The sequence below is a fragment of the Eleginops maclovinus genome, chromosome 14, assembly GCF_036324505.1.
Source record: "Eleginops maclovinus isolate JMC-PN-2008 ecotype Puerto Natales chromosome 14, JC_Emac_rtc_rv5, whole genome shotgun sequence".
In the NCBI taxonomy this organism is placed as follows: Eukaryota; Metazoa; Chordata; class Actinopteri; order Perciformes; family Eleginopidae; genus Eleginops; species Eleginops maclovinus.
Genome location: NC_086362.1, coordinates 8,824,548 through 8,940,573, shown reverse-complemented (window position 1 = coordinate 8,940,573; position 116,026 = coordinate 8,824,548). Strand labels below are relative to the sequence as shown.

The window sequence follows — 116,026 nt, the reverse complement described above, 5'->3', positions numbered from 1 at the left end:
TTGGGCCTATACAGAATAACTGTCATTGATGTCACCATTGAAAACCAGATCTTAATGGGTTATTCCTGGTTAAATTCTTCCATTTACAACATGGAAGTTTGTTAGGTTAAATAACGGTGGAAGCAGCTGACGAAGAAGGAAGTTGTGACAGGGGAGCTGCTCAAATATCAGCAAAGATGTTTTACTATCCTTCATTGTTTATGTCACAATGCCTCCAGTCCTGCGGTTTCTTTGATGTGTTTTGTGTAAACATCTTATTGTTATGTACGATTATCAAGGTTTCTGAACTAAGTTAAGGACTCAACACCAAGAACATTGCCCTACCACTCCTCATTGAATATTTTCGTTCGGCAGTGTCTTCATCTTAGTTTCATTACATATCAGTCCTCCGAGACTTCCAAATCTAGCCCGTTCTTCTGGCCCTCCCGAAAAAAACAGGATGCTAGAGTTTACTTCCTTTCATTTGAGCATTGTGTTTGATTTCAGCTGAAGAGACCAACAAGAGACACTTCAGAAAGCAAGGCCAAGCTAGTAAAGGCTACCTAGTAAAATATGTCGGAGTAGTTGGTTTGTAAAGTAGATTTGTCTGTCCTTTCCTTGGAGATGGGAAGTTTAATTTCCAACATACTAGAGTTAAAGATATCTAATCTTGCCAATTTAAAAAAAATCTTTGTATAAAAGGAGGAAGCCTGCAGATCTTGTGTACACAGGTATTATTGTGCTAGCTTGGCTTCAAGTCACTGAAGTTGATGAAGAGGAAACACCTTTGTTGCTAAACTGCCAAGGAGCAGTTTCCCATCTATACCGGCCAAAATATTTGAGAGGAAATGTAACACCAAAACACACGGACTCCTTCGCAGAACTCAGGATGCTAGCTCCAAATGTATAGTGATTTTTAGGATCATTTCAGGTCTCTATACCCCTCTTGACCCCTGAAGTGATGAAATAATATTTGTGTTAGATATGGGGATTTTCCTTATAGGTTTTCCTGTTCTCTGACACCCTGGGTCACACACACATTCACACACACAGGAGAAGCAGGTTCATTTCAAGTTGAAATTCATGCACATTTTTATTGAACAGTTATATAAAATACTTTTCATAGTTGCAAGTGCATGCCTCATCTGCCAACAGTTTTGAAGTTAAATTACAAAAAGCAAGGCTTCATGTCGTGTAGTGAATTACTTGGGCACTTAAGCAGTTCTTAAAAAAGATCAAAGTTTTTTTTTGTTTCATCTTAAAGTATTGAGCAGTATCAAACCTGTAACTGATATACAAAGCAGAGTTCCAAATAATAATGGTAATAATAATCAAATTACACTTTCTGTGGCACATTTACAAAACAGAACAAAACTGATTTACCTGTTATATGACACAAACAGCTAATCATGCATTTTTGAGTTACACATGTAACCACACACCTCACAAGAATTGCCAAACATGCTTAATTGGACTGTGTGCACTTACAAGCGCAGGTTAAAAATATGATTTCTCATCCATCTTAGATAATTAAATGCTTCAATTACAAAAGAAGTTGAAGGCATAGAGCATCATGGTGCTAATTGAAAGAATGCAGGTATACGTTTCCAGTATATGTTCACTAAAGCGCAATATATCTCAAAACAGGCCTCCACAGCCAAGGTATTCAGATTTTCTATTTCCTCCGTTTGATTTTTATAAAACATGCATAGGCAGACACTTTAAGTTTATTGTATTTTCTTTTTTACACAATATAGGTTCTCTATTTTTACTTTGTTCGCAATACTTAAAAAGAGAAAAATGAACACTCAATTCCAGCAAGCCACGATAAATCTACCCCCCCCCCTTCCAAAAGAGACAAAAAAATAAACATATTTGCAAATGATAGATAGGTAAATGTAAATTCCAGTTATGAAACTCAAGAAAATAGGTATTCATTACCGAGTTATTTAGCCATTATACAGAAAAGTCAGGTCAAAGCACACACCAAAAGAACCTGAGGTAAGCATAATATGTACAAAACCATAAAACGTTCCAATATTTGGCATTTCGAAAACATTGCAACATTCTTTTTAAGACTGCCTAATTAATTTCAGAGCTATTTTATAAGAGTAGCAAAAAAAAGTTATCAATAAATAGTCCTTATTTAGTTTGTACACCCTTATATGTTAAAAACATTATCTCATGTTCTGTCCTTTTTAGTGCTGTATTTTTGTAAACGTACAATAGTTAGTAAGAAGTTACACGGCTTTCTGTGTAAATGAGCAAAGGGTCTTTCAAGAAATAAAAGAAATAATTCACCTTTCAGATCTCTCTCTCTCTCTCCGGCTAGCCGCGCTGTGGTGGAGGATCGAGCACACTAAAGGCCTGATCTTCAGGCAATAACTTAGCAGATTTGACTATGAACTAATATTTAGAAGGCATATCCAAAGACTAGAAAGTGAGAAGGCCCCCCAACGTGAGCCATAGATGCCTCCCCCCTCCACAATCCAACTCTCCCCCTGCTTTCCACTTCTTTGCCCCTCCTGCAGTGGAGGGCCGTGATGAGGCTGGGGGCAGGGCGGCCCCGCTGGCCAAAGAGGCGCCTGTGCTGCCTTCACTGGATGTTGCTGCCGCTGCTGCTGGTGCTCCCCTTGGCGTCCGTGCCGTTGGTCTCCGAGGACAGCGCCTTGTTGAGCGAGTTGAGGCTGGCGTCGGACGGCAGGCCGTCTCGCCGCGGCGGCATTCTCTCGTTGATGCGATCCAGACCCTTGGCCTCGGCGAAGCTGGTGATCTTGTGCTGGGGCGAGAAGCCTTTGATGGCTGTTGAGAGGCAAGAAAAAGGGGAAAATAGTGGAGAAATCAGGAGTGGTTTGAGAGGGGAGGGATGAGATGAGTAATAGAATGGGGTCACACGCTCACATTCATCCGCACAGCACCACATTTATCTTTGGCTTGCTCTCTGTTCATGGAATTGTTGTAAATATTGAACTGAGAAAAGGACAACACTCAGGCGGCGTCTGAGGAGCTGTTGGCTAATTCAACTGAAGTTATCCATGGAAAATGAGTATGTGAAGGCTTGTTAACAGTAATGATACCTGCAATAGATGGTCATTTTGGAAATGTGCTTATTTACTTCTCAGGTGACAGATGAGAATAATAAACAATAGTTTGCATACATATTTGAAACGCGGAAACGGCTATAGCCTGGCTCTTTCTGAAAATCAGCCTATCAACACTTCTAAACCACACGTTTTTGTTATTGGTTCTGAAATCTATAATCAAATCATTTTTACACTTTGCTCGAAGCTTAGCAACTGTACACCCAAACTAAACAACCATATGAGGGACGTATTGATCTTCTCATGAAAAAAGCCTCTACCTACCAGAGGCATGACAAATAAACTCAACTGAAAAATCACTCACCTCTGAATAATATATATCAATGGCTTTAATGCTAAGGGAAACAACTGAAGAAGTAGATCTGGTCTGGTCTGCTCTGCCTTTGTCGAGGTTGAAATGGGTAACAAAGTTTCCCGTCTTGTTTCGGACTACCGAGCCTCCGTATTGTTGTTTCATAAATAAAAACGTTTTATTTTATTTTAATTTATTGATTTAGTTGGTAGGGACAGTGCTCATTGATCAACAGAAACATTGCTGTAAATAAGTCAGAGTTAGCTGCTATTCTAATTTCCATCTGTTGTCCCTAAAATGCCTTTAATTGGCATGCGAAAGCTGAGAGAAATACAGCTCGATCTTGAAATGTTTCCATGTAGAATTTGCATTGTATGTGAAATTCTGAACAATAACATCGATCCAATTTGTTTCTAAAAAGCCTCAACTCTCAGCAAGGAAGTCAATAAGCATATTTCCCAAAATGTCCACTTATTCCTTTAACTTGAGTTGTGTTTATGAGGCAACACATCTGAACTATTAATAAGTATGAACTAAACAAAATGTGTTCTTTTGAACGACAGCATATACGGTACAGCATGTTTACATATTCGTCCCTTTGAATGTTTAGCCGTTAATTAACAGATAGACAGTTAATAAGAAACTCATTTTTGTGAAATGACAACACAATAACATATTATAAAGAGTTACAAAATGATAAACTGCACAGAAAAAAGGATCAGATCATCCTTCTAAATCTAAAGAGGGTTCTCCTGGAATCAGGGTCTACAGGTTTTCACCGTGCCATCAATCTGTGCTCTAATCGGTGGAAACTGGACCCTTTAATGGCCCTGCTTTTTGTAAATCTTAACCTAGCAGCATATTAACATTTGAAATAATAAGTTAACTCGGGCACATTGCAGAACACCTGAAGACCCCAAACATCCAGATCACCCCGTCACGTCACAGATTAAAAAACGACAAAAGGGAAGAAGGAGAATGGTAAAGAAGAGACAAATAAATAACGAGGGGAGGGGGGGAAACAAATACTAGGGTGGAGCCCACTGAGACAATCACTTCCACAAAATAGAACCACGTTGAGACTGAGCTCACGTACAGAGACACTACAGAGGAACGGGGGTGCTAACACCTTGTTTGGTCTGCTTGGAGCATGCAGCAATAAATGATGGATTGAGGGAGTGTTTGAAGGGTGGAGGGCACAATATGATTTAGCCTCAAGTTCAATAAAAAGAAGATTCAATTCAACTGAATAATGGAGTAAAAAGACAAAACAACAGCAGGTTTATGAAAAAAGAAATCGAGTCAACCCAACACTGAGTTATTCATTTCAGTCGGATTCATCTGGAGGCAAATGAGAATATAAAGAGATCTAGGGATCCTTTTTCTAAATCTGATCAACATTTTTCCTATCCTGTGTTTTTTGTTTACGAAGAGGGAAACGGTTTGGCGGGGTGATTTAAAAAAGATCATTTTTGTAAGTGGTTGTTGTTGTAATACTAATTTTAGCCACAAGAGGCTAACATGCACCAATACCCAATATTCTAAATAGGACTAAAAGAAACTTGCTAATGCACCACAAGTATGGAGAAAAGTCCTGAAAGAAAAGCCCTATGTAGAACATGTTGTTTACTTCAGCCTCTTGTGGCCGAAACAAGTATTACAAAAACAAACTCAACAAACTTTTAATTGTTTTAACAAAAGAAAAAAAAAAGGAAAATAATATAGACAGCCTTTTCTTGAATCTCAAGCAGAAGAAAAACTTTTTTGATCAGACTTACTAAATTGATAACTAGATATTACTCTTACTTCCTGCTGAGGGCTTCCGTAGGTGATCATTGTTACTCCAGTATTCAGCTTGATTGAGTTTCTTTAAGCCAATTATAACTCTAAAAATATCGTCACTTCCATCTTCAATAAAGGCTGGGCTCTAAATGGGGAAAACTATGATTGTAAAGAGGACCCTTGACTAGAAAGAAGGGGTGGGCATAATTTTAGATTTATTGGGGAGTGTGGAGAGGGGCATGATGGGTAGCGTAGTTGTGTTGCTGCATAGCACAGGTCAGACACAGGTTATTAGCAGCTCACAGGAAAGAAACACGACACAGCAGGGCCACAGAGGATCCACATGGAGAGAGAAGCAGAGAAGTGTCTCGACAAAGGACTGTCCTCTGTGAGGCTAAAGAGGAAGTGCCGCACAACGTAAATAGCAGCTGGCAAACTACTATTTAGTGCACAGTTGAGGTTGTTCTTGCGCCAAATGCGTTGTTAATAAAAATGCTTTTGATTTCAATTTGCATTTCAAAGTCTCCTGTGGAGCGTTTGTCTCTATTAATTCAGATTCAACTCGTACAAAAACGGTAGTATTATTATATTAATACACCAGCAACAACAATGCACAACTGCTTCAGTTGTTTCAAAGGGGAAATACATTTATAAACTTCCATGGCAAGACTTCACTGCATTGTGTGAGGGCAGAGCCGGGGGAACACTCTTTAACCCACAGTGTCAGTAATGTGCGAGTCATTTAAATCAAATACTTGTTTAATGTACCTCTTATCTCTGGCTATCTTCATACAGCTTTGGATAAAAGTGTAACCTCCCACCCAAATGAATCAGCTATCTACAAAATCTACCAAGCACTGTATGACTTCTAGATGCTGTCGTGGTCCAACTTGTGTCTGTTAAAAGCTAATTATCTATGCCAGATTAGCTGATTGACCTACATCTCTCTCATATTATGCCTGTCAAGGTGCACTCAACTGCCACTACTGAACTGCCTTATAATCCACCCATTAAAGATGCATAAACAGTGGTATTTTAGGCAAATGATCACCATAAAAGGGCTTTTTTAGACTAGTTCAAATGTAAGTGAATAATGTTTTCTAGGAAACGCAACAAACCGCATTCCTTTTTTGTGTCTATTCAGAATAACCTGCGTGTTTTCATGCTTTGCGCTCACTCAATATCACAGTGTGACCTAAAAGTCTGTGCTATGAAATCCATTCCCCTTTAAAACATTGTGTGACCACAGGAGTTCCTAATGACGTACTTCTTTTTCTCTGTTAATACTGTGCCACATTTTGTTAGCCCAAACACCCAACACACTCTATTCAAGCACCAGCGAGATGAATGAAAACCCAGCGGAGCCCCCTGTCTATTGCCATGAAAAGCAACAGAAGAGGGCGGCCGGACCCATTTACCTTCGTCAGCCTCAATAGCTTCAATAGTAGCTGAAGAGAAGAAGAGGGGGGTTGCAAACGAATGAGAGAAGTGAGCAGAGGAGTTCATTTTGTCCTAGGAACAAGTCAATGAGCAGCAAAGACAGCCAATGCTGACATAAAGGTTAACGTCATCTCCACATTTCGTGACAAAGGACACATGATGTTAGCAGAGAGGGGGGGTGGTGAAGGAGAGGGGTTAGCTTAGCTTTTTTTTTTGTTGATGAATTCCAGATCTGTAAAGGGAAGGTGACATGTTTTCGGCAGTGGACAACCTCATGGAGAGGATCTTTGACGTAATCAATGAGGTGATAGAAATAAATGAATACGGCAACATTGATAACAAATACAACACGTTAAAGCAGGACATGTATTAGTTCTTAACTTTTACGCACATGGAGAAGGGAGAGTAGAGACGGGACGGATGGAAACAGGAAAAAGGTTTAAGTGCATGTGACTGTGATTGTAGGTCTTATGGCTGTGGTTTCAGTGTTAAGCGCTGTAGACATGGAGCAGCGTTACTGTGTGTGTGCAGCATGAAGCAGCATCTGGAACTGCAGGAGGAGCATCTTTTGATATGAAATATCAAAAATGCTGCCTTACTTTTGTGAAGTGCGAGCAAGGGGGGGGGGGGGGGGGGAGGATAACCTTTGGCGTTTCAACCACTTACCAATTTCATACAGTCGTCCTTTAGCTCATACATTAACATACAGTACAGCTGTGTAAATCATCTTTACACAGAGACACGGGGTGAGGCAGAAGGTGACGGCTATACAGTACTGAAGACTACAGACATACTACCATGGGGATGAGAGAGAGTTACAGAAAGGCACGAGAGCTACAGACTGCAACAGAATGGTGATGGAGTCAACATTACAGTAGAAGCACACTGGAGTCTGCTTAGAGGAGGGGAGCAATGTGATTCTACCAATGTTGCAGCAGGAATCTCTGAACAACACCCTGCCTTCACTGCGGTTCTCTTTAGTGTCAGCTGCATCCAGAACTCTACTTTCAACATCATGAATGCTAATCATTACAACTCCATGGCTTATCAGCAGAAACTGTAGAAGTTCGTTTACTGGTTTCAAACCCTCAAGTCCAAAATGACAAACTTGGTTTAAAAGTCATCAATCAAAGATGGTATTTGGGACACAGTGTATAGAACTATAGCTTTATTTTTGTAACGTTAAAATGATGCAAAAATAGTCTTGTTTTTCAGCCTAAATTAGTAAGGCTGGCAAAGAGGAGAGCATCCCATCTTCCCCAAGTGTAATAAGCACAGTTGCCAACTTTGTTCAGATGTTATTTCATCACTTTGCTCTTAAATGTTTGACTTCAATCTCTGAAATTTGAAGTTTCTTCTCAAAATATGAACCTCCATCCCGCCATAATCGACCCTATAGCTTCCTGCACCTTCCAAAATCACGTGGAAGTCATATGTCTAATGCTATTTTTCAGAAAGTGAAATGATGTAACTTTTGAAATAACACAAATAAAATGATTTCATGTTAGAAATGATAGGTTGAACTTATACAAAACTAAAATGCTCTTGCTAAATTGCCTTAATTGAGTGGTTTTGCTGCTATTGCTCATGTAGGACCGGGAGCTTCTAGTGGCTAATGTTAGCACACTTTACATAACCTGTGATTTTAGTGTATGCTAGATTATATCCTTGTATAAAACATAGTGTAACACAATTATACTTTGAATTAAATGATTCTTAGTGACAGATTTTGTTATTGAATGTAAAAACTACTCCATGTGATATTTCAGTTTTCAAACCGCAGTGAATGTATTTGGTAAAGGGCTAGCTGATGTGTGAGAACCTGTGAGAGGCGAGGGAAGTCGTCTGGATTTCTGCTTGGGTTTGTAAAGGAAAGGCAGACTGCCTTTCATTCACAGTTGCTTGTGTCAATTCCAATTCATCCTTTGAATCACAGAGAGCCCCGCGTCTGTCCCCGCGGAGCTCTGCTGAGATCCACCACTAAGCGCTCAAATTTGGACAATAAAGTGACCATTTCTGTCAGGAGTCCCAAGTAAATTTGAAGTGTTTGTAAAGGCGTTTCCAGAAAGCCTTTACTTCCTGGCTGCAGCGGCATATCAAACTCATTTAGGGAGTGTTTGGAATTCAACATAAGAGGGTGGACTGAACTCTAAACTTGTCTCACAAAAAAATAACACAACAGAATACTTGCACAACCGATTATACCTGCAGTTTCTAGAAAGAAAGGAGAAAGAAAAAGATACAGGTAATATTTGAGATAAAACCAGTGGAATACAGAGAGAGACGGGGACGGGGAGACAGGATATTAATGCGAAAGATCAGGAGGGAGACACATTAGAGAAGACAAAGGGACAAAGGAAATCTGCTATACGTCTTTGGCATTGTTAGTGAAGAGGAATCTGGAGGAAATATAACTTGATATTCTATCAATATGAAGGAAAAGCTACATTAACGTTTAAAGAAAGCTGTTATTGCTTAAATGTATTGAACTAAAACATGCAGTCTAAAAATACTCAGCTGCCAGACACACTAGCTACAGTACTACTCTGAGGCAGCAAATTTCAAACCATCACTAAAGGGAAAGGAAAGAGATTCCCTAAACACTGAGCTGGCACTTTATTCAGGGGATTGCAGTGTAAGGGGGTTTTATGTGTGTGTGTGAGAGTCCGTTGTGGGGGCCAAAGCTGGGGGTCTCGGGGTACTTGGTGACAGTCTTACCATTCTGCAGCTTCTCCTTGCCTCCGGACAGCACTCCACTGGGCAGCATGCCGGTCGGGGTCAGTCCCTTCAGCGTCAGCACGCTCTCACTCTCCTCTCTGGGAACACAGAAATACATTTACTACTGAAGGTTTTGTATTTTATCTGTAAGACATTTTATTGACAATATACTGTAATGAAAACTAACTCATTTAAGTTTGAAGAACACACTTGTTTAATTAAAAAAAACACAAGTCATATTGAAGGAAAACATGGAAGTTGCAAACCAAAACAAAACGCTAAAAGACAAACTAATACTAAACTGATACTGAAAGCTGAAGGGAACTGCAGAGTTGGCAATTTAACTATAAAAAAGAGAATAGATATGACTAAACTTGATAAAAGCTAACAAGGATATTTGAAACAGGACTGAGACTTAATAAATTAGCTGACAAAATGAACACAAGACAATTCTGTGGGTTCTTAAAATCAAATGACACCTTTAATAATCGTATGTATTTTTCAAACAAATATTGATTAGTGCAGCTTTAAATATTACATCTCTTATAATGACTCTCATTGAGTGTAAAGGGATGGTAGAGCACACCGTTTTTTAGACCTGCATACCTGAGCACAGAGAATACTCGGGCCATCTTGCCGATGGCACGGATCTTGTTGCGGATGACCTCCTTGCGGGCAGAAGCTGTGGCACCTGGAGGGGGTCAGAGGTCACACGCAGTCAAACAAACTGTGACTCATGTTGACTAAACCACATCCTGTGGAAGTGTAATTAAGACCTTATTGTCTGGGTTTCCCATAACATTCAGTAAATGTGCTAAGGCTGCTTCAGTCTTTCGGGGTATTAGTTTGATCCAGAGGTGCATCAGGCGAACACGATGCAAACACAGCGTGGTTATTAACGTTTAGAACGTTTGAATCCGTCCACACACCACAACAACTGAGTCACTCTCACTTAGTGCACTCATGCTGCCTGTCCGTATTGTTTCACGAGTGGTGTTCAACTCAAGTCCTGATGCCTCCTACCTACTGTTCTCCCCAGGTACTACTTGTAAACCTCGTTACATCATGCTGTCCAAACTTGTCTGTTCAGCACATTGGACGAGAGCACTCTATATTTCCTGTGCTGTGTGTTGTTTGCAGAGACCCAACCACGAATGTTCCTGCACTGGAAAACAAAACTTTGTTGAAAGAGACCTTTTTGCAGAATAACAGTTTGAGGGCCCCAGGGAGCCCGTTTGGAAAATGTATGAAGAATGAAAGATGGATATGAAGCTGATGTGTGGTGAAAAGGCTGGGAAAGGAAAAAGCTGTCCTCCCCTCCTCTGTTGGATACTCCATTATTACTAAACATGTATTCCTCTACAGAACGGAACCCCTGTACCGGTCCTGCTTACTTTAATGTGTACAGCTTGTAAATGACTTTAGCTGAACCATTAAGGGAAGTATTTTTTGTTTGTTTTCAGATAGGTGGGGCCGCTAATAGGGTCCATTGTAGAAAACAAAAACCACGGCATGTGGGATTCACCTCCTCGCTCAAGATTTCTTTCTTTGCTTCACGCAATGTAATATTATATAATCGTATAGATTATCCAATTTTACTTTCTTAAAATGTACGATTTTAATCCCTGATGCTCTGTAATTTAGCTTTATATTTTACTATAATGTTCCATCTAAAGATAAGGTCGTAGCTGGAGCATGTAACATTTCTGAGCCGTCTTTGTGGAAACTAATGAAATAGAATCGCTAAATAGAAGATACATAAAGGCTGAGTAGAGGTGTTAGAAGGGGCTTCAAACAGTGCCGTTAGTTGACAGACGCAGAGAGCAAGCAGCGGACACCTCTGCACACACCGCTAATGTTTGTACCTTTTTTGGGGGGGTATATTAGCTGTCCTTCTCATGAAACACCCCCAGAAGAGAAGACAAGAGAAAGGACAGAGAGATCAGTGGATGGCTGCAGAATGAAAGCTGGCGGAGAGGGGCCAGGCGGCCAAATAAAAAAAGGCAAGAAAAGCACAACAAGTGAAAAGAAAAGAGATGCCTTGAACACAAAACTCTGGAAAACATAAAAGAGAAATTAGATGAGGTGAACCAGAAAAGTGACAACATCACACCATGAGAGAGAGAAAGGAGGAGAATGCAAAATAAATATGTGAGATAAACTGCAGTGCAACGAGAGGATTATACAGGCACAGAAAACAAGTTCATGAGTGAGAAAGGTAAAGGGAAGAGCAATCCGAACGTCAAATAAAATGAGTAAATGAGAGTGGAAATGGAAGAAAATAAGTGTATCAAACTAAAATGATTAGATGTTTAAAGGACGGCTAATTGTATCCTTCGCTTGAATTTATGGAATGATTCTCTTATTTTGAAAATCCTTAAATCAGAATGAGCAAATAAGAAACAAATGTTATTTTACTGATGCACAGATTTGTTGACACTCCACGTCTTGGTTGTGTTTATACAGATTGCATCAGTCAACACAAAGTGAGTAAGAGAGAGTGGTGGGGGGGTGCTGCAAAGATCGTTTCCTGTTTGCCAGAGGGGCAGGCAGAAGGAATCTCATTGTAGATAAGCAGTGAGCAGAGATCAAACAGATCACTACTATATGATGATAAGAAGCCTGAACAGTGTGTGACTCACTGTGCTGTGGGAACAGTCGTATTTACGTCATTTCAAAAGGAATGCTTCACCGACAGTGTGACCATTTGTATATGGATAGTTCCTGGAAGTATTCACTTGGTGTCTAAATAAGTATTTCCAGCTGCTAAAGGCAATTCAAGAATGTTTAATTGATAATAATGAGACACATAGATCCTGGATAGTCTTTCTGTGTGTTAAATGTGGATAAATGAAACTGAATGTCCTGAAAGTAGGGTGGAGCAGCCATGGTGTGTGTGTGTGTGTGTGTGTGTGTGTGTGTGTGTGTGTGTGTGTGTGTGTGTGTGTGTGTGTGTGTGTGTTGTTGTTCTGTTTAGCAGAGGACTCCCTCTTGTGGCTTTAAGAGGAACTGCAGTGACCTCACCGTCCAGCTCCTCGTCAGTCGTCAGCTCGTCGTTGGAGCAGATGCTCAACACGTTCACCAACATCTCAGTCACTGCGAAGAAACCAGAAGGACATACTTTACAACATGACACTATTCCAACATTACGTTTTTATTCTAGCACCATTATTTATTCCAGTTTAAAAGCAACACTATGATTTCCAGTCACATAGAGGGTATGTGTGTGTGATGTGTATGTCATTATTGTCTACATGGCTTTACTTCTGGCCGCAGTGACAATGCATTCAAAGCAGTACACACATTTTGCCAGATATTGTTCAGTCCTGTTCTGGAAGATACTTGTTTCCGTGTGTCCACTTTTGTTTACCATTCCTGAAAATATTGCTTGGTTCTTCCAGTTTCTCTTCATAATTTGCCTTCCAAACATCATACTGGTCTGATTAAAGTGTGGATCAATGAGAACACAACATATCTACGTTTAAAGGTGTAATGCTTTTAATAAGTTTAGAACTTTAGCCAATAGTGCTGAATCATAGGACATTCAGGGCGCCCTTTTTTTAACATGCCACCTCATGAGTGACCTTTAAATATTTCCATGCAGTCCACCTGGTATTGATAGTATGTCATGTGGAGGTAGTTAGACAGACAGTGATTCCCTGAGTGATCCTCCACACACACAGCGAGCAATGTCCATCAGTGACCTTCACATTGCTGAAAAAGCCCTTTGCGGAAGGGTCACACCCGAAATAAGCTTCCTGTAGTGACTCATGGTTGTGTGTGATTCACAGATGTGTCACAGGCATGACAGGGGGGGGGGGGGGGTGCCGTAAAAACCAAATGCCTGGAAACAACCTTCAGGGCAGAGAGGAAACGCAAAGCTCTGCTCATGTTTAGCCTATTTTAAACTTTCACTGACGAGCACTATCTGCTGACTTACCTTTGGAAGTTACTGACTCTGGCTGGGTGTTTAATCTGGTTTTATTTTTTGGTACAATTTTGGCTTTAAACAGTTTTGAAATTAGATACAAATAAATGTGAGAACTCATTGAAATGTCGTTTTATATTCAAGAAGTCAGCTGTTAATTTTGAAAGTAGATAAAATAAATGTAATACTTTATTTAAATGTTGTTTTGAGTTCAACAAAAATGAACTGCTAAAGGATTTATTTTTGCATTTTGAAAGTTTAATAAATGCAAGATGTTTCTTACACTCACTGTTAAATAATGGGGATGCTGCTATTGACCATTAATCTTTAAAAGAAATGTGATCTCTTGCTGTATACTGCCTTGAATATTGTCCTGAGAGTGAGTGAGTGAGTGAGTGAGTGAGTGCTCACCCTTCTCCCCGACGAAGGGCAGTGACCAGGTGAAGACGTCCATGAAGTTGGGCAGCCAGTAGGGGTGGGGGGAGCAGTTGAACTGTCGGATGTTCATCACGTTGTTCTCGTACTTCAGCACCGCCGCTGGAGTGGGATTGAAGATGAGGGAGGTGTTCAAATATGTCCAAATGTGTGTGGTTATATCATTTTTACTCACTGAACACAAACCTGAAATCAACAACAAGAGACTACCAACAATACGTGTTGAAATTCATGACATCTCTCTATTCTTCTGAAGTCACAGACTCATCAATCTGAAATCAATGCTCAACCCAGAGAGAAAGCATCAGATCTGATTGAGGTCAGGTCCATTAACAGCCTCCACCAGGTTCCTAACCACCACTCAAAAAACACTCTGTGCTTTCAGCAGCTTCACACACCGAGGTTCATATCTGTCTGTCACTGCAGCGTGTTATTAGCTAAAGAGTTACCCACACATTATTCACACTAAAGGTACCAAGAAACAGAGAAGCTTTTTCGATAATACCCACCTACCACCATGCACGACAAACGGAAAGGAATTGTTTTGGAAACCAAATTTGAGGAAGAAGATGAAGACAATATGCTTCACTAGTAATTCAATATGTATCATTTTGAAAAGTTACTCGGGGAATACGGTTTCCACAAATATAAAATAATGTTAATATGATGCCCCGTTATGTAATGTGTTCTTTCCTTGCCGATGCGACACACTTCCACCATGTTTCATGAACTGGGCGATTAGTATCTTTTTAAAATCATTAAATAAAGCTTCAACTGCCGTTTATTTTTATTATAGATTAATCTGCTGATCTTTTCTTTTTCAGAAATAGTTACGAGCCTTGCAAAAACATGGCCATCAGAACCACTACAACACACTATTTCTGCTTGAAAGAAAATCAAACAGTTGCCATTTCTTTTGACTTATCATTTTGTCTGTAGTATTTAATAAAACTATTAACACTTAAGGGTTTTAATTTGAAAAGTTCTTGGCTGTTTTCCTCCTGTGGTAAGTGATTCATGAGTTGCAGGTGCTGTGCAGAAAAACAAAATCACAATTGATACACAGTTCAGTTTGGCTCAAAAACAATTGAGAAAAGTGAAAAGTGGCCAAAAGGCTGTCATCAACACCCAGACTGGCCTGAAGCCTGGAGGAAACCCAATCTTTCAGACGCTGTCAGTCAACCTCTGGGCGATGACAGTGAATAAAAGGATCCGATATAAAACTACCTACTGGGAGATTTTCAGGTGATGTATTACCATCAGCGTTTGTCAATCTCTCCCCCTCGCAGATGGACTAATTCATATGCAGGATTAGAAACTGAGAAGTGTAAATTGAAGGTTAGAAACTGCAGCAGCATCAAAATGAAGGTAACCAGGGTAAACAAAACAACAACAAAAAATCAAAAAATCCATCCCTTTTCCCTGGCTCGGGAACATTTCCTCTCGTATTGATTACCGCCCCCAGTTGCTGATGCATGTCTGTCATTCACAGGATTGGATGCATGAATAACATCACAGAAACACACTGCTCAGCATTCAGGCTCTACAGGCCAAGCGCTTTTCATTAGTTAACAGAAAAGCGTCAATTCTAAGAGATGGAGAGGGGAGCCATCGGCAGCAGGCTGTGCTAATGATCCTGAAGACAATATATGATGATCACTTTCCAATCTGACAAGGAGCTGTGAGACGCTGCCGATTACTTCTAATAATGTGTTCCTTCTTATACTGCATCAAAATGAAACATAATTGAGATAGCTTGAAGGAAATTATTTACCATTTGGGAAATGTGTTAGAGGAGCAGATCATCAATCTTTTCATTTCATTCTGAGTAAATATAGTTCATGAAAAGTAAAACTACTCCTTGAAAAATGATGATCTTGTTTCAATTTCAGTTATGTATATTTAGAATCAGAATCATGCCATTGGCACGTAGGTTTCCACATAAATGGAATTTGCTTTGGTGTGTTGAAGCATAAACATGAAACATGAATATACAAAGAAATCGATTGCAAGACAAATTACAAGAAAGTGCAAACTAAATAATCCCATTAGGACATTAAAAACATCTACCCATAGTGGCCGTTAATTATTCAAGCAGTCGTATAAATGATGTAACAGCAGAGAGTGGGTGTTGTTCGGTTGGTGCTCTAAGTAAAAACAACTTTATCTGTGCGATTAATTTCAGCCTGCTGACAGTATGCATATAAAGTATTTGCCTCAGTTTATTTTTCATAAAGCCTCATCAGAATCACACGGTCCCTGTGCCTCGCCCCAACACGGACCCCAGAGTGCCCCGCGTGACCTCTCCCATGATTAAGGCACGGTGTGAACGTGGGTGTTGAGAAAAACATGAGACCCCCCGATATAAATATATCCCCGCTGCATATAGAGGCCCGTCTGCTGGCCCAGTTCTGGGGAAAGCGGACACCGTGGCTGGGTCACCACGGGGGACTTTCCCCGCCTCGGCCCCTCTCCGGTCGGGAATAGCAAGTCATCAAACCTGGCATCCCGAGCAGCCAGAACCTCGCTCGCAACGCGAATGGGGTCAGAAAACATCCTCAGTGTGTGTGTGTGTGTGTGTGTGTGTGTGTGTGGAATCAATGAGGCATGGTTATGCATATAGTGCAGTAACTATGCAATCAAAGTAGTCCTTTAAGCACTGCAAAGCATTATATTCCCCTGCAGCCACCTCACACACACACACACACACACACACACACACACACACACACACACACACACACACACACACACACACACACACACACACACACACACACACACACACACACACACACACACACACACACACACACACACACACACACACACCTCCTACCGGTGAACATGTAGTGGTGAACAAAGTAATTTTACCCGAGGAAAAGTAGTAATACCACCGTGTTTCCAGGTCCTGCATTCATAATGTAATTGAAGTATAATGACTCATTTTGCACAACAGCCAATTTCAGAATAATGTATGCTATATTACTGAATCATAATTCTTTATGTATTACTGAGTTTATCCCCTTAATGTTTCAGCTTGCAGTTTTAAAAAAATATATTTTCTTATTTTTTTACAACATATAGTTCTTCTGCTGCGTAGGGAAATTGTACCTTAATCTAATTACAAGATAACTTATTTTATGTCGGTTTTGTATTTTCCAGTTAAAAGCACAATATGTCCCCCTGAGATGAAGTTGAGTAGCAGACAATGGAAAAACTCAAGTAAGGAACAAATGCCTCAGTATTAAACACAAATAACAGCTCTTAAATTGACTTGTTAACTGTCCACCAAACATCCATAAACTATGTATTTTAGTAATTGTATTATCACGTCCAATAAGTGCAGCATTGTGTTTCTCTGACACACTCCCCTCAGACGAGGCTGTGGGTGTTTGTGCGTGTGTGTTGGCGTGCATGAAAGCAGTCGTACGCGTGGGCAGGCGTTGCATAAACACCACATTCTGCATAAACATTGGTCCAGGCACTTGATTGAATGCAGCGATGGAAGCTTGAAGGGAAAAAAAAGCAGAGCGGGGGAGAAGGTCAGCCCCCCGTCGTACCTCCTTCAAACCGGATTCCCTTTAAAGGAACACACACGCACAAACACACACATGAAAAAAACCCAAAACAAAACATGTTGGTCCAGCTCTAGGAGCACATTTTTAGGGGTACTTTATTAAACATGCAGGCTGTGACAAGCGCTTCCCTGCTCTAAAATACGCTTTAGTACAAATTCACTATTATATGCATAGTCATGTTTCTTGAAGAGGAGTCCAAAGAGGGAAGAAGTACTCAGATTTATTACTCAAGTAAAACTAGCATAGGGAAAATTAAAAAATACTCCATTACAAGTAAAAGGACTCCTTTTTACCTAAAAGTACAGAAGAGTACATTATTACATTCCACCACTGGTCTAACACTGCATGGCGGCCACTAGGTGTCTCTGCTGCTCCTGTTCAGGGTGGCTGAGGCTACTGGAGGCTACGCCCGCTCATTCATTATTCATGAGGGAGTGCCTTGAGTCGGTTTCCCCGGTAACAGCTGTTAAATCTGCTTTGAGAGGAGGGGGAGATTCCCAGCGTCCTGCCCTGACGCTTCCTGCTGACTGCAGATCTGTCTGAAGCCTCGGTATCAGGTTCCTCTGGATTAGTATTCCAGGCCGGCCCTTTAGACCTCATTGCTCTCAGTGCTCTACTTACATCTGATGCGCGGATAGTAGGGACTGAATGTAGTGCAGTTGTACAATTCATTTCCAGTTAATAGATCAATGAGAGCATTTGCAGTCGCACAGGACACTGTAGAGTCAGGATGAGAACAGGTTGTTTTTAGAATTGAATTATTTTGGTTTTAGAGTCAGAAAAAAATTGTAACTGATGTTCTACTTACTGGCTTTATTCGCAGCTTTGAATGTCCTCTCAGGCTTTTAAAATCAATGGATGAAGGAAGCTTTGATTCAAAAGATTTTTTTTTTTTTACTAGAAGATCATAATCAGGGTTCCCCCAGGATTTTTAGTCTTAAATTTAAGACTTTTTAAGACCTTTTTAAGACCACTTTCAATAAAATTTAAGACCAACGTCGCACCTTCCCTGGTATGCGTATTAATGAAAAAATTGAAAATCAATCAATCAATCAATCGATCAATCAAATAAATAACTTTAATGAACAATATGCTCTGAGGACAACAGCTTTCAAAGATCTGCTTCAACATAACATTCACCATATTTAAACACAATAACTGTGTGAGGAGTGCATGTATGCACATGCACACGTCTGTGGGTGCGCCTTTGTATGGATGTTTTTTCCCAAAGTAACCTACAGCCTGTCTACACTGTATTTAAGTCATTAATTTAAGAACCATTTAAAACAATAACTGTGAGGGGTGTACGTGTGTGTGTGTTTGTGTGTGCGTGTGCCTGCATTCGTCTGTGGGTGTGCCTGTGTGCGGTTGTTGCAATCTACACTGTATTTAAGTCCTAAGACAGAATAATTTAAAACAATAACTGTGAGGGGTGTACGTGTGTGTGTGTGTTTGTGTGTGCGTGTGCCTGCATTCGTCTGTGGGTGTGCCTGTGTGCATTTCAATAGATCCTACAGCTTTTGGAGCTCAGCTCTTTTGGCAGCAATCTGTTCGTCCAGTTTAATGAGTTCAGCCATCTTTTCCTTGTGGCTCCTTCTAAAGGCATTCGATTTTGCTATTAGCTCCGCCATCTTGCTGCCTGCTTGCTTGGCTTCAGCCTGGTCTGCCAACTTATCAGCATCCCTGAGCAGATGTTCGGCTACCTCCTTGATGGATCTTCTGTGCTTTCTCAGTTGCTCCAGGTTCTCCTCAATGGCCTTTCGTTTTTCTGACTCTGCTTGAGATTCTCTCTTTTTTCTCTCCGTCTCAAGATGAATTCTATATCTTGCTCTGGAAGATGAGACCGAGGAAAGCAGGGCTGGCGTGAGGGGGACCTTGGTAACCCCTCCATGGAGAGAGATGTAGTCACAGACGATTCTCTGCGCTACAACGGTGTCTTCGTGAATGTTAGCAGTTTCAATTTCTTTGTTCACCGAAAAGCCCCGCTCAACTGTTGCCTGCCCGTGTGATAGAAGTAGAAGCTTCTGGATAAAGGACCAAAGTTGTGGGTAGGTCTCACTGATGATGTTACTTAGAAAGACATCCAGTCTTTTCTTGAATGGCTGGAAGGACTGAAATTCTTCAGTTCGGACCTCCAGGGACAGCATCTCTGAGAACTTCTGGGTGATCAGATCACCTAAGAAGAGTGGATGAAAGAGCATTCAAATAAATGTATAGCTACAATATCAGTAATATATTATTATTCATACGACTGCTTGATCTAATGTCCTATTGTGCTGTGTTAGCATATGCATTATGTTATGATTCTTATTACGTAGTTCCTATTTTTTGACCATCGGCCGCATTGGGAAGCTTCAATGAACTGTCACATTAAAGAGTGTTACAATACACTTAGTGCTATGCACTGCACAGCATTATTCTAACTTATAATGGCATGACAACAATGGCATAATCAGGATAACGAACTGCATTCGTAGATAAAACAAATAATGCACTTTGAGGTGTAACGCCTGTGCTACCACTTTGAACATGCAGTATTTTTTGATACAAGAATACCATGATGTTCTTTATCCCTTACGTACAGGTATTACATTAGTAAATTGTATGCTTATGTTTAGACCTCATCAATAAAATAATGTATGAATATGTACCAGCAGCAACTCCTCCATCCAACTGTCTGTCTTGTAGAAACTTCCTGACTATGCTCTTCATCTGTTTCTGACACAGTTCAGGGTTGCTGTACATAAAGGCTGGGTTCAGACAAGTTAATTGTCTAACAATCGGAAACTTCAAAGGGCTCCTCTCCTGAATCTTCTGGACCATTTTGGATAGACACTCCATGCATTGGTTTTGAAAATGTAGGATGGAAAGTTCCTCTGAGGATTTACTCCGCTGTTGGAGTTCCTAAGGATGAATAAGGACTAGCTGAAGTGAACTGTCCCTGATTACAACACAACTGTTTACAACACAACTCTCCTTGCTCTTTCCCTTTAACCACCAAATTGCAATTTTGTGAAACGCCTACTTGTCGGCCATGATTATTTCCAGAATACCTTTATGGCAGTCTCTGCACCAATGCCGATGTCCACTGCCTTTGGATGCACCCTCGACTGCTTGTCAGTGACATCAAGCCGTACCAAGTGCTGAGGTGTGACATCAGTCAGTAGCTCTCGCTTGATGAATCGCCTCAGCAAATTCTACAAAACAGGGAAAACATATCCGAGAATGAAAATGTCTTTGGGACACAGTAGCATCATTGTCACAATACACTTGAGCTATTTGAAATTGATTATATAGATGTAGTCTGTGGTCACATATTGGCCCAAATCAACCAGCAGTAGTCTTATTGTAATGAAAAGAGATGATGTTAAATAAAAAGACATATATTCACACAGATTCACTTAAAAGATTCAGCTTACCTTCAGTAATTCAGCCAAGTCATTGGCAAAGAATGGAAGCATAGGTTCATCCGTTTGATACTTTGTCAAGAAGGGTGTCACACTTCGTGAAACTGCCATGAAAAAATGCAGCTTTGCCAAAATAAGAGGGTCTTTGGTTGCCACCTCGATGGTGTCATAAGAAGACGTTCCAGGGTTTGGGAGCTTCTTGGTTGTAACAGCATCAACATATTTCTTCATGTCAGGCCAGATCTCAATGGCTCTCTGCACTACTGGGAGGTTCTCGATCCAGCGGTGACCACAGAAAGGCAAAGCAAAGGTTTTGGACTTTGTAAGATTGCAAAAATCCTCCCTTCTTGCTGGCACATTGTGAAAAATAGTATGAAGAGCTCTTAAGAACTTCTCCATATGCCACTCAGTGAATCCACATTTGACAGCATTATGTAGAGTGTGTAGCCCACAACTTCCCACTACAACCAACTGGGCACCCCCAAAATGCTCAGCATGCTCCGTCTGCAGCATCTCAAGAAAACGCCAATTGACGTTGGGTCCGTCCATGGACAAAGAGACCATCCTCCTCAAATCAAGGTCACGTAAACACTCCTACAAGAAATATCAGAAACAAAATTCAAACACCTTTGCAGTATTCTGTCATACAATATAAAAGTGCTCTATAACCATTTGTATCATGCTTTGGGTAGGGGAATATTGGATTGAACAAGTTGCTGATATAACAGTTTACACTATATACATTTTCATATGAAAGGGCAACAGATTTTTTTATTTGTTTTACATTTTGTCAGTCTTAACAGTAATAGACTACATATTACTGTGTAAGATTATAGAAGGCCTATTCATTATTCCACAGTACTGCTATTCCTGCAGTTTGTTGCCAGACTGTGTGAAAAGTTACTAACAAAACTATACTAGACAAATTGCTAATAACTTGTTCAGCTCAGTTGTTTTAAGAATCGCAATTCTTATCTAGGTAATGCACGGTAAGCAACTAAGAAAACGTGATGACTCAATATTGACAAAAACGATTTCCTCTAGATGGCAGTAGCGCATTAGCGCGGGCTCTGAAGTTAGCATGGGAATAATTGAACAGCCCTGTTTACATTTCATAAAGTAGCCTAGCTTATCTCTTGTGCAGAGCCTCACTGTAGCACGGATATGCTCTGCCTATATGGACTTTAATTTCAAAACATCCCTGTTTTACCTTTAGATTACATATTGAATTATCTTTTATTAAGTATTCTTCAGAAATGTTATCTGTAGCAACTTACCTTGAAATTACTGAGAAGGTCCACCGCCTTTGCATGGCCCATGAACTGCGAGCCAAAATATCGTGATCGAACACGGTCACCGTCCCAGTAGCGGAGATGGATGTCAAGCTGTTTGGTTTTTGTGCTTTTGTTGAGGCTTTCGTCCAACATTGGCACAAAACCAACAGCCTGGTTTACCTGCTCGGTGAGCTCCTTACTGATAAAAGGGACGAGACCGAACTTCGTAAGATACGCTGTCTTGTTGCTCCCGCATGAAAATGTTGCCGCGATTTGAGAGTCAGGGAACATGCATTTGAATACATCGGTGATGCCCTCATTGGAGGAGTAGGAGTGGTGTTCGTATACTGTCCTAAGAGTCCATATTACCTCTGCCTGCAGAGTTGGTGTTGACCCGCACAGTAACCCTGACAGTGGTACCTGCTGCAGTGGTGTAGCGCTAGCCACGGAGGTAGACTGCACTGAAGGTGGCACACAGAAAGTTGCTATCGGTGCCTGGCTCGAACGCACTTCAACCAATTTTGTGTGCTTAGCACTCTTCATATGGGAGTTCAAGGCTATATGCCCCATGGTCCCAAGTTTGAAGGTTTTTCTGCATAAAGTACACTGTGCCTCCCACACATTCCCTGGCACAGGCTGAACCCAGTTATACTTAGGGTCGTGTACCCACGACGGATTGAACCGACATTTGCCCATCTCTAGCAAATAGAGTAGCCTACTTTAATGTCAACACATTTTTTTCGGATTTCACTTCGCGCGAACTCAAAGACTGTACCAAAGAGAACACAATGCAATGCAGAGGGGGGTGTCAGCGTCTCAATCAGTTTACAATGAATCGGTACAGGTTGCCTGATATTTAGGATGTAACCTACTAAAATGCAACGTTTGGGTGTTCTAAGATTCGCTGTAACAACGAACAAAAAAATACATGTTGTGGCGCCGTATCAAATAAGGAGGTGGATGAAAATTAAGACTTTTTGAACAAAATTTAAGACCTGTGAACAAAATTCAATACCTTTTCAAGGCCTTAATTTACGAATACTAAATTTAAGACTTTTTCACGTTTTTAAGACCTCGCGGGTACCCTGATAATGGATTGAAAACAAATCTGAACTCAAGGTACTCAAAATATCTTTTTCCTGGAGTTTTTAACTGCTGCTCATGGTCCTTTTATCTTCGTCCTGCTTATGTTTTGTAAATCAAAGGATGGCTTATTATTTGTAGAGCTTGTCACGGTCCCAATCAATAATCCAGACACTAGTTATTATATCGTATAGGGACCTTGAATGGATATTGCTCAATATTGTATGTTAGTAAATCGTAATAACAACGAATAAAACTGATCATGATAAACTGTGATAGGGTTTCAATCCCAGTTGGTAAGAAACAACATTTCTCACGTGATATTACGCCGTCAATTTTTCTTATGTGAAGCATAAGCAAGCAAGTTTTGTAACTGAACCTTGTTTACAGGAAATTGAAGGGAAGCCCGGTGATAACAGATGGGAAGGCATCTGCAGCACGGGACACTCTCTTCTGGCTGGCACTCGTGACCAGGGGGAAAACTGAATTCCCTGCTGCACTGGCGTCATCACCGCCCGCTCTTACATCCTGATATTTATTCCAGTGGCAGGGCCAGGAGCCAATCATACCACTCCATTTCCTTTCTCTTGAAATCACCCTTAATTTCTCGACGACCTAGCACATGAACACAGGCAGGAAAAAAGTCCTGCGATGTCTGGACCCCTTGTCTTTGCAGCAGCACATTTATCTTCTTTTGAAAGACCCCAGCCTGCTGATTAAATTGTAGAGTGTTAGCCCTGAAGCTAGCGTCAACTCCTCCTCAAGCTAGCTCAAAGTGGACTGTTCTTTAAGGTGGACCAACTATTGTCATTACGTGACTAGCGGCTCCTTCTAATCCAGACAGGCCTAGAAAGGGTTAACAGGTGTGAGATGGATCTAACCGAGCCGATCCTTTATTGTCTGTGGGGTGTAATAAAAACCTTAGCAGTTCAGTATTCCAGCCTTTATCCCATCCACTATAGGCCGTTAGGATTCAGTTGTTGTCTTTTTGTGTCCAGATGATAATGACGCAGCCGAAAACATTCCATTAATACAAAACTGCAAGCAATCTCCACACTCCTCTACACACTGCAGACACTTCAGGACTCAAACAGTAAACACTGCTAAATCACTGCTGCTGCGTTTTCATTTAATGGATCAGGAGGGGCAGCGAGCGGGGCTACAGCTGCGACAGACAGCCGCTCAGCACCTGACCCTTAATGCAAAGCCAATAGTTTGGTAAGTAAGGAGGGGTAGTTGGCATCCCTGAAGCTGGACTTAGTCTTTATACAAATCACAACCCTGAGCATCAGTCACGTGTTGATCATTCTGACTCAGCGACAAGTTCAATTTACGTCTGCTGGGGGGGAGTTTTGCCCTGCCTGTCTGTGAAGCCTCGTACATATCCTGCGCCTCCTCCGCTCTGACACCCCCCCTCAGGTCTCATTGGTTAATCTGGCCAACTCCCAGCGCTATATTGATGGGACCCTGCTGACGCCTCCTCCGTCCTCTTTAAGATTTATGTTGCAACTCGATTGGCCATCAATCACGGGACATGCTCAGTGGGCACCCGGCCCGGCATGAAGCTAAGAGCAGACCAATTCATTACAGAGCTCTGCTTCCACCATTGAACCCCACCCACATGACTGATTAGAAGAGCATCAACAGGACTGATAGCCGGGCCTGTTCCAGGGAATTGTGCAACTGCGGGTGGAAAGCACATCAAACAGATGATTGATAAAGTGAATTGGGAACCGAGTAATTACATAACCACAACTTGTTGGAGTTTTAGGGGATTTAACATACAAGCCTCTGGAAAGAGGGATGTTTATTTGCTTTGGAGTTTTTTTCCCAGCTTTTATATTTGCCTGTTAAGCCAAGAGTCTGGCCGCTTTATGACAAGAGAAAAGTGAGTCTCGTTTTCAGACGGACAGTGAAGGAGGGGAGAAATAAAGAACATGTAGTCCTGCCAGGTAAGACGTATCTGTGTGCGTAAATGAAGTCAGTTCTGAAAACAAACACAGACTAATCTTTCTCTTTCAGATAACCACTCTTGCTCTGGGAGGCAAGTGAAGGTCAGCCAGTTGTGGCAGCAGTGTGCAGGCCAAATCATTTCAGATACTCTTGACTGTTCCATATTGAGCTCGAGAGGTGCAAATCATTTGCCAGGCAATTGGCTGCCAGAAGTAAAAAAGCGCTTGACATCTCTTTGTTTGTTTGTTTGTTTTGTGTTGACTGTGGGCCCTCGGAAGATTAGTTGGCATGGAACAAATGGGGTCCTAATAATACACCATCATCCAGACGGGCAAACTGCCACGCTGTTTCTTGACTCTCCTTATTGTACAGGGAAGCATGCAGGCAGGGGAAAGAGCAAACTGATGCAAGCTAATTTCAGCTCAAAGAAACACACCTGCAAATGGGCCAGCAGTAAACAGGATGGTAACACGTCCCAGCAGCAGCACTGCAGTATGAAGCTCTGCACGGCATTTCATCACAAGAGCAATTGCAACACAGCGTGCACCATCACCATCACTCTTTCCTTCCCATTTCCATTTCCTGTGGTTTGCCCACCGCCGCCTCCATCCAAACATGCCCCCACAACCAAAGCATATACTGTCTGTTCTCTGGGGGAAAGTGCTGACTCACAGCACAAAGGCAAGCCTATCTTGCTGCGTGGGCACCGAAGCACAGCGCAGGACGACACCAGGAGCCAAGTCAACCGGCACCGGGCCATTTCTATTCTGCCCCGCTTCATCACTGCAGTGACCTGAGCAAAATCACTGCTGCAGTGTCCAGATTTATCACTGAACAAGGACAACACTGGGACCAAAATGTTGTGTACAATGGGAAAGTGGTAATGGTTGATTTAAACCTTTTAAATATAATAAACAGGTCTATCTCTGCAGCTCCACAATACTTCAGAAGTATTCACAACTGTTACCTGTATGTTGTTCTTACTGAGATAACATTCTGATGAAGTGTGCAGCACTAACGTTACTAAAATAATAGAGCAATAAATCACAAACAGCATTCTCCAGCCAGGAGTTACCTGTGTGTGAATGTAAGCCCGAGGCCACATGTTGGTGTTGTGACACTGTGGCATTCATGTTATGAACCACTGAAAGATTGATAGCCTCCTTCTCCTTACCTTTGTTGTTGTAGACATCTAGGTAGTTAGGTGCGGAGAAGATGGTGATAAGGGACGGGAAGCCAGTGGTCTGACTCTTTCTGTACATGCGATATCTGGTAGAGAGCAGAAGTGAGCATTAGTGAAACCATTTAACCCAGGGGAGAGGATTAGCAAATGTCATTGTGTTTTTCTTGATGCATCAGCCAGGGGGGGCAGCTTGGCATCTCCTCAGGAGAGTAAATCTCTGAGTTACAGGTTAAGCATGCCCTCAAACCCTGATCTGCCTTGCTGTGTCCAAATACCCTGCTTTGAATTTGAAATGGGTCAGAGCCTTTAGGTAAACTGTACTGACTTGGATGATTTGAACATCTATTTATAGGGATTTTATAAAAAAGATGCAGAGAAAACATAGTTGGCTAAGCTGTCTTGGGGCAGAAATCTCACCTGAGACCATGTCCCATGTGACCAATGCTCTGGGGGGGGGGCAACTGTAAACAACCTTAACCTGGCTCGAAGGGAGATCAGAGACATATCCACCCTCCTGCCCAAAAACTTTTAAAGAGCCTTTATCAAACATCCAGGGTGAACCGTGATGAATAATATACGAGCAGCCTGGTGGTGGTTGAGTTGAGAGTAAAGTTTTACACATGCACTGCAATCATGAACATATCTAGACCTGATCCTGCAGATGAGGTCCAAAGTTCCTATTAAAGGGGCCCTATTGTGCTTTTCTGCCCTTTCCCTGGAGTGTGTTATATAGCTGTTTGTGCATGTACATGGTCAGCAAAGGCTAAAATCCCGTAGTTGCCTCTAGAGGGATTCCCCCCCCCTGCCTGAAACGCCTCCATTGTTTTTCTTCTGTAACATAATGACATCACTATTTAACATTTGCTCTTCTATTGGCTAGCGCTTCAAAACATTGTATGCTATAGGCTAAGGGGGCGGGACATCTCTAAGCCGTCGATGAACAGCCAGCTAACCAATCAGAGCAGACTGGGCTCTGGTTTCAGACAGAGGGTGAAAGGAGGTGCTGCAGCACAGGCAGTGTGAGAAAATAAAGAGCTTTTTGAACATGTCACAGTAGATGCACAAAATGTAAACCTGAAAGCAGCAGAATATGTCCTCTTTAAAAACTGGATATGCAGTATAGGGACACAACAGAAGCAACCTTATTAAACCTTACTTCTTGGATCATTGTCTTAGTATCACATCTGGCTGACTAACCCCTAATGCTGGATACATTTTAATTTCTTGGATCAACACGACTTCTCTCAAAAGTTCACACTGCAGCGAAGCGGCTCTCCAGACAGGTGCGAGCAAACACACAGCGCACCGGGGAAGCTTTCAGCCTAATACCCTGACTCACTGACGGTGTGATGGGAGCAGACAGAATAAAAACTCACCCAGCATCCTGCGCTTCATGGGCCCGGATGACGGATAATAAGTTATTGTGTTGTAGAAAGTCACAGACTGCAGGGTAGCTGTAGAATAAAAGGAGAAACATTTAGGTTTAGTCATGAGTCAAGAAAAATCCCGGCAAGATCCAGAAGAAACATCGATAGAAATAACTAAATAAGTCATAGGTTTTATGGATTGTGGTCGGAGAAACAGTAAATATCCAACACATGGCTCAGGCTGAATGTATTCTCAAACCATCTGTGGCCGTTACCTTGAACACCTGGCTCCAAGGGAAGGCTTTGTATCAATTTCAAACTTTAAATTTAAAACAGGTCTTAAAAGATGTTGCCAGCAAAGTTACGTTGACTCATATATTCAATAGCATGCCTAACTTTTAACCAAGCTTTCAAACTGAAAGAGGAGTAGATGTGATCCGGCTCAAATAGAGGATTGTATTTGGGAATAAAACTCAAAAAATGACAAGTGACACATCATCCGGAGCAGACTGTTTCTTCAAGTCATAAGGCGATCACTGGGGAGTGTTAAAGCACATTTATACTCATGCTGATCTTTTCAGTCTGTGAGCAGAACAACTCAAAGCTTTACTGCCAAATATCAAACTGCAATATGGTTTCAGAGTGTTCCTTAAATTCAAGGTTATTTATTAAGTAAAATCTCCTCAACTGAAGACAAGTCACGATTCAAACGGCTTCAATACAATGATTTTTTGTTTGTTTTTGGGAACAAACATGATTAAAACCTCAGTGGGTCCAGGGTTTTTGGATCGTGGGATGCTGTGGAATGAACGGAGTGAGTGACGGCTCATAATGAATGACTGGCACCTTTGCATTACATCTGCAACACTTAGTGAGTGTGGGAGGACTTTTTTAGCGACAATAATGGGGGCAAAAATTCTTGTTGTTTTTGCAGTTTCATCTCAGGATTTTTAGCTGAATAAAATAAAAGTCACCGTGTAACTTTTACAGAAATAGGGATTACATTTTAGAGAACCTCCATTATAAATCTGTCTTTTTACCAAGGGTTGTTCTCATCCTTTAAATTGTTTTTTACTCCTCTTCATAGCAGTCTAAAAGCCCTAAAGTCACTCCTTCTGACCAACCAATAGCTCATATTTGTGTTGAATTCCTTCTTAATTTAAACGATGTCCCGTGTGTGTATGCCCCTAATCTGTTACTGATAGTGTTTATGAATATTTGAACTTATTATACTTTTTTTTTGTTTCTTTTTCCAGATTAGTTTTGCTGACTTGATGTGTGACATTGTTTTAGGAATATCATTTGTTGTAAGGACGCATATTTTGTTTGGAGAACTTACCTCCATGTCTAAAATGATTGACAGACACGCGCAGAATGTGGATATTACATTATTGTGGATATTTCCTTTCATATGCTGCCTAAACAATGGCCACTTTTCAAGCCCTTAGAGAGGCACTTTTCTTTCCTATACATTGCACCTTTCTTGCATTTCTCAAATGTAAATGAAGAAACAAACACTCACGCCGTATATTGTGTTTGTTCAAAAAGAGGTATGATTTTGTATTAAGTTCTGTAATCCTAGCTCGACGCCCCTGCAAAACCAGAGTGCAACAATGAGCAACTCCCACATGCAGCAATCAAAAGCAAACTATACATTGAGGCTTCCGACCTCTCGGGGGAAGTACTGGGAGATTTATTTTTCTTCTGCAATAAAACCAAAGATTTAAATTGCTTTTTACATTACATTACAGACATTATTCTGTCTCTGAAATCTACACAATAAACACTGAGGTTTCTTGATACTAGCTGAAGTTTGATCGACAGGGTAAACTATTATGGGCGCTGTATTGCTCCTAATGCGGGGGCATGCCTGTAATAAAGTGTTATATGCTGTAAGTAAATGGCCCTTAATTTGACTGGCCTGCTATTGTATACATAGTCAAATAGCATGCTTTGCTGCAGCCGTATATTATTCTAAGTGTGAGAAACCATTATGGGAGACTGAAAAGGAAAGGTTCATTACCAATGTTGGATCATGTAGACATGAGAACACTCACAACAAACATCTGCTGGGAGCGATGAGGAAAGGAGGGAGCGTTTGTCAAGGAGGGAATTAAAAATGCAACGAGTTTTTCAGGGGGGAAGAAATAAGGAATACATGTTTTATTTCTCACTTGATTTCCTGCAGCAGATGTAGATAAACGCCATATGGAGCCATTCGGCAGACAAGATACGTTTTTGGCCTAGTTTGCTTTTCTGAGTTTAGTGCGGCTTCCATCTGTCCGACAACAGGGCGCAGATGTTAATTAGCTTCTTGGACAACACGAGGAGTTGTGCAAGAAATCACTTAATCAAAGTAGCATGTTATGTTAAAAGTTAAAGGTTTTCATTTTTGTTGAATATCGATAGCTTGAATAATGAAAAAGATGCAGGGAAAATCACTCGAGGCCGATTCATGTGTGTTGCTGAGGGGAGGCTAAAATAAAAGCAACCACATTCGAAACATGTGCAATTTCATGCCTGAGTTGCATTTGTAAAAGAGTTACGAGCGTGCCTACGGCGCAGGGGGAAATTATTGGTTGCTGCAAGACAGAAGCAACAAAGAGGCGGATGGTTTTTGGGGAGGGGGAGTTGAGGAATGGCTCTCTCTCAGTCTGGCTTAAACACGCTCGTAAATCCTGAATGCCAGTGTGATGCCAATTAGTGACCATGCCGCGGGGCAGACGGAGTGAGGGACACTGATGAAAACAAGGCTGCAGAGGAATTTGGAGCAAAAATGGCAGAAGCCTGACCAGGACGAAGGTAAAATGCTAACAGACGTATCAGTCTGAGGTAAAAAGGCCACATTGCATAACATTTCTCTTTGGGTTAAGTGATACAAAAATAAAGAGCCTGTTGTGGATCTGCAGTGTGATGGATTTTCTAAGCGTGGACATTAAAATACTATTAATGGTTATGAAACACCTGTTATTAAAAAGGAAAACGCAGAGCAGGAGTTTCTGGCGGCCTGCTCGAGGTGAAGTAAGAACTGCTTCGGCCATAATGAGCGGAGGGAGCGCCGAGCACATTTAGAGAGGACTGTGCCTCGCGGTAATGTGCCAGTTCATTACATTTTGTGACAGTGTGAGCAGCCTGCTCCCAGCATTTCCTCTGCTTGTTCAGTTACTCAGCTCAATTGAAGGTAGTGTGGATTACATAAACAGAAGAGTCAGTATTAGGAGGAGACTCAAGGACTCCTCTAAAGCACATCTCTCTTCTCGGGGATGAGGAATAGCAGGGGTAAGAAAACAAAAAGGGATGCAAAATGGAAATTTGGCAGCAAGGATTCTTGATTTATCAACTCTTTGACCAGATGATGCTTTTATTTTCCAGTCTGGTTTGTGATTACTAAAGTACTTTATCGCCTTCTTGTCTTCAAGCTCACATTTTCAACCATCGAAATAATTCATTGTATTGAAGATCGCTGCAGCAATGAGGTTTCCACAGAAAGCCAAAGTAATGAGAGGAAGAATTTCTTGTTTTCCTAAAAGTAGTATACATACTCTTTAAAATATACTACTATTATGTTTTGAATTCAAGTGCCCAATATAAAACTACATGTTGGCTGAATTTGAGTCATAAAGATTGAAGATTGCGGCCGATTTTTGATACAATAAAACATAAATATAAGCTGTTATCCATCCGGCTGTTGGCTGGAATCCTTTATGAAATGTTCCAAAGAAAATCAACAACACAGAAAAGTGATAAAACTCTGTAATTGCAGGAGACTCGCCTGTAGAAGTAGGAGCAGCCTCGCACCGTGTTGTGTGTGAAATGCTCTTGGCTCTTCTCGTTCCCAAAGTCCTCCAGGGGGTCGGACCACAGCAGATCGCACATCGGACCGTATGCCGGGGGCTCTTTGAATCTGTCTAGCTGTGGAAGAAGAAGTCAGGACTCCTGTCAGCCTCTTTCACTGGGAAATGACACGGGGATTCTGCATACTCAGTACCTAGAAGGCTTTAACATAATGTAAATGACTTGGCCTTCAGATGAGGATAGGTCTTTCTTGAACAAAAGCTAGTGGATTACCGGCCGGGCAGCGTGATGGACACTTCAATAGAGCAAATTCTATTATGCATGCCCTCTGATTGCAGCCACAAAACCCATTTGGAATGATTGAATTAGATAGAGAGCAGGATCGGACTCTTGAACATTGTTTAATCAGAGTGAGGAGCCGACCCGGTGCTTACATTCCCTCGTGTGTACGTCCTGAGACACATCTGGGGGAATCACTTCATACACTGCGACTATGATTGTTATTTTCACGGCACATCATGCTAAATCTAACACAGTTCTTTCCCTCATTTACTTTGAACAAATGCAGCAAATATATGAGGCGGACAGGAAGTTTCAATAGTATTTAAAAAGCCATTAAGGGGGTACTTCACCCACAAAGTATTAAATATCAGTTAATAACTTCATGCTACCTAGAGTTCTTGAAGAAAACTTTATTTTCTTACATGCCTCCATGGGGAATTACAATTAATTCATCTACATGTATTGGTTCTTTATCCATGGTGAAAGCAAGCAAGAAAAATAATGTTTTCTTACATTTTATTTATTGACTTAGTTTGCCCATTCATGTACTTTGTTCAAAATGGGAACATGTTTTTTACCCAGAATATGAATAAACTAAATAACATGCATTATTGGATGCCAAAAGCCCTTCAAATAAAAAATAAGTGAGAAACTAATAAAGAAATGGTCATTTTGTGGGTAAAGTATTCCATTAATGGATACTTCTAATAACACACACGGCCTGTCATTTAATGAAATTAAAGATTAAATGGTCTCGAATCAGACACATACTTTCCTGATGTCGTCAAGATTTGTGATTTCTGGAGACAGCCCTCCGTGTACACACAGGAACTGCTGGTTCATAAGTGCAGCCAGGGGAAGGCAGTCGAAGGCGTCCATACATGCGTCATACACCCGCTCTGAATACTTAATTCTACCTGTCATGGGGGGAAACAGGGCAGGGAGAGGAGAGCATGCCAAGTCAAACAACGCCACTCTCATACATCGGGGCAGTGTGCTAGACTGGGAGGGAAAGCTCCCCAAAGTGCCAAAAAACTTCCCGAACACATTTTTTAAAAACGGTACAATTTCACAGCTCTTTTGTGTCCTTTTTCTGCCTCCTCCGTCTGAGTCTAACAGAAAAAAATTCTGACGTGTAAATATCGAAAAGGGTAAGAGTGAGTGAATCCCACAGCAGGCCAGAGGGCGCTTTTAAGAGAGCGTCTGAGGTTGGAGGCTTAACGGGATGCATAATAAACAGCTTTTAGAAAGAATAACTCGCTTCCCCTTCCCCTCGCTTACACTCAATTGAGATCAAAAGGGTAAGAAAGTGCCAAAGCATTACTTACATTCCTGCTTAAATGTGAAATACTCTGTTAAATGTCTACATTCATGATTCCCACGCAGCAAAAACAGTGTTTTGGGGTAAAGGATCTTTAAGGCCCACAAGTACAGCACACACTGAAACAGAGAAGCACAAAGAGGATCGGTTAGCTCGTCATCCTTGAATTACACCGGAAACATGAAGTCAAGTCAATATCAGAGTACAAGATATTCTGCTTTTAATGAAACATTCATGCGGGACCTTTTGTGGCTTTCTGCAAGAGATGACAATGCTTCAGAGGAATCATCAGAGGACAGGCACACTCCATTACAATATATTTTATTAATAAAAGTATAGGCGAGGAGACGGCTGCAAATGCATATCTAAGTAAATTCTAACCTGCAGCCACAGATTAAATATACGTATCATTCTTTATATTAAAAATCGCTGTCCATATAACCCTCAGATACACCGTGACATTTGCTATCCGTGCAGCTCCATTTGAAGTTATTACAAAAGCCCGTCACCACTCGCAATATGTGCAGCCTGATTTGATCTCCGCTCAGAGGAAGCTATTAATAAACACAGTGTGTCACAGTTGATTAGGCCCTCGTGAGGACAGAAACAAATACTCACTTCAATACTGAAATACCCTCTGTCAACGTAGTCCCCCAGGAAAAGGTAGCGCGTGGATGCTGGTGATCCTCCGACTTCAAACAGCTTCATCAGGTCAAAGAACTGCCCATGGATGTCTCCGCACACTGGGACGAGAAACAGAAAGCACATCAGGATCACAATTTTTACCAGACATGACAGCTTGGAGGGAGTATTTGCTTATTTCCATATTTGCAGTCAGATGTTAGAAGATAAAAATGCTTCACATCCCATGTCGTACACATGTGAACTATGCTGGAATAACTATTTACGACATCTGGTAGTTCATTTTAAATCAGGTTATTTATTTAACAATGTGAATTTTATTTGTATAAAGTGCTCATTTGAGGCTGAAAAAAGGCAGCGTTTTAGACGGACCACTGTTCCCTGACAGCTCCACAGCCCACGCTTACTGCAGGAAATTATGCAAAGAACAGACCTGAGAACAACATGAAACACAATGTTGCTTTGGACAAAATAGGACAAGCATTTCTTTACTCAATGTTCACTGAAATGGGGCATTTAATCCGAATCTATTTCATTCAAAGAAAGATGGAAGCATTATTGTGAATAACCAGGCATGGGATTAACAAGCACTCACTGCAAATATGGATCCAGGTTTGTTCCATTTCTCGCCTTAAATCTCATCAAAAATATATTTTAGTTCACCGTCTTCACTTCAAAATGAAAAGAACCATAACCATAACCATAACTGGCTCAAGTGTGTATTTTCATACCTCACTTTTCCACAGCATCCTCATTCAGCCTCTCTACAACCTTGAGGTGTTTCAACTGTAACACCTTTCATTGCCAAAAACACTCAAACTTCAATGGCTGAAACAACTGGAAAGCTTTCCATCTCTCCCGGTTAACCGTGATTACAAATCTGCTTGTCACAGCGATAAACAGATAATTGCTGAGAGCACTTTCCCTTTTTTCTAACAGCACTGACAGTCTGTTACTCCCCTCGAGGTTGAATCCAGGATATTGCTGGTGTCATGTCCCTCCTGTACGGATACTAACGGCGCTGCAGCAGCTGTTAAAGAGCATCGAGGGACTGTTCTGGGATAAACCCATCCACGTAAGAAACCGGGAAGCGCAAATCACTTGACCTGGACCGATGTGACCCTGTGCTCCGGTACTCTCTGGGGGGGACGAGGGGCGCAGAGGCTGCCGGAGATTTGCTGCTTAGCTGCCGGAGACTGACAGGGTGCGCGGAGGTGAACTGATTTAAAGGCCTGGGGTCAATTTTGTCGACACTATAAAGGTTGGTTCAAGAGGTCGGCTTCACCTGGAGCTTTTCTTTATGGAGGGACAAATCTGCTCATTTTGCATCCCATTTGGTGGGTCCTTTATGTAATAATTGAAATGACTAAATTTCGCTTAGGGCTCCAAGTGGGCCTGGTGCTGCCCTGATGATGGACCTGTGATGGAAAAAATTAAGAGACCACTTCAGCATTAACAATTTATAGGTATGTCTTTGAGTTAAATGTTTTTTTTTCTTTTTTTTGTATTCTCTAAACTACTGACATTGTTTCTCCGTGTTGGAATTCAGCAGACACTTGAATGGCTGATAAAGATTTAAGACAAATTTGGAGAGGTCTCTTAATTTCTTTCGCTGCTGTATGTTGAACGCACATCATTCGGCATGAGCTTTGGTTTTGGAAATGCAAGGAAGTACCTGAAAGCTCAACACAAACAGTATTTAAGAGAGATAAGTCAATTCTTCACATTCAATCTTACAGAAACTTTACCTGACGCTATTTCACTAGGTGAGTACAGATGACACATTCAAATGAATAGAAAAAAAGTTACCATGCACGAACAAGCATGAGATGGACCTTTTGAAAATGTTTATTCTCTTGCTTTAAATGATGGTTTCAAGCCTTCATTTTTCATCGTGTTAAAATGCGCATTATTTCATTGTCACAAGTCGTCTAAAACACAGTACACCAAAGACTTCCATTGGTATTGTAGCATCATATGGCAAGACATTTGAAGAACTCAAAACAGCAATTAGAACTAACACGATAAGTGACTTGCAGCCTTTCCGGTTCAGTAAACAAGTTTGAAAAGTCACCTTCTTCACCTGACAGCTGTAATAAACCACACCAATCAGCGACATCACGTCACGGCATAGGCAGCGATGATAAGCATCCACGTTTGATGTCAAACTGCCGCAACATCTATTCTTCCAACAAATGGCTAATTAAGTAATTAAAAACATGGCAAATAGATGGAAATCTAATTAAAAAAAGGACAGAGCTTTTTTCCTGAAGCTTTGTATTGCTCTGTGAACTGTATCTAGCAGGAAGAACTACAATAGGAGCCTGTGAAAAAGTCTTTCAGAGAGATACCCAATTAGTGGGAGCTGGAGGACAACGTTGGAGAGCAATTATCTCGAGTTACGAGCCTCGTGAGGCAGCGCTGAGAATCAGCTCTCCTTGACTGAATCGTAAACCTCCGCTTTACCATTTGTCTTTTATTAAACCCACACTGTGGAACTTTTAAATCCACAGTCGGGACCAACTTCAAAAAAGGGAGCCTCGCTATTTTTTGTCTGATTTGAAAGATGTCCATTTGCAATCAAGCAAATGCTACTGCGCTCCAAACGTGAAGCGGCGCTTTATTTTATACTGGTTTTAAGATTTCTTGAAAATTGGTTAATTGGAACAGATATGGCTCAAACAATATTTAAATGAAGAAAACTTAATTTGTAGCTATAGTGCGTTGATAATGTAGCCCTCATAAACTGTACTCTACAAATATTCAAATAGCTTGCTGGGATAACTTTACCCTTTGCTTCAAATACCTGGTTTATATGGTTAAAGTAAAAGCCAATGTGACTTTTAAATAAGGCCTTAATTGGGCAGAAAAATTATCTGTCTGACAAATTAAAGCTTATTAAAACCCAAAGGTATGAGTATAAAACTAACAGCAATTAAAGAGAATGACAATGTTTTCTGCATCCTAGTCAGTCATATTTAGGGTTAATGTATAACTCAAAGTCAGGATGCAATTTATATTACTTTATCACCTTTTATTGCAACACCACCTTATTACAGTCAATTCAAAAAAGTTGCCAAATTCTTATCTCCTCCATTGTTATTGTCCAACCAACAGCCATTGATCCTTATGCTCTTCAACACAATTCAAATACTGACTATATATGGTTTTTTTCATAACTATATCACAAATTACATCCCCAATTCAGACATATCCTTAACCTTAACCTTAGCTTTGAAGAATGTGACTTTATGTCAAAAGATAACTGAGAAAAGACTGGTTATTGCTATGGAGATGGTTCATAAAATCCCTTCAACAGATGATGAACGGCTAACAGAAAGAGAGCGAACTCCACCTGCTCCTGTCAAATACTGACGGACAGAAGTGTTGGTGGTTAGTTTTGCTCCTGTTAGCGTCAAAGAAGTGGAGACGGTCTTATTTGTGAAACAGCACAATCTGTTCCACATCTTGTCAACACTTCACATTTTGATGCAACCTTGTGTGCTCCATTTTGAAATAATTGCTGTCAAAGACAAAAAAAAAACACGTAAGCTGCTGCTGACCTGATAAAAGACCTCTACGAGCATCACCTATGGCAACAACAAACACACAGATGGAAGCAACAGGCATCTTTCTCTGGGAGGTCCTTAACACCCCTCACATTACACTGTGCTCCCATACTGTCTGAAGGGATGACCACCAAGAGAGCCATTACTGGGAGGATTCAGTGAAGGAAAATGACCAATGTTTTAATGTTTTTAGGAGTCTGCTGGAGGGAGAACCTGAAGCACACGTCCAGCAAACTGTGCGGGGGAGGAGTGCTCGCTCCTCCAGCTGACCTTTCGGAAAGCTGTCACTTGCTGGTGAATAAAACAGCGGGGTGACACCAAGGGGTTTAATCACGGACCCAGAACACCAGATGTAACAGTTACAGGGAATATATTCGCCTAATTCTGCTTGATGAAAAACAGAAATGCTACTACGCCACACTCCTTTAGCTGTGCTCTATCGCAGTAAACACACAGTCATCCATCGCTGTGCTCCAGTACACCTACAGACACGCTTTGCCTCCCTCCCTCTTGTCACACAACACACAGAGCCCACATAAGAAGAGCGGGTGGGAGTACATTATCTGGAGTGAGAAACAATTCGTTCTGGCCATCTCCTGCCTGTGCACTAAAGTGATCTCCCTGAGTAGCAGCATATCAGCAGGCAGCAGCTAGTGAGTGGGCGGTGGGCATTACACAACCTGGCTTCAGAACCTACACAGGCCACTCCAAAGGCCGGCTCATTGAGCGAGAGAGATCCACGGGCCAGGCAGACTGTGCCAGATCATGTTTTGATTGAGACCGCGTTGATAACAATACCTCAGGTTTTATGACGGCACTCTTTCGAGAGCGTATATCCTGCGGAGAGTGCGTTTATGCAAAGGCGGAGCTTGCTGTTATGAACATCAAAACTGGATTTGACGTTTAACATGCTGCCATCTCCCCAACAGCAGCAACAATAAATGACGATGTCTGATTGAGAGGAAGAGCTCAACCAACTTTGACTAACTGTGTTGGCGTAAACCACTGATTTCCTTACAGTGAAGCACCCCTTTGTAGTAGCTTGTGTATTGTATGGCTATGAGCTCTGGATTTATTTTTCTTCTTAGAAGCATAAAAGAAAACCAACAATGCTAGATTCATGAAGTAGATACCGATCCATGTTCCAGGATACATTTTACCAACAATGCTGTATCTGCAATAAGCTTTTATCCATCTAGCTGTAATATCCACATTAGTGTATTTCTCATTGAAATGCTGTTGTATTACTGCCTATGTTTTGAATCTTTAAAACAAAACTCAAAACATATTTTACAAATGAGCCTTTAAGGAAGCAAACTCCTGCTCTCTGTAGCACTTCCTCAATGTCACCTGATTGTGTGTTGAATCATTGTACCTTTAATCTAAATGTAATTTTTACATGTCTTTTACTGGTAACTGTTTTCTATTTGATATACATTTTCTGTCAACTGTGAAGCACTTTGAACTGCATTTATTGTATGAAAGTTGCTATAGAAATAAAATAAAAAATAAAGACTTATTATTGGAAAGGTCCAATTGCTGCACACAATTGCCATTGTTATCAAGGTCTTATCAACCTTTTTAAAGTGTACACAAGTAATTCCATGTCAAGGTCCTTCACCAAGAAAACATTTGAAAAGAAATATCTTATATGATGAAATGCAAACAGCTGAGGTTGAAAGCATTTCAGATTCTTCAGGAGACCTCAACATGTCCTGAAAAACTGCACTCCTGTTTGTTAGAGACAAACAGGGTTGAGGTGATGAACGGAGTAAAAGCTGGCTGTTGCTTGGCGATGTGGCTGTAGGAGCTTTATGGATGGGTGTGTGAAGGCCATGGTAGCAGCTTGTACTCAGTGGCCTAAGCCCAGCTTCGTCACACACACAAACACACACATACACACACACACACACACACACACACACCCTCCCTCCGCGAAAAAACCCCCACCTGCCATCTGGCCAAACCAGGAAGTGACTATGTGAATGTGAGAAGCGGAGAGAGGGAGAGAGAGAGCCGACATGACACGGTGCTTTGCATCCATGATAAATATTTACTCGCTAATTCGCTGAGCGTGTGTCATGTCGGAATAGCAGGTGTGCTAACGTGGAGAGCGAAAGAAGCATGCAGAGGTAAAAACATGGCAGACGGAGGGAAGAGTATGGAGAGAAACAAAGACATGTTTATAGAGAGCGGTGTCCGGGTGCACGAGAGGGAAACACAGCAGGATCACGAGCACGCGCAGCAGAGAAACCCTCGCTGAAGAGGACACTGAGTGGGAGAGGGGTTGAGGCAGGGGTGTTGAGTGGGAGGGAAAGAAGCGCTTCAGTGCACGCACACAAACACACAGCTCCACAGAACACTGTTTCTATGTAACACAACAAAGGATGGAGGTTTAATGCCTGAAAGCATAGTTGGAACTGTTCTGAAATATGAAATCAAGCAACAGAGCTTCTCCGAATTTGAAAAAAAAGAAGAATCTGACCACAGCGGAAGGTCAGCGTTAGAGCGTGTTTACACAAGAAACCAGATTGTGTTTAGGCTTAAGGCAGGAAATCGTGATCCATTTACATGTCTGATTAACTCCCCGGTTTAACATCATACAAATGGATATATTTAAACTTTAGGTGTATCTTATATAATAAACCAAGATTTTCTTTCTTGCTCCAGCACAGCTTTTTCCCTATTTCGTGCATATGTGTTTCATTTGTATAAATAGCTATGCAAATGAACTTATTTAGTGGTGTTTATTTTTAAACTGAAAGATCAATACCATTCATTTTGAGCTAGTAATCATTTTCCTTGAATACACACTGGTGTGCAGAATTTTCCTTTCAGCCCTCTGCTTTGTGGTACTTTGTCATGCACATGAATCACTCAAAAATATTTGTGAACGCCTGTTATTTGTTTACATGGATAAATAAAGACGTCTGGTTAAGCACAATAGAACTGTTTTTAGTTACTTGGATAATTACCTGCATATGTGAACAGCAGATAGGGCTTATGATTATATTTCCCCGGGCGCTGCACAATAGCTGCCCACTGCTCCTAGCACTAGGATGGGTTAAATGCAGAGGACCAATTTCACTGTGTGTGCTCTGCTGTGTGCATATATGTGACTAATAAAGAGGGTTTCATCCTCCGATTCTATCTATGATGGGAGGGTGGTCTTTCTGTTAGGCTGCACTCTCTTCAACAACCAGACAACATATTCTATTATTATAATAATGGCCTCAGTAAAAAAGATGCATTTATACATTTAGGTATGCACGAGGTCTGCCAAATGTGAGCAAAGGCCTCTCCAGACTGGATTTTGAGTATTATTACTAGGAAATGATGGGTTGCCATAGATCCTTTGAGTAGGTCTGTGCTTCTGATTGCTACAACATCAAAGAAGCCTCATCAGAAAGTCTAATGAAGGAACCGGCCACTTGACCAGGAAGAAAGGCAACAATAGATGCACTGGATGTGTGCATATGCATGAACCAGCCTGCTACTACCGACAGCATGTCCCTTCAGCGAGCACCGCATGAAGGAGATGCTCAACTGAGAGAAATCCAGTCGAAAAATAAATCGATTTTGTGAAGAATAAGTAGCCACAAATAACAGAAAAGCTTAATGTTGCAATAGATACTTAGCAGTAATAATTTAGTCATATTACTTTTTCCCAGGGTTAGCATTAAAGCTAAGTATTTAATAGCCTCTCAAACAGCTTTTAATGCATGAAGCAGCCAACTGAGCGAGTGTCACTCAAGATAGTTGGTTTTGGCAAATTGGATCAACTTAAGCTGTGTGTTTCCCAAAATAACATAAATGTGTCTAGACACAACATGCTCCACGTGTAACCTGCAGGCACAATGACTCACTTAAATAAGAAAATGAAGTTTATATGATGTAAGCGTACAGTCCTGTCTTCAAGAAACCCAGAGGGTGTGTTTAAAATCACACACACAAGTCCCTGCAAGTTATCATTAAAAGAGTTTGGTCTGCACAAGTTATTTTAGGATATTATATAATGCAATTTCATTATGATTTGGACCCATGCTCGGACCATTCCACTTTGGTGGTCTTTCTCATTTGCTTCTTCGGCCATGTATGCACGCAAACACTAAAAGTGGATTATCGTAGGTAATAAATTTAGTTAATTTTATCGTCTTATTTGTTAAATGGTCCTGAAGTTTTTGCTTTTTGAATTAAAAAAGACATGGAGTGTAAACAGTACAAAGATGCTGAATTGGAAACAGAAATAAAATAATGGATGATAGCAATCTACCACACGAACCAGGATTATTATATCTGTTACTAAATACAATAACATACATAAAACAGAAAACATCAGGCCCCTTTTCCTGAAGGAAAACATTACTTTTAGAGAACATTTTCACCATTTTTTTATATTTCTTTCATCGGAGAAAGCCAAGAAACCAATTCAGAACAAGGGGAACAGTTACACTCAAATTGCAGGCACCAAAGCAAAAATGTTATGATAGATGCTGTAGATAAGTGAGGAGGATGGCTTGGATTGCTAGAAAATTAACAAGCCTAATATTAACTTTAAATCTTCATGTTGGTTTAACTAAGTGTCATTGAATATACTTGGAATTTCTTTAAATTAACATACACCGCGCATTCCAAATTATTATGCAAATTGGATTTAAGTGTCATAAACATTTCATTTTTAGTTTTTCAATTAAAGTCATGGATGATATTGTGTCTCAGGACTCTTTGGATCATTGAAATCAATATCAGACACCTGTGATAATTAGCTTGCCAGGTGAGCCCAATCAAAGGAAAACTACATTATTAAGCAGGCCACAGGTTTCAAGCAATATGGGAAACAAAAACGATCTCTCTGCTGCCGAAAAGCGTCAAATAGGGCAATATCTTGGACAAGGTATGAAAACATTAGATATTTCACGAAAACGTAAGCGTGATTATCGTACTGTGAAGAGATTGGTGGCTGACTCAGAGTACAGACGGGTTTGTGCAGATAAAGGCATAATGAGGAAGGTTTCTACCAGACAAATTCATCGGATTAGGAGAGCAGAGCTAAAATGCCATTACAAAGCAGCAAACAGGTATTTGAAGCCGCTGGTGCCTCTGGAGTCCCGCGAACCTCAAGGTGTAGGATCCTGCAGAGGTTTGCATTGTGCATAAATCTACTATTCGGCCACCCCTACACAATGCTCACAAGCTGAAACGGTTGCAGTTGGCTCAGAAATACATGAAGACTCATTTTCAAAGTCTTGTTTACTGATGAGTGCCATGCAACCCTGGATGGTCCAGATGGATGGAGTAGTGGATGGTTGGTGGATGGCCACCCAACAAGGCTGCTTTCTTCTGTGGTACAAAAAGAAGAACCGTGCCTTCCGTAGTAAAATCATCTTCATGCATGACAATGCACCATCTCATGCTGCGAAGAATACCTCTGTGTCATTGGCTGCTATGGGCATAAAAGGAGAGAAACTCACGGTGTGGCCCCCATCTTCCCCTGACCCCGACCCTATTGAGAGCCTTTGGAGCATCCTCAAGCAAAAGATCTATGAGGGTGGGAGGCAGTTCGCATCAAAACAGCAGCTCTGGGAGGCTATTCTGACATCCTGCAAAGAAATTCAACCAGAAACTCTCCAAAAACTCACAAGTTCAACAGATGCAAGAATTGTGAAGGTGATATCAAAGAAGGGGTCCCATGTTAACGTGTAACTTGGCCTGTTAAGATGTTTTTGATTGAAATAGCTTTTGATTTCAGTAAATATGACCTCCTAATGCTGCAAATTCAAGAAATGACCATTTTTAGTTCTTTACAACCTATAGAATGTTTTGAAACTCTGTTGTGCATAATCATTTGAAAAAAATACTGTAATCATTGGGAGGTTTGTTCAATAAAATTCGAATTATACTCTAACGGTTGATGACAGGTGAAAATAATTCTGACTCATTTGCATTGACTATTTAGGAAAATCTGAGAAAAATATAATTTTCACAATAATTTGGAACGCGGTGTAAAAAAACAGATTTTAATATATGCAGCCCAACCAAAAGTAACTTCAACTTTTTTTTTCAGTCTACTCTGGTGATTGGGTTATCCGAAATCGGAACCGCATTTTGCTACCCAACCCTACTGGTGATACAGTGAAATAAGTTGAAGGACGGACCTGTCACAGGGGCTTCGATGTCCAGCAGGTTCTTCTCTGCACGCAGGATGGTGGCCCCCTCTCCTATGAGCCTGAGGGCCACCGCCTCCTCCACGCGGCCCTCCTTGGTTAGGTGTGCTTTCAGCACATCCACTTTGGGCTTCCCATCGCTGTCGAACACCTCTTTAGCCGTCAGCCGATGACTGGGGGGGAACGGGACAGCTGCAAGGGTTAAAAAAAAGGAAAAGGAAGAATGATTACGGCTGCTTTCAAATACTTTTAATGACCACACGCTTAGGAGGAAACACAGTTAATTCCACATCAACGAGCAAAAGGCATTTTAGCTGTTTGATTAGCAGGTATCTTCCCGAGGACCTGCTCCCTACAGGGGGTGGATAACTGTTCCATCCCCTGCTGCCAGCCCCCCCTCTGAGACAATTTACAGGATTGCTGCTATGATCTGTGAGTCCATTTTTAATATAGATAACAGTTTCTAGCTTGCTTGGCAATATTGAAAGTAAAAAAGATGACACCTTAGAAATGAAGTTTTTATTTTTATATAAGGCTCTTCATATGAGATGCTTCATGTGCAACCATTTCTACATTTAAACTAGTTTCATGTGTGTGAATATTAGAAGAGAGACGTCTTCCTCAGTGTGACATGCATATACTTATTTGTCAGTCACAATTATTTAAAAGCGTAAAAAACATGTTTGTTTGGGAGAGCCTTGAAGGCACCGTGGAAATTAGACTAACCGAATCCCTGACAGATCAGTGTTACTGTCACTTTAATGAGAGGCTTACAAAACCAAAAGCTTTTCACAGATATTCAATGTGCAAGCACAGTTTTAGGACACAACAGATGCATTGAAGAGCCTGAATCCTGTTTGCATGCGTTTTAATTTAAAGCAGTGAACTCTCCGATTCAATCACATCACAAACAATAGACGGTGCACATTTGCAAACAGCCTTTAGACGGACTTTAATGGAAGCTTGGTAACAAAAGAGTAGAAACCCAACAATGTAGCTAATTCATTAGCATGGACTTCATGTCACTGGCATTTCAGCCGCTGACATCGAGCAGGTAAAAAATTATGTTAATATTTCCTTTTTCACAACCCCCCGATGAGAATATGACTTGCTGACAGCAAAAGGAACAAAAAACTAAACGCTCGAAGACCACAGGCTCCTTTTTACTTCTCATTTGGCAGCTCAAAACTAAGACATACACTTAATTAACATCCACTTGCAGACTTTGCACATACTATACGAGTGTGACTAATGCACTAAGCCGGTGCAAATACTGCTGAGTCGGGAACTATGTATGTGTGAGTGTTAGTGTTAACATCCATCCGTCCCAAAGGTGACATCAGAGGTAATCAGACCTGTGCTAAGTGACAGACGATATTTGGGATTCTAAGTGCAGTATTTAAAGCTTTCAAACAGGTGTGTGGTGAAATTGCAGATTTACAGGGTGTCCAGATGTGGACCCTGAATATATCCAGCACGTCTCAACAGTTCCAATCACAAAGGGACGAGAGGCAGACACAATAAAAGAAAATCTGAAATATAATGCTTAATCTACTTAAATGACATTGAAGAAAGCCAACAAATAAGTAGAATCCAGTATCTGACATCAGAAAAAAGTCTACATTATGATACTAGTAGGAGTATTTTGTACTTTCCTTGCATATTTAAGACCAAAATCATCATAATAGGCTCTTAAGATAAACTCTTTTTAAACCAAATACATTTTTGATCTGCTTAAAGCAAACTTTTAAAAACAATACGAGTCCAATGTCTCCAGTAGTTATCTGGGGCATTCAGAAATAGAGAGATAGAATTACCCACAGCCCCGGTTCGGCCTCCCATGAGCACCTGCTGTGCAACTCTAGCCCAGGGGCCGCGAAGGCATCAGTGCACTGGCCCCTGAGACACAGGACTCTTACAGTGTGAACATCCTGTGAACTGTTCAGGGGCATTTTCCTGAAGAGAACGACAAGCTAGGTCAAGAAACTGCAACGTTATGAGATTATAAATATTCACTGGATGATTAAGAGCCATTTGATAAGCTCCGCCGAGGCCACTGGGTTTGTTTATCCGTCTGTCAGTAGGAGTACGGAGAAATTAAAAGCCAGATTTTATTGAAACTTGGTGTAAAAATGTAGCATGGGTCAAAAGATTAATGTCCCATTTTCTCCTTTATCATGTGAATATGTAACAGACTCTTCTGCTATATAAATACAGACAAACACTGGGTCACATTATTTTATCACATCATATAAAAGTCTGGGATAAACCGTTCCCAGACTTGTTGACTTTTGCTTATCTGTATTTATTTCTGACAGTGTACTGCAGCAAAAACACAATGTCCCCGCCGGGAATCAATAAAGTGGAATCTTAATCTTAGCTGTCAGATAAGAGCAGAGGGTACGGTGCTTACAGAATTTCCTTTAGCCCACATTGTTGGCCAATTAAGCCTTACTGCAATGACAGGTAATCTCCAAAGGCAGGGTACCACAGCATGAATCTGAACTTCTTAAAACTAAACGCAAGTATTCATTTACGAATCTCTGCAAAAAAACAAGTGTCTGTGTGGAGAGGAAGCTGATAACAACACGGGGAAAGCCCATATCGAATGGCTGTAACCGTTATCTCCAACAGGCGTAAGCTTGTTGGGAGATAATGTGCTGTATGTGTGTGTCCAGCTAATCTTGCCCATGATTTGAACCCATAAACCAAGCGTTTTCTGTGCCAATGTGTGGATCTTTTGGTTTTCATAGTTGTGTTGATTCGCATTTTTAAAATCTATTCAATCAACTGTTTTATACCGACATTATCTGCTGACTCCTCACTCCTTTAGTAGCAAAAACCCAGCAATCGGCTTGGCTAAATTAAACCTTTGGTAATCCTTTTGGCCTTTGTCGTGGCTCAAACACTGAAAAATGTGGTCTTATTATGAACCACAGCTCCAATTGCATACCAGACATCTTAAGATCCACTAGAGTTAGACGATCCGAATTGAATTCATCTTTGTTGTTGTTATCTTTGCTGCCCATTTTGAGTGGAAGGGAGCCAATTGAGGGACAATTGAGCTATTCAACTCTTCCGAGGGAGACCTGCACTATGGATAGTTGGCTTTTGTTTCAATAAAAAAACTAGAACTGTTCAGAATATCTCCACGTGATGCTTCATACAGACAGCCTCTAAATTGAGTTTATTCTGCAGATTGGTGTTTCCTATGAACAGTGTATGAAGATGTTGACCACATCTGCTCCCACTGAAGGGACAAAGCATAACACATCCTACAATTTCAAACACTAAAGAATAACATTACTCTTTAAAAGAAATTGCTCATGTGAAAGCTGTGGTTGTTCAAGCACTGGCATCCTTTCAACACATCATCCCTCCATTTCCTACGGTCATGACAATGGAAACACTGTGAACTTTCCCCTGTGGAATTTCTAACAGCCCTCTTATTAAAAGGAGCAACACCCACCTCTGCCAAAACATTACATGACACATTGTAATGGTAGGCTCCACGCTCGGAAGAAAAGGCGTTACCTCAGGACAAAAAATTAAAAATCCTGAGCTGTGAAAAGTCTGGTGTGGATAGAAGACTCGGTCGGAGATGAAAATTATTAAACTTTCGTTGTGTTCTGTTAATAAAACAAGAACATTAAAGGGGAAATATTGCGTTAAAACTGGGCCACATCTTTCTTTGGCGTTGCACATATTAACGATTCGAATAAGCTGCTGCCAAAACATTAAAGAAAATGGCAGAGTTTCAACCCTCTTCCACACAGGAATGGTTGATTGTTGAGAATAATCCTTTCATGCAGAGCTTTATAGCTGTGAGAGCATTAACCGACCTCAGGCTACCCGAGTATGACTCGAAAATGGTCTCCATTAGCCGCTCGCTTTTGCCTTCATTAATTTCACCATTTCTCTGTTCTCCTGTTATGTAACTGGGAAATTGCACTGCAGCTGACTCTTGAATGAGAGAGAAAATAACTGAGAGTGAGAGAGGGTCAGAGAGGAGGAAGAAAAACAAATCTGCACTCTGATTTTACTTTCCCCAAGTAATTTGTCTCAGATTAGCATTCTAATTACCAAGATACAAATTAAAGCCATCCATCAGCCATTAGGTTTACAGACTCCTGGACCGCTCAACCTCTGAATGTCTGCAGGGTGTGTTAAATAAACTTTATCTAATAAACAGTACAATCTTATGTTCTTCAACAAGGTTTAAAGCAACCTTTAATGATTTCCTTCTTCAGTGGATTAGCGCCAAGTCTTCAGAGCTATAGATCGTCAAACCCAGCAGCCACCTTTGTTCATGCAACACTCATGAATAGAATCATTATTTCAGAGTTTATCAGACTTTAAAAGGTGTGATTTTTGAGAAACCTGCAGCACAGGGCGCAGTGCATCAGAAGCCGCTGAGACGCATTGGGGAAGGGGGCAGCTTCAAATGTTCAGGTTGGTGTAGTTCAGAGCTAATGTGATCTCTCTGAGGAACGAGACAGCGGGAGGTGCGCGTCGTACGGTGGTGGACACATCAGCCTAATTGGAGAAAGTGAGACAGACTGATGCAGCAGCGCCTGGCTTCGTTTAGCCGAGAACAAAGAGTGCAACCGTGACTTTCAGCAGGCAGCCCAGATGTCTACAACTCCTGTACATCGTCTTCTTTCTTGTCAGCTGTCTGAAAGCTGTGTGTGCTAGACTTTACATCATAAATACACAGTACAAACACACACCAATGATCAAAACGTGCCTGTGTGTCCTTTATAGCATCAGAAATTGTTCAAGTGATTTTATTGATATATTACAGCCTCACTCCCACAATTTGTTCAGTAAGTCTATATCTAATGAGAGCCACTACCGGCAGCCATGGTACTAGTTCATTTTCATCACAGAAAAACCTACAGCAAACACTGACTGAGGGCAGACACTCATGAAGAGCAAAAGAAAAAACTACAGTAAAGTAACTCAAAATGTTACTTTCCACCAATGGTGTTAAAAGTCAGCAATGTCCAAGCTGTGTTGGAATTGTGTCCAATGAGTGTGCCTTCAAAAACAAATCTACTCCTTTAAAAGTGCACAGATACAGCAGAAAAACTACCACCTGTGATAAATTCTAACAATTGCAGGGTCTGCAATGCACAGCATCTTTCAGATGCCGAATTGACACTCCAAAAGTTGCTGACGGTGCATGATGCAGCCGGTTGTCAATGCCAAAGTCAAACCCTTCGCCCCCTGCAACCAGCTTCCCTCCCCAAATACCCAGCAGGACCAGTGGAGATCCTGATCTTAAGTGTGATACTGATCTAAACGACTCACACCATCCCCCTGAATCATTCTCCCTTTGGAAAGACAGTCTTTATCCTCGGGCAAGGTTAAGTGGCTGGCAACACGAGTAAGATCTGTGTAATAAATCAAGTGGAAGCTCACTATCTGATCAAACTGTACGCAGATATCAGTGTCAGGTAAGACAGATGACGCTATAATGGGCCCTTTGGCAGAGAAATGTTAAGGTCCCCAACAACTCCTCCACAGGAGCCTGAGACTGAAAGAGCCACAGAGCAACAAACCATGCAGACGTGTCGCATGTGGTCACTGTGTGTGTGTCCCTTTGTGGTCCTTCTGTGACACTTTGTGGTTGATGTAGATATTTTGCATCTCTTAATAGTGATTTTGCGTCTCTTGGTGGATGTTTTGTGTCCTGCGTCGCTTTGTAGATACTTGGTGTCTCTTTTGGGGACATCTTGCAGGGGAAGACAATTGCCCAGCAGCATTTCCTTGCATATGGCAACTCACAGAAAGAATAACAAACCCCGGTAGCTCATCAACAAATGTGATTATGCTTCAGACGTATAATGGAGCTGCACTTCATGCATGAGGGTGCATAAATGAAAAGAAAATCAATCTCACTTCTGTGAAGCCTTTTAGTGATGAAGCTGCATTTGGTGTATGCAGAGAAGACGCGTGCCAAGTGTTGAATAGGGCACCGAGAGTGTGTGCAAGTCACTATCCATTGATAGCTGGGGTTTGTTAATTCAATTACCCAACGGCATTCAATTAGAGCGGGATGTATCCGGGAGTCCAGAATGCATCAGCTTGTGTAGGCGGCTGGAAACAAAGAACATACTGTACCTCAGAAAGAACCTCAACTTCAAATGTCATGTGGCAGTTTCATCGCTTCAACATTACACCACCACTGAGTCCATCCGGAGCTGATTACCGGACATGCATAATGCAAAAGATATGGCTATCATCACTGACAACAAAGGATAGCAGGAGCTAAACCATATAACGTATTATATTCACAAAGTGACACATTATTTATGTGCTGTATAGTCCAATATGATGTACCTCACACACCGGATACACCAACCCTGATGTCTGCATGTCAGGTTGGAAAATTGGTAGATTTTTTCGCCTCCATCTCCAACCAATTTCAACAACGCCAATCAATAATTCCTAGAAATCCCTTTGCACAATTAACCCAATGCTGCACAATTACACCCACAGCCCAGAGAAGAAATGGTGTATTGGAACATCCAAACACAATATTTAAAACACTGCAACCTGATTTAAGTTCTTCTTCAGCAAATCAGAAATGAATGGTGGGCTAGTCCAACAAAAACAACTATGTTCCTTTTAATAAACTGTGCTCTGAGTCGGCATAAAGAACATCACTATCCACATTCTGAAAAGCAATTTTGCTTTAATGGGTGGATGATTGCACTTGAAGGCGACAAGTGAAATTCTGTAGCCTTTGAAAATGATCGGAAACTAAACGCGCAGCTTAAAGTGCTTTTATTGCGCAGTTTAAGTATTTATAATTCTACATAAGCTAGAGTAAACATGCTGGATCCCATCATGGCACTGATGCTGCATCTGAATCCATACAGCTAGTGTTTAGGATAACACTCTGTACAGTGAAGATTTTACTTTATATGCATTAAAATGGGAGTCAATCTACAGGACATTTAAGCTTCCCATCTGGACAGAGCAGAGATTTAAAAGGCCGGCTGGCTTTAGGGTCTAACGGGGAAAATGTCACTTATATATTGGCATGAACCTCTTTACCATGCATTAGTAGGGATAGAAGCCAACCTGAACGAAGCGCTTAACCGAGCGCCGCTTTGAAGATCAGAGCTTTTGAGCTCGCCGAATGCATGTGCGCAGTATGGCAGTGGAGCAGTTCACCTCCCAGAGACACAGGACGACAGAGCAAGAGAAAAAGGAAGAAGACGGCAAAAGGAGATTGAGCTCAACTGTCAACAAAGCCTCAGGGTGGGGGGTTGTATCAAAGATATCGTAGTATCACAGAGCCCAGCAGGTATTAAGGAGAACATATTTAATCACATCTGCAGACGAATTATCAGACATCGCCTCATGTTAATAATTTGTACTCTTGCACTACTTAATTTGCTTCCTATAATTAATAATTCATGCCCTAAAATTACAGAATTGAGCCTTCAAAGTAAAATTAATTCCTTTAAATGAATAGCACACTGCTCAAAGGTGGATGCTGTTTGCTGCTAAGCTTTCGCTACATAGAGCACAACAGCTGCTGTGTATTACATTCATATTAAACTGTTCAAATAGCCCACTTTGGTTTAATAGGTTATTTTGTTTTGCATATGAACCCACTTGCATGTTTGTATCGTGGGTTTTGCAAGCTTTAAAAACATATATTGCACATTTAGTCAACAGCATGCGGTCAATGTCCATATCTAACTCCAGCTGTATGATCATTCGTATTGACTGCTACTGTACTTTGAGGAGTACATCTCTATCTGCTGCAGCAGTGTGAGCTTTAACATCTCATTAACAAACAGGAGAGATATTACATACAAGTGAGTAAAAAGGGTTGCCAGGGAAACAGCGCTGTGCAGTCTCAATCTTTCATCCATCAAAATATTGGCTTCTAAAAGAGTCGCCGGCAGCATGTTGGATTCTGCACTGGATTCAAGGCAGGAGAAGACTCACATCCCACTGTTAAAAAAAGGACATGTGGGGCAGGATATAGTGAACAACACAGAGTTTGACGATGCGTTTGACACTACAGCTGTTCACTACAATAACTTGTGTGGTTTTCCGTCAGCTGCAGTTATCCAGGGATTCTCATTATTAAGATTGACAGATCGTAAACTAAACAAGCCAACAATACACCTCAGAGCTGCATCCACCACTATAAGCTGTCAGGGTCATCAAAGACTGTTGAGCTCTGACAGAAAATAGCCCATGGCGAAGTTTTAGAGACCCAGAAGACGAACAGCGACGTGGATGACAAGCAAGCGGTAATGCTGCTGCTGCTGCTGGCTCAACAGATCGGGGATGAGAGATGCAGGAAGCAGCAGCAGGTGATCAGAATGCACCGCCGCACAGACAGCACTCTGAAGAAGTCCCTGATTAATTAGCGAGGTTAGGGCTGAAGCGTGGGAGGCTGGCGTGGGCTAACGTAGGGATGGATGAATGCGTGTATGTATGTATTAAAGGGGGGATGGATGAGAGTAGGCGGCAGATGGGCATTTTCTTTAAAAAAAGGGACGTCCCTGCACTGGTTTTCTGGTAGAGGTGGGGCGCGCCATCATTGCAGCAGCCGATCAATGAAACAGTCGAGGGACCTGGATCACGGCTGCCAAACGACAGGGATCTGGAGTGGGGGGAGGTGCAAGAGTCAGGGTGCAAACAGCAGTCAATGAAATAAAAATGCATCAAGGGTCAGGATGACAGAAAAGGGGAAAGAGCACCTCTAAAAAACGATCCACTACCTCCCTGCAGCATCCTCACACAGCTTGTAGCACATTACTAGCAATGAAGACAGTCGGTCAAATCACTCCAATGTCTAGAAAGCCAGATTAAATATTAACGCCATGAAAGAGCTATCATTTCTTATTCAAGCAAAGGGTATTACAGCTCATACACTTCTTGGATATGTTCTACTTGTGACTGACGGAGAGACTACATGGATGGCCTTTGTTTCAAACAACGATTAAAGTATGGTAAATGAAATAAATGTCTCAGTGATTTTCAAATAGTATTATCATTAAATCATGGTGGAAGGATTGGTGTTGATACTGATTAAGTCTGAAAAACAATTTGAGCATTAATGTCGAAATATAAGTACTTGCTAGGAATAATCAGATATTAACGTTGCTCTGGTTTCAGTGTACCTTAATACCACAAATTGCAACAACAATTCAAAGTGCATTTTTGTGCGGACTCTCTTTCGACCATCCAAAATTGTAGGCGTTAAAGATGTGTCTTTAAATTGCAGATAAAAAAAAGAACATAGCCTATATTTTTTCCTTTTAACTGCCGTTTGTATTATCTAGGAGAGTATTGGGATCAGCTTTGTATTGGGATTGACAGACACTGAATCGAGGAGTCATCAGAGCAAAGGATCAATAGCAAGCTGTGTGATTTGGTATGACTCAGTGCTGGCTTTCTGCGCTGCGAAGCGTTTTACTGGTCCAAAGAAATGTTTCCAACCAACCTTGACTTCAACGTACTGCACTGTATTGAACTTGATTCAAGAAACTTGGCTTGTGTAAATATTTCTGTGTAATCAGACTAAGTATACAGACAGGTTTACATTTGAGTAGAGATAAAAGGTCGGAGAGACCTAGAGTGAGATAAAACAGTAAAATAAACTCTGGATATCACCATTGAAGTCATTCAGACAAGTCAAATCCAATTACTAAGAAACTATGGCAGGACTGAACTGAGTGAATTATTTAAGGCCATTACAAGTATGGGAAGTGTTTGGAACGTAAGGTTCGAAAGGCCAACAACAACAAAAAGGGCTTAATCTCGCAGACATCCAGGTTTGAGGATACGTTTACACTCTTTGGCATTTCCTCTGAAAGCCACTCTGACAGGCCCTGAAGAAGACATTCCCTGCTAGCTTTGCTGTGCTGAGGCCTGCCCTCCCCTCCTCCTCCTTCACAATGCGTGACACAGGATTAGCTTTCATTAGAGAAGGCGCTGTAATCAGCTTTGGAGCATAGCAGAGACGGAACAATGGAGGAGGCTGAAAGGATCTGGAAGATGAGGTGCTATGGTGCGTGCTCATCTGTATACGAGCTATTCCCCAAAAATGAAACCTGTGGCATGTAACAGTCACATGATTTCATAGCCACAGTTATCCGTCTACTCCCCAGTGCGATGTGCTACGCCTAAAAGACTGCTATCGTAACAAACACAGCATAATGGCAACACGCTAATTGCTTCTCTTGTCATTTTAGGGCCCTGACACAACAAACAGAAGGGCGGTTGAACTGCCAAGGAGCTTTTTAAGGGCAATAGATTTAGCTGACATTCTGTTTAAGCATTTCTCGACCAATTATTTTAACTATTGATTATTGGTTTATCATTTAGTCTATCAAATGTCTGGAAAAGTGAAAAATATCCATCCCAGTTTCCTTTGTCAGTCCAAAACACAAAGATATTCAGTGTATTGTGATATAAAACACAGAAAATCAGAACTCTCTATATGGCTAGAAAATAAATATAATTTTCGACCTATTTTAAAAGAAAAATTACTTGTTTATCGACGCTTTTGGTCGATTGACTCATCAATTAGTCGATCAATCATTGCAGCTTTATTTGCTTTCTCCAGATATTGACAAAAGAAGATAAAGGCCTGGCTGTACAGACCAGTGATTCCCTGATTTCATCAATGTAGGTCCATTTATCCATCATTGCTCTTCAAGCAAGAACATGAGCTTACATTGGAGACAAGGAAAGTAACGCAATGTTCAAAACCCATGCTCTGAGTCAACTGGCCATCAGCCAGCTTTAGTATTTGTACTTTGAACTTTACAAGTGAGATCAAGTATATGATCTGCCATTGATAAAATGCACACACAAGCAAAAATCCAATGTTCTCATATTGCAAATATGACACCTGATCACTACCCTTAATTGTCATCTATAAATCAAAGGCTACCCATAGGGTGTGGGCTATCATGTGTCTGGTTTAGGTCTCAACGTTGTCATCTCTCTGCAGAGCGTCAAGGCTACAGTTTCAACCTTTTCTTGAGACGGTAAACAGAAAGGTCAGGCAGCTAAGGAGGGATTGGTGGGCGTGTTTGGATTCCAATCTGGACAAAAACCTGGGACTACACGTGCACAGAACCACCTTTGTGTGAGTCCTTCAGCACTCTCCGTCTTGCTGTCAACTGGCGCTTGTGTTGGGAAGGACTGACGACACAGGTCTATCGAGAAGAACATGTGTCCCCACTAACCCCAGAGCACAGGCAGCCACTTTACAAAACGTTCCTGTTGGAGGCTTGTTCTTTGAGTGGATACTGACATGCAGCCGGGTCGCTGGACACGATGCAGATACACTGACCGAGTTTAGCTTGGGTTCACTACTAACTTAGAGATGTGAAACTCAATTCTTTAATGATACCACAACAAGAAGTATAAATATATTGCAGAATGCCTCACACGGAAACTGCAAGCAATGTAGTCTTACATTTCGCAACTGGAATTAGTTTTTTTAAAGCTGACAAATGTTTTATCCATGTCACAGCCTGTTACAGTCAACTGCCCTATTGAGGCTCCTGCTTTTTCAGCCACTTCAATATTTTAATCTACATTTCTTAACACTCTGGAGAGAACACTGACAATGAGTTTGAGCTGGCAGAACACATCAGGGACAAGTTTTCGAGTGTGCTATGTTCATGGAGTATAACCCGAAATATAATGTAGGATGGAATCCACATACGATTTCTTGAACATAATAAAAACCTGGATGACACCTGCAGGAGGTCAAGTCCTGACCTAAGTCCTACCCCCACCATCAACTGACAAATTACAAATTGAGACAATTCCTCCAATTCAAAAGAATACCATCTAATACTATACTATATGGTACGCAATAGAAAGACGTTATTAAGTTTCAGAAACTCCGAACTGACTTCAGTGTTTTCTGTCCTCATTCACAGCTTGCTCTGAGATAATATGCCTCAACAGGCGTGATCGCACCTCCCAAGGAGGGCTCATTGGCAGCAGAGATGTTGGCATTTTCAGAATGCAATTACTAGACGCATACAAAGGGGATAAGGCCAGTCTATATTTGCACCTACACTCGGTAAATGGAGCACAAAAGACTTCAGCCTGACCCAAATAAACCACTACCTGAACTTCAGATAACATTCCTCATCATTAATTAACCCTCTTCCCTTACACGTCTCTCAGCTGGGGAGGTTACCTGCTCGACATGAAAGGGAATACCTCCCCGCTACAATCACAGTGATATGTAAACTGGGGCAAACCCTCTTATGCAAACTAGAATAGCCCTATCACATATGTGACATGGCATTCCTCAATGCTGTGTCAAAAGGACGAGCGAGGGTCAGAAACCTCCAGCTAAAATATCTCATTTAAAGAAAAGGTACTAAGGGACTGGAACTTGAGTATAATAGGACATTGAATATTGCAACAACCAACTTTCTGGCATTCAATGCTTGTATCATGGATATCCATGGCTGAGATTTCATTTCTGGCAGGCTGAATGTGGTTGGAGGGACAGGTGGTGAGGCAATGTGATGGCGCAGTCAGACACCTCCTACCACCTCTTGCCAAGACAACAAGGCCCCTAAGAGTACCTTTCCTTTTTTGCATTCACTTCCTTGCCCCCCTTGCCCACACCCACCTCTTAGGCCCATCTCTGTATCTAGGCCATGACCGTGCGGGTGTGGTGGGTTCTCCTGCCAGCAGGTAGACATGACTGCCAAGAAAGAAAAGCAAAAAAAACTATACCGGGCTCAAATATGAGGGAGGGCCACAAATTAATTACTTCTATAAAGACCAAAGGAGTCAGCATGGGATATAATTCCACGTCCACCACACACACACACTCCTTGTCTCGCCATTGGTGACCCCCTGGAGGAGTTCTGTGTATCAGGAGAAGCTGTGATGGAACCCCTGAAGTAGCTGCTACTGTATTATGCAACCCTTCTGGGCTAAAAGTGGCTCTAAAGTAAATCATCCTTCTTTGCCTCTGGCCTGACCTCCGTACTGCAGTGAAAGCACTTTTAAAATTCACTAGCAGAGTATTATGCTGAAGGCACCATCTGTGCAGGCTTTCCTAGAAGCTTTGAGATTAAAGGCAGTTAAAGCATCACATTTGAAAAGCCATCTCTGCGTCCAATCAAAGATAAGTAAGGGCCAGGCCCCTATAAAGCTCTAGGTGCTGCTGGGTGCTGCTGGGTCAAGCTGTAGAGGACTTCGCAGGTCGTGTCCCTGATCCCTTCAGGGCCAAACAGGCCTGCGACAAAGGTCATGTGTCCTCCAGGATCAGGTCAGTGAGTAGGTTCAGGACTCAGAGAAGGACACTTGACAGCTTGACTGCCTGAAGGGACTCTCGTCTCCCAGACTCTCCTCTGCTGTGGTCAAAGGCCTTCTACACGCCCTCGCTTCACATGCACATCTTTTTATATATACAGACCAGATAATGAAGCTCAGCTTCTCTGAAGGACTTCTGGGAACTTTTAAAGACCTTCCCACTTCGTATACTTCTCTGCTTTGCCTCACATGGTGCCTTATTTATTAGAATTACATTGTAGTCGCCATTCTAAATGTATAATGACTGAACATGCAGCGCACGTTGAATTTATGAACTCTATTAAAATGGGGTTAAACATTTCCTTTTGTGAATACAGACATAAAACAATATGCTGCCCTTTGTCGTGGAGGTTGCTGCTTCCTTATGTGGAAGGGAAGAGCCCAGTATTACATTCACCATCTGTTAGACTGGAAAAAATCTCTGCCTTCTACAAAAAAGAAAGTACTCCACCAATTCTTAATGCCCCTTACATTACTGTCTGCCAACGTAAATATAAGGAACTGTCTAAAATTGAAATAAAATGTGATTTTGGTCTGGTGGGGAGGGAATGTTAAATCGATTAGAGTCTTGCCAATTGCTGCTGAAGAGCTGGCTTAAACACCCTTGGAGATACACTATCTACCGGCTGACGGGCAGATTGGTACCTCGATTTGGCTGTCCCAAAGGCTTGCCACATTCCGCCATGGGGATCGGATTACGTTCTATACAGGGAGACGGGGCTGAAGCATTATGGGTGTGTTGGTCTTACAACCAGGGCCTGACACAGTGGTGAGCAAGTGAGTGTGCAAAAAGGAATAAAGAGAAATGCTGAATGAAAGGCAGACAGTGGTGACAGGAAGCATTGTAGTCATGGTTGAAAGCAGGGATGGCAGAACAGAAGCTAGAAGGCAAAAGACAAGTAATATGTTCTTGGATGTTGGAATCTGGAATACATGACAGAACAGGGACAGACAGAGAAACAAAAAAAGTAGTCCTTTTACCGTATTTTTACAGGAGTGAAAAAATACTGTGCTGACTGGAAGTAACTGTCTGCCTGGGTAGAAATGCTGTCAAAGAAATTGTACTCCTTAGTCTTCTTGAGACTGTGTGTCATGGACATACCCGTACTTGTGTTCACAGCAGTAACTGTGCGCCAGGGAGCTGGTGTGTCACTCCAAAAACCTTGCCAGTTTCTGTGGGGGCTGGGCCACTATAAAAGGCCTGCATAATATGGCAAAGCAAGGAACAAGCTGCCAAAAAACACAACAGCTAGCAAGCATGTGTGTGTGTGTGTGTGTGTGTGTGTGTGTGTGTGTGTGTGTGTGTGTGTGTGTGTGTGTGTGTGTGTGTGTGTGTGTGTGTGTGTGTGTGTGTGTGTGAGTGTGTGTGTAGGACTTGGGTGTGACAACAGCATTAATTACCAACAATGGGACCACATCTTAGGCTCTGGAATGAGCACAGAGTGGAGATTAGCTTTCATGGTTCAGTTTGAAGTAAGATCATTTAAAATCCCTGGAATGGGAGGTTCCACCTATTTCCTCGAGTTGACATTGTTTTGAGTCATCGTCTTAAGCATGAAAACACACAAACACATGTATGAGCATGCACAACAACGATAACAAGTCCATCAACCACAGTCTACCGTGAAACAGGATCTCTGCATGCAATCAATAGAGTGAAACGCACCCGCTCATCACTGGCAGGCCCACTTGACAGCAAAAAGACACAACTGGAGTCACTGCCTCAACTCCTAATGGTCTGACGGAGAGCGGGATGGCATTAAAGCTCAAATGATTGGTCATTGTAATGTATAACTCCCTCGCGTAGTTTGGACAGGCACAAAATCAATCGGAGCCATGGGACACACTAACCTCTCCACGATCTGGCTAACAGAAGCACGATGTGAGCTCAGACGGATGAGATATCAGTTTGCACTTTCAGCGTGCTTCCCTCCGCCTGGCCACAGTGGAGACCAACTCCTTCCAGACATACTTAGATATCTGGATACAGATATTGAAATGATAGCAGTGCTAAAATCCTTGAACATTAAGATTCAAAAAACAGATGACATAGCATGGGATTTAAAATCTGTTAGCTATCTTTGATTTGGAAAAGTTATTCTTCAGCAAAAAGTTTGTCGTCTTGGCAACAAAGCCTTCGTATAAATACCTTCATAAGTGTAGATGCAATACTCGTAACCCATGTATCTCTGTTTTGTTTTCGACATGCTATGGACACACACACACACACACACACACACACACACACACACACACACACACACACACACACACACACACACACTTTCTGTCTCACATTGATGCGACTCATATATTTGCTTTTAAAACGTATTACTGTTTAAATGCAGGATATTGTGATACCTTTCTTGTGTAGGTATTCAGAGAAACATTAGTGGAAATAATCCTATATAAATTCATTCTTACTTTAACCAAGATACATTAAGCCTCCAATTAGCAGACTACAGCAGAGAAAATAGGGCCAGCTGCCAGTATCAGATGTCCTTTATAAGTTGACCCTGGGGCCTGATACAAGAGACAAAACATGGTAACAAATACTCGCTACCTCTACAGTATGTCCACCCCCACCTACACACACACACACCTCAGTCACGACTCTGCCTGTGGTCAGCCTCTGCAGAGTGTTTTGAGTGAGTGGGCCAGGCAGCGTCCCCCTCTCTCTCCTCTCCACGTGGGCAGCAGTGACTGAGAGGCCTGCCATCATCAGCTCTGGGTAAAACTTAACCCCTTTCTGCCTGGCTGTCTCACGACACATTGGCAGGTCTGTGCATTAATGCAAAATTCCCTGTAATAAAAATAACCCTATCCTAAACTTCAATGCCTTTTTAAATGGAAGGCCTGATTACTAAAAATAAATGTTATCTAGCATCAGGAAGCGCTGTCTTGTCCACACAAATACTAATCACCAAAACAACATCCTGTCAAGTCAATTATAGAACAAGCTGACATCCAATGAAAGACTTTTTTTTTCCAATGTTAGACTTAGACAAGCAGACACCGACCAAATTCAACACCACGTGGAATACGGGGGGGTAATTTTCAGCCAGGTGGTCTATAATTAACGCGTGTGAATGGGTGTAAATAAACCTTGGGGCCTCGACTCACCTCCAGCTGTATTTGTATAGCTGGAGTTTCTCTCTCGTCCACACACTGGGTGCTTTAGCTAGTCAGCTATGGACACCTGAAAGAAAGAAAAAGTACCCCAGGGTTGTCTTTCCGCAGAGCTTGATCAACAGTGGCTAAACAAGGTGGCACACATTCGGTTATTTACCCATCTGTAATTAAAGTTCTCAGCAATTAAGCTATTTTTGTTCATTTGCTTAATGCAGCTGAGACATTAAAAATAAAACACCTTACTGTGGAAAGGCTCCCTGCAGAAGAGTCAAAATATATCTATTTTTTTAAGACGCTGAATCATATTGTACAAGACAGCCAAGTGGTTCAATGTTCCTTATTGTTGCCCCCACTGTTCGTGGAGGCTTTAATGAAGTATATCCATGCCACTTGATTAAAAGTATTGATTGTTCTGGTAATTGAAAAGGAGCTGTGTGTACAACATGATCTTTCTCCTTGTCTGATTAAATCTGTCCGGCGGTAGATTCATTTCCCAAGCCGCAGCTCAAATGATGAAGTGGTTAATAAAAAGGCCAACTCTCCACTGCGTTCTTTCATAGAGCGGCAAACAACTGGCGAGCTGGTAAACATGATATTCACTACCGAGTCCCACACTTCAAAAAGGTCAGCTGGTTTATAATCGAAACGTACAAGTGCTGAAAATGCTCTGAATCCGGTGCTTTTCCCAAAAAAAACAAATCTGCAAATTGTCTGAATGCACCGTGCTGCTGATGCCGTGTTGGCTCCTGCTGTTCTCTGGGACTAAGCTTCAGCCATCGTTCAAATTAAACCTGCCAAAGTAAAGCTGAATGTACAACCTGAAGACAGCTTTCAGAACTCTTGTTTTGCTCACAGAACACATTAAATCACTTTGTTAATGTGTGTAATCTTGCTGATTACATCAAACTCCCTCATAGCTAACACTTCACCTGTCCTACCCATAATGCCGGATGAAAACATGGCCGCCTACTGAAAGAAATGTACCTATTAATCACTTCTTCATAGGAAGATTTGCATCATCTTCAATGTGTGTGTCTACAGCTCTTCAAAGTACCGATTGCCCGCATGATAGCAGAGCAATCTCGACTAGACAGTTACCACGAGATATTGCCACCCCGGAACATGCACTGAGTCAATGAGCCAGCACAAGAGTTACAACATCCCCCCCACTGCGGTGACTTTTCTCTGCTCACTAATCTACTATTTACAGGACGCCCGCAGATGGCTTTACTCATTTTACCCAGATTTAAATACAAACCGCTGCCTGGCACAAGACAGGAGTGTGTGTGCCGATGTTTGCTTGTGTCACCCAGCAGCATGCATGGGCTTGTCCACAATCCACCAAAGACAAGCGTCCCATTGAGCGGACAGGTATGCTCTCACCGCAAAAAACCTCCACGTGTCGAGTATAGCAGGAGGCCAGAATGCTGTTCAAACTGGAGGAGATTTGTCCTCAATAAAACAAGATTGCTGTGTTTCATTCTGAGGCACAACACATTATCCAGTGGCACTGAAATGCTTTCTCATTTAGCATGCAGTTTGAGGTGGCTGTGTGTGCATACCTGCGGGCTGGAGATAAATAAATATTCAGGAAATGAAAATGTAAACAGAGTGCATTGCTTATGATAAAGCTAGGGGCTTTACAGATCTGTTCATTGAATTATAAATGATGTATCAGAACTAATCTGTTAAAAATATTAGTTCTTTCTGGGTGCATCTTTTGATTATTTTTTATAATGACACAATTTCACAAAGATGAACAGTGCAACCACAAGAACAACTTCAGTTATGGACACTTTCTTCACTATAATTGGGACAAATTCACTCTTTAAACTTAAAAAAGGTAACTGTCATATTGTACTTGTGTTGCTATAACCATATTTTTACTAATTTTGGAATGAAAACATTTTTGGACTGCTTTTATGACTGAATTTCTGCAGTACAAAGAAGAAGAAGAATGCTTTTGATATCAGATATGTAAATTTAAATCTTCAGTGTATTCCGCTAAATGAAATGTCTTTCTCATCCTGCAGAATTATTCTGCTGTGTTTTTGTGATTCACCTTGTTTTTATTTCACATTTGCAAATCAGAATGTAATCTACAAAATCAAATTATGCAAAACAACAAAAAACACTCCTGAACCAAATCACAATTCACTGAGTAGTTATTCAGATTAATCTGTTAAAGCCAATGATTCACAGCCCTTGACAAAGCATTTGCTCTCAGCAGCATTTGGCAACAGTCCCGTTGACAGATGGTTTTTCTAAAAGTGAGTTCTGACAGAAATCCACTTCCTAAATTTACTAAAAGTGACCCATGCTGTAGCTAATGTGCACGCATGCATATTTGAGTGTGTATAATCTGTGTCCTGTTTCTTGTGACTTGAGGTGAGAAAGCAGATTTAGTACTCTACTGGCCTCTAGAATAAGCCAGTAACCCACCCCCTCCTCCCCCAGTTGCTACCAATTCACTGGGTTAGCCTCTCCTCCCCCACACTCACTGTGCTGGCTGCCATCATGGAGTAGCATGTGTTGTAGACGCTGCATTGATTGATTTGTGATCTAATGACACACAGTTCTGTCCCTGTTCCAAATCACTGTTGTTCCCCACTGCAGCCGACGTTAGGGCCGTGTGTTAGTGTCTGCTAGCCATGAAAATGTGTCTGTTTAAACGGAGGATGATTTTTTACCACACTCGATGATGATCTATAGCAAACGGATGCACGGTGCTTGTAAGGCACCTTTAGATGACTTGAACGTATCAACAGTTCAAACGCTTGCAAATCCACAAACTGTACTCATAGGATTAGCAACAATCTCAAAATGCCGAGGTAGGTAAACAGTTTTTCCTCTGCTTTTGCTTTTATCAAGATCCAACATCCATTTGTTCGCATGAATTAGCAAGAGCAGCAGCTAATGCATGGAGTCAGATTACAACCTCCGAGCAGAGCCGCCTTTATCCCCCTATATGGAGCTTAATCTGTCCAAATCCGCTGCTTTGCCATGCCCTAAATCCACAACAGAGCCTAATTCCTCTTTAATCTAATGAGCGGTAAAGGTGCACTTACTCTGGCTCAGAGATCACAGTATCTGAGCATCACAACACGGGGAGTTCAGGTCATGATTCAACATATTCATATCAGAACACGGCAGAGGAACGGGTCCCAGCAGATACAGGACAGGCTCATTTGGTTATCCTCTTGTCACTCACAGTTTCTGCTGAAAGCGACATTTCCAGGTCGAGCGGCTTGAGTGGACCGCTGTCAAAAGATGCTGAGGAGGTGTCGGCGCCCCCCCCAAGCCACCAGCACACAGCTCCTCACACTCCGAGCAGACATGACAGCAAGCAGGGAGGAGGCTTCCCTGAAGACTGACTCATAAAAGTTGAGAAACACCCAGAGAGCAGCAGCCTCAATCTGTATTCTGCGGGCCCTTTACTCAAGACAAGATTGAAGCCTGCAGAGAAAAACCTGATAATCAATTAAGGCCGGCAGCTGAAGGACGGACCAATCAAACGGAACTCTGCAGCACAATTAATAATAAGCGTGATCATGACTTTTCCTCCCCCAAATAATTCAACTTCATTAGGTGTGATATTGACAGCTTGCTATTTAAGTAGCTGCTCTGGTGCAGAAGATAAAGCGCTGTGTGTTCACAGGTCAACCAATCACAGGCTCCAATTACCCACGCTGCTTCTCCGACACAGAAGAAGAGTATCGTCACTTTCACCTGCCTGTGTGCATCTGGAACCTTAGCATTCAGCTGCATGCTGTCGTAGCATCATCAGTGTTTTGAAGTTGTTGGGAATTAATATAGGGATTATTAATTATTTAAAAAATGGTTATAAGGGGAGTTCTGTCTAGAAAATGTCACAAAATGCAGAGATAAGGTTTATAAATAATATACTAACTGGCAATCAAAACCAGAACATAATTCTTAAACTAAATGGACTATAAACTACAGAACATACAACCATAAATATATATTCAATCACTTTAGCCTATTGACTAGAAATGCTGAGTATTCACCAGAAATTAATCAAATAAGGCAAATCTCACACAGAAAAGCTATTTGCTCAATTAGATACAAAAAAACAATGTAATACAGTGTTTTGCAGTTCTCAGAATCTTTCTATCCTCAGATGAACGCTCACATCTTTGGTCAGCCAGCACACTGCATGAACACAGTTTGATCATCTATGCGCTTTGTCCTCACCCAACAGAGCAGCTTATAATGGCCATTTTTCAATCTTTATTCAAATTGACGGTCTTGCAGAAGAATAAATGATGTGGCAAAAACAGACTCAGGATGTAGCTACTGACAATTGGATTTGCCCAGGATTAGTAACACCAATTACCCTCTGACTTCACCAAAATATAGCAGACTCTTTCCACTGAAAATTGTAACTTCAGAAACTACAGATACAGCCGACTGGCACTGGATTAAAATTGCAAACAGCCGCAGCAGTTATTATAAATCGCTTAACTTTCCCATAGTAATCGTATTGCCATGCAAATCAAGCTAATGACGAGTTTTATGACTGCTGATGAGGATATATTACTGAGGACGATGACTACCTGAGGGAAATCCTGACAAATGGTAATGTTACCCCTCGTTATTACACAGTCTCTGCACCTGAAGCTGACGGCACACAGCATGAACATAAAGCAGAATGATATGCAGGTGATCAGATTTGAGGCAGGGATCAAGTATGTGGCATTACTTAATGTTCTGTTCTATAAATGACCCGGCTCTCCTGCTGGGATCAGTGGCTGGCATTGCGCCGCTGTCACCACCAGCGTCTCTCCGACCCACGCATGTCTGAGCATGGGGGCCTCTCCTCAAAAGTCAAATGTCAGATGTTATCCATCCCCACTCAGAAAGAAGGACACTGCTTCTTCACCAGGCGACGGAAAACCCCCATCACCGAGCGAGTTTCGCTTTGGAGTGTGCTGGTTGTCCCGATCGCACCATGACGACCGTATTACTAAGTGTGGATTTCTTTTATATCCGACTGAGGGTCGCTTTAGTACGAACATTCAGAGAAATATTTCCACATTCATTCATACAAAATCTTTTATTGGCAATAATTATCTTTTGAAAAGAGGAGGAGATCAAACAACCTTACTGATTAGGTGAAAGTGCGGGGAAAAAAACACTTATTTGGTTTCCTGATTAGATTTTGAATTAAACTAAACATTTTGGGGGTTTTGGATTGTGAATCAGGAAAAAAATGTAATTTGGTCGTCTTTAAAAAATGTATTATACTGTATTCTGAAAATGCATGGACCAAAGATTAATTTGCAAAGCTGCAATAATTAGTGAAATAATCAATTAGGCAATTGACAGAAAAATGATTCAATAATCGATGATTTTTTCATAATATTGATTTGCTAAAGACCTCCAAATGCTGCCCCAATATAGAGATAAGCTGATGTCTCTGTTTTATATCATATTAAAGTGAAACGAGACATTAATAGACATCATCTTGGAGTAACTTGGATGGAAATGTTTCACCATTCACAGACTTATATAGACTGAATGATTCATCCATTCATCTGAAAAGTTACAGAAAAATGACAAAAGACAACATGATATCAGGATGTTCGGCTTGGTAACATAACCCTAGCTTAAATGCCATTTAGCCAAATGCAACAGTCAACAGAAGTGTGAGCAGGATTTTTAAACAACAATAAACCACTGGCTAACATCCACCTGATGAGCTCATTAAACTAAACGGCTTCATGCTGGAAATTGCTCATATATTTCAGTTTCAATCCATCTTTCTGAAAATTACGCAATTTCTCCTGCCTCAGCTGATTAAACTCTTATGAGTAATTACTCTGCGGCACTGGCTTTCAGCGGCATTATGATAATGTTTCTGAAAACAGGTGGATGCAAAGCACTTATGATAAGTTGGACTGACACCCTGTAGCAGGGCAAACTACGCAGCTGAAAACAAATGACTTCACACCTATAGCCTGCAGTTATTTTGGAGAGGTGCTTTGTACACAGCCAGCGTCTGTGTTGTCATAATACTGATGCATTACCAAAACACAGACTTCTCCAAACTGTAATGAGTTACTTTGCTGATTCCAACATCAGGTTTAAGATTGAGCCCTAGAATCTGAGCCCTCAAATTCCCTGACAGTGTCTCTAATGGTAAATCGATACTTTTTAACCTGATTAAGCCAATGGCAGAGGTTTCCTGAGTGAAGAGCAGAGAATACAGAGTCAGGAGGTGCAGTACGATGGCATCTCCACAGCGTGACAAAGGGAAGAGTAGCTTCAGATCCAAGACGACCGGCCAGATCTCCCAGTGATAATGTTAAATCTCTTCAAGACCCATACTTGTCAAATCAATTTTTCATTAGCCTTCAAGTTGGTGGAGACTGTAGGGGGATGATCTCTTTAAATATATAGATCACAGAACAGACACGCTGTGACTGAACACTGAACCCCTTCTTTTTTTCTGAGAAAAATGTAGCAATAACACAACTGCTTAAGACTCATCATTTTGTTTAACAATATTTCAGTTTGAAATGGCACAAGCTAATGAAATCAATGACAACTATGATCACAGTGTGAGGCACAGCTCAGGCTTGTCTTTAATAAAGTCAATGATTCCAGTCATGGGCTTTTGAACACTGTCGTGCTGCCTTTCTCAGCTGAATATTGATGTTTAATGGTCACCAATGATCTAATCATTTCAACCGGTTGAATCTTTGCATCTGAGCCTGAATAAAATTACTCAACGATTCACTTGCACACACTGATCGCTGCACATGCCTATTGTGGTGTACTGGAGCGGGCGAGGATAATGCATTGCAACTAGTGCTGCTGGATGACAACCAGCAAGCATAAAAACACATTATGTCATGTTAAATCTGAGGGAAGGCTTTGGGTTTGCCTTCCAGCATGATAAATTGGTTTTGGAAGGACATAAAGTGCTCATATTCTAACAGACATTGGCTTTAAAACTGCAACTTTAAGTGTGGTGCCTTTTAAGTCAACATAAGATGACATGAAACTTGGCAGGCTGCATTGCTCCTGCAAGGGGTAGGTCCATTTGATTATGATCTTTACTGCATTGTTATGGTACACTGCAAAGGTGGAATGTCAGACCTGTAAAATGCACAGGCAGGAAGAAGCAGCATATGGCATGAACAGTGAAGGCACACGATGAACCCCATCATAGCACACATTACAGGCGACATCCAGTAGTATTATGCAATGATAAAAAAAAAAAACAGAAGGAGCCCTGGTAAAAAGTATGCTTGGTGGTGCATGCAAAATGAGGGAAATCGCCCTGAGGTTTGAATGCACTGTTTGTGCCATATCTGCATGCATACTGTAACGCTGTGAGGAATCAAACGAGCATGCATTTGGCAAACTGCTGGCTCAATAATGAAAACAGTGCATGTACAGACAAGCGGCCAGCCAGAATGTGACACATTTCTAGAAAAATTCTTGCTCTGGTCAACAAAGTGGAGTTAGCCTCACTTCCTAGTTTACTGCTGCTGTCATAGCTCGGCTAACACCCTTCTTCCTCCATAGCCAGCAAACAATTTTCGTCTTCATTTTGCTGCTGCTATGACCGTGAATTCTTCAAGTGCTGCTCAGAGCAGTGGCATGAAAAATGACACTTACATTTCACCACCCTGTCCGTCGTAGATAACTTCGGTTCATCATTCGGCTTGTTTTCGGACATTTCCAGTGTGGTATAATATTGAGATATAGCAGAAATGAGACTGAAAACGGTCCCTGTGTTGCTCCTGCCGAACAACTCTTGAGTCTACCCGAGAAAAGAGACCGCAGTGATCTCACTCGGTTCTATCAGCGGCCAAAAATACTTGCAAGAGGGTTACAATTTCACTGCTAGTGCTGTAGGAGCTGCTCTGTCTGATTTACTGTTACTCTGTATCAAGTTGTCTGAGCGCAGTGTGCAGTCAAACATGCTAACCCGTAGGACCCGCCCCAACGCACAGCGAGTATTTCTATTGGAGGAGAGCTGCAACTGTACATTCACTTTCATCGAAGGGCTGTTCCTGTGTCAGTCTGGTCAGGAGTGAATTACTGTATTAATAACTTGTATCATATTTGTAGCAGGGTAAGAATAATACACATTGAATCAACAGATGCTAAACCAAGTAACGTTTTCACTGGAATACGTCCACAAAAGCAGATAGCTATATTGCATTTAGCACAAAATGGTCTATGTATTTGGAACTGGGAAAAATACTGTATATGGTAGTCTATTTTGTCCAGAAAAAAACAGATGCAAGTAAAAACAGAGGGGGGGGAAATAAAGTGGATGAAAAGCGTCAAACAGTCTCGGGTTGGATTCAAACGAGGTAAGGATCCAGCTTTTGTTTATAGCTGCACCCAATCCATTTTCTTTCATAGCATATATATTACAACAATCACTTAACATCTATTTAACTGTGCCATTGTTAGCGATTTTTCAACTGCAGTTCTTTGGCGAGATATCTTTGATCAATGAAGATCTATCATTAAACTGAATTAGGTCAAGTTTAATATATAGTAACATTAAGAGATAGTAGGCTAAGCCATAATCTATGAGATAAAAAAACATATTTACAGATAATTAGATAAGATGAAAAGAAAACTTTGAGATATTAACTCAAAATCATTACAAAGTAAAGTAAAATACTATTGATTTCAGTCTTTGCAATAACTTATTTTGTCTATATTTTCTTTTACGGGTCAAAATGGACTTCTGTAAATCAGGCTGCCATAAAATAAAAAAATAATTGTATATTTTTTTCATTTTCATCCACTTTTTAGCAAGCTATTTCAACCTCTAAGTAAAGGAACCTTGAAATCTGCTTATGGTTTTCATAGTTCCCTGAGGATGAATCCTGAGAGTTTCAGTGCTGAGCTTTCTCTTCTCTATACTCAAAGACTTTTCCTCTAGTGCCCCCCTCAGGACCAGAGGTGCAGTGTCAGTCGTGTTTACAGAGATGATAACATATCTCACTCACTGAGGTCAAGTTGCACTCACTGCAGATCCAGAAGAGGATTTAGCTTCCTGTCTTTGGGGTTAGATCAGAGTAGGCAAACAGAAAATGTGAGTGAGTGGAAGTGTGTGGATGTGAGTCATCACCAGGTACACGGCCCCACAGTTTGCCTGAAGGAGACCTCAGTTTACACGTGCTCATTTTCTTCACAGTGGTGCAATTCAGTTAACCCACTGCTGCCCAAAGGCAATAAATGGTGGCAAACGGCTATTAGCAACACGCTGGTGTGGTATGGGTCAGTTTTCCGACAGGTGGAGGCAGCTAATGAAGCTCTGGCTTTAACATTTCTCTCAATGAGGGAGTGTGTGGGTATGCATATAGGTCAGAACATCCTACAGTCTTTTTATCTGCCTGTGCTGAGACATTCACACCAGATCATTAGTTTTATCACGCCTTTTGCTCTGCACACTTAATTAAACTCTGGGCAAGTCTGTGACTCAAGTTTTTCTCTTTTTGATCACCTGTCACAAGCAACCTTTGTGTTTATTATTTGCTGTTTTTTGCTCACAGAAAGATCTACTCTGTATTTTAAATGCCATGGCATAAAATAATAAGCTATTTGTTATTTTGTGTAGTCTTCTGTTACCATTTCAGTTTCACTGTAGCATTGGAAGTTTTTAATCTGTAAAAATATACAAGTATAATGAGGAGAACAAATCCCCACCGAAACTTCATAATTATACTAACAGTGACCTTTTCCATCTTCTTCGCCAACCTTTGCAGTTAATAAACGTTATTTAGACTTTTTTTTAATGACTAGACATTTATAACTCATCGTTTTGCATAACAGCTTTGGTAGTGCCAGCAACATGTTGAAAGCAAAACTAAACTTGGATGACAAGCTTTTGATGTCCAAACCACAGAATCAGTTTTGGGGATTTTCCATCACATGCAGTACATTTAATTCCACTGATTAAATTACTTAGGAGCACTGCCATGGAACTAGTGCTGTAGTAGAGTTTGAATAACAAAGGCTGACATCCAAACTTCTTCCTTGTACCAGAGCAGAGAACAGGCTCAATGTTAGTAGTAAGAAGTTTTGTGTCTTTGTGTTTAAAGGTGTGGCAGGAAACTCCCTCTTATCAGAGCTCCTCCTGACAATAGCAGACTGTTCTACCTGTCAGTGTGAAGGAAGACCTGCAGCCATGAGCCACGCAGGTAAGCTGTCCCTTTGAATTATTATTTATTACATTTTTACGGCCATAATGAAAATGATCCATTGCTTTAATATAAGCATTGCTGACTAATGATTGTCTGCGATGCTCAGAGGAACATATTGATGGGCACAATATATCTTGGAACAATATGGAAAAATGTTGTTTTTGTATTATTTCAATATCAAAGCAAGATTTGTGATAGCGGTTTAGCCATTTCACAGTTTCTCAAATACAAACAGTATGATTAAAATATGCTACACTGAAAGCGACAGCAAAGAGTATTTTCACTGTTACTTTTTTAAATTATAAATATATGTTAAGCAGCCTAAAGGTGTAGTTCATATAGGGGAAATGTTTTTTCCATAGAATACTTGAGATTTATAATGCAAACCATCTCCTGCATGTGTCATATTACCTTTACCTACCTTTTTTAAAATCATTTTTAATAAGTAATGCTTCCTATATTTTGTTAAATGTTTTTTATATTTACCATGTATTGTTCGTCTTCACTAGTGTCTCCTTGCAAAACCGTTTCTCATCATTGTGCTTGAAGTGACAAACATCTTGACTCTTGAAACTGCTTTTTCTCGTAGTTGAGCAGCTGTTGATCATCTACGAGTGTGAGGCAGAGCAATGGGCCACATATCTGCGTTCCCTCTTCACGGGTTCCCTCTTAGAGACTTCCATCTGCTGCTACGACATCGCCACGGTGTCCAGCCGGCAGAACGACTTCCTCCTGCTGGCCCGGTACTCCTGCAAGCTCCTCATCCTCTCAAAGGGCATGTTGGAGGGGCTGTGTCCGAAGCGGCGTTTCTTCCTGGCCCGTGTATTGTGCCCTGCGGCTGCTGTGGTGGTGCTGCTGTGTGGGGTGGAGAGCCTGACCCCCCTGCTGGAGCTGGTGCCTCTGAACGGAGACGAGTGCCTGCAGGTCTCCAGTGAACAAGATGCTCATGAGTACCTGTCCGCTGTCACTGATATTGTGAAAAAGGTAGGGCAATGGCTCTGTAAAGTTTTGACTAACTAGCTGTTAAGGGGAAACAATACAGGTGTAAATGTTAACTAATAGATATCCCCAGGACACTTCGCCAGTTGTTAACTTATATTAAAAATGTGACTTTTGGATACAATTGATCCATTGGAAGACACGCCCCAGTGAACAAAAAAAAAGTTTGCCTGTGTCTCGTCATAATAGGATGTTGTCTTGTGACAGGAATTCTGCTTTAAACACGAGTGTGTATTGGCTGTTCTTAAAAAAAATAAGGCAAAACTGTTCAAACAAATCAGGTACCCAAATAATTACTAAATTGCAACATTACATTTTTGTTTAAGTTTCCGCCCCAAAGCTAATATCAGTTTTATTCTAGCCAGTTAAATATAATGATCATTACCATCAAATCAGTTTATGAATATTGCTTTTAAATATCCTAACAGCATGCAGTAAAACAGCAGTTTGTATCTTTGCCAAAAAGAAAACCTTTTGGAATAATTTGACATGGCCTTACCATTCATACAAAGGGAAAACAATCCTCATTATTTGTGAGAATGTCCCAGCAGCAGCAGCAACAGCAGCAGCAGCAGCAGCAGCAGCAGCAGCAGCAGCAGCAGCAGCAGCAGGGAAACCTGTTTACTGACTTTTTTTCCCCCCACAAACTGTTTAGATTGGCATTCATATTTTTAAAGCACCAGCCGCACAGACTAAGCATCTCCAGCATGTCCTCTTCGACCGGCCAATTATCCCCGGCCTTTTCCTTGTTTCTCCTAATTGCAGTATTTGTATAAACTGATAGCGCTGGGGGGGGGGGCTTCTATTTAAACAGGTGCATGTGCAGGAGGAACATCTGATGCAAATAGTCTCTCTTTCCTCTTTGGCCATCACTGTTACTCTTCGTGAGCCATGCAAATTCAAGTGCACTCTGCGTCACTTCATTGCACTAATACAGTGGAGTGCTTCAGTCCTGGATCCCACAGATAGTTATATTTTAACCCAAAAGTACCCTCCCTATTCACACAGGATGATGCTGTTTGCTTGTTAGCACACAACAGACATGTGGGTGTTTGAGTGTAAACAGGTGGAGATCAGTGCACTTCGTGACTGGTTCCTACGATCACTGCAAGAGGAGCTACATCACAGAGATAAAAACAATACTATTAGTATGATTCTATTTGATTACCTCAAATGTTAATTATACAAGAGTTTTTTTATTATAGAATAAACCTTATTTAGTTTTAAACTTGGTTTTGCTTTGTTCTTGTTTTAATCAAATCATTAGCTTTAGATTGGAATTCTTCTTGAGGTTCTATTATTATTTAATAATAATACTGTGGAGCCACTGGGATACAGAAGTGTGTTTCGCTAAGGGTAACACAGAATGCATTAGCAATAAGAATGTTAACAAGCAAGCAAGTATGATGTTTGACAACGTTATCGTGCTTGGCAGGTGATATCTTACCTATTTTAACCTTACTTTAGTTTGTACAGCGGGGACAATTTCATTTAACTTTTGGGTACAAATAAACCATTAAAAGTTTGACCTGATTACAGTGCTATATAAAAAGTTAAGGTGCACTTTATTGAACGTATGCACCTAATGTTATCGCAACATTTAAGCAGTTGGAGGCAATCTACAAAGCATGTTAAGTTGTCATAACGATAGTATATTAAGCTGGAAAACCATATCATGTTAACCTTGACATGCCACTTCATGCTGCTAGCATGGCTCAAAATGCACCTGGATAGCGTATAATAAATTCTGATGTGTTCCCATCTTTAAAAGGTGTGTTAGCTTCAGCTGCATATGTCAAACCCCTGCATCGTAAGCTATCAGAGGGAAAGGGGGAACAGAAGCAGTCTGCTGCAGCCTGCAGTGTCAGGTCCATCGCCGTTGTTCCCCCCAAAGTTCCCTGTGGGGTGAGGCTCTCAGTCAGTAGTAAGCCATTAACTTTTTTCATACAGCGTCCCTAAAATTGACAGCACTGCAGTTCACTGTACTGTCTCTTTGGCAGAGCTCCATCGAAGTGTTCATTCTTTTGAAAAATGAGTCGGTTGGCAGCAACGCTGAGGTTGAGTTCACCGCTGACAATCAGAGGCTGAGAGTGAAGCCTGTCTGCTGGAATGAACGGATCCTCTGTGTCAATGCACCAGGTATACATGCATCGGGACAAAATGAGTGTACAATAAAATCTATATGTATAAGGCTTTTCTGACTTTAGCTTCTATACGTTGTCTATTGCAGATTTTCCAGCAGGAAATGTGGGAGTTACAGTGTATAGCAATGGGGTGCTACTGAGTAAGGCACAGCTGCAGTACTACAGCAACATGGAGGAAATAACCTGCCTTCTGGCGAGGGCAGCAGACCCCGTAGATTTCATGTGTCAGGTAAAGCCATTGAAGGGCTGTTTCAAAAGCACCAGGCAGGGAGGGGCTAACAAATAAATCAGCCTGTTCTCACTCCCGAGGCGTCACACACAGCAGCCTGGTCAGTGGCCCGATGTCTCAGACTAAATGGCTGTAATTATGGCTGGGGCAGAGAGGAAGGCAGATGATGTATCATAAAGTCAGCTTAACAGGGAGGTGTAGGGTGGATGGATGGCTGAAAAGCACAGGACTTTGATACAGGAAGCTGCTATTTGTAAGGTCAATGTGTACATTTTGTAAACCTCATAAAGTAGTTTTGTTGCTTTAAACAAACCAAGTTGTTTCCTGTGAATGGAGGAACACCATTATAGAAGGTATTGAAATCATGGAGATGTACATTAATATTTTTAAATCTTATTTATGCAATATTACTATCTGTAAAAAGAAAGTAATCTTACCATGTTTCATTTTTTTTAACAAGCAATGTGCATACGTCAATTTTAAAGATCTAACACTTTCAAATATATTCAAATAACTATCAATCATTGATTTTGTTAAGCAGGAAACACATTTGAATGCTGCATTATTCTCTCCCTTCTCAGGAAAGCGCCTCTTCTGAGGCACTCTGAATGTGTTATAGTGACTCATCGTTATGCAACGCATTTATAGAAATTAGGCAATCGCCGCCCAAAAACGCTGCTTATAATCAATCCACTTCAAGCCATTAGAAAGAAACAGAAAATTAATTGGATGCGCATATTTCTGCTGATGTTTATGTGCGCCACTGTTTACGGTCTCCTCTCTGCAAATGAAAGGGCAGGTCTCTTTCTGCCATGAACACTTAATTTGATTATGGTCTCTTTTGCTGAGGAGGCAAACATGAGCAATGCCAAAACACGAATTGGCCAAGAGGATTTCAAACTAAAAGCCTGGAGTGACATGACTGGTCTCTGATTTAACTTCTATAGCTTCCTCTGAAGCTGTATTTTACCATACAATTACAACGGCACCAATAAAAGTGCTGCTTTTCAACTTATAGTCAGAGATATGCTTTTATTTCATTTCAGGCTCTTCAGCAGTCATCTGTGCAGAAGCTGGACCAGAAGTTAACCTCCATGTTGTTAAAGCACATGCCCACTGGAGGATTTCAGGGACTGCAGTGTGAAAACACACCCCAGAGAGGTATAAAACTGGAGGATTGCTGACTCACATTGAACAAAAACAACATATGATTTACATTCGTATGCAAAGATTTCAAACTTTTAGGAATAGTGTCAAGCAGGCAGTAATTGCAGTATGAATGGAAATAAGGTATAATCCCTAAAAATATACCTACAGTGCCTGATTATGATGAAAACAATTATCGCAGATACCCATGAGTAACAGGTGATGACTACTTGAAAGATTTTGCATCATTTATATAAAAGCCTCGAGACAACAGATGTTAATTCACTTGTTTTGCTCTGAGCATGTGTTTATGCGACAATGTGCATGACACTATTGCATGACGCACATTATCCACCATTAAAGAAAGCCTTCCATCATTTCTCGGCTCATTATGTGGCAGATTGATGGCTTCATCAGCAGCTGAGATTGATCCTGAACTGCTAAAAAGGGCGCAGACTAACGGGTCAATAAGTGCCTCCGAGCTGTCTTCCATTGTGTGAAAGTCAGCACATGTAAAGGAGGTTGAAAGGGAATATTATGTATGGATTGTGAATTTAAAAAAATATGTTTTTCTTATTTAAACTGGCAAATATCGACATCAGAGCTCCACCATTCAGATGTTCCATCACTCCTCCACTTTGCCGCCCAGTATGGATTCAGGAGCGTCTCCAGCGTGCTCCTGCAGTGTCCCGGTGCTGACCGAGCGCTGCACGCTGCCAACCGCCATGGACACACTCCCACTGAGATAGCCAAGAGACACGGCCATACCCAGCTTCATGTCCTTTTGAGGGAACGACTGGTAACTATTCATTCATTTCCTTCACCTTGCTCGTGTAGTTTATTGCAGATTTTGCATCACCCTCATTGACATCACATACAGTCAAGAGATTTCTCAAAATGTCCATAACCGATGACAGCTTCTCATGTTCAGTGCTTTATGAGCTAATTAAATACTCACAAAGAGATTGTCTGTATCGAACCGGCGGTATTTAATGTCACCTGAATGGAATTCCATAGTTTTCAAATACCTGCAGACAGCTGCGGTAAATACTACAATGCACCTCAGCTGCTGGGATCAGGGGATGCAGCACTCAGAAATGCACTCACTAACACCAATACAGCGCACAGAGGACTATGAGTGAGTGCTGCTTTATCAATAATGAACAGAATGGAGAGGAAAGGAGGAAAGCAGGGGGAGTGACCTGTATTTCAGGGGCGAACTCGCTCCCTAACTCGCAGCTTCACATTCAGTTAATGGTGCAGTTAGTGGACCCTCTCGTCCTGTGCATTTTGCCTGTGAGGTTTCTAATTGAACACCCCCACAGAGACTAGGAAGGTTGTGTTTGTTCATGCATGCACAATGGCTCTGAGCGCAGGTTGTCTGCATACATTCAGACAATTAATGCAGCCACTAATGTGGGGATTTTCTTGCGTAATGGCTGCCATTTCCCCGTGTTAATATGAAGAGCCTCTTCCTGCTCAACCTCCCACTTCACTAAACACAAAATCAGGTTGGCTGCGATCCAAATTTAATAGATCCATCGCATGCGTGCACATCCTTTTATTTGATCAATCTAGAGGACACTAGGATCGTAATGTTTTTTTCCAGTGCTAATTTCATTAGGCGGTGGGGAGATTATCGTTTAAGAAAGACTTGATGCTGCCACAGTACAGTCGAGATGGCAGGATGAAAACACATTACATCCAGCAGAGGGAATATGTTTAGTGTTTGTTTGTCAGCAAGATTACGGAAGAACTACTGGTTAGATTTTCTTGATGGAAGGGTGTAGCATTGGCCAATGAAGAACACATTTGAAAGTAGAGGAGGTTCAAATCATGTTGCAGTTACTAGTTATATAGCTCTCATGGAAACAGCCTTTAAATGACCTTAAGGTTTAGGCATGCCTCCTGCAAATACTTAACCAAACATTACAGATGCACATAATGCATTTGTAATAGAACAATTCTGACTGATTTAATAGCTAGCCTTATAATATGAGCACAAACGATTCCATTTAGCTGCATTCAACCCCCTGCATGTCACTAACAGACAGCAGCATAATCTGCATTCATTCACATGAAAATCTGCTCTTATCTCCCGTCTTCCCCTATAATGCTGACAACTTTTAACTTTCTCTGATGGCTTGGATCAACCCATAGAGAGTTCCCCCTTGAGGGAAATTTTGACACTCCAGCAGCTGTTCCAAACGTATTTATCCCCAGCAACGCAGCTAATTGAGAGTGACTGCAGATGGAGCAAGGTTTGATCAGATTGCTCTAGTGAGTCACAGTGCTCGCAGAGTCTGCAGCGACTCGGATCAGCTGACAGGGGAGCGGTGATGTCAAACAGAGGCCTCCCCACAGGCACCCCCACATGCCTATAGATGCGACATAGCTGACAGAATCGACATGTATAAGCAATTGACATTTGCAATTTTCTTTGGAGGGTAATTAAAATGAATCTTAACAGATAAAAGGACATGAATGGTGCCACAGAGGAAGGATAAGTGGGGTTCTGTTCTTTGTTTTTTTTGCACAGCAGTTTCATTAACTGATCTTCCACCTCCAATTAATCAACTCATGATGCATCAGTGATTTGGGCGTAGCAGCACTTTGTCAATAAATTCTCGATGGATGGATCCCCAGCTTCATAGAGAGGCTGAATCACTCACTGGGCCTGCGTCAGATCCACTACTCTGCTCTGGCACCACTTCTTTGTTAATTAGCTGTGAACTGCTCCAGAGGGGAAAGATGAATTATTCAGAGAGAGCATAACTCGAATATAAATATAGAAAATGCTCCGCTGTTATTTACGATGTCCTCAAAATGCCTCGTTACTAATCTTTATTAGTAACACAAACACACATTGTCCTTATTTAACATTTTAACAGAGTGTCACTTGGCATTAAGATGGACTCTGATAAATATTCCACTGTGTGCTCTGAAAGAGGCGACTGTATGATCCTCTGAAGACTACACAGAGCTATTCCTGTGTTGCCTGTTGTGCTCCTTTACACTCCTATCCAAATTCAAGAGAGACAAATAAGGCGACACCCTGCACTTTGTTGACGGCACAGACCTTTTTGCATTTTAGGTTTGGTTAGAGACTGCTTAATCATTAAGCTTACTCCAGAGATTTGTTTATCATTTGAATGATCCTCCATTATTCTGACAAATAAACTGTTCTCAGCTCAGGTTGAAGGCATGCAGGACTATTGAAAATGTTACTCTGAGTCAGTCTTTGGCCATGTTAAACTGCAACGATCAGGGAGACAACACCATTCCTTTGAAGCATAATTGAGAATGCAGTTTTGTTGAATAGTATTTTTTTTGCAGGACAAAGGGTTTCAAATGTGTCTGGTCCAGACTGAAAAATATTGACAACTATTGGATGGATTGCCATTCAAATGTTGCCAAGGCATATCCCAACAGATGAAGCTACTGACTTTAATGATGTGTCTTCTCATATGGCAACACGAGCTATGCTTTAGCTAAATGCAGTGAACATCTCATCATGTGGTCAATGCTAATTTGCTAAAGTTAGCATGCTAACATACTAAACTATAAGTCAGCATGGGTAACATTATACCAGCTGCACTTCAGACTGTTAGCATCACCATTGTGAGCATATTAGCATTTAGCTCTTACTGCAATACAGCTGTGTTTAAATGTTATGTACTATGGCTGAAAGAAAGCTATTAAGATAACCCTTCACAGAGTAAGGGAGGGTTTCTGCTCCTGCTGAGCTGACTACTTTCTACTGTTCCCTGCCAATAAATAACTGCACATTTTGTCTGCACATTATTAAAGTGATGGGTTCAGTGTGACCCTCAATCTGCAATGCATCAGCCTCTGTTATCCTAAAACCACAATGTCAAAAGTCATCCAGCATGTTGTGGATTGACCATTTCCGCTGCTGAAACCAGATCAGACTCCTGATCTTTATACCAGGTTTGCGTGAGGTTTGCTCTCCTAACAAAACCCTGCCTGCTGCTTCGTCTGCAGCACTGCTGCTCAGTGAAACTGAATTTATCTGGAATGCCTGAGGCTCCTGCAGCTTCAAACATCTGTAAAATGATTTACCATTGGTGGTTAGTAAATAAATTCCCCTCCCCTGTCCAGATATTACCTCCAGAAATACCACACAATGCTGTAGTATAGCATACAACTAATATAATTCAATGTTCAAGCTGCGGCGGTAATTAACCTGTCCTTTCTACCTGTTGGGCCGTTATGAAGCACCCCTGTTAAGTATTCATGGCAACCAACAAGTCATTTGCAGTACTAGGAACATTGCAATATTGTAATTGAGTCATGAGTGGCCGTGTTGCTTGGAAACTGAACACGGAGTGTGGCGGGTTATTTATGGGGGATATCAAGATCAAAGTGAGCTGTATTTCATATGTTCTGCAAATATTTACATTATTGACTGGGATTTATTTAAAATTCAGACTTCAGCCCTTAAAATTGATAAAAGAAAGGTAATTCTAAGGCTTTATCATATGTATTCTGATAGAGGCTTTTGTTACTATGATCTGTTTGGGGGTTAAATCTACAGTTCAGTCGTTTTATCACAGTTTCTTGAAATAGTGGTTAGTGCAAATTTGAAATGTTTTTATGTAGCTTGTCAAACCGGGGTATTTGCTTTTTCCCTTTCTTGTTTCTCTAGTCAAATAGAAAGTACTTAGAAAGCAGCTTTTCAGAAAATTAATGATGTGTCTCGGTTCCTTACATCTCAATCAGAAGTTGAACATGGCAGGGTATTGATATCTGTGTCTCAATCAAATTACAGATGCAGTCTAAATATCAAGCCAAGGACTTGGATTGCTCACTAAATGATATGTTTGGACTGAAAGGGGAAGAATGTCTGATTTCATAATTACCCTGATCATACCCTGTCTGTCCCTCAGCGTGCTATTAGCCAATAGGTCGACTGTGCAGCAGAGGGAAAGCTGCTCTCCGTTATCCAGCAGCAGGCAGCATTACAGCACACCTCTCTCGTTGCTGCGATAGCGCTGAAATTGCTTTTCTACAAGTGAAGTCCTAACAGATTCAGCGAGAAATTAATAGTCTGGACATTTGTCACATCTGACATGAAAACACTGAATATTAAAGTGTGGCATGGAGGCAGATGTCCGCCTATACTGAGCATTAAAACAGCTTAGTGGATAGTCATCTTAGCATTTCTTGTTTCATAATTGTGCCTTGGAAGGAGGACACAGGTGAGAAAATGAGCTGACAGGAAGGATGAAGTGTGCAAGCCAAGGACAGATTCAGAGTCTTGCAGCCTGAATGTATCAGGATTTGTCAAACAGGCATGAATAATGAGAGAGGAAAATCCGATAACATAGCAAACACCGGCTTTAACATTAACATATCTTTCCTTGAATTCCAAATGTCCTCTATTGAGCTGGTCCTTTGTGATTTGAATGGGGAATAAAACCCGTCTCTTCATGCTCTTGTCGTTGCAGAATATGTTCAGCTCAGGCAAGGACAATGGGGATGCTAGTGTGTACGAAATGATGTGCGCTGCAGGTGAGTGAGGGACTGATGGGAAGTGGAAGGAGGACAAAGGGAAAGCCGATAATGGAATTGTATTTTTTTCCCAGCACATCATTATGCTGTTGCTGTTTATTTCCGACCACTGAATATTTTCCCCTCACTGTTGGGCCCACCATGTAGCGTTTGCTTCTGATTAGCTGCGAAATGAGCAACAGAAGCATCGTGCAGAACTTGATCATGACAGGAGTGTGCAGTAAACACTTTCTGCGTTATAGGGATTCCTTCCGCCAAACACGCAGAGCCACCAGCAGAGGATGAAGAGGGGGAGGAGGAAGATATTTACCAACCACTGGAGGTGGAGGATGAATATGACTCCATCCTGAACTCAACAAAAGCTGTGGTTATTGCCAATCGCCCACCAGCACCCACACCTCGGCCTGAGGGCATCCAGGTGAAGGAGGACGGAACTCCTTACATCACAAAAGGTAACTTATGACTTTTCTTGCATCCTGTAGCACCCAATTATGTAATAATCGAATCAAAATGTAATGAAGCACAATCACAATAGCTAGTGTAATGTCCTGACTGTAATGGAATACCTTAGTAAAGTAAACCCTTTTCCAATGCAGCAGTTTCATAAATTCAGACAAGAGGATAATCTACCGGATTTGTTGTGTTGTTAGCCATCTTCTGCGGCTTTTGTCATCATCTGATCTTCTGATCTACGATGCACTCTGGTCTAATAGACTACTTTGCACAGTGACCAATCAGCACTGGATAGGGTGGGTTCATTTTCGAGTAATATTGGTTTTAGTTGAATGCATCTTTGCCTGATAACAGCGAGCCATTTCCCATCTGGTGTCAATTTAGAATTTGACATAAAGCCTGGATTCATTTCTCCAAACATGCATCAGTGTTTATATGTATACTTACATATTTTACATTATCCATCAAAATGAAAACATCACTGGTTTTGAAAAAGAAAGAAAGAGCCCATCTGAAAGGTATAGCTATCGATTAAATCCGTCAGGACATTATTGGTCAAGTTGTTTCATTATTGGGTTTTATTACATTTACAGGAAATGATGACATCATCATTAGGTGCTTCATGTCCTTTGCCAGTTTTCTTCCCTTATCACAGACATGATGGAGCAGAGTCATAACGATGCAGTAAGTGAAGGGGAGTTTGGGAGATCATGTGGGAGGAAGGAAGTGCCTGGAATGTGCATTGCCATCGTCGGTGGAGTGCTGCTGTATAAAGCCGAGATGCTTTTTGGGATGCAGTTTGTTTTTATCCCACATAAACCACAAGAGCATGGTCGCTCGCTGTGCTGCAAAACAAACAGAAGCGAGGAGAGACACTCTGCACGGAGAGCCCACATCCCCTAACTGTTCAATTTCAGCTGCGTGAATATTTCATGAAGATTGAACATCCAAAAGTGACTGGTATTATTAAGGCCTATAAATCATTAAAACGGCTCTTTTTCTTCTTGCAAATGCACACACACAATACTGGTTTTCCCCACATAATAATGCTACACTCTCCCCCCACTAACCATCACTTAAAACACACAAAAATGCAACAGGCGCCCTATGTCCATTACGCAGCTTTTTATTAAGCCTGCTATATCCAGTAAGCCATCCCTCTGCCCAATGGGGACCTACAAAGCAAAAAAATAAATTGAGTGCACCACTGAACTCCCTGCATCCCAACCATCCCCTCAGCAACAGAGGCAACTACCGAGCTGCCATCTGCAACCAATCTTGGCCAGACCAAGGCCAAGTCAGCCAGAATAAGTCATTACACGTGTTTTCCATCGTCCTTGTCCCCAGAGCGCACCAGAGAAAGGAGAGGGATTCTGAGGTTTCCATCTATTGAGACAGCGGAGCTTCAAAACCACACAAGGATCACATTCTGTTCCTCACTCCCACTGCCGCAGTGAGAGATGTGAGGGGAGAGATGAGGCTCGGTGGAGGATTAGGCGAGGAGCCAGTTATTGGACACCGCTGCTGCACAAGTGGAAATAATGAGGAGTTTTGCTTTTGTTCGCGGCAGTGTGTCCAGCAAAATGAGACAGAAAGGTTGTCGGAATTACTAGGCATGTAAACTACATGGAGAAAAATGTACACACAGGGCAGAGCCACAGTCATGTGTCCTCAGTGGTACTACACTTACTATTTCATTCTGAATGGAGCCATAGAGCTGGCATTATGAGCAAGCTGTGTTTAAACATGGAAAAGAGAGGCGCTGTCATGGAGGAAATGCTCAGAGGTGGGATTATCTAGCAGGGTGTGGATGTTGAATTTCAATCCAGTGTTGGTCACACAGCCGCAGCTCCACCGCCTCTGACAGCTACACAGTGTAGTCTTTCATTCTGAGTGCTCACTACCAAACCAAAGCCTCATTCAGGGCATCTAATTCAACCCAGAGCGGAGAGTGTACGTCTCTCTCAGAGAAAAACTGAGATTTAAGCTCTGGGAACACAAACCTGTCATTTCACAGATATTTAGATTCAATTATACTGCATCTGAAGCCTTGATAGGATGTTTTTTTTCCTCCTGGATATTTACATTTGGCTTTTGGCAGTCAATAGGGTGGTGGTAATTTTAGGGTATGGTGCCATCTTGTGGAAGAATTGCTGAAATGCAGGAGCAGATGCTTTTGTAGAGCTGTTAAAAGGTTTGTCCAGCTTGCAATGTTTTTATTGAGGGTTGTCACACTGGAAAATTAGAAAACGTATAATCATGACAGAGTTGGATAAAGTAGTTAGATCTTTTGCACGAGTTATGCTAGGAATATCACATTTTAAAATGACTTAAATTAAATACATCCTAAATAAATGTTTAATAATGTTATGTCTGCTTTGTATCGACAGTGTTCCAGAAGAAGAAGACGCCACAGGGAGAAACTGATTTGTACTCACTTCCCACTAAACAAGGTGATGAAGGTTCATCATTTAGAGTCACAATGAAAGCATCACTCCAGGAAGTTAGTATTACAAAACCATTAAGTTGTACAAATAACAAAAGAAGGATCAACGACCTGTTGTACTAGGTATCAGACACTAACACTTACTGCCAGTGTCATTTCTTGACGGCATTTCCGTAATAAATGCTTTATCATTTACACAGAAAGACCCAAAAGATTGATGAGTGAAATAAGAGAACAACTAGTGCAAAGCAATGTAGTTTCAATCAACATCTATGAAAAACCCTCACTTCATTATTTTTATCATACAAGATATAAGTGGCATTAAAGCCAAATTTGAAAGAAATATTTCTAAAATCTATCTGAAGCTATCACGTCAAAGAGAAGGGGACAAATGCACTGTAAATCTAGAAATAAAAAAGCACAACAACACATGGTTTACACTCAAGAGAACATTTCTATCTTTTCTGCTCACAGTGTCTCTACAAATGTGTCTTTATTTCCCCTTTCTTGACAGAATTTGCATTACGACTTTGAGTTGTAAATGTTTTAGTCATGACAGCAGGACTATAACTGTGCCAGTGATTTTTGCTGCCTTGTCTGTTAATGTTAATGTCCTGCTGGAGTTACCTGCTGGCTGGTATAACTTAATGTTTACATCCTTAGATAATTAGTGGTGCGTTCAAATTGTAGTGATCACCATGAAGAAAAAAAGGCATTGCGGCAGTAACGGGCACACAAAGCCAAAAAACACACAGGTAGAACATTTGAACACATTTGGAAGCCGAGATGATGAGAAATAAGTGTGAAAGAACGTCTACAGAGATACAAAGGCATTTTCCCGCTCCTCTGTCTGTGACATTGAATGACAGATCTAAAGATCATCACAGTCACATAGAACATTACGAACCATCTTCAAGACTCACTGACATTACAGATGTGCCGAGCAGAATCACATTACCAACAAATCCCCTGTATGAATACCATCTGGAGTGGCTTTATTCTCTGTCTTGTGTTATCTCTGTCACTGGAATTAACAGTTTAATTCATGCCATTATGTATCAAATTCAGTGTGTTAACTTTCCTCAACACCAGTGTTTTTTTTCTACCTTTCAGTCAGATTTCTGATATTCTTTCTAGACGTTTTGATTTGTTCATTGCAGCACGTGGGCGAGAGGACAGCATCTCTTCCACCTATGATACGTTTGTGCCACAGCAGATGAGCGGTCTGCAGACTCTCATCGAGCTGCAGCAGAGTGTGAAGGCAGGGGCACTCACTGTGGACGCAGCTCTGGAGCGCTTCAGCGACTGGCAGCGGGTTCAGAAGGACGGGGATGCGGTGCAGCAGGTGGGACCATCACACACTGCCATCACTCACTCACTCACACACACACACACACACACTGGACCTGGAACGAATAAGCATGCAGGAATCAAACCCTAATAAAACTATAACCAGCTGTTGCTCATGATATGCTGCTCTGCAAAACAGGGACAGACATGTTGATAGACTTACTGCTCTGACAAATGGGTAGAAACTGTAGCCTACTAGAAGCAGACAAAATAAACATTGATAAAACATGCATTAAATTAAACATTGTTGTGTGTGTCACATACAGGGGGAATAGGCATCTCTTTGTCTCTGTCTACCAAGTAATACAGGTACACACAATGTACAGTAAATAGACAGTACATAGGTAACTTTAGCCCGGCATTGTTCAACATTCAAAGGCTTTATTGTCATATGCAAAGTAGCTACAGTGTAGAAATGGAAATGAAAATATTAAGTCTAAAGTTCCTCCGACATTGCAACACAGTGTGTGTATAGCCTATATATATAAAAATATTTTAAAAATAAAAAAATAAATATCTATCTATATCTATATCTATATGATGCAAGACCAATGTGCAAATAATGCACACACACACACACACACACACACACACACACACACACACACACACACACACACACACACACACACACACACACACACACACACACACACACACACATACATACATACATACATACATATTGTACAGTTAAAATACAATGAAATACTGTTTATTGTAGTGATAGCTACTTTGAATAAAACATCCTTTCTACAAAACATACTCCAAACAGATCTTGAACGTGCAAGAAACAATTTACCGGTACCTTAGAGCTAAAACATGACTATTTATGAAAACAAATGTTTGGAAGGCCACTGCATCCATATCGAAATCCAGCCACATCACAGAGTTGATTTATATACTTTAAGAAGTACACTTAAAATTAAAAGGTTTAATATTCACTGCTTTAAAAACCTAAACAAAATGCAAACCAGCCAGTTTGGATACCAAATGGCTAATCATGCTAATCAGGGACAGGTGTGCAGGCCGGCGATGATAAGGGGAGCTGAGGACACCTGCTGGCCTGGAGGGGGAACGACCGAAGTTACTCAGACATGACTGAAATGAACTACAACAGAGCAATCACCATGACTAAAGCCTTAAATAAATGTGAATGTGTCTTTAAAAAAAAACATAGGAAAAACAATGGGGAAAATACTAAAATTAAGACATTTTCTCAAAGTCAATAGTATATGTAGTAGGGGTACTCAGATCATTTACTCATGTAAAAAGCAGCACAATGCAGAAATTCATTGAATAAAGTCAGGTTAAAAAATCTTTTATTTTGTTAACATTAGAATCAAAGGTTTTTATAGAAGGGATTTGGGATTGTTCTTTGTATCACTCCTTAAATCTGAAAAAAACTGCCAAATAATAAGGATAATTTGGCATGTGTGTGAGATTCCATTTATTTTAGAACACACTACTACACACTAGGTGAACAGTGTTCAATGTTTAAAAAAATATGTTTAAATATGTTAATGAGGCAAATGCTAAGTTTTGGTGAACATAGTTGAAATATACAGACATAAATAGACAAACCAAATTCCAAAATAGCCATAACTTGTAACCAGAGCATAACAAGACAATACTTTAAGGAAAAACATTGTAAAATAAATGGAGGTTTCCTGTTTCCTGCAGGAGAAGTTGAGTCAGCTGAGAGCCAGTATCGTCAGCAGCAGAGGGACTGATGACAGTGTCTACGGTAAACATTCCTCCATCCTGCATATGAGGGTTGAACTCTGCTGTCATCACAGAAAGCTTTCCTGGAACTTCAACTTAAAAAATAAATATCAAGCAGTGCAGTTAAAGTTGGAGCCTTACAAAGGACTGTAATAAACTGTATATTGTAAATGGCTTAGGAACTCTTCTCTCCCTGCAGATAAAATCAACATTGTTCATCACATGCCAAGTGAGTGTCTTTAAAATCCTATCGAGTGTGTACAGAGAAAAACTGTGTTTGCATGCCTTTGTAGTTTCCCCAGTCCCTGTCGCAGTAGTGGGGAATTAATCCTCAGGGAAGTGGTATTTAATCGAATCCCCAGTGCCTCTCTTTGATCGAGTGAGTTTCACTTGCACTAAACGGTAGTCTTTTATTTGTCTTTTACTGAACAATTCTCTGTTCAGCTGTGGATGTTGGATAATTTCCCTGCAGGTGTTACGGGCAGTGAAAGTCGAAGAGGAAGCCAAGAAGTGAAGTCTGATGTTTACAGCAAGCCACTTAAAGGACAGCATGTGAGTCACCTGCCAAAGGAAAAGCTTGGCAGACGTTTGTATTAATATAAAGTTTACACGATACTGAATATTATTAGAGTTGAAACAGACATGTAGTTTCAGTAAACAAACATTAAGGCCTAACAAAACCTAACAGGAAGTTTCCCTTTGAATTGTTTTGCAGTCAAGTTTCTTTTCGAAAGCTGACAAACGATGAAGGTAGGACTGAAAACAATGTTTCCTATTCCTCATTTCTAAAGACATTTAAAAATAAATTCATTCAAGCTCCTAATTTGTCACATTTGCCATATTCACAGGCTCCACCACTCCAGAAACACTCCATTCTTCCACCAAATTGAATTGAATTGAATACAAAGTTTCTCATTTTGATTGTATAATAATAATAATGATAATAATAATAATAATAATAATAATAATAATGATAATAATAATAATAATAATAATAATAATAATAATATAATAATAATAATAATAATAATAATAATAATGATAATAATAATAATAATAATAATAATAATAATAACAATAATAATAATAATAATAATAATGATAATAATAATAATAATAATGATAATAATAATAATAATAATAATAATGATAATAATAATAATAATAATAATAATAATAATAATAATAATAACAATAATAATAATAATATAATGATAATAATAATAATAATAATGATAATAATAATAATAATAATGATAATAATAATAATAATAATAATAATGATAATAATAATAATAATGATAATAATAATAATAATAATAATAATAATGATAATAATAATAATAATAATAATAATAATAATAATAATAATAATAATAATAATAATAATAATAATAATAATAATAATAATAATAATAATAATAATAATAATAATAATAATAATAATAATAATAATAATAATAATAATAATAATAATAATGATAATTGAAATAACATTTTCATCTGTATTTCATCCTGCTTACTTGGCTGCTATTTCCTCTTTAAAACATAATAGGAGTAAATTGTGGTTTAGGTGAAAGTTATTACAGTACGTATTACATATATATAGAAACTGGGATGGACATTTATGACGTCGTGAAAATAATGAATTGATAATGAAATAAATAATTAGCATTAGTGTCATGATAGCCTTTTTTAAATAAATGCATGTCATTCAACTTTTGAATACTTTGTATCACACTATGAATTTAAGACGATATCGTATAAAACAAATGTCGTCTTGGAAATAATTCAGCTTTGACATTTGTTTTATTTTATGTTCATTAACATTTCCTAAAAAATATATATTTGAATTTGCATTAAAAAAATCTAATTGGCAAGTACAATGCTGTTTCATGGGTCTGTGTATTCCTAGCAAGCTTTCTCAAAAACCCTTTCACGGCTTTGCCTCTAGAGGTTGCTGTATCTCTAAATATAGCATCACCCTCACCGTGTGAATCAGCCAAAGACATCTGGCTCAGAAGCACCTGCTGACCTCCTGATGGCTGGGAGGCAAGCTATGGTTAGTTAAAATGTATCTGTACATGTGTGTGAATGTAAAGGGAACGTAAAATACTCATGCAGCAGGTGAGAACATCAGGGCAGTTTTTCTCACTGTGCTGGGCTGCAAACAGGAAACATGTTTAACCCCGGTCTGCATCAGCCGAGTCGTGGCAAATTGAAACCACAAATTAAGTTTGATGTTATAAAAACAAAAACTATTAGAACTCAGCTCACTGGGATAAATAGCAATGTCCACAGAGGGGTGTCGTAACAGCAAGCGAGTGTAAAATTAAAGGTCAAAGGCTTAAATTTCCTGGGAAACTCATTGTGTTCAGCTGCCACAGTGCAGGCATCTGTCTGTGGCAAACAGCTTTACATTCATTTAATAAATAAAGCTAGAAAAGGCCTTTTTAAATCACATCCATTGAATGTCTGAATAACAAACATTTCCTGTATATACTTGTCAAAAATCTGAATTTGCTGTGATTTACAAAACTATTCAGGAATTGGCACAAATGCACACAGTCTGTCTCACACACACACAGATAGCAGTGTGTTGGTACAGCCCAGCCTGAGCCTGAATGAATGAATAAGAGCTGCATGGGGAATTCAGTGAATGCATGGCCAAATCCAAGCTCAGTCTTGAAACCCAGGCAGAGGCTGAGCTGTGTGCCAACAAAGCAGCTGGGTACACGCCGGGCACATTTTTCTGTTCAATCATGCTCTTTGTGAATAATATGTATTAATGCCGCTCCTACTTAGACCTGCCAGTTAGCCTTTGGAGATGATCCGGCTTCAGGACCCCATGGCATTTGAGGCATATGTTTGCCTGTCACCTGCTGACTATATTTCAGTCTGTGTGTCAGGCATGGCCACCGAGATAGGCCTCAATTCATCTTATATACAAACATGTGAGCGGCGCAGGGAGACAACAGATAGAGCTTCAGTGGCATGTGTCGCCCACACCAAACATGCTTCTGAATGTGGGCAGCGCCACATCAAAGAGCAGGGATCAAAGATCCTCTGTTCCTCAAAACCCTGCTCTGAAAATCCATATCCACACTCTGGTAATGATGTATTATGGGTGACCAAAGTGAGTCTATGCTGAAAATCTCATTTAATGCCTGAAAAGTAACATTTATTCAAGTCGTGTGTATGATGCTTAAGTTTTTAGCATTTTGATTCTGTTTTCTTTTTTGATATTGTGAGACTTTTATTTTGTTACACATGTTACTTTTTCCATTGGTAGAGATTCAAATGCTTTCAACCGTGTATGCCAAAAAGGTATTGCAACTATATTCTGAATAAGAGATTTTGATACTTTTATTTGTTTATGAATCTATGTGGATGGCCTAGTTCAGTGCCTAATTAAATTACTTAAAAGTTAGCTAAATATCGAAGTATCACATCACCTTTATCAGCATATAATGTTAAAATTGGCAAACATGTTATAAAGGATTGCCTAGCTACCCAGCCAAAAATCATATGCACTATTAGCATATTTTCTGACTACTGTTTCTGTTGACTAGTATTTCCAACATTCAGGGTAACTGCAGAGCTGGGCGATCTTTTTTGAAGGTTAGTCTCTATCAACACACTTTTATATTTCCCATTTGATGAATATAAAATGTTGATAGGTACACCTTTAAGTTTCCCTTCAGCAGTGAATAGAAGGATTGAAAATTCGGCAAGAGAAATTCTCCCAGTTGGATTTCCTTGTCCTCTCTATCCCAGCAGCAGGCTTGGTCAGATAGTGGAGAAACAGGATTATACAGTCAACGCATCAATAATATTGTTATGACACAGTTCTTAACCAGCGATGGCCCCGACCAATTGAAACATGAAAAGCCAGGCTGTCTCCTCTCTCATCTGCTGAACTCTTCCTGCGTGCACGCTGCTGCAAACACACTCATGAGAGAACAAACACTGGGATACCTTATCAGGGCTAACTAGTCTACTGAAGGAGCATGCATAAACACAACCATTCAGAACTTCTCTGTTATACACCTTGCATGCCTGCCACACACACACACACACACACACACACACACACACACACACACACACACACACACACATACACACACACACACACACACACACACACACACACACACACACACACACACACACACACACACACACACACACACACACACACACACACACACACACACACACACACACACACACACACACACACACACACACACTCACACACACACACACACACACACACACACACACACTTTCCGTGGTGCTCGGTCCTCTCTCGACCCCGGGATTAGGGCAGAGGATTGTGCACAGCTGCTCCCCAACATCCCAGATAAAAATCTGGCAATTTCACAGTCAGTGGCATTCTTTCATCCCCTAATCCACACCCTGCATACAGTAGAGATGAGCCTCGCTGCAATGAGAACAAGCTGTTCCGTACTGACCCCCCCCACCCCCACCCCACTGCGGTCAGTGTGGACACCTTCGATTGGCTGTGGAGGCATCGAGCGGCGAACCGTAGGGTGCAGGAGCAAGAAAGGAGAGTGCGGTCCAATGCGACATATTGACCTTCACTTCCTTTCTAAGCCACTAATTAGATCATTACACTGAAAAAACGTTGACTTTAGTTAAATGTTTTATGTCAACAAATGACACATGAGAGTATTAGGTTAGTTGGAAGCAAGTTTATATTTAAAGAAAATCTAGGTTCAATTTAATATTTTTGCTTTCAACAAACCTAATACAGTTATGTGAAATTGTTGATGAAATACATTTAATTAAAGTCAACGTTGCTGTTTATCAGTGTATGTGTCCAAGCACAGCCATCTTGCAAGGATTACAACTAATGCAGGAGTAAAATAGGTCCGTTTTAGAGTCAACATCTCTGTTTAACATGGTTTCCTAACATAAAAAGTCATAAATGAAACTCTGCTGGAAGGGGCTAGGATCACATCTACTCTTTCTCCCTCATTCAGAAGCTCAGGATCTGGTCTCCCAAAAATATGGTGTCTGGACCTCAATTTTAGAGAAGTGTACGGACAAGGATTATAGTTAATGCCAGTATGGAGACCAACTGAAATAGGAAGAAACTGTGTCGGCCTTTAGGCCTTTCTTTTTTGGAGTGAAATTATTGGTTTAACATGGTTGTTCAACCCAAAAAGTTTTTTAAAAATCTGAGAAAGAAGATACTTTTTTTCCTTTATTCAAATGATCCAGCCTTGCTTCACTCAGCACAGCACTATGCATCATCGAAATTAGGCATTTGGTGTACACACATACCTGTCTTTATCAGAGAAAAGGGAAACTCTTCACAGATACCAGTCAGTGTGACTAAACATTTTAAGGGACATAAACATAAGAACAATTTTCTGTACTTTAAATTTGAAGGCTCATTATCAATTATTGCACAGCCAAATATTTTAAACTACTTCAAGAAGTGTGCAATCTTATTAAGCCTAGAAGCCCAGAGAGGAGCAGCCAAGGCTTAATGCTTTTCCTCGGTCATTGCAGGCCATTACTCTTCATAGTTTTCCCCCTTCTCAAGTCATTCACTCTGCCCATTTTGCTCTGACCCCGACCTCCATTCACAGAGTAATTCTTCACCAAAGTTCAAACAGGGGACAAAAAGGTACTTCACAGCAACAAAAAAAAAGAGAGGAGGGTGAAAAAAAAAAAGTATGAATCAAAAGGCAAGGAAATGGAATTCACTGTACAAACGTCGGGGGAATTTCAATGTCCGCCGAGGCACAGTGGAGCTCTGTTCGGTGCTCGCAGGCTGTGGGGTGAAAAGAGCAGCAGCCACAGCAGGTTACATCTATTCTGACAAGTCTTACACACTCTGAAAACCCGAGAAAGCTCTGTTTGTTTAAGAGGCAAGAGAGCCAGCGGAAGGATGCTGAAGCTTTAACACGATAACAGGATCATTTTATGGTTTTGCTTCTTGAAGAGGTGAAGGTAATGGAGTAAAATGTTTCCTGTTTGCTGTTGGAGCATTAACAGTTCAGGAAATTTGATTATTGTTTGTGATTTAAAAACCATTCACCATTGAAAACATATTAATGGAGTAGATGTGAACAGAAAATAGGAGCGCACCTCTGTTCACATCCTGGATGTAATATTTTATATTTGAAATCACAGTTTTCTGGTGATAATTGACTAATAGCACAGAATGCTGTCCTCCCCCTTCCTCTATTTCAGATTAATGCAGATAGTGTCAAAGAGGGCAGAACCTTGCCTATATATGACTCATTCAATCGCTTTGAAATGATTAATGTATGAAGATAATATTAACAATGTGATTTTATATTTGCTATTTGAGGTGAAACTCTGATTTTCAGTAACCTCCCCCACAAAGGTCAAAGGTCAGTGTTGGATATACCATCCCCAGGGTGGTAGGAAAACTGCTTTTATGAATAAAAACATTACACTACTATGATGTTATTGATTATCAAACCAGGAGCATAGTAGGCTTATGTGATGAATTATACATTTGAAAATAAAGCTTTGGAACCATGCTGGTTATTAATATCATTGCATCAATCAAATCAATTATTAAACTGTACTTTCCTCCAGTCATTTTAAACTTCTGTGCACTGTGATGAATTGTGTCCAGATGGTGTTGCTGTACATTTGCCAGAGTATAACAAATGTTTTGAGATTGATGGATAAGACATTGTATTGTGTGTCTGTTTTAGATTAACATTTGAATAATAACCAATGAATTATGTTCTTATTCTATATTTTTCAACAAATCCAATAGAAAGATCTGGTCTATTTGTGGGATTTGTTGACAACCAAAAAATACATTTCTTTAGATTTTGCTATAGCATATCGTTTTTAAATCAGATGTTTCAAAAGTGGAGGAAAACTCATTTTTACTAAGAAACGCAAAACCAAACGCCACAATTACATTTTAATAACAACAGAGCAACTAAAACCAAACACACGAGAAAAAACACATACAAAAAAGACTGTTAGTATCTCAATCAGACAGCACTTTCTAGACTTGGCAAATATTGACATACTTTATGACTATCCCATTATTTTCCTTTACCATGGGGATATACACCTTATAATTCCACTGCTAAGGCAATAGGGTTGTTCATTTTCATTCCAGTAAAATTGTTTTACGAGCAAACCCCCATGCATGTATCCTGCAGTCAGGTGTTATTGCTTCATGTACAAAGAGACCCAACTGCTGGTGTTAGTGTGTCTTTATGTAATCATTTCAACAACAAAGACAAGGCAAACGTGGAGCCACAGGTGTTTTTCACTCGAGTGCTACAACTTCCACTTTGGGCCTTGAACACCAGATAGAAAAGGCTTCAGACGACCCTCCATCCCTCTCCTCAGCAGCTCCACCCTTATGGATGTGGGTGGAGGCCAGCAGCACCGGGGCTGATCCCCTCTCCTCTCCCTGGAGCGCACCCCAGCCTGGCATCTGCTAAAGGGCACAGGTACACGGTCCTGTGCCCTTGGCCCGCCCCCGCCTATTTGATCGGGGGCCAAGAGTGACCCCGCAGTGCCTGCCAAGGGCCCCTGTCTGCGGGCCCCAGGCACCAGACTCAGGGGCCCATGCTGGCTCCTCTGCTTTTTGAGGCTTTGGGAAGATTAATAGGCCTCCTCTGCGGAGCGCCTTTGTGAGGCAGCGCCCAGGCGTGTTCAAGCTGTTGGGTTTGCAGGAGACGAAAGGAGCAGCGGCTAATTCCTCTGCAGGTCAGTTTGTCTGTTGCTGCTGCGCTTTCCCAATGACTCAGAAAGGTCACAGCCGCACAGGATAAGTACCAACTTTAATACACTTCCAACATAGTTAAAATTTGTGGTAGGAAACCGTAGAAGAGCTTCTTTATCGGTGCCTGCTTCATCAAAGCACCCATCAACGGCACTGCATGATCCTGCAAACCACAGCTGAGCAATCAAACACATCCCCACAATTCTGTTTAACCAGTTTCATTTGGATTATGGATTAATGGTCAAATGAATGACAGCAAACATGCAAATGTACATATCATATTTGTACAGCCGTTTGCAGCCGGAGCTGCTAATCATAGGCAAATACCAGGGTCAGCATGGCGAGTGGTGAAAGCATCAGTGCAGCTCTGTCTGTTCTCTGCAGATTTTTAAACCGCATGGTTTTCCACCGCACATATTTCCTCACACACCTGCTGCAAATACCAAAACCCAAGCCAATGTTTTCTTGAATGTACTTTGAACTTTGAATTTAACACCAGGAGAAAATGTTTTTTAAACTAAAAAGTTGTATGCAAAATCTTTTGGCCTGAAACCATTTTAATGATTTTTCTTCTCACTCGGTTGCAGGTGAGGGCCTTTGATTCTCGTCATGTCACGCCTCCAGTAGTGCAGCCACCAATAACAATCTCCCTCACCCTCTCCCTCTCTCTCACCCCCCCACACACACACTCCTGGCTGCTCCAGGTGCCAGGGTGTGAAGGGATCAGCCAATCCCAGCACTCGTCTGAAGCTGGATGCCGGCCATCGTGTTATTAAAAGCTACGGGTGAGCATTGCTGCTTGCCTCTCCTCTGCACTCCAAACACAAAAATGTACTTATGGAGCAAAACAGAGTTGGGTACTGGGTTAGCTTTCCTTAGGGAAAAAAATAAATATGAATGTCTAATAAGCCAATGTACTGAGCCACTTTTACCAACCATTTGCATGCCCTGATAAGGAATCAATTTATGGTTCGTCATTACATGATTGATGTCTCCATCTCTCTGCTCTCTGTGTCCAATGATAATCTCCACTGATATCATTTCCATAAACATCATTATCAGATCGAGACGTACCCTGTCCTCTCGCAGGACTACTGGGAGAGCTGAAGTGCTTTGATGAGATGAGATCACATTTTAGAGGGAGCTGCCTGCTCTTTGCCTGTAGCCAAAAACAGCCTAATTGTGTTTTGTCCCATATGTGAATTATTATTAACGGCGATTCATTTACCACACTTCTTTTGCCAATTTCCTAAATTAAAAAAATACCATGTTGAGATTTACAGCACTCCCCCCTTTTTGCTGCACCGGCTTCCAGCATCACCATGGCAACTTCCAATCAGCAAGGATGGTGGAGGCTGCCGGCCGTGTGTTTGGCGCGAGGCTCTGAGAGGCGCAGGTGGAGCACATATGGAACAATGGCCTAGCTAAAAAAAAAGAAACACTCTGCCCGTCTGTATGTGCCAGCAGTGCCCATTTTAATCCCACCGTTACCTTCTAGTGCTCTCTGATGGAGACGTTGCGCTGCAATCACAGCCTCAGACTGCTGCTGGGCCCATGCCAGGCTTCACTTGACAAAGCAGGACCCGGTGTGCTTTTGTAAAACAATGTCTCCAAGAGCCGTGGATGCACCGTCTCTCAATCGATTAGTGTAATTATTCCTCGCTGTCCTTCTCTGAAACCTCACTGACCTTGCCTGATCTTGACGAGGAGCGATTTTCCTTCCTGATTCCGGTATCTTGAAGCATTGTCATGTTATAGGATGCTTTCCTACATTCATGCCCTTACATACATTGCAGTTAATGACTTTTGTGTCTCATATGGCTAGTAATTGGGGTAGTAATGTTATGGAAATCACTAGCATGTGCAGTAAATAAATCAATCATCCGAGGGGCCTTATCTATCACTGCACATTTAAGCAGTCAGCTCCTATGTAGGTTAATTAAAGCACAATGGCCGAGGAGAGGACCTGGCACCCGTCCTGCTCGTGTTTAAGCCTTCCTTAGGCCCGCTGGGCTGGAGCTTTCTACAGCCAGATGAAATTTGCCCATTTTATCCACCCCCATCCCCAGCTGAATACATAAATCATCTGTGAGGGCCTCAGCTTCGACCCTAAATTCCATGAACAATGACGTTTGTCCGCAAATGCTACACATAATTGCTGGATTCTCTTCAAAGTAGAAATTGTGTTTCTGTGCACTTATCTAGGGGCATATAGAGCAGATTTTTTTGACTCACTTCATCTGGTTTTTGGAACAAATCAATTAAGATGTTGTGCCACATCCAGCATGAATATTGGATAAAGAGTGCCACCACTGATTGGCTTTTATGTTTGGTCTGAGCAGTAAGATAACAATGGATGGCATCTGTGTGAGGGGGAGGCTGTTGGGTAACGGAAATGTCAAAGGTTAAAAGTATATTTATAAGAGCAGTAACACATTAACACGTGCAAAGAGTAGTTTTAACAATTTATATTTAAACATTGCATTACATTTACTCACCTCAGTAACTTTAATATCTTGGAGGTTGGCTTGTTTGTTGTCTTTACAGCAGTTTGAAGGAGGGTTGATGTATTCCTTGCGTTAGCTAAGTGCAGGGACTGAAGCTCAGGGAAGCCTAAGAGAGGAGACATCAGGGATGCCAAATGCTCATTTTAATTTGGAGTGAGTTAATTTGTTAATATTTGACAAGGTCAAAGCCAGAGTGATCTTAATATGAATCTAATGAACGTTTTGAATGGACAACGTTGGACTTTTTCAGTGTATTACAAACGATAGAGGACTCAAATAAGGACTGCTGACTGTTTGCACTGGTATGTCAAATGTGATAAATGAGAAACTTTAATGTTCTTTCTGGTTGCTCCAAGAATCATTGCTGTGTGAATCAACTTTTGAGCTAGCTGGTAGCTTCTGTAGTCTTTGGTAGCTTTACATACATTTGGTTCGTAAGCCTTCAGTCAGCTGGTTTTGTTCACCAGGGGTAAGCTAACATTAGCTATTGATGTGCAGTACATACCTCCTAAAACTAGGCTGGCTTCTAGTTGAACCACACTATTTCTTTAACAAATGTTTAATAAAGTAAAAGTACATGGAGATCAATGGAAGTTTTTACTCCCAGAAGATAACAAACATGACCAACTAATTATTTACAATCTAAAAAGCCATATCCCGCACAAAAACATGTGTATATTGAACATACATATAAATGTATAATATGTATGTTATGATGAATGGTTTCTTCACCATTAGTGTCATGCCAGTCTTCCCTCTCACGCTGGGAGGAGCAGAGCGGAGATAGGAGTCCTCGTGGCCCTCGGCTGTCACTGATAACAACTGTATCTCATTATCCTCCTTGTGGGGGCCAAGGAGGTAGCGACGACCGTAAACACCATCCTCCTATCCTTCTACAATGAGCTGTTCCAAGACAAAAGGCGCTCTCCAAAGCTTGAACTCAAGCCAACAACTCTATTCATGTTGCCATGTATGGCAGATGTCTCGGTGAGGTTACTCATCTATGTTGCTCATACACACAACTGCAAACTCAAGTCGGTGTCTCTAGGCATCTGCAAAGTGTGAGGAGTGGAGGTATTTTTTTTTATGATGGTATTGCTAAGATGAGAAGAAGTTAGCCTGCGTTCACTCCAAATTTGAGGAACATTTTCAAATTGTGTTACTTTGGATAAGTTTGACGGTGGGAGCCTTTGTTAAAAGTTTGTACCCAAGATGACAACTAAACACATTGAAATGCTTGTTTTCTGAATGGTTTCTCTGTGTTAACATGCCCTTTCCTGTTCAGGTGACAGGTTGAAATGCATCCCAGCATGCAGAGGGAGGGAGACAGGCAGATACTATGCTTTGACTGTTTGGAGCATGAACCCTACATGAAGTTAAGATATTAAAATCCAAACCACAAAAAGTTGCATCACTTAGTTGAGCTTCATCCTCCCTACAGTGTGAAGGACTACATTAATAACTACACCCTAATTTATATTAAGAAGTAGCACTGTGTGAAAATCAAAAAACAATTGCATCATTATCAGCTCACAGTTAAACATCTCCCTCAACAACCAGAGCCATTATTAAAAAAGCGAACAAATCAATCATTACTGAGTGCAGCACCCCGCTTTCATTGGAAAATCATATAGATTAAATGTTAATCATAGCTAACTCCATACCAGTGGGCTTCTGCCAAGATGACAGATGGACCATTAATGAGAATAACGAGGGGATCTTAGTCTATACACGGATATGGAGATGCAACAACAATCATAACACCACTCTTGGCTTCCAAAAAACTGTTATTCAGACAGAAATAGAGGGAGATAATCAGCATGCACACGCAGAGTGGCTTCTTTCCAAAGTCAAAGAGTATGTGTTAAAAATGTGTGAGATCACTACAATGCGGATGCAGGCGAGTTTTTGAGATGTTTTCATAGTGGGCGCTGCCACAGGAGAGTGAGGGAAATTGGTGGTAACACCTGTCACACACATTCAGCATCAGATATTAGCAACCGTCTCTTTTACTGCTCTGTGAGCGATGCATAATTACTCTTGTTTAAAAGTCTGCCTATTAGCACTAACCAGGTTATATTGGACATCTGTCTCAAAAAGCTGACTGATATAATTGGCTGCCTTCATACCATGCTTCACTCTATAGCAAAGCACATAGGCCTGACAGGCGTTGGGAAGCGTCGTGACGTAGCTCCCACATGTCAGTTTCACAAGTGACTCAAATGAAATTGAGCGAGATGAAAGTTGCTGCGAAAACAGAACACATATGTCCATGTGTGGCGCTCAGTGGCATGTTATTGGCACAGTGTTTTCATCAGGTCTGATAACATATGTTTAGAACTCAGGAGGCTTTGGGCAGGAGGGAATAGCTCGGCGTTTGAAGTCAACTGCCGCATTAGGCAGAGAAGTGGCACAGTTGTGTGGAGATGCTCTCTTGTTCAAAGGGATGGAAGGAACCGCTCCAGGGAGCGTCCAACATCAAGAGCTGACCCCGGCACTGTTTCCAGCTACCTTCTGCCATGCGTCCCGCCGCCGTATGCTGTGATTCCCAAAGACCGGCAGGCCTGTGCCATCTGGCCTCACTTCGGATTCCCCGGACACATATTGGGAATCCAAACTATGCCACCTCCCCGTCTCTCCCTTCCCTCTGCTCTCTCCCTCTGGGTCGTCTCTGCGCCTCCACTTCATCCCTGCTTGAGTGCTGGCTCAAGTGGAAGGGGTCTGCTCTCCAAGTGATCCCAGTTGCCCTTTTCCTCTCTAATCCCCTTGTGATGGGATCCAGTAGGAGCCCTTTAAATTCAGAGGGAAACAGTCGATAGTTTTTAGGATGAAGGAAAATCCCCAGAGGGTTCTCCACCCAATGTCTCTGACGTAGGGTGCTCGGTTCATTACATGACCTTTAGACTACTTTTTAAAAACCAGCTGCTCTTAAAGCCTTCAGCCATAAAGCCAAGATGCACAAAATTCAGCCCCTCACAGTAATAATATTATGCTACACATTGGCTTGCTGCTACATGGTGCTGATGGTGGCGTGTTTACAACGCAATGAAAGAAGAGGCTCCAGGAAGAGAGCCGTGGTGGGCTGTACAGTATGTTCTGTAGCGCTGCCACAGATTTCACACTCTTTTTGTGTGTCTCTTTCTCTTCCTCTCCTCTGGGCGTCGCCTCAGTGGGGAATTCGTTTCCCTAATAACTGGGGAATCAAAGTTGGACAGCACCACTGCTGAGAGCCATAAAGGAGGCAGTGGAGTGGCTGGCCATTCATTCATCCTGGCCCATTACAACGTATACCAGATGGACACTGCACGTCACTGGGTGACATCTCAAGACAGCCGCGGCCGCCTGTCTGCCCAGCTTGGAAAAGATGAAAGTTAGGAGGGAGACGGGAGGCAGGTTGCGTCAAACGGAGACAGATCTGATCAACAACTGCAAGGAGATGAAATCAAAGTGGTTGAAGCATGTGGCGTGAGGCATCTGGTATTCAAGCAAACAGAAGCTAGCGTAGCTGCCAACGCTTTCGGGGGAGAGCTGCCTCCCCCCGCTCTGCGGCCTCAAGCCAGTGGAAATGCTACTGGCTCGAGTTTTAAATCCACAAGAGGTAATATGTTTTGCTGCCGTGTCCTAGGGTTATTATTTTGGGAGGTGCTGGGTTGCAGGTGAAGACAGAAGACAGCAGAAATATGACGATTATGGAATTTAACATGTATGTGGATATAAAACATCCATAATTAGTTGGTCATGGTTATTTTTATAAGTGAAACATAATTTTTTCTGAAAATAAATTAGTTTTAAAAAATGGTGATTCCAGTATTTATAAGTGCCATTTTATTGCGTATTTTGAAGATTACTGGGGTATTCTAGAGGAATGCATTTATTTTAGCCAGGATGAGCATGACCTGAAATTGATATATTGGCATGCCTTCATATCTCAAAGGTTTCATCCCGGACCTCAAGTTTACATGGTACACACATTTTAGAGCACTCAGCTGCCCTGTGCTTACTTCTTCACACAACAAGTCTAAACAGTAACTTATTTATTCAAAGTAAGTCAACACCAAAGGTGACATTTGGATGTTGTGCTTGCTGGAAAGTTGCCAGTACATCTGCCCAAAGCCTAGGCCACATTTTCTTATCTGCAGCGGGAGCCAAGATCAGATAACAGAATTTTAAAATGGTTTGTTTTACATCAGCAAATATTGCATTTCCATACGAGATACTGGAAAGTTACAAAAAGCCAATTACAGTATGCTAACAAATTAAAGGAGAGCAGATGTAATGTGGGTTTACGCAGTGTATAACAACATTATGTATGGTGTATCTGTGTACATCTGGAGTAAAGGAGCCCGCTGGCATTGATTTTACATTTCATACTACTTCCTGCATAGAGCACTGTGAGCATCTGATCCCCTAATCTCAGAATGCCAGCTTTCACTCAATGTCATCTGCCAATGAGCTGCAACCAGGCGCCCATCCTGCCTCTGGCACCAGACCTGCACCCATCCAGCTTGTGTGCGCTAATACCCACCGTTGCTAGGCTACAGCAAGAGGAATCAAATTTAGGTGGCTTCCACAGCTGCGCGGTACTGTTGTGCACCGAGGGATATACATGGCAGCGTTCCCAGTATGCACCTGGATGGAATGAAACAGGAAGACGCAGAGAAGTCTAATCTACTAGGTACAGTTGTGCCCCGAGTTTGCCCCGAAAGTATGTCCGGAAACAAGAGGAAATCACATTTCACATAAAGGGTTTTTCAGATTTTAGAAGCCTTGCACTGTTGACCGGGTATATGGGTGTTTTACTGACAGGAAGGTCAGCAGGGGACTCAAAGTATTGGGTTGGGGAAAAGTGGGATTTTATCTGGAAACTCTTAGCTTCTGGTCTGATTGCAGGCACTTTCTAAAATGGTGCCACGAGGTGTTTTACTGAGCCGTGTGATAAACAGAAACATATGTGGCTTTGCAAAAGTTGGAGGAGTCTTGTGATAACACAAATCTAAAACAGTCCAGTTTTCTCCACGGAGTCATAATGCTGGTACTTATTGTTCTTTAAAGCTACGCTACAGTTATGCTCTCATCTTCTTTTCATCAGTTATTTTTCATCAGTGAATGCTCTTTGCTCAGATTTGTGAAACAACAGAGTTTTGTTAACAATTGGCTGCAAACAGCCTCTCCAACATGCCAAAAGCCATAAAGGGCTTCTCCACAGCTCGCTTCTTAGTTTCAATGAAATCAGTGACTCGCGCTGCTCAGACTTTGTTAATTCACAGGGGTTACACAAATGCAACATCTTAAAAATCATGTCTCAGATTTATGCCAAAGGAAGAGTTATTAGACCTTGGAAAACATGCCAGGCTAAAAAAAACAATCAATTAAAAAAGTCAAAGAGAAAGGCTTAGTTGAGAGAAAAATGAAAAAGGTAAAACGTCTTATATGTTCAGTTTGACATGTAAATCAATGTTTTATAACACTCTATACAGCCAGTGGCCAAGTTAGCATTGTTTGCTTTTCAATTTAATTTTCAATTTATTTCTTTAAGTTAATGTTATGCGCCAATACACCAAAGGATCACTTAGCAACAAACCAGGCTTTATATTTAGTTCCCATCCATGAAAGTCTATCTGACATTTCTTAAAATGTCAACATTTCTGTGACTAAATTATTTGTCTTGTGAAAAACGCCTTTTCCCCTCGTCAAAATTAAAGAATTAAATTTCACTTCTCTGAATACTTAAAAAGGTCATTTCTTTTGGATTTCTTGAAAGGGCCAACAATCCCTCAAGTTTGTGAGAAGGAGGAACGAAAGTGAACGCAGTCACTGAAAGTGTATTTTAATGTTTGATTTCACTCAACTCTTGGCAGATATGGGCATGATTGGTAATCCTCCCACGTGTAACTTCAAAGCTGGACTTAACCAGTGGGTGGAGAGCAATCGTTTAACAGGCTGTCAATGCACACTGATAAATGCACAAATACACTTTCATTTGAAAAAGGGCCAAGTTCTCTGCCTCCCTCTTGGATAGATGTAGGCCTCCTCACCCACACACTCTAACAATCAAAAAACTTTGGTACCAACAATTACCTTTCCCGTCATCTCTAAAGTACATTGGACCAGTTAAAAGTTGACAAGTATTTTGTTGGAGTATCCCAAAAGTGCAAAAATAAATCCTTCCCTCCTCCAGCTCCTGACAGATGCTGGTGCCACCATGTTGCCAGCTCTCCTAATGCCAGAGAAGATGACAGGAGCTGCCAAAAAAAAAGTATCCTTCAGAGGAGGAAACTCAAGTGATTTTCAAAAGCATCCTCTCAAGAAATGCTAAATTGTCTCCTTTGTAAAAAAAACATGGAATATTAAAATGGACATGAAACATGACACCTTCTTTTCCTCCAGGTAGAAGATGAGCTGTCCTGACCAAAAGGAAGAGATAAGAAAGTATTTCAGACCTTCATGTGACCTTTCCTCTCAACTGCTCTTGCATGTAGGAGTGTTTGTTCGGCCTTTGAAACTGGATAGGTGTGATGGGCAGGTGAAGAGGAACTGGCAAAGGGAGGCAGTGGGAGGATTTTTGTTCTAGTGAGAAGTAAAAATGAGATTGTATTTCGGCATTATGAAATCAGTAATTTATCATGATCTGAAACAGTTTGGTACAAACTCATTCAACCACAGTAATGTCTATAATCACGTATCCCTCTCATACATTAATGCAAACACTGTGTGGGAGTAGAATAACCTTATGACTACATGAATTACCATTTTATGCTACTTTATTCATATGCTTCCAAATTCTACAAGTAAATTCTGACTTTCATCCCACAGGAAATTTAAATTTACATTTCATGAACATCTAAGGAAATTGGTAGAAATTGGTATCAAAGAATATATTGAATACTTTAAATGTATATGCTTTCATGTGGATTTGTCAGTACTATATAGTATGTATACTCTAGGAGTATAATTGACAAGGTTTAATAAGTACTTTTCTGATACTAGTCTGTAAAGTTTTTCATTCATCTCTAGGCTATCAATTTAGTTGTTATGGAGTATTTTAAAGTTAGTTATAGTTGTTTTATTGATAGGAAAAGAGCAAAAATGACATTTTATCATCAAAGTATCATGAAGTTTCTCCTTAATTAAGTAGTGAAATATTCTTCTGTACATATTAGTCATCTGTGCCGTAGTTCAGGATAGTTTAACATTCTCAGCATCTCAGTTTTTGATTTATATTGGAAGAAAAAAATAAATGATGGAAATAAAGACCATACATTTAAAAGAAAATATCAACATATATTGGTCGTTGTTGGAGGGTGGAGACATCTTTAACGTACACTGACTGCTGTAGTGCTTATGAAATCAAATAGCTTGATATTGCCTGTGGGAACCGGCATATCTGAAGACCTATGAGCTTCCCCTTTCTCACACACACACACACACACACACACACACACACACACACACACACACACACACACACACACACACACACACACACACACACACACACACACACACACACACACACACACACACACACACACAGTCTCACGCCCCATGTGAACACTCATCTTTAACGAGGGGAGAGCTCTAACCGTGCGTGATTGTTTTAGAGAGGCTGCCCTAAAGGCACGTTATCGCTCAATGTGGGACTGCTTCTCCAGTCATACGTCCCCTCTTGTTGATTGTGCAGCGTGGATCAGCGTCAACAAAGGCATCATTAGAGGGGCTTTGGTCCCCACCAGGCCTGGGCTAATTATGAATGGGGGGCCCGGTAATAATTCAAGGGCCCATCGGTGCAGCTTTAAACTGAAGAGAGAACTTCACAGATTCAGTGGTGGCGTGCTCGGCCCATCTGCCTGCATTTCCCACCACCTGCCTGAAGATCTGACCCACGTCAGCCACGAGGATGGAGCACCATTATACATGAGAAAGAGGCGCAGGAAACATATGGGATTTATACGTCGCTCTAATGACTGATTTACTTTGGTCATTAAATGCTCTAGACGATTACCTGGTTAGAGCATGAAGGCCTGCCTGGTAAATTGGCAAGCAATAGTTAATTTTGCATTTATTTCTGGATTTGGTTAACTTTTTTGTGACATGCTTGAGCTAGAAAGGTGGAATCAACTGTTCTTAATTTCACATATTCACACACACATGTGCCATTAAAGCTACAACATTTAAACATAAAAGGATAGGATAAGTCTGTTTCATGTATTTCCTGTGAAAATTCCGTTCCCTTTTGCATATCTCTCCGATTACTAATTAAGGTTCATAGAGAAGTGTTCAATGTTTCTGCCAGCAGAGGGCAGTATCCATTTTCTTAATCACATCTCAAGTGATTTCCCACTTGGCCAAAGCAAGCACAAACATTGTTCCAATTCCAAACCACACAAAAGAGGGAATTTGAAAGTAAACAAATGAGCCCAATGGGATGATCTGCATTCCCAGATTTACAGCATAAACCCTGTTCCCATGGAGCTGTCTCATAATTTCCACACAGGCCTCGGATTTATATCCGAACACTTGAGTCAATTGGTGAAGACGCTCTGATTTACATCAGCTCTCAGATTTGATGTATGAAATCCAAAAAGGAGACAGGGTGAGAAAAAGAACTTCAGTAGCGTCTGCAGGGCTGTGAGGAGCCAGTCGCTCATGGTATTTATAGATGCTGACAGTGTGTATTGTATCACTTTACTGTCAGGTCAGATACTGCAGTAAGTTCGACCAATTTGAAATGTGATCCATTTGGACAAACTTGGGGCTTAAAGTATTCATGTAATCATGAGCTGTATCATAAAGCAGGATGGCGGGGATGCAAATCAAGAGAAGGTATTCCTTCCAGATGCCGATGAATAACATGGTCAAGCGTACACTATGTTCATTGACTCTGTGGCATGCTGATATGAGACCTGATAACACTCAAAAAGCTATTTTCAGTTAAGATCCAAGGCTTTTGATTATGATCGTTGAACTCAATTAAATGTGAATGTGTTAAGTATTACCAGTCCGCCCCGGTCACTCATTAATATGCAAGCTCCAATTTGGGCCTCCACATATAAGACTCTTTTCTGAATGGAGCAGCTAATTTGAAAATAATCTAGAGTGGCACACCGCTTTTGTGGGCGATGACATCACCCTGTGGATTATTCACGCAGCTTGTAGAGAAGGTTTCCCAACGAAGGGTTCACCACTAGTTATAAGTGCTGCCTCGGGGCAACGGATCCTTTCTCTTTTGTTTTCTTTTTCACCGAAATTCTCACACTGAACCACACGGTCCAGGGCTTTCTCTGAGAGCAACATTTAACAAGAATGTGAGTGACAGAATTATCGTTCATGGCCTGAACCGTGGGGATGTCTGCCTCTAGAGAGCGGCTCATATTTGTGGCTTCTAATGCAGAGCTGCGGTGAGGATTTGCCTCCCTGTTCAGTTCCAGAAGCATTCAGCTACTGATTGTGAAGAAAAGGGGAGCCGAACACTGAGTCACAAAAACACAGGGCTGGTTTTGATCTGGATTCAATGGCCTGGAATAACTGGCCCCTGAAGAGCTCTTGTGTCAAATGGTATCTGTGACAAGGAACAGAGAAGGGGGATAAACATGCTGCATTTAACATGTGGACATAACACCTCCCCCTCACACCATCTGGAGACAAACAACCACCTCCAAGAATTGAAAATATCTTGTTTAGGTTGTATTTTAATAAACATTAACTAGTCACAGATTATATTGCAACAACTGGTTCGGAAATGAGATCCATCTGTAGTGTAAAACACAGCGATAGGAGCTTCAAAAATATTCCCGTTTAACAACAAGAAGACTAGCAGTGAAGACGCATCGACAAGTTGGCTGACTCTCCCCCCTTTGAGTCGTCCTCTGCTTTGTAATGTGAGGGCGTTTGGAGGCAGGTCAAAAGGCCCCTTCAACCCAAGTCCTCACCTACTTCCTAATGAATTCCCAGGGTCCATCAACCTGCAGGCGCTCCCATACAAACTAACCAATGATTACACCTTGAGGGGGAGAGGGGGTGGGTGGATGAGGAGGAGAGACTTGTGAGATAGAGCATCCCCAGCACACACACACACACACACACACACACACACACACACACACACACACACACACACACACACACACACACACACACACACAACCTCACACATCCACAACCACCACTATACCATCACCCCCCAGATTGGAGGCAGGTGCAGCAGCAAATCAAGCCTCATTAGCTGCACCTTCTGCTAGCGTATACCGTGGACAGATGGAAGCTCGCCCTCACATGTTACCTCACATCAGATGGCAGTTGGAGGAGGGTGGCTAGGGGGTAACAGGGAGGTACACTCGCCCCCTTCTGCCGGCACCACTTCCTCCGCGCTACAAGATGCCCCTTAGCGCTGATCCAGCACCGGAATGCTCCTTAACCTTAATCCTGCTGGCAACTACCGGTTTCCAGAGAATATTTTACATCAGATCAGTTGTAACCCGTTCCCCGTCAGGCCTGGCCCAGGTTAGAGAGGTGCAGTCTGGCCCAAGGAGGAGTCATGGTCATACAGAGCCCCCTACGGTTGTGTTTCTGCCGAATCTATGTAAAAAGAGCTGGGAGAGTGTATGTCTTAGCGTGCGTGGGCACACGATATGCTAAAAAACAGACTATGGGGCCACCAGGTAGGCGACAGTGCCTCCTCTGCAGAGTATCACATCTCCCCCTTGTCCTCATGGCTCTGACACAAGATCCTGAGCAGCTAATTGAGGCAACGGTGCATTTCATTGGTGCCAGTGCCAGTGTCAACACCTTCTTCAAGGTAACAGTGGATATATCTAGGGACGTCTGGCAAAAAGTGTCAAGGGGAGGCCATGTGCAAATTGATGTGACCAGAAATGTTGTGCTTCTTGAGAAAGGTTGTCAGAAGAGGGGCTTTAGGATGTGGATATTTCCTGTTGAGCCCCTGGGGGTGGCGTGGGTCTAATTTAGGGGATAATGTGTGATGCCCACTGGACAGACGGCTCAAAAACTAACACCAGTTTTCCCTCAAACCTCATGTGAGAAGGTTTCTGTTTAAAAAGCCATCTTCTCAACAAACTGGACGGAAAGAAAAGAAGAATATATTTTTTAATTGGAAACCCAAGGAGAAAGGAGTCACAGGACACATTGATTGGAAAGCACTGTGCATTAACATCCTAGGTAACTTTAGATTGAATAAACCAGATTTATGACTCAGATAAGTGGTGTTTTGGCAAGTATTGATCTATAATAAATCAAAGAAATATATTAATTAAGATGTTAATATATAAAATTAAAATGTAAGTTGAAGTTTGCAGGGTTGGGGAAAGGGAAATTCTTAAAAGTGTGTTGGCGGTGTTGCAGCGAGAATGAGGGCAGTGGCACAATGGACACTTTGTCTAAAGTTGGTAGCTCGTGAAGGGAGGGGTCACTGTGGTGGGAATGGAGCTGGGGCATCAATGAATTGAACTTGAGTAGTTTGGCTTTGAATCTTCAAGTTTTGTGGCTTTCACCGTACAAACCACAGCAGGGAATTTATGACTTAAATCAAGACAATTGCTCTTGTATGGCAGAAATATAGAAAAAGTTTCAAAACCTGACGATAGATGGCAGAAAACATGCCTCAAGGCAGCTGTCTATTGAACAAGAATAGATGCAATTATTAAATGTAATGTAATGTAAAGTGTATCTGTAAGCCGTATGGGGGCATTTTAGCGCCTTTCAGCTCATTGTTTTGGTTTCCAGCTACAGCTTTTATCCTCACTTTCTCACTCCCAACTAATCATTTGAAGACACTTGGTCAGGAAGTGTTTAAAGTAAACCAAGGTGAACGTTTTAAATGTTACCAATTTCATACATTTAAGCTTTTTTATGGACAATGTCAAAATCTATGGAAGCACTTGCGTTTGTGATGTCTTGTGTAAATGAACTGCGTCCGTCTTGACATTTTTAACAACATTAATTTCAATCAAGCTGCTGAGGAGGTACTTCTGTTTGGCTGGGATTTAATGAAGAGAAACAGACACACATATGGGACTATTTTTCTTCTTTCTTTCCGTCTTATCCTTCCATCTACACGCAGATCCATTTGCCATATGGGAAAGTGTGGATGAGAAGATCCGAAAGCATGTTCGCTCCCTCTCAAAATACAGCGGAAAGAATCAAAAAGTCTCCCTCTCTAGTCGCGCTCACTCCCAGGGGCACATGAAAGTGAAGGTTACACTTGGGCCCTTTTAATGATGGTCCTTTAGTGATGGGTTTTGTTTCATTAGGAGGAAATCTTCATTGTTGATCCATTGCCTGTTGCCAGGTTTGAACACACAGTGCCATATGTTGTATGCTGCCTTGCTACCTTACATCTAAACCAAGGATTTCAAATGTGTTATTTTGAAATGCTGCACAACCAGGCAGCCCATTCAAGGTACTGCTGATGGACTTTGTCATTAGAGCTGCAATGCAAAATGGTAAACTGTTGAGAATCCTCATTTATGATTGAAGGCCTGGGAGATACTTCCTGAACCTTTAGTTATTTTGCAGTAAGTCAATCTACTGCTAGCTTCAGGTGTTAGCATGTTCTTCTAGTTAGCTGTGTCTACATGATATCATTACCTTGTTTGTCTGGGTTCTTTTGTTATTTGTCTTTGTTAAACATCTGCAAAGGTTTCAAGCCGTTTTCTGTTTGATTGAGGTCTTTTTTTTTTAATCATACTGTCTGAAACCAGAGCACAGTCTGCTCTGATTGGTTGACAGGCCAGATCTGTTGTGATTGGTCAATCGCTTAGAGATGTCCCACCTTTAGCCTATCACGTATTATGTGTTGGAGCGCTAGACAATAGAAGTGCAGGTGTTACATAGTAATGTCACTATGTTACGGAAGTAAACAATACAATGGAAGCCTTTTAGGCAGGGGAGGGTGTGGGATATAAGCTCCCTCTGTAGGGAATTTGGGGATTTAAGCCTTTGCAGACCATTTACATGCACAACAATCTATATAACACACTACAGGAAAGAGAAAACCCCCAAACATCACAGTAGGGCCTCTTTAATTCAAACACTCATGCTGCTCTATTGCCTTAACCTTGAAAGTAAAAGCAGAAAGAAATGTATGAACCGAGAACACACTTATTGTAAAAGACTCACTCTAAACATTTCATGGTATAAGTTTCCAGCTGGAGGAGAATTCTCACTAAATCACATCGATGTGCTGCAGCCAACATTAAGTCTGGAAGCTATCAACAGGGTGTAGTGGGGCTTCAGCAGAAAGTACAATAAATGTTAAGCAAGTGAGGGGTTCAAAAGCTATGATGAAGCAAAGAAGTGTGAGGAAACAATCTACACAGATTAAAAACTGGAGAAAGATTGTACCAACATTAAATACATGTGTTCTGTCTGTGGAAAATACATATAACATATGCAGCAGTACCTTTCAGCAGGGTTAAATGAGGTGGATGTTTATGGATACTTAAGATACTAACACAACACTGCATGCATTATATACATAAAATAGCTTCCACCAACATAAACAATTATTCCTGCTGTAGTTTTCACAGGTGGAAGTGCAATATTAGTGTGCCATACCCTATACATCGCACCATTCATCATGTAATTAGATTTTTTATGAAGTAGATTGCCTCCTTATTGGTTGTCACTTCAACTCTATACTGTCAATGAGAGAAGTCCCTTCTGTGGTGTGCTCCATCAGCCCATCTTTACTTTGCATACCTGCCAACAAAGCTATGAAAAAATTACCCTAATCACCACGGTAATTAACATCAATAATTATTGACAGTGCCACTGACGGAAGGGAACGATGGACAAAGGCTTTGCTTTTCATTGTTGAGTGCTTTGAAGCCAATTTCCTGTTGTAGTGTTGTTTCCGCTGTTAAAAAAAGATCTGTCAACGCGTTGTTTGGAACGAGGTATAGAAGCTCGGTGATGTCATATACTTGCTAATGTAGAGTGCCAACCGACAACAGCAGTGGACACCCCCCAACACACACACACACAACACACACACAGACACACACACACACCAACCCCTGCCATCCCCCTGCATTTCTTCTCTTTGCCAGGAGTGCACCTGCAGCTTATTATCCAAGCCTTTAGGTTTATAATGTAGCGCAGGTGCCAAAGTGCCACAGCACCATTGTAACACACACACACAAGTCAACAAACATAACAGGCAGCAAAATGGGCATACACACTTGCAGATGTGCAATGATTAATTAATACTTTGGTAGGTAAATCCTAAGCAGTGGTCCCTGCCAGTGTTGGGAAACAGGGAGCCCAATGCAAAGGGAAAGCATATACCACTTATTTAAAAATGTACATCAGACTGAAGATGATTAACAGTTCCAAAGACTGAAAAACAACAACTTGCTGAAGCAGCCTGTATTGTCTTTAGCTCCATCCATTACAATTCGGTTAGATTAGACAACTTTAGGAAATCATATTCACAGACCAAGCAGTAGTCAATGGATAAGGGAGGTGTTATCAAGCCTTCCTTTAAAAAGGGTAACTTACATATTTAAGGAAACACAGCATGTTCGAGAAGAAGTATTTCATTATATTAAGTATTTAGATATCAAGTAAACTAATTCCTGTGAATGTTGCAGATTTTGAGTTTAAAGAATGTGTATTGTTCTCTAAATACGTGTTTTATTTGACATCTATTACAACAAATATACTCTTTCTTTCTTTGTTCTGTCAATGCAGACATTTTGTAATGTGCTATTGTTTTATGAATGTACAGGCTGATGTTGCACCGTGCAAAAGTGGTGACTAACTGGTGAATAGATGTGTGTGCCACAGTATGTTTGAAGTGATGTAATAAAAAAGCTGAAAAACACCCACCTATAGCAGTGAGGCGCTTGATCACAAGCAGAGGATAAAAAAAAGTGAAGTGCAAAGTAACACGTATAACTCATAAAGATAAGACGTTTCAGCAAAGAGCTTTCTGCTGGGCAGCTCTGACACCTGAGTGGCATTAGCACTAACGAGGGCAGGTGTTACAAATCAAGGCAATCAACTGGAGGTCGAGAAAAAGGACAAAAATCAAACCAGAAAACAACTCACATCTATGCATTGAACGCTAATATAAATGTCTAGTGAGCATAAATCCATGTCAGCCTGCAAAAACATTGAATTTTCATAAGTTGGAATAAAGGCTACTGAGTTATGAGTGAGCGTGATTACATCTGACATAATATGGAAACCAACTATCAATTAAATTCCAATAAAACATCTTTAAAAACAATGAATATATGACATGGAAACCATTTATTTGCTCTCTTGGCAGAGATGTCAAAGGTCAGCTCCAAACCAGCAGCCCTGGAGCTGGTAGTGAAGCAGTGTGTTTCTCTAGTACACATGGAGGGTATTATGGATGGTTATCCTCCACCCTATGACACCATTCAAAAAAAATAAATAATAAAAAATAAACTTCTTGTTGAACTAGTTCTGGTGCAGCCCTTGGCATGTGTGCGCTGGTCCCTTGTCGAGCAGTTAAACTCACTTAACTGCAAAATGTTCATGCCAGACCACATTATCCTGCAGTAGAGAACGTCTTAATTTCTAACATATTGTTGTATATGTTCAGGGAAACAGAAACATGCAGTGATTCAAAAAGCTCAAATCTTTCTGTGTGTATTTTTACCCGCTCTGCTTGGTGATGATTTTGTGTGCTGAATAATGGGAAACCACAGCGGGCTGAGACACTGACCACAGGCACCACGATGCAGACGCAGTGACAGACCTTGACATCTGCTTTTACTCAGGGAGAGCACTTCAGCACTTAATAAAGCATGTAATCACACTGTTGTAACTGGGGAGCAGACAAAGCAATGCTCAGTGAAGGTTTCATATGCTGACTTTTTTCTCAAATGTCTGTTTCTATTTATCAGATTTTAGTTTATCAGCAATTTTACATTAAGACCCAAATGAAGACAAACAGCTCCTTAAAGCCTTTACTGTATGATTGATTACAGGTCTTTACCGCACATGCAAGGAAGTCATTTACAACAAAACACTACTGTAAAGTTGTTGATCTTTTTTCAGTCATACACCTGCATGCAATTTTCCTCATGTAAGAGGACAGGAAAAGGCGAGGAGTTGTAGTTAACATTTTTAATCCCAATGTAATTTAGGAGGATGAAAGCTGCAACTAACAAAAGGGGATTTGTGGTCTTCATGACAGCTGGGTTACAGTTGTATTCCTGTTATCACACAACCGGACATGCTGATGGGGCAGACAGTCACATTGCTGAAATATTTTCCAATCTAGAGATAAAAAAAAAAGAAGTTGTTTCAGGTTTTGCAAAGACAAAACTTTGAATCTGCACCAGCTTCATAGTGCACAGGCAGGCTAAACTGAAACACACTTTGAGTGTGTTCTCTGCATCTCTTCTCATATTTCAGCTAAACTGCCTCCTCGCCAGGGCCAAGGAATGCATCAAGCGCCATAAATCAGAGGCTTGATAGGAACTTGGCGGCCAGACAGCAGTGCAGAGAGCTGTGTTATGTAGCTACAGTACAGTAAAGATGTTTTAAGGTGAACATTACCATCTTGGAGGAAGAGAAAAACGAGGGGGACGATGTTTTGATTTAGGGCAGTTTTGTCCAAATGACAGCCCTTCTCACCTCCTTTTAGCCCTTTGCTTTTCTTGACACGTGAATCACTATGATCACAGGCAGAAATACAGGCCTCAAACCTCAGTCTGCCTTTAATTTTATTTACAGCATGGAGTTTGGACCCAGGAAACAGGCTCCAAGTGTACGCAGGTGGGTTTGCGCAAGCTCTATCTTGTGTCTCTTTCTTGTCGTGGCAGGAACGAGGCAAAGGGTTCATGTAAAGAGGCAGCCGGCGCTGTGTGTGCCAGGTTTGTTTGTCACATCTCCGCCTGTCTGCGCCTTATGCAAATGGCCAGGGAGCTGGGAGGGACGGCTCCATGGGAAACTGCTGGTGCTAATCCAGCATGTTGAACAGGGGAGGAGAGGAGTACTTTTCAATAAAGCACCCCCACCCCTCTGTCAAGTCATACACACACATGTACACACACACATACGCAATGAACAGCGTGTTCTCATCCTATGTGCGTGTACACTTTTGAACAAACATCACGGGGGGCAACACAAAGAAGCACACATGAGTTTGCTTCCTCTCACACACACACACACACACACACACACACACACACACACAAACACACACACACACACACACACACACACACACACACACACACACACACACACACACACACACACACACACACACACACACACAGAACACCTGTTTCTTTTCTGTGCATCCAAACAGACATGCTTTAATATGTGAACAAATCCCACGATCTTAAGACCCACTCTCAATCCGCAGGGTGTAATACCAGGGTGCTTTCAATGAGATAACAACAACCCTCAGTGTGTTAGGCCTGTACTACCACGTAAAGATAGACTAATAACACGCTCCAGCCATAGTGCATGACTTAGACTATGAAATTTATGCAAATTTGTGTGGGAATACACAGAGCTGAGAGTGCTATTTAGGACTAGTGCATTTTCAGACAGCCTTCTTTTATTCCCAGAGCTCTCTTCAACTACATTTTTGCAAACAGACGCAGGCTGTTGTCTGAGATCCTGAGTGTTCCTTCACCAAGGCTAAAGCTTTAAATCAAAAGAGATGGGCTCTTGTGAAATGACTTGTCCCTTGGATATCTCCAAATACATTTTTATGAGACACACCTTACTATCATAATGGTTTAAATGGGTTTGACTTTTTAGAGAATATCAGGACAACTCATAGGCTGTTAGATATGAAGCTACAGTTGGGCGATGGTTAGCTTAGCTTAGCTGAGCAAAATGAGAGCAGCCTTTTTTTGCTCAGCTAAGCTAAGCTAACCAAACAGCTAGCCACATCTAGCTGCTGATGTAAAACAGCAGGTTTTTTTTTTACTTTTCTTTTGTAAGGCTTAACAAATGGTTCAAGTTGAATAAGGAGCTTTAAAGTTTGGAAGCAGAAAGTTTTTTTGGTCAGAGCCCAGCTAGTTTCCCTTTTTTCCCAGTCTTTATGCTAAGCTAAGCTAAGCGCGGTATTGATCTTCTCATCTAACTCTTGGCATAAAATGTTTTTCCCATAATGTTGAATATTGCTTTTAGTGGATCAATATTGAAACTTTATTAAAATCATGAGCTCTACATTGTCTGCACCAAACAATAACAAAATCCTTCCCTTAGTCGTAAACACAAATTACATCTTAATGAATTTGTAGATAGTGTACAGTGTATTGCACTCATACTTTGATGCCAAAAGACAAAATGGATGAGATAAATTCATTACCTTACTCTAACAGCACACAAGATGAATATTATATTCCTCCCATAAAACTTGGGGATGTGACAGAGTTCTTTGTGCTGGCATTGGCTCGCGTCCAACAGCCGGTGCAGCCCCTGCGCTCACAGGGTTGTGTGAGAGTACTCGCTGTGCTTTCCTACCCTCTCCATCCTCTCTCCGGTGCAGACGCATGTTCAAGAACCACAAGGCGCCGTTACATCTCCTGGATCCATGAGGGTAGAAGAAAAAACACTGGACAAACACAAAGGCAATCAACAAATCCCCTTTGCTTGAGCCCTGCGAAACATAATAGGGCCAAATCATCATCTATTTAGCTTCGTCAAATCACCGACAGCAGGCCTTGATAAAAGAGAGTGGAAAATATGTAGGGTACAAGACGCTGCCAAGACCCTCACTGACTACAGCCCCCTATTGAAGCCAGATGTTGACTCAACTGGCCAATTTTGATAAATGGCATGATGATTACCATTATAGATCGGGTAATTTTATATCAGCGTGCCACATTGTTGGTCCTCTTTAATGATAGCCAAATGAACTCTGGTTTGTGCCCGAGGCCAGGTGGGCTTTGCCGTGATTATTGAGCTGCGTGCAGGGCCTCAATGGGCCTGTAGGAGGGCGCCCTAGGTCTGGACAGGGCACCGGGTCATGTGGGTTCGACTGACGATGCCTGTTTTTGTCATCAAAAGTCCTGCTGAGCCCTGAGCCCATCACACAGCCATAATTAGACTTAATTAGATTTACTTTTGCCTCTTTCAATGTCCTCAATTCCATTAGAGAGGCTTACTTGATCAGAGCTTCATGTACTTGACACAGTGACCCAGATGGATGTTACCTTGGGTGACCCTGCAAGGTACCAGCAGACTGCTGAGGTCCAAACACGTCTGCTGCCCATTCCTCAGGGATTGGGGTATTACAGTAGATTAGCTGGAGTAATTCCACGATGGAGCACGGGTATGTTGGGTCATGGGATCGCTCCAGGACGTGAAAACTAATGTTTGCTTTTAGGGAGAACTGTCATAGACACACTTCTGAGAATCACCCAAATCCAATTAGTTTAATACTTAAAGTCACATGGTCATAATTCCTCCAGTTTGGCATTGTCCTTATTCCACCCCTGCAGCAATTACTTACCTTGTTTTGCTCTCTCAGCCTTGCTTTCCTGAGCGAGACCATCCTAAACGACGCGCCAGTTATCTTGCACTCTAATACAGATAGTCCGTTCGTCTCAGCTCTTAAAGGCACCGTACATATTGAGTGAATCTAAAAGGTCAAAATGAAGGCCTTACACAGCGTTATTAATCTTTCTCTAAACGTTTCTGTTGACTCAAAATATAATCGTCGTATAGCTCAGTTGATGAAAGGGACGGCCCATGTACTTGGGCTTAGATCCCAAGCAGAGGACCCAGTTTT

The 116,026-nt window shown here is 41.3% G+C and overlaps 3 protein-coding genes across 7 annotated transcripts; 1 reads left to right on the top strand and 2 right to left on the bottom strand.

Annotated features, from left to right (window-relative positions):
* Positions 1-1,046: 1,046 nt before the first annotated feature.
* Positions 1,047-67,724, bottom strand: LOC134875902 (protein phosphatase 3 catalytic subunit alpha). Of its 4 annotated transcripts, XM_063900635.1 has the most exons (15): positions 67,420-67,724; positions 43,288-43,488; positions 33,540-33,664; positions 32,929-33,040; positions 32,372-32,517; positions 31,296-31,435; positions 27,533-27,610; positions 26,148-26,242; positions 13,652-13,777; positions 12,337-12,408; positions 11,178-11,204; positions 9,919-10,003; positions 9,313-9,410; positions 6,573-6,602; positions 1,047-2,781 (listed from the first exon to the last, which is right to left on the bottom strand). In XM_063900635.1, the coding sequence occupies exons 1-15, from the start codon at positions 67,478-67,480 to the stop codon at positions 2,576-2,578; spliced, it is 1,602 nt and encodes a 533-aa protein (XP_063756705.1). In that variant the 5' UTR covers positions 67,481-67,724; the 3' UTR covers positions 1,047-2,575. The 4 variants fall into 4 exon arrangements, with proteins under 4 accessions (XP_063756705.1, XP_063756707.1, XP_063756706.1 ...); XM_063900637.1 differs by lacking the exon at positions 6,573-6,602 and having other exon boundaries at positions 67,420-67,723; XM_063900636.1 differs by lacking the exon at positions 11,178-11,204 and having other exon boundaries at positions 67,420-67,723.
* LOC134875631 (uncharacterized) lies at positions 18,320-23,003 on the bottom strand. 2 transcript variants are annotated; one of them, XM_063900204.1, is made up of 6 exons: positions 21,941-23,003; positions 20,676-21,257; positions 20,310-20,453; positions 19,908-20,160; positions 18,747-19,432; positions 18,320-18,614 (listed from the first exon to the last, which is right to left on the bottom strand). In XM_063900204.1, the coding sequence occupies exons 1-5, from the start codon at positions 22,631-22,633 to the stop codon at positions 18,768-18,770; spliced, it is 2,337 nt and encodes a 778-aa protein (XP_063756274.1). In that variant the 5' UTR covers positions 22,634-23,003; the 3' UTR covers positions 18,320-18,614; positions 18,747-18,767. The 2 variants fall into 2 exon arrangements, 1 of the variants encoding a protein (XP_063756274.1); XR_010167251.1 differs by lacking the exons at positions 19,908-20,160; positions 20,676-21,257; positions 21,941-23,003 and having other exon boundaries at positions 18,320-19,432; positions 20,310-20,612.
* A 2,186-nt stretch (positions 67,725-69,910) lies between the features above and the next one.
* On the top strand, positions 69,911-86,970 carry LOC134876006 (B-cell scaffold protein with ankyrin repeats-like). The gene is made up of 16 exons (XM_063900825.1): positions 69,911-69,968; positions 70,561-70,971; positions 72,757-72,875; positions 72,971-73,109; positions 73,201-73,343; positions 74,390-74,504; positions 75,092-75,288; positions 79,961-80,024; positions 80,267-80,476; positions 82,868-82,930; positions 84,084-84,268; positions 85,957-86,020; positions 86,198-86,227; positions 86,471-86,550; positions 86,714-86,748; positions 86,847-86,970. The coding sequence occupies exons 1-15, from the start codon at positions 69,956-69,958 to the stop codon at positions 86,744-86,746; spliced, it is 1,866 nt and encodes a 621-aa protein (XP_063756895.1). The 5' UTR covers positions 69,911-69,955; the 3' UTR covers positions 86,747-86,748; positions 86,847-86,970.
* Positions 86,971-116,026: the final 29,056 nt, after the last annotated feature.

Bases quoted from the DNA above. Each gene is read 5' to 3' on its own strand.
- LOC134876006 (XM_063900825.1), top strand. The intron at 80,025-80,266 runs GTGAGTGAGGGA...TCTGCGTTATAG, and splicing joins CGAAATGATGTGCGCTGCAG to GGATTCCTTCCGCCAAACAC. The intron at 86,021-86,197 runs GTAAACATTCCT...CTCTCCCTGCAG, and splicing joins GACTGATGACAGTGTCTACG to ATAAAATCAACATTGTTCAT.
- LOC134875631 (XM_063900204.1), bottom strand. From the start codon at position 22,633: ATGGGCAAATGTCGGTTCAATCCGTCGTGGGTACACGACCCTAAGTAT. The intron at 20,454-20,675 runs GTAAGCTGAATC...CCTGTTTTGTAG, and splicing joins ACTTGGCTGAATTACTGAAG to AATTTGCTGAGGCGATTCAT. The intron at 19,433-19,907 runs GTACATATTCAT...CACTCTTCTTAG, and splicing joins GGATGGAGGAGTTGCTGCTG to GTGATCTGATCACCCAGAAG.
- LOC134875902 (XM_063900635.1), bottom strand. From the start codon at position 67,480: ATGTCCGAAAACAAGCCGAATGATGAACCGAAGTTATCTACGACGGAC. The intron at 31,436-32,371 runs GTATGTGTCTGA...CTTCTTCCACAG, and splicing joins ATCTTGACGACATCAGGAAA to CTAGACAGATTCAAAGAGCC. The intron at 9,411-9,918 runs GTATGCAGGTCT...CTGTGTTCCCAG, and splicing joins CGAGTATTCTCTGTGCTCAG to AGAGGAGAGTGAGAGCGTGC.